Source organism: Leucopleurus acutus, assembly GCF_964270905.1.
Source record: "Leucopleurus acutus genome assembly, chromosome: 3".
Taxonomy (NCBI): domain Eukaryota; kingdom Metazoa; phylum Chordata; class Mammalia; order Artiodactyla; family Delphinidae; genus Leucopleurus; species Leucopleurus acutus.
Window position 1 is genome coordinate 17,683,430 of NC_139145.1, and position 144,179 is coordinate 17,827,608.

General features: G+C 39.7%; 1 protein-coding gene and 1 pseudogene across 2 annotated transcripts; both read right to left on the reverse strand.

The window, feature by feature from the left end:
* Positions 1 to 1,468: 1,468 nt before the first annotated feature.
* On the reverse strand, positions 1,469 to 109,634 carry RNF130 (ring finger protein 130). The gene is made up of 9 exons (XM_082837156.1): positions 108,960 to 109,634; positions 80,042 to 80,236; positions 61,261 to 61,511; positions 30,895 to 30,966; positions 28,947 to 29,029; positions 14,024 to 14,120; positions 12,076 to 12,280; positions 8,774 to 8,867; positions 1,469 to 1,644 (listed from the first exon to the last, which is right to left on the reverse strand). The coding sequence occupies exons 1-9, from the start codon at positions 109,477 to 109,479 to the stop codon at positions 1,629 to 1,631; spliced, it is 1,533 nt and encodes a 510-aa protein (XP_082693282.1). The 5' UTR covers positions 109,480 to 109,634; the 3' UTR covers positions 1,469 to 1,628.
* Positions 36,513 to 37,149, reverse strand: LOC309959868 (rab-like protein 2A; annotated as a pseudogene). Its single transcript has one exon. The product of its transcript is annotated as a rab-like protein 2A (transcript).
* Positions 109,635 to 144,179: the final 34,545 nt, after the last annotated feature.

The following is a 144,179-nucleotide window of genomic DNA, read 5'->3' on the forward strand; positions in this document are numbered from 1 at the left end:
CAAAATGTGGAAACGACCCAAATGTCCATCAATGGATGGATGAAAAAAATGCAGCATATATCCATACAATGGAATACTATTAAGCTACAAAAAAGAACAAAGTACTGATACATGCTACAACTGGATGAATTTTGAAAACAGTATACTAAGTGAAAGAAGCCAAACACAAAAGGCCACATATTGTATGATTCTATTTATACAAAATGTCCTGGACAGGGCTTCCCTGGTGGCGCACTGGTTGAGAGTCCGCCTGCCGATGCAGGGGACATGGGCTCGTGCCCCGGTCCAGGAAGATCCCACATGCCGCGGACCGGCTAGGCCCGTGAGCCATGGCCGCTGAGCCTACGCATCCGGAGCCTGTGCTCCCCAACGGAAAAGGCCACAACAGTGAGAGGCCCGCATACCACAAAGACAAAACAAACAAACAAAATGTCCTGAACAGGCAAATCCATAGACACATAGAGTAGATTAGTGGTTTTTGGGCTGGCAGGGGTGAGAGGTTACTGTTAATGGGTATGAGGCTTCTTTCTGGGATGACAAAAACGTTCTGGAATTAGATAGTTGTGATGGTTGTACGACCTTGTGAACATACTAAAAACCACTGCAGTGGCTTTACCCTTTAAAAGGGTAAATTTCATGGTATGTGAATAATATCTCAATAAAAAAAAGAAAAGAATCTTCAACCCCTACTGATTTGAGTATTGACTGCTGTAGTGGACCTATTACTACTAGTGGGAATATTCTCAACTCTCAGGTATGCTGAGGTGGAAGGTTGGGCACATTTACACATACTGATAATCCCTTCAAGCATAAGATTCATATAACATAAAATATTTCAACATCTTCCTCACAAGTAATGCAAAAAAACTTCATTTATACATGTAAAATTGCTCTCATCCAACTTCAGAATTCACTGTTTTTAAAAGAATACAGTACAAACTACATAAAAAAAAATCTCGGACAGATATAATTTATTACTAATCAGTTATGTATTTTGGAAAATTTTTCGTAAACTCACGCTTTCAGCCCACCAAATATTTATTGAGCACTTACTATGTGCAAAGTACTCTACTAGGTACCAGAGATACAGTGGCAAGTGACACAGTTAAATGTCCCTGTGGCTGTGGAGCTGACGTTCTAGAGGAGTCAGATCAACCACCGACAAAGGAACAAGAAATTATCAGAGAGTGAATGGCGACCTTGAAGAAAACAAAATGGAGCAACTCAGTTCAGGGCCCAAGGGAGCATCACCACACAGGATGTCCCCACACTTGGGTCCTACCTGGGCACAACAGGAGCCAATGTGAAAAGACCAAAAGAAACAGCATCACTGTTCCTCCCCTGGGGAGTACGAGCATGTTCTGTCTCTGAAACACACACAAATGAACTTTGGGTATGTGATCTCCAAATCAGCCTTCCAAACACAAGTGGGTGAATAACACGCAACAACACAGTCTTTTAATTTTATTATTTATTTATTTTAATACAAAGCTTTGGCATTAGCAATTTTATGAAAAAATAAAATGTACTAAAAATAAATGCTTGTGTGGCATGATTGGTAAATGATGCACAAAAATAGGTTCTTTTTTCCCTCAAGGCAATCAGTCAGAAAGCATTCTTTTCCTTCTTCAAAACCATTCTACCCTATGGAATAAAAGGAAAAAAGAGAGGTCAAGAATTAGTTAACGGGTAGTTGTCAATGTTTTAAAATAACAGAGAAAGTAATCCTAACTGAATGGTGGCCTGGGGTTGTCCCCAAGTATTTCCCAGACCAATTGGGTAAAGCCAGTAAGTCACTAGCATTTTCCTGAACTCAGCAGATACAGATCTGAGGTCAAGTGGCTCAGTCACTTAAAAGTGTGTTAGTACTTCCAAAAGGAAGGCAGGGAAAAGTACAGATTAACAGCACTTTGTTTAAAAATGCAGGGACAACTGTGGTACAATTTACAACTTTTCCTGGTTTGAACACATGTTCTAAATGCTGAGTGCCCTGAAATCTGTAGCTGCTGTCTTTACAATATGCTCCTGCTTTATACCTCAAACAAATATGTCATTATTTATTTTGAAGTAAGATTTGAGGAGTACAGACTCCCAGGGATGTAAGGCTTTCTTACAGGAATTCCCCAGATTTTATGTGCGTGCGTGCGTGTGTGTGTGTGTGTGTGTGTGTCCCTAAATCAGGTGCCTGAAGGTACCTGACATCTTTGGAAGTTTCCTGCATTACCCTCAGGCTAATGCTGCCCCCTCTGCAGCCTGGCACTGTGGGACTGCCCTAGTTCCTGAACCCTTACAGAATCTGGTTCATTTCTATGGTTCCCACATCATATCTTCAATTCTGCTCTCTTTTTTCCCGGCAGAATTCCAGACCCATACTTCAAACCTCTTAATCTTTGGTCAACATACAACTCTCCAGCATCTCCTGTTTTATCTCCTCCCCATCATCCTGACTTTCTCCTTCAGCTCTGTATTTTCACCTAACCTACCTTCTTGCTTCCAGTCTCTACCATGAAAGCAACTTCTCAGCCATCAGCAATTTTCTTTTTGCTGAAAAGCCTTAGATATCACCTGCTAGTTACAAAAAAACAGTCCAAATTCTGTAGTCTGCCTACTGTCACCACCACCTACAGCAGACACGTCAAACCACACAACTCCCTGAACCTGCTCTGCTTTTTCCCACCTTGTGCTTTAATTATGCCTGGCCTGATTTCTAAGTCACTCCCTCCAGGAAGCCTTTTTCAACTCCCTCAGGGCAAAAGTAGCAGTTCCCCTGTGTCTGTGTGATACTCCTGTCATCTTGTGCTGGGTCCGCAGGTACTCCCTGGCTCTTCCGTCACTTCAACCAGCACCGCAGTGCAGAGCACTGAGCAGTGCAGCCCCCTTCCCTTTCCCCAGGGCTCCTGCAGGGCAAGGCCTGGTGCCTCAAACACTGGGGAGATGGTGCCTAATGAATGAAAGGCTGGGTATGAAGGCCATTCACAGAAACTGCAAACAGGGCTCTACACTTGTTTATTGTAGGTCATATTTAAGACAACACATTGTTCTTATAACATTTCCTCTGAAAAACTGGATATAGGACTTTCAATGGGCAAATAAAGATTTTTAAGCTTACTTTTTTTTTTCTGCCTAAGAAATTATAAACAACTATGCAGCCAAACATTAAAGGCACTTCTGAAAAGTGAAAGATTGACCACTGTCAAAGACAGAAGTCCAGTCAAGGCTTCTGCTGCTGTAATCTTCTTTTTGTCACCATGTTTTTAGAAAACCAAATTTATCTTTTTCATCCGCATTATTTGGAGCCCTTAAACGGCTCTCTGGAGTAGTCAAAGACAAGCAGTGTAAAGGAAAGAGTTGGAACCAGAAATACTGGGCTTGAATCCCATGCCCTTCTTCCTATGGCATTTCTTGGGGGTCACTCAGCCCCTCTGGGCCTCAGGGTACTCCTCTGTGTATATATCTCAGGCTCAGAGTGGCTAAAAGAACTAAATACTAAGACAAAGAAGAGTATTCATGATCAAACTGGGGGCAAATCTTTCCTGGTATTGCTACAAAAAAGGCTGTCTCAGGAAAATAAACAATCAGAGATGTGTGCTAGTGTGAGCAAAAGTTTTTAGGTTGAAAACTAAAAATTCAAAAATCTTTAGATCAGTGTTTCTCAAACTGCAGGCTGTAACCTATTAATGGATCATAAAATCAATGCAGGAGTTCATGACCAACATTAACAACAACACAACAAAAAAGCACAGAGAAGAATAGATCAGAGAATACTGATGCAGTAAGGAAAATGTCTGTGGAACTTCTGTTTCAGTTATACATGTGGGGGCACGGTCAAAATATAAAATGTATTTCTTACAGTAGGAGATGGTTAAAAAAAGAGTTTTAAAAACATTGCTTTTGGACTTCCCTGGTGGCACAGTGGTTAAGAATCCACCTGCCAATGCAGGGGACATGGGTTCGAGCCCTGGTCTGGGAAGATCCCACATGCAGTGGAGCAACTAAGCCCGAGTGCTACAACTGCTGAGCATGCATGTGCTCTAGAGCCTGCGAGCCACAACTACTGAAGCCCACACACCTAGAGCCTGTGCTCCACAACAAGAGAAGCCACTGCAGTGAGAAGCCCGCACACTGCAACGAAGAGTAGCCCCCACTCACCACAACTAGAGAAAGCTGGCGCGCAGCAACAAAGACCCAACTCAGCCAAAAATAAATAAGTTAAAAACAAACAAACAAACAAAACATTGCTTTTGACCCTGAAGGTTCTAAAAGAGGCAGCCAGCAGAGACCCCTACCCCTCTCCTTGGGCTCTGATCTCTCCTAGGAAGGGACCATTTAGGACAGACAATTCAAGAGGAACTCTGAGAACTAGAAGGAGTCTTAGAACTTCTACCTGACTCAGGATCTGCCTCCAAACAGCTCAGCCTTGTAACTTCTGTCTGAATACGCAGGTCCCAGCAAGCTCATTAGCTTTCAACACAGCCCATGTCAGGGATGGACAATTCTGACTGGCAGGAAGTTCTTTCTTACATGAAATGGAAATCTACCTCCCTGTAGATATCTCCAGAGCTACACAGTAAGTATCACCCTCTGTATGCACTGGCTAGTCACCACAGGACCATTATGAGTATTAAATGGGGCAATGTGGGTAGTAACAGAGCCCAAAACAAGAGTAATTTCTTGGTAGGCATACAATAAACAGTAGCTGTTCTCATCTTTGGCGGTCCTCCAAATACCTGGGGACACCTCTTACATCACCCCAGTCTCCTCTAAGGTAAGCATCCCTAAGATAGAAATGATTACGTTTTCAGACTCTTTCATACTGAAATATGTCAACGTTCCTATTAAAGAGTCCGAGCAAAACAATTCAGAAATATTGAGTAGAGAGTAAAATAGAAACATCAGTTCCTTTGACCTGGCTTAAAAATTTCTACCACTAACCTCAGAGGAGGACAGCTGAAGGGGAACACTGGTGTGGACAACTGAAGCCCAATGACCTGCCGCAGAGCTAGGGCTTCTTGGTCTTCAGTTATGCTACAGGATTTCATATTTGTTCCAGTTATTTCATCAAGTTAACCACATCAGATTCATTTCCTCCTCCTGTGACTGTTCTGAATCTTGAATGCCTGGGCTACAATCCTCTGCAAATCTCAGAACATGATTTCTATGCATCAGAATCCAGGAACTAAGAAAGGGCTGTAGAGAATACCTAGCTGAACCTCCCATTTGACTCAAAATCTCTCCTACATCATCCACATATCTTATAACTTGTTCCTCAAATAAAAACAAATATTATTTTTCAAATAAACATTTACTTTTTTATGTTGAGGGAAAAATGGATTTATATAAATGTAAGCTGGTAAATGTTGGGATTTAACAAGGTTTACTTGAATAATGAAGTAGAGCAGAAAACCTCCTCTGGGAACTGAAGTTCAATAATGTTGCTTACTTAGGTACAACAAGTGTTAGGGAAGCTAATATGTATAAATATATTTAACTTACATTTATTTGCCTCTTTGACTACTATCCTGTTTAAATTTGCAAAGTCTCAAAATTCAGTAGATTTGTTTGTAGTCATGGTTGAGTACTTACATAAATAGTATTTCATCACGATAGAAGGGGGTGACCCCAGGTACATGGACTTTTCATTGATCTCTGAGTTAGGCCCTGAGTGAACACGCAGAGCGTAGTGAGGGAGGCGGAGTGCTTTCACCCCTAGTGGAGCAGCAACCCATGGAGGCCTGGACCTGCCTGGGTTCCGCAGCCCTGCCTTTATATATGGCCAGTACTGCTTCATCTTGCCCACAGGGTTTCACCAGTGACTAGACTGGGTCAAGGTCTTATTGACATCACAATACAATCAGTGTAACACTGTCAGAAAAGTAAACTATAACAGTAGATAGAAAGCATAAGGTGGAATTTACTACTAATTTCCAGACAAATCATTAAAATGTGAAAAGATAGAATCTATTTATACAGAAGACTATCTTACAAATGGATGAGGTTACCCAGAAAATTGAAACAGAGCAATTAAATTGAAAAGGCAATCTCACTTTGATTGTAATTTTTTGGTAAAAGTTAAAAGGTAAGATAGATTTCAAAGACTTCATTAATGAAGAATAATTATAAATTTATCTGCTAAAATAAACTTTTCTCCGGAATTAAACCACACAGGAATTTTTCATCAACATTTTTGGGAAAGAGACATTGAGTAAGAGTGGCTATCTTTTTTTTTTTTTTTGGCTGCACTGCACGGCTTGTGGGATCTTAGTTCCCAGACCAAGGATCGAACCCAAGACCCTGGCAGTGGAAGTGCAGAGTGCTAACCATTGGACCACCAGGGAGTTCCTGGCTATTATTTTTTTTATCCCCTACAATTAAAAGGGTCTTTAAAAAAATTAAGTAATTACAGTCACAAAAAAAATCAACACATAAAAGCACAACAGGAGAGCAAAACATCACCCAAAATTGTACTACATTAAGATAATCACCATTAATATTTTGGTGACCATCCTTTCATGCATCCATATGTGTGTGTATACACACACACACACACACACACACACACACACTCTCTCTCTCTCTCTCTCTCTCTCTGTTTCTCTCTCTCTCTCCCCCTCCCTCTCTCTCTCTCAATTTCTCTCTCTAAATGGAATCATGGAAATTGTCCTTCAGAGTGGTTTTGACTGAAGGCACAGAAATAATAGTCAAATGAACAATTGTAGTATCAACCCTCTACAAAGGCTAATGGGAGAAGGGATGGACTAAGACATGGATCTAAGATCTATGACTTAGATTCTGAGTCATGCAGGCATTTATGAGCGGAACTCTAACTTACAATAGGTAACATGTCTATTGAGCATTCTCTAAAATATCTGATACATGGACTGAGCACCTGGCTGATTCTGAGTGGCAGTAAGGTGACTACTAAATTACTTAATAATTCTCTAAAAGTGCCCAGTGTGCAGCTACTTGCTGTGATTTGTTTTCACTCTTTTGTGAAATTTTAAAGAAGTGGGCTTACATTATCATCTAGTTTGATGGGTTGGTATGGGAGTAAACAAAAGAGGTGACTGCAGGTGAAATAAATATTTCTCTCCAAACTGAGGTTTGCATTACAGGTACTCATGAGCTCTTACGATTCGGTATTCTACTTCATGGAAGAAAATTAAACTCATTTGCCAAAGGATAAAGGCAGATGGCCATCTTATTCATAGAACTCTGAAAGAATTGCAGAGGAATTGTTTTGGCTAACATTTATTGAGCACTTATTATGTACGAGGCACTGTGCTAAGCACTTTATATGCTAATTCTCACAACAACCCTATGATGTACTCCTAACTTCTTGTTTTATGGATGACTAAAATAAGCTTCAGATAAATATAACTGCCTAGGCCTCACAAGAAAAATATGGAGGAGCAGGGAGTCAAGTCCAGGTATGCCTGACTCCAGAATCTGGGCAATTAACATTGCGCTATGTTGAAGTAAAACTGCATCAGGTGGGCCCAACAGAAGCAGCTAGCTGTTGACCTGCTGGATGAGGCTGAGGCTATTTATCTGCAGGTTGAAGAATGCCAACTGACATGACATCCTCCCAATATATAATATGTCAAGGATGCCAAAGGGTACTTCTTACAAGTATCTAGCCAAAAGATCAGGTTAGAGGTAATAAAATCATGTCACTGGAAGTGGAGGTTACTTGCCCATTGTTTCTACAGTTGGACTATGAGTATTTAATTAAATCAATTAAATGAGCTTGGTTGGTTGTTATCAATCAATTAAAATGCCAGGACATAACTGAATATAGAGAGCACAGGAATTCTACCAATTCAGGTTCAAATTTGGGCAGTGTCCCAGGGATGCTTTCATCTTGAATTAGTTTTCATGAATACTCCTTAAAAGAAAGGACTGAATAGTATCCTACAGTAAATGCCAAAAATTTAAAGCAAAATAAATAAAGCCAATAAAACCTTTTCTTTATCTTACCCCCATGGAAAGCTACTCTTGGAAAACCATTGGATCAAAATGGACCTCAACTGTTACCCAGCCCAATTTTCCATCCTCTGAAAAACGTTTTACCGACAACAGCCTTGACAACACCCAGCTTCCTTCCGCCTGCATTCTTAGTCCTGAGCACTCCCTACCCCAACGGCAAACCATCTCACTGGTAAACAGCCTTGCTGACAGATGTTCTTCTTTTAACCAAGGCGAAATTTTGCCTTCCTGTAACCTACCCTTTGGTCCTCATTTTGTCCTATGGAAATATAGTTTATGCTTATTTTCTTTTTCTCCTGACAGTCTTTCTAATATTTGGAAGTCACAGGTCTTTCTGACTGCTTCTTTCTTGCAGGTTAAACATCCATGTTCCTTTGACCATAGGCCAGGGTGCCAGTATTCCACCAAAAGCTAAGTAGATAAGACTCCAGGTAAAGTCTGATAAGCACACAGCGAAGTGGGGCTAATCCTGTCTATGATTAGGACACGGGCATTCTCCAAATACTACGACTGTATTGGTTCCCTTGGCATTTGTTCCATTGTTGATTTATTCTAAGCTTGTGGCTAATGAAAGCCCTGAGATCTTTTCTAAAGTGAGCAGTTGTTGCTGAGCAAGGTGAACTCCCAATCAGTGTTACTGTTCATGAAATAAACTATTTTCCTAAGTATGATCCCATCAGGATCAGTATGAAATTGGTAGAAGGCAATTCTCATGATCTTTATGAAAATTACATATTCTCTTGGGATCATCTGGCACATGCAATCCAAGAAACAATTGGTTACTTACTCATTAGCATTCAAGCTAGCTGTGGCTCTGATGATCATGTAGCAGAGTGTGAGAGCACTGAGGAGGCCAAAACTGGCAATAATAAACCATTCTTCTGTTGACAAAGGAAAGGGAGGAAATCACTCTGGGGAGAAGGCTTATGTCAAATCGATGTCAACATTTCCCTCAAATGCAACGAAGCAGACGTCAACGGAGGTGTAAGCCAAGACTGGCCCAAGGAAGTGAAGCAGGAGGAGGTTTGCCAGAGAGCTACTAAGCGGAGAAGGTTAGTGGAAGTAGTGGTGAAAGCTGCAAGGAAAGCATGGCCCAAACATTTCTTCCAGTTAAAAGTCCTGAGGTTTGTGAGAAGTGTGGCCACCAAAAAGTATGTAGTAAAAAGATGTATATAAAATCGCACATGGACATAGGTTTTAAAAATTGTTAATTTAAATGACAGTAAAGTGGACTAGCCATACTTATAACCTTTCTTTCTTCATTTTGTCACTTCTGCATGGCTGTGTCCCTCATTCTTAAAGAAAGGCTTAGAAATATGGAGCAGTGGTTCCCAAAGATCTCGTGGGTACTCCAAGCAGTCTGTGGGCTGGCCTTCCATGGCATTCACATCTATATTCTTTTTGCTTATGAGTGGGTTTACTTATAGTCTTTATTTAAAAAGGACATCTTATTGGTGTCTCCTGCAAAGAAAAGAACTACCCTTCACAACCCCACTGCTGGGAAGCGGCACTGGCTGTTCTGGCTTTATTAAACAGAAGTAGAAAGGGTAGGTTATTCCAACTCTTGGCTCATCAAAGAGTTGAAAACCTCTGGTACACAGAACTCTAAAGGTTTCTATCTAGTTTCTCTCTAGATCCAGGAAATAGGTTAATATTTTCCCTTAAGTTTTCAAACTCTGTATCATCAAGGTAACATTCCAAAAACTGTACTTACTGAGAACCACAAAAATAACCTGAGAACCAATCTGACTTCCTAAAAAGTCTTAACTATATTTCCTAAAATATAAACAAACTAGGGCTGGTTTAACAAAGTGTTACACAGTAAAGTTCCCTATACATCTGCAATAATGCAGAGAAGAAATTTATACTTGGAATGCCAAATGTTTATATGCGAAAGCTTTGTATAACATGGGCGTTTCTTAATCTGGTTTTCATGAATCCTACATCTATGCAAAACTGTGTGTGCCTAGGAATTTTTCTAGAAAAAGGTTATTATACTTTCACTGAATTTTAAAGGTTGTGATCTTCAAAAGGTTAAGAAGAACTGTTCTTCAGGATTCCAGGATGCTGAGTTGTTCTATGCGCATTTCTCTGCCCACCTTGGTTTACATTATTAAAATGCACAGCAAACTCTTTCATTTTAGATAACAGTGCAGCCACTGCTTCTTGGAATACAAATTCCTCATCAATAGAGTGAATTTACAAGGTTTTTATTTAAGTCAAAATAAACATTGAAGAACCCATGCAAAATCCACCATTTTTACCCACATATATTTTAAGTTAGAAAAAATATATACTGGCATTTAAAAAAAATTAAGAGATGGCTGATAATCAATTTCAAGAAGCTTAACATAGCATTCTTTATTTTTTTCTTCTTAGACTTTTATACATGATAAGCAGACTAACTTTTAGAACTTCAATTATGTCTATGTTTCCAATTTGAATATAGCATCCATACATGCATGGCATTTCAGTTATAAAAATTAGTAACCAAAAAGAAGTAAACACTGTTGTAATAATACCCGATGGGCCCAGAGGTATTTTAGCACCAACCTACTGCAGCTGGGATCTCGGTCACCTCTGTTCTCCTCAGTGTGTAGTTAGCACAGTGCCTTGCAAACAGTGGATGCTGGTTGAACGCACTGTGGTTACTATGGCACTACAGAGCTTTGATGTTAAAGTAGAGGTAGCTTTGGTCTAATTTAACCGCATGAGTTTTATTTATTAACATGTACAAATTCTGCTGAAGGTGATTAATTTGATACATGAAGTAATATTTTTATCATCAAAACATAAGATTTTGAAAGGATATTTCTATATAAAATATAATGGGATCAGTACTTTATGTAGTAGTAGGTGCTCAATAAATGTCGATCAATGAAGGACCTACCAAAAACTCATTAGTAAACAGACAACCTTTGTCTCCTTTATTACTACTAGATCAATTTTTAAAAATCTAGCCCATAAAACCTAAATGTCAAAGCAGGACAACATGAAATGCTGTTAAAACAAACCATTGGTAAATGGTAAGAAATCAGTCAAATTGTATCAAAGAATAGTTTTACTTATTTTATAACTGAATGAAGTCTCCTTGAGTTTAGAAAATGAGAAAATAAAACTTGGGAAATCATTTTCTAACAATAATTTTTGGTTAGTTAAGATCACGTATACTTCAATTGAATAGACCACACAAGTCTTACTATTTAAGGGAAAACTCTTTTTAACAGCTTTATCCATTTTACTGACTCCCAGAGTTGAGAGGAGTCCCATTAGGGTTAGGGCTCGAAGCTATAGGTAAGCAACAGATATACTGAAAAAGGCAGCACCAGGGTGATGACGAGGAAGATGGGGTGAAAGGTTGTTAGATGAAAGTAACACATAAAGAATGGATTGAAAACAGCTGGCTTGTTACGGGGTGAATGTCCACGAGGCCCACTCGCACGCCTGCCAGCCCACTCATACTTTGGCAAGGCCATCAAAACACTCAGAGCATTTTTTTTTTCTTCTCGTCAACAGTTCAACAATCATGACGTTCATAATTAGCCCAGAGCATATTTTAAAAGTAGATTACCTTTTGGGTCTTCTCACACTTCTTGTACAATTATACCAAAGAGGTAAGTGCTAAGACACCAAATTTCATAAAAGTGTAAAATAGAGTGAGCAGCAGCTGGCCATCTCAACTGAATTTTTAGGTTCAAATTCTGGATTAGTTTTTTACTAGGTTGCCTGCAGCCTAGGTACTAGAGACCACTGGTGCTCACAGTGCTCACTGAGATGCTGCTGACGTCCTACCTTATATCCCTGTCTGCAATGCAATCGTTTCAAATCAGGCTTATAAACAGCTATTAAGACAAACCTCTGATCAGCTAGTCATCAAATGGCAACTATTCCTATTAACTACACACAAGTACACAAGCTTCTTACTATAAAGGAAGTTTTGTTATTCCAAATATCTGTTTTAACAAAAGTAACCATTACTTTCTCAGTTACAGACTAAGTCACTATCCCTGGTGATTGCCTCAACTCTCCACCACACATCAAATACCAGCAGCAAATCTGTCCTGTGCCCTGGGCGCAGGTCCCACTTACTTGTTACTGCGATGTTGATCTCTCCTGTTCTAGGAGTGAGATCCCCATCCTGAGGAAGAGGCGAGATCCCCGAAGTTCGAAGTGGCTCGAGGCCAAGGGAGTTGTCACTGGCGAGGTCACCTAGGGCTGATCTTCGGTTAACTGCTTGGGTTCTGGTGAGCCTTTCCATATCAAATGCTACGTTATCAGTACATGGCAAATTTGGCTGCAAAATATTTCCAGATTAAAAGTACTTGTAAGATTAACAAATCGTTTTATACAATTCTAAATGTTTGACATCCTGTTGCAAAGACTTTACCAAGTTTTTTCCAGGTGATTTCCTCTCATTTCTCTCCCCATCTACACCTTCCACTCTAATTCCAAGAATTTTTATTTAAAAGAAACAGATGATTTCTTCCACAAAATGGTACTAAGGAAAGCCAAAATCCATTGCAGAACTGAGAAAATTAAACACTTCATCTTTATAAAGTGACAACCTTTTGTGGACATGGCTCACAGGCAGAAGGATTATTATAAAGCTGACAAACAGTGCAGTGTATCACTGGCTCGTATGTTAATACAGGTAACATAAAATATCCTTTCACCCTATTAACTTCTCTGTAATACCCCCATCTATCTGCTAGTCAGTTTTTAAATATCTTCTATCTTTAAACATAAGTAAAGCATACAACCAAGAGCAGATCAACATTGAAAAGACCTTTGAACTCTAAGAAAACTATGTTTCAAAACCTAAGCATTGGGACTTCCCTGGGGCCACCGTGGTTAAGACTCTGCGCTCCCAATGCAGGGGGCCTGGGTTCGATTCCTGGTACGGGAACTAGATCCCACATGCATGTCGCAACTAAGAGTTCGCATGCCACAACTAAGGAGCCCGCCTGTCACAACTAAGACCCAGTGCAACAACAACAACAAAAAAAACCTAAGCATCTAATGCTGAAGAAAAGGTACAGAGCTGCTGTGGGGTCAAAGCCTACCAACTAAAAAGTGGATATGAAAGGCCAGGGATGCTGCTAGACAGTCTCAAGGACGGCCCTCACCAGAAGGAATTACCTAGGCCAGTGTCAATGGTGAAGAGGTGAAGAAACTACAACATCACTGATGTGATCTCTGGAGATGGAGGAGAAATGGGGCATCACTATCTAACTAGATTACATCTAAACTGTCATCTGATAACATATTTCAAATAGGACTACTTAGATCTGTAAAGCTAAAACAAGGAATTCATCTGTTGGGTCAAAATAAACTTTCCTCTCTATATGGAGATTATTCATTCACTCTTTTATGAGACCAGAAAGTATTTCACTTTCCTCTAAAAAGCAATAATCCTGGACATACACTTCTCTTAAGGAAGGAACTGCAGGAAGTCTCCAAGGTCCTCAGTTAGTCAGTGCTGACTCTCCTGGCCAGGGCTGAAGTGCCCTATGTGGCCGGCACCCAACCAAAACCCCTGCCCAGCTGTCAAAGGTCTGCCCAGGGCTGGCACTGCCCACCTTCACTGACTGCAATTACCATCGCCCAGGAGAGCAAAGCCAAATTTAAGAGGAAGGAACATAAGTGATGACATAGTTTTATACCATGCTGAATGCAGAAAAAATTACTATTGGACCAGAGTTAAAAGTCTACATTCTATTCCTTAAAAAAAAAAAATATTGGAATAGAGGAAAATCACGTCCTTCTCTCTACCTCAGTTCTTCATCACACATCCACCACCCAACAGAAGCAGGCTGTAAAGTGGACTAGCACAGTTCTTTATCTGCTCTTCCAGAAGTTCCCTGAGGTGGGCTGGACTTTAAGTAATGTGGGAAAAAAGGCAGTGTTGGACTAACAGGATTATCTGGCAGAGAAAGCCAGTGTTTTCTTGTGAGACTTTTAACCATCCACTTGTGCTATGTTATGTTATGCTTAGAGATAACACTACACAAATGTATTAACAAAATAGGAAACATACCACAATTCCCAGGGCCTTCAAAATATTAAGTTTGCACATAGGACAGGTACAATGTTCACTAAGCCAGGGATCCACGCAGGATTTGTGGAAAACATGCCTATAAAAAAAATGGAGAATTATATCACAAATTATATACTAAAAAACTCCTAGGCCAAAATGTAAAGAAATGGAATTTTTAGTTAGTCTGTTTGGTACCAAGAGACAAATATTGGGAATGTATTAAAATTGAGCTGGCATTTGTGGAAATTGAGCTGGATTTGTGGAAAACATGCCTATAAAAAAAATGGAGAATTATATCACAAATTATATACTAAAAAACTCCTAGGCCAAAATGTAAAGAAATGGAATTTTTAGTTAGTCTGTTTGGTACCAAGAGACAGATATTGGGGATGTATTAAAATTGAGCTGGCAATCTGAATCCAATCTTGTATGTTGATAGCTGAATGAGCTGGCAAGCTGAATCCAATCTTGTATGTTGATAGCACTGTATAATGAGTACTGATACGTAGTATTTGGCTGTTTGGTGTTTTTACTCCACCAAATTCCAAAAAAGGTTTGAGGAAAAGTAGGAAATTTATTAACAATGAAGATAATGAATTATACGTTATAAATCAGTTGTTTTCAATAATATCTAAAGTAGAAATAGAATTTCAAGAAAATATTAACCAGAAGTTAAAATGAAGAGTTCTCTATATAATTAGTTTCATGGACCTCTGTTTAAATGTCATTTAAAATATTATTTAAAAAGACTTCTAAGCAACCCAGGTTAAATGTTTGTAAAGTTATAAACATTGGGTGGTTGGAAGTATTTTTAGGGATGCTCTGTGCTTAAGGATCAGATAACATTTAGTAGCAATTTCCAGTTGAAATGTTGAAGGGAGAGAGAGGATGGGTGATTTTCTCTCTTATTCCAGAAAGCAGAAAGTCACATCCTTGTGACTGGAAATAAATCATGGACGGTTTTGCATTCTTGAAAAAGATGCCTGTGTCCTTTGGAAAGGAGAAAAGATTGTGAAGGAGCTGTTGACATCATTTCTCAAGCTCAAGTACCTCTCCATGGTAGCTCTGAGAACCTGAAATGAGGCCACACGGAAGCCCCAGAGTCCTGGCCAAGCAGAGGCAGGGGCAGGTGCCAGGACAGATGTTCCAGGCACCTTTGGAAGCACTATAATCAGAGTGTTCGGATAAGCCAGAATAAATTTTGAGAAAGATATCAAATTGAACCATGGTATGCCTTTTAAACTTTGTTAATGTATAATTTATATATAACTTATAAGCAGTTATATACACCTGTTTTAAAATGAAGTTTTGATTTTAAAAAGTAGGAGATCTAGAAAACTCACTTTTTAAATTGGGATTTGGAAGAAACATTCATGCTTACAGCTTCAACCCAAACAACCTAACATCACTTGGTAGCCTTGTACCCATTTCTTTGGGGTAAGAATAAAAATCTTGACAATTAAATATATTCATCTAGTCTGAAATTTACAGATAATGCAATGAACCAGAACCTCATCATCCTTGGAGGCTTTTATTTAAAACTGAAGGTTTTTACTTAAGAGGTGAAAGTCATCAAACCATAGGCAAGACCTAAATTCATTCAGTATACACAATGCACTGTCACGTCTGTTTCCTGTTCCTTGCATCCAAGTATGAGTGTACTCCAAAAGGGAGATGAAGGCTCCTTACCACAGGGCTCCACCGAGGGTGTGTTCTCAGATGTGGGGTTTACTCCCCAGCAGCTGTGAACTGTGCCAGTGCTGGCTGTGGCCTAACAAAGACTAGAACAAGACCTCTAGTCCTTTTTGAAGATACATACCCTTTAGGTCTGACATAAATGACAGATCCTCCCCCTTGCAAGGGTGCATCTGCCTAATATCTGGCATACTTTTTGAAAGGCCTATGGACCACTGAGGGTTTGGTTAGTGTTGGGTGGCTGGGAAGGTTCTCTAAGCCAGTTCTATGTAGTGTGGACAATGGACTTTGGCCAGCTGGCAGGTGACAGAAGAGATAAGGTTTTGTGATCTCTGATGCAGCTGCTTTGGTGTGGGGCAGCTGACTTGAGCCGGCTGTTTGTGGAGACCTTGGTTTAAGCCAGCAGCGGTGGCCTGGCTTTCACCTTCCCACTCTTACCAGCGTTTTTGCTTTCCCCTTTTCTTATTGTCTGGTCTCTTCTATTACTGGTTATTCAGAAAGGAACAAAATGGTATAATCCTATATTTAATATAATCCTATATTTAATCTTTAAAGCTGCATAAGTTGAGTGTTCTCTATTTATCTGTTCCTTTAACCTTAGTTATAAATGGATTTCTCTTATGTTGGGTTCTTAATTGTTTCCTTGTAGGTTTGCTGATCTAAAAGAAAGTATCTGGTCCCCTGCTGTGGGGCACTGTAATGAAGGAAAACAAAGACTAACTGGTTTTCTAGGGACAAGCTGAGAAAGAAAGCCTCCCCTCCTTAGCTAACTCAAAATCACAAAGAAATATTTTCTTTCATAAAAAAATAACTTTTCCTTTTGACTATCTGTTTACCCCTTGGCTTTCCTACCCCCTGTCCCCAGCCCAGCCAGTGATCCATCCCTCCCTCCCTCCCACACTCCCTCCTCCATCTGTGCTGTCTTTCCAGGTTCCCAGCTCCTGCACCTGGCCCAGAGACCATCAGTCCGATTCCCACAGCACATCTCCCTCTTCTGAAAACAAAACCCGACAATGTTTGTCTTCACCTACTGGCCCTTCCGACACATGCCTATCACTCTGCTTCAGGTCACTGACAGAATTGTGGTGAAGAGCTGCCCTGTACTCGTTGCTTCTTTGTCACCCATCCTTTTTACCTCTTGCTTCTATCTTCTCAGGTCTACTGTTTTACCAACTCCACATGGCCTTCCCTTCCTCCTAGGGAAAGTTCTGCTACTACAACACTCTGAGCCTTGACAAACTGCCCTTTCTGACTCCCAGCTGTCTCATCTGAACACTGCGGGTTTGGGTCGCAGTGGGAAAGGTTGCCTGCCATCTATCTTGTGAAGCTGTTTGGAGCAGTAAGTGAAAAACTTAGAAAAGGCACCAAGGACATGCAGATGAAAGGTGTCATTAAATATACATTCAGGCAGAGTAACGTCAACATTTCACATGATATCCTGATACGTGGTCAGAACACTTGGTGTGCCTCAGGTCCCAGCATGGCCAGCACCAGAGTGACCTCTTACAAGCTTGCAGACATACCACAAGCATGCACAGACACCTCAGAGGGCGGCAGCTGGGGCCAGCCAGACCTTGAAAAGAAGCCCCCTTCTCATTTTTATAGAAGACTTGAATAATAAAAATGCACATAAAAGCAGAAAAGGGCCCAACATATTTAGGGCTGAGTGGTGTACGGGAATGGAAAGCAGGTGATGTGCTGAGGAACAGTGAAACGTGAAAAGGATAAGCGTATCAGAGCTTCAACAAAAGTCCTTTATTCCTATTAGAAATACTTTGGGATACAGAATGTGAAGTGTATAGAACATAAAAGGAACCAAACCAATAATACTGAAATACGCTGCTTTCCCACTCTTCCACTTCCTACGTACACCATAAGCTAGAGTGATCAGAACAACGGCTGGGGGTGGGGTGAGGAGTCTACATTGAGGGTGAGTTGTTTTCACAGTTCTGCAGCCTGTTGGTGCCGTGCAAGAACCTGGCAAATATAAAAGGATCCAGGATTATTAAAGGTCAGAGGAAAGAACTCTTTTCCCTGAACTGGGACTGGCAGCAGACAATGTTGAAACAGGCCCTCCCTCTGAGGAGGGGGCATCACGGTAATGCCTCTGCCAGCAGCCAGATGACTGACCCATCTTAGCTCCCGAAGTGGCATCTTAGACATACGGTTATCTAAGCTGCAGAACTCTACTTCTGAAAAGTATTTTTAACCACTAAACATGTTGTGGCTGACCTTTAAATAAAAGAGGCCTAAATAAAGTGCCAGTTTTCCAGTTTCTAAGATGTGTTGGCTAACATCCAAAGGATGATCAACTGTAATCAACTGCCACAAGTATGAGGTCCCAAAGCAATGCCAACTGCCATCTGTCCACAGTAAATTAACATGACAGAAGGTAAAAAGTAAAGGTCATGCAACAAAAAGCCAGCAATCCATGAGAGGTTTGCTATCTACAGAAAGTCTTAGTTCAGTCTCGAGATAGGCTTGTTAAAAGGAAGGACAGACAAAGGCATCTGGGCTTTTCTTCTCCCCTTACTCAGGGGAAGAAGGGACAGTGAGTGCAGATGCTTTCCAGAGTCTGGCTGTAAAGGGGAGAAGCTGTAGAGTGGTACAGCTTTGGAGATGGGTTTGAAAGAGAATTATAAAAACTGGATAGAAAATGCTTGAGCATGATGAAATGCTGGTGGGTAGAGACAGAAACAACAAAAACTGGAGGGAGCAGATAGTCAATACAGCAAGGTCCTCAAGGAAGGGAAGGTGTTGGCACACAGAGGCCTATGTTGAAAGAGCACATTAGAACCAAGGAGGCTGTCCTCTCCATCCTAATGGGAGGGAAGGCTGCAAGGGTGGGTGTGGAGGCAGGTACGCATGAAGGCTTGGGAACAGCAGGCTGGGAGAATTTCGGCTGTCTAACAGCCATTATTTTCTGTGAGATTTATGGTGAAGTTACCTGATGAGAGTAAGGAATAAAGGGATGAGTTAGGGTGTTTAAGGAGAATGAATACACCTTGGATGTGCTGCTTGAGGAGTAGGGAGAAATGACCAGGGAAAGAGAGGGGCTCCGAGCAGTGCTCCCGGCCCAGCTGGAGGGCTGGTTGGAGCCCCACGGGAGGCAGGGAGGTAGCAGAGCTGTCTGGCAACCAGAGCTAAAGGAAGACATAGCAGAGTCACACCTCGGCTCAGTTTTAAAGACCTATAGACAAAAGAGGAAGGGCAGGGTATCTCAGGCAGAGGGAAAAAAGCAAGTAGCGGCACTAGAGTTAATTCAAAGGTACTTGAGAAGAATCCACTGGAAAACAGAGGCTTGGAGAAGATAAAGATGAGTAAAGATGAGTAAAGTAAAGATCAATATTTGTGTTGAGCCATCCTCTAGGTCAGTGGTTCTCAACCGGAGACATCTGTGGTTGTCAGAACTGTGTGCGGGGGGTGCTATTGGCGCCTAGTGAGTGGAGCCAAAGATACGGCTAAATAACCCACAATGCACAGGCAGCACCCCAACTTGCCCAACAAAGAATTATCTGGTCCCAAATGTCCACAGTGCCCAGGTGGAGAGACCCTGCTCTAGGTCAAAAGTTGTCAACTTGGGTCATACAAAATGTTGCTTGATGTGCAAAGTTAGTCTTTACTGCACCTGAGAATCATGCTGTTGTCACCATTTCAGTTAGGTGAAATGTTTTGCTGAGGAGGCTGTGCAACACAGAAAGCTACAACCTGCTTCAAAGCAAAAGGGGAAGTCGGGGCAGTGGGCATGTATAGTCTAGACAAGGATCTAGGAATAAAGGACAACCAAGTGAGCAGTGACCTAATTACAGGTGCATAGAAATGCTGTTAAGTTTGCCAAATTCTCATACTGGAAAGCAGACCACAAACACAAAGGTTGAGACCCCTCCTCTGGTGGAAGATGCAGCCATAGAAATGGCTGAGATCAAGCAAAGCTCTAGACTTCAATAGATGGTATGGAGAGATTGGGAAGATGGCGGAAGAGTAAGACGGGGAGATCACCTTCCTCCCCACAAATACACCAGAAATACATCTACACGTGGAACAACTCCTACAGAACACCTACTGAACACTGGCAGAAGACCTCAGACCTCCCAAAAGGCAAGAAACTCCCCACGTACCTGGGTAGGGCAAAAAAAAAAATAATAAACAGAGACAAAAGAATAGGGACGGGACCTGCACCAGTGGGAGGGAGCTGTGAAGGAGGAAAAGTTTCCATACACTAGGAAGCCCCTTTGCGGGCGGAGACTGCGGGTGGCGGAGGCGGGGAGCTTCGGTGCCGCGGAAGAGAGCACAGCAACAGGGGTGCGGAGGGCAAAGCGGTGAGATTCCCTCACAGAGGATCGGTGCCGACCAGCACTCACCAGCCCGAGAGGCTTGTCTGCTCACCCGCCGGGGCGGGCGGGGCTGGGAGCTGAGGCTGGGCTTTGGTCGGAGCGCAGGGAGAGCGTGAACACAGCCCGCAGGGGGTTAGTGCACCATGGTTAGCCGGGAAGGAGTCCGGGGAAAAGTCTGCACCTGCCGAAGAGGCAAGAGACGTTTTCTTCCCTCTTTGTTTCCTGGTGGGATTAAGAGCGCTGCTTAAAGGAGCTCCAGAGACGGGCACGAGCCACGGCTAACAGCGCGGACCCCAGAGACGGGCATGAGACGCTAAGGCTGCTGCTGCCGCCACCAAGAAGCCTGTGTGCGAGCACAGGTCACTATCCACACCTCCCTTCTGGGGAGCCTGTGCAGCCCGCCACTGCCAGGGTCCCGGGATCCAGGGACAACTTCCCCGGGATAATGCACGGCGTGCCTCAGGCTGGTGCAACGTTCCGGCGGCCTCTGCTGCCGCAGGCTCGCCCCGCATCCGCACCCCTCCCTCCCCCTGGCCTGAGTGAGCCAGAGCCCCCGAAGCAGCTGCTCCTTTAACCCCGTCCTGTCTGAGCAGAGAACAGATGCCCTCCGGCGACCTACACGCAGAGGCAGGGCCAAATCCAAAGCTGAGCCCCGGGAGCTGTGAGAACAAAGAAGAGAAAGGGAAATCTCTCCCAGCAGCCTCAGAAGCAGCGGATTAAAGCTCCACAATCAACTTGATGTACCCTGCATCTGTGGAATACATGAATAGACAACGAATCATCCCAAATTGAGGAGGTGGACTTTGAGAGCAAGATTTACTATTTTTTCCCCTTTTCCTCTTTTTGTGAATGTGTATGTGTATGCTTCTATGTGAGAATTTGTCTGTATAGCTTTGCTGTCACCATTTGTCCTAGGGTTCTATCTGTCCGCTTTTTTCTTAAAAAAATTTTTTTCTTAATAATTATTTTTTATTTTAATAACGTTATTTTATTTTATTGTACTTGATTTTATTTTATCCTCTTTCCTCTTTCTTTCTTTTCTTTCTTTCTTCCTTCCTTCCCTGCTTCCTTCCTTCCCTCCTTCCTTTCTTTCCTCTTTCTTTCTTCCTTTCTCTCTCCCTCCCTCTCTCCCTCTCTCTCTCTCTTTCTACTTTTTCTCCCTTTTATTCTGAGCCGTGTGGATGAAAGGCTCTTGGTGCTGCAGCCAGGAGTCAGTGCTGTGCCTCTGAGGTGGGAGAGCCAACTTCAGGACACTGGTCCACAAGAGACCTCCCAGCTCCACATAATATCAAACGGCAAAAATCTCCCAGAGATCTCCATCTCAACACCAGCACCCAGCTTCACTCAACGACCAGCAAGCTACAGTGCTGGACACCCTATGCCAAGCAACTAGCAAGACAGGAACACAACCAGGAACACAACCCCACCCATTAGCAGAGAGGCTGCCTAAAATCATAATAAGTTCACAGACACCCCAAAACACACCACCAGACGTGGACCTGCCCACCAGAAAGACAAGATCCAGCCTCATCCACCAGAACACAGGCACTAGTCCCCTCCACCAGAAAGCCTATACAACCGTCTGAAACAACTTTAGCCACTGGGGACAGACACCAAAAACAACGGGAACTACGAACCTGCAGCCTGCAAAAAGGAGACCCCAAACACAGTAAGATAAGCAAAATGAGAAGACAGAAAAACACACAGCAGATGAAGGAGCAAGATAAAAACCCACCAGACCTAACAAATGAAGAGGAAATAGGCAGTCTACCTGAAAAAGAATTCAGAATGATGATAGTAAAGATGATCCAAAATTGTGGAAATAGAATAGAGAAAATGCAAGAAACATTTAACAAGGACCTAGAAGAACTAAAGGTGAAACAAGCAACGATGAACAACACAATAAATGAAATTAAAAATACTCTAGATGGGATCAATAGCAGAATAACTGAGGCAGAAGAAAGGATAAGTGACCTGGAAGATAAAATAGTGGAAATAACTACTGCAGAGCAGAATAAAGAAAAAAGAATGAAAAGAACTTAAGGACAGTCTCAGAGACCTCTGGGACAACATTAAATGCACCAACATTCGAATTACAGGGGTTCCAGAAGAAGAAGAGAAAAAGAAAGGGACTGAGAAAATATTTGAAGAGATTATAGTTGAAAACTTCCCTAATATGGGAGAGGAAATAGTTAATCAAGTCCAGGAAGCACAGAGAGTCCCATACAGGATAAATCCAAGGAGAAACACGCCAAGACACATATTAATCAAACTGTCAAAAATTAAATACAAAGAAAACATATTAAAAGCAGCAAGGGAAAACAACAAATAACACACAAGGGAATCCCCATAAGGTTAACAGCTGATCTTTCAGCAGAAACTCTGCAAGCCAGATGGGACTGGCAGGACATATTTAAAGTGATGAAGGAGAAAAACCTACAACCAAGATTACTCTACCCCGCAAGGATCTCATTCAGATTCGATGGAGAAATTAAAATCTTTACAGACAAGCAAAAGCTGAGAGAGTTCAGCACCACCAACCAGCTTTACAACAAATGCAAAAGGACCTTCTCTAGGCAAGAAACACAAGAGAAGGAAAAGACCTACAATAACAAACCCAAAACAATTAAGAAGATGGGAATAGGAAAATACATATTGATAATTACCTTAAATGTAAATGGATTAAATGCTCCCACCAAAAGACACAGACTGGCTGAATGGATACAAAAGCAAGACCCATATATATACTGTCTACAAGAGACCCACTTCAGACTCAGAGACACACACAGACTGAAAGTGAGGGGATGGAAAAAGATATTCCATGCAAATGGAAACCAAAAGAAAGCTGGAGTAGCAATTCTCATATCAGACAAAGTAGACTTTGAAATAAAGACTATCAGAAGAGACAAAGAAGGACACTACATAATGATCAAGGGATCAATCCAAGAAGATGATATAACAATTGTAAATATTTATGCACTCAACATAGGAGCACCTCATTACATAAGGCAAATACTAACAGCCAGAAAAAGGGAAATCGAGAGTAACACATTCATAGTAGGGGACTCTAACACCCCACTTTCACCAATGGACAGTTCATCCAAAATGAAAATAAATAAGGAAACACAAGCTTTAAACGATACATTAAACAAAATGGACTTAATTGATATTTATAGGACATTCCATCCAAAAACAACAGAATACACATTTTTCTCAAGTGCTCGTGGAACATTCTCCAGGATAGATCGTATCTTGGGTCACAAATCAAGCCTTGGTAAATTTAAGAAAATTGAAATTGTATCAAGTATCTTTTCCGACCACAACGCTATGAGACTAGATATCAATTACAGGAAAAGATCTGTAAAAAATACAAACACATGGAGGCTAAACAATACATGACTTAATAACGAAGTGATCACTGAAGAAATCAAAGAGGAAATCAAAAAATACCTAGAAACAAATGACAATGGAGACACGACGACCCAAAACCTATGGGATGCAGCAAAAGCAGTTCTAAGAGGGAAGTTTATAGCAATACAATCCTACCTTAAGAAACAGGAAACATCTCGAATAAACAAGCTAACCTTGCACCTAAAGCAATTAGAGAAAGAAGAACCAAAAAAACCCCAAAGTTAGCAGAAGGAAAGAAATCATAAAGATCAGATCAGAAATAAATGAAAAAGAAATGAAGGAAACGACAGCAAAGATCAATAAAACTAAAAGCTGGTTCTTTGAGAAGATAAACAAAATTGATAAACCATTAGCCAGACTCATCAAAAAAAAAGGGAGTAGACTCAAATCAACAGAATTAGAAATGAAAAGGAGAAGTAACAACTGACACTGCAGAAATACAAAAGATCATGAGAGATTACTACAAGCAACTCTATGCCAATAAAATGGACAACCTGGAAGAAATGGACAAATGCTCAGAAAAGCACAACCTGCCAAGACTGAATCAGGAAGAAATAGAAAATATGAACAGACCAATCACAAGCACTGAAATAGAAACTGTGATTAAAAATCTTCCAACAAACAAAAGCCCAGGACCAGATGGCTTCACAGGCGAATTCTATCAAACATTTAGAGAAGAGCTAACACCTATCCTTCTCAAACTCTTCCAAAATATAGCAGAGGGAGGAACACTCCCAAACTCATTCTATGAGGCCACCATCACCCTGATACCAAAACCAGACAAGGATGTCATAAAGAAAGAAAACTACAGGCCCATATCACTGATGAACATAGATGCAAAATTCCTCAATAAAATACTAGCCAACAGAATCCAGTAGCACATTAAAAGGATCATACACCGTGATCAAGTGGGGTTTATTCTAGGAATGCAAGGATTCTTCAATATACGCAAATTAATCAATGTGATACACCATATTAACAAACTGAAGGAGAAAAACCATATGGTCATCTCAATAGATGCAGAGAAAGCTTTTGACAAAATTCAACACCCATTTATGATAAAAATCCTGCAGAAAGTAGGCATAGAGGGAACTTTCCTCAACATAATAAAGGACATATATGACAAACCCACAGCCAACATCTTCCTCAATGGTGAAAAACTGAAAGCATTTCCACTAAGATCAGGAACAAGACAAGGTTGCCCACTCTCACCACTCTTATTCAACATAGTTTTGGAAGTTTTAGCCACAGCAATCAGAGAAGAAAAGGAAATAAAAGGAATCCAAATCGGAAAAGAAGAAGTAAAGCTGTCACTGTTTGCAGATGACATGATACTTTACATAGAGAATCCTAAAGATGCCACCAGAAAACTACTAGAGCTAATCAATGAATTTGGTAAAGTAGCAGGATACAAAATTAATGCACAGAAACCTCTAGCATTCCTATACACTAATGATGAAAAATCTGAAAGTGAAATCAAGAAAACACTCCCATTTACCGTTGCAACAAAAAGAATAAAATATCTAGGAATAAACCTACCTAAGGAGACAAAAGACCTGTATGCAGAAAACTATAAGACACTGATGAAAGAAATTAAAGATGATACAAATAGATGGAGAGATATACCATGTTCTTGGATTGGAAGAATCAACATTGTGAAAATGACTCTACTACCCAAAGCAATCTACAGATTCAATGCAATTCCTATCAAACTACCACTGGCATTTTTCACAAAACTAGAACAAAAAAATTCACAATTTGTATAGAAACACAAAAGACCCCGAATAGCCAAAGCAATCTTGAGAACGAAAAATGGAGCTGGAGGAATCAGGCTTCCTGACTTCAGACTATACTACAAAGCTACAGTATGGTGCTGGCACAAAAACAGAAATATAGATCAATGGAACAGGATAGAAAGCCCAGAGATAAACCCACGCACATATGGTCACCTTATCTTTGATAAAGGAGGCAGGAATGTACAGTGGAGAAAGGACAGCCTCTTCAATAAGTGGTGCTGGGAAAACTGGACAGGTACATGTAAAAGTATGAGATTAGATCACTCTTTAACACCATACACAAAAATAAGCTCAAAATGGATTAAAGACCTAAATGTAAGGCCAGACACTATCAAACTCTTAGAGGAAAACATAGGCAGAACACTCTATGACATAAATCACAGCAGGATCCTTTTTGACCCACCTCCCAGAGAAATGGAAATAAAAACAAAAATAAACAAATGGGACCTAATGAAACTTCAAAGCTTTTGCACAGCAAAGGAAACCATAAACAAGACCAAAAGACAAACCTCAGAATGGGAGAAAATATTTGCAAATGAAGCAACTGACAAAGGGTTAATCTCCAAAATTTACAAGCAGCTCATGCAGCTCAATAACAAAAAAACAAACAACCCAATCCAAAAATGGGCAGAACACCTAAATAGATGTTTCTCCAAAGAAGATATACAGACTGCCAACAAACACATGAAAGAATGCTCAACATCATTAATCATTAGAGAAATGCAAATCAAAACTTCAATGAGATATCATCTCACACCAGTCAGAATGGCCATCATCAAAAAATCTAGAAACAATAAATGCTGGAGAGGGTGTGGAGAAAAGGGAACACTCTTGCACTGTGGTGGGAATGTGAATTGGTACAGCCACTATGGAGAACAGTATGGAGGTTCCTTAAAAATCTACAAATGGAACTACCATATGACCCAGCAATCCCACTACTGGGCATATACCCTGAGAAAACCATAATTCAAAAAGAGTCATGTACCAAAATGTTCATTGCAGCTCTACTTACAATAGCCCATAGATGGAAACAACCTAAGTGTCCATCATCGGATGAATGGATAAAGAAGATGTGGCACATATATACAATGGAATATTACTCAGCCATAAAAAGAAACGAAATTGAGCTATTTGCAATGAGGTGGATGGACTTAGAGTCTGTCATACAGAGTGAAGTAAGTTCGAAAGAGAAAGACAAATACCGTATGCTAACACATATATATGGAATATAAGAAAAAAAAATGTCATGAAGAACCTAGGGGTAAGACAGGAATAAAGACACAGACCTACTAGAGAATGGACTTGAGGATATGGGGAGGGGGAAGGGTAAGCTGTGACAAAGCGAGAGAGAGGCATGGACATATATACACTACCAAACGTAAAACAGCTAGCTAGTGGGAAGCAGCCGCATAGCACAGGGAGATCAGCTCGGTGCTTTGTGACCACCTAGAGGGGTGGGATAGGGAGGGTGGGAGGGAGGGAGACGCAAGAGGGAAGAGAGATGGGAACATATGTATATGTATAACTGATTCACTTTGTTATAAAGCAGAAACTAGCACAACACTGTAAAGCAATTATACTACAATAAAGATGTAAAAAAAAAATAGATGGTATGGTCTTGCAGCATCAGAGTCACCCAGGTACTTAATAAAAACAAACATGCCTGGGTCTCCCCTCAGGATTTGTTTCTGAAAGCTCCCCACTGCTTCTGATTTTTGGAAGAAAAAAAGAGAAATAAGAATGAAACTCTTGAAAAAGCCAATGCTTGAGGGACAGAGAGAAAATGGAGCAAACTTCCCAGCATAATCTATTTTCAGCTGAGGCTCCCCTGAGGAAAACAGTGTCACCTTATTAATAACCATCAGTGGTTTTGGAAGCTTTCGTTCTTAGGTCTCAGATGGTCCCAAGGGCCCCTGGACTGAGATACGAAGCCAGAGAATTTTGAAAGACTCGGCTTCTTCCTGGCTACTCCAGTGTCAAAAGAAATCTGTGCAGGTAAAAAAAATTTTTAAAAGCAAGTAAGAGCTGATTATGCTTTATAATGTATCATACTAATCTTTCCCCTGATCTGCATAGTTGACCTTTGAACAACCTAGGGGTGGGGTGGGGTTAGAGGTGTTGATGCCCCCATGCAGCTGATAATCCACATATAACTTTACAGTCAGCCCTCCGTATCCGCAGTTCTGCACATTCAACCAATTGCTGATCATGTAGTACTGCGTATTTACTACTGAAATAGGTGGACCGGTGCAGTTCACACCCGAGTTGTACAGGGTCAACTGTATTTGTATGTGTATTTCCTTTAGCCTCATGTTTTTATACTGGAAAAACTGTAATTACACAGTTTAATTTTCTATAGCACAGGTTAAATTTAGTTTTACAGATTTCCCTTTATATGTAAACTAAATGATTTGACTTCCTGAATCTTCGTTTTCTGTTTCAGTATATGGAATTATTCTTAAGTTTTGATTAAAAAAACCCAGATCTTTCTAGGCTCAAAATATATAACTTTGTGAATAAGTAAACTAACACCAGTAGCCTCATGGAGACAACGACTACTAATTATTCTATTCATTCACATGTTCCATATAATTAGAAGGTAGGAGTTATGTGGATGTCTTTTAAAAGAGAAGGGAGAAGGAAAAGTCTTTTGATTTTAGGCTCCTCAGTAGGTGACCTCATATTTTTCCAGTCAATGCTCAGAATTGTGTATCTTAGTGTCTCATACTCCCTAGCTTGGCATAGCACCATGGTAGAAATCCACACACTCTTTTTAGGGCACCAGAGTATAGGTGAACATCCTCCTTTTGGAGGGAGGCATGTGGCCTTACATAAAGAGCAGAAATAATACAGAGGCACACCTTTATATTGGCTCTGCCATTTCTGACTTGTGTGACCCTGGCAGCTCTACTATTGACTTTGCCATCCCTTACTGGACAATGGGGAGAGAGTAGATGTAAACTGCACAGAGCAGAGTACCTGACGTGGGGCAGGCACACAGCACATACCAGTCCTCCCCACTTTACACAGCCAAGGCTCAAAAAAAGATTTAATCCAAGTCCTAGAGTTCTGGTACCCAGCACCAAGTGAACACTGCTGAGGCTTTATCAGAGAGCCTAGTGATGTACTCTGATTTAAGAAGGAGAGGAACAGTGGCTAGTTCTGAAAACCACAGAAGTTACAGAAATAAAAATTCTTGACCTTAATGTTTTTAGGCTACTGATGTGCCTCCACACAACCTGTGGAGGTTGTGCCCCTGTGTTTCTCATAACTAGAAAAGGCTTTGCAATCAGTTCTTGCTGAGGCCCATGGCTCACCACTATGTGCAGTGTGCAGCTGGGCCTCTGACTACCAGAAAAGCCGTGGGTAAGGTGGCTCTCAAAAGCAAGTGGATACCCACTCTGAAAGGGAGATGTACAAATCACATTAGTATCATTCTATTCTTTTTTTTATTTTTTTGTGGTACGTGGGCCTCTCACCGCCGCGGCCTCTCCCGTTGCGGAGCACAGGCTCCGGACACACAGGCCCAGTGGCCATGGTCCACGGGCCCAGCTACTCTGCGGCATGTGGGATCCTCCCAGACCGGGGCACGAACCCGTGTCCCCTCCATCGCAGGCTGACTCTCAACCACTGCGCCACCAGGGAAGCCCAGTATCATTCTATTTTAAACGAAGAAATTTGACATACTTGCAGGGGAGAATCCGGACAACATCATTCTGTTTATAGCTTTCTATGCAGACTGCACAATGATCAAAGTCTGGGTCTGTTTCCTGAAATGAAAAGCACAGCAATGAAAGTTATACGCTAAAGCTATAAGTACCTAAATGGAGGAGATACGATCCAGCTAAGATTTTTCCTGTGGCAACTGTGGTAAACAGGTGATTATAAAGTGAAAGGTTATAAAAAAAAAAATGTAACGTTTCCATTTGCTTAACTGTATTGACCCAAATTGTAACTAAGCCAGTCTATTTTGTTTTTAAACTATGGTGTAACAATTAATACTAATTCTTTTTGTGAAACGTCTTATAAATCAGAATACTAATTTTTTTTAAAGATTCAAATCAGCTATCACCTTGGACCATCTAGTGCTGCATCACTATACCGGTCTGAGTAGGTTTTCCTCATCAGGACGCTCATCTGACCACACAGTTAAGTACAGGCAGAAAAGATGGTTGAGCCCCCAAAAGACTCACCCCAAGGATAGGAGCTGTGCATCTGGCCATAGATTTGGGGTAGAGAACAGTCATGGACTCAACTCTATACTAGGTCTTTATCAAGGGTCAGGAAGAGTCAGCCAGGTTTTTGGTCACCCAGGGTAATTGATCTCCTTCCTCCTCTGGATTGGGGAAGGGTTCCCCTGCCTTGTCATTAAACAGAGCACTACCAGGAAAGGCAACACTATTTGCTGTGTCACTGCTGCTTGGACTGAAACTCAGTAGGGTAACTCTTGACAGGTCTAGGAGGTACAAACTTTAAAAAAGTGTTGGTTTTAATAAGGAAAGATGGTTTTGTATTAGCATGGGGGGACAAAGTAGGATGGGTAGGTTGGGTGAGCTCCAGGGAAGTTCAAATTAATGTGGCAGCTGAAGGCTACCAGGTCAAAAAAGCATTTATATTGGTGACCACTCCTCTGGGGTTAAAGTACAGCTGTTGTGATGCTGCTTATATTTTCTGCAAGTGTTTTTACTTTTTTCTTTCTTTAGTATACCATGAAGTTCACTGAAAATGTTTCTATCTTCTGGAGCTGTGTCAAGGAAAACTAGATGTGGGGTGTCAAGGCAGTGGGAATAAAAATGAGTAAAGTCAAGAAAGTGGTAAATCTTAAGAGGATGGAGAATCACCTGTAATTATCCTTCCAGAGCTCTCTGGTAAAAAATTAGAGTTGCTTTTGGGGCAGAAGACAGGTTTGGTTTTATAACTTCAGAGATGCAATTTCTTCATTCTAGATAACCTTAAATATATTGAACACAGGGTCTCACATTAAGTTGCTGTTTTGTCCATAGAGAGCAGAAACAGGGCTCTACCTAATTTTGAGATCTGACTGGAGAATTAGGGTCAGGAATCTCAGCCATAGATGGCCTCTATCACTACCTCTCTGAGTCATTTCCCCTAAGCCACTAGATCCAACCCTAACAAACTGTGCCCTTCTTTCACACTGCTTAGCCTACTGTACAGAAAGCACCTTGTTAACCAACACTCCCTTGAATGTGGGTCTCTAGTTCTCCAGCTAACTGGTGAAGAACCAAAACACAGAAGAGAGACGCAAAGTCGCATGAAGCACAGGAAGAGAATGCACATTCCTGGCTACTTAGAGTTCTTCCCCCAAATATGCTAGGTTTTAGCAGAAGAAAACCGTTGAACACCACAGCTAAGGAAACTGTAAGTAGTCCGGTGATGCTAATTATGACAGGGGCGTTTAAAATCCAGGAAAATTAGAGAACTGTATGGAGGGTCTCTGAATGACAGGCATACTAAAAATAAGATTTCAAAGAGAAGCTACTTTAGATAGTATGCTTGGAGAAAAAGAATAATCTAACAAAGGAGACACAAATGGTTAGGGTATACTCCCGCCCACCAAATCAAAAGCAAAATACTTTACTGTTTTTATAGTGTTAAAGTGATTTCATTACTGTACCTTATCACCCTTTTTCACTGTTCTGGTTGTTAATTTGCTGATGGCTTTCTTGGCTGCATCTCCAAGACGACGCTATGAAAATTGCAAAGAAAAACAGACATTAAGTGCAAGATCTCTGGATGTTCTTTTTTTTTTTTCTGATATTTCAGCTAACTTTATTTTATTAAAATTTTTAATTGAGGTATAATTGAGATACACATTATATTAGTTTCAGGTGTACAACATGATTTGATAGTTGTATGTTTTGAAATGATCACAATAAGTCTAGTTAACATCTATCACCATACAGAATGTTTTTCTTCTTGTGATGAGAACTTTTAAGATGCACTCTAGATGATGTTCTTTATTTTAAAATAATTAAATGTATAAAGTCCCTATTATCCTACATTACTTTCCATGTCATATCATATGAGAGGATTCTAAAAAAATAATTTAAAAGAGAAAAACTGGCAGTTTTCCCCACAGATTTAGCATTCTGGTAAATAAGTGTATATAGTAAAAAAGCCAGGTGTCATAATCACCATTGCATTTTGTATCTAACAAATGTGAAATATTACAGCATTATCAACATCTAGTTCTTGTACATGTCAGAGCTACTGCCACTGTTCTAATAGCTTTCCTGTTCTGCTCCAAGGATGACCCTTATTAGATATATAAGCTCTGTCTTTGTGAAAAGACACCTCTAAAGCTCCTTAAAATTGCTTATCATATCACTGTGGGAGAAGGGATACAATCATGAGCTCTACTTCTGACTCTGCCACTGCTATGCTCTGTGATCTTAGGAAGGTGCATTTACCTTTCCAAGCTTGAGTTTTTCTCATTTATCTAAGAAGGTTAAGTCAGAAAATCTCTAAGGCTGAATTTATCCAGCATTTTGCAGACATTGCCAACACTGTTAGACACCAAGTACCCAAAGATGAAAAGACAGTGTACCCCTAACCTTGAAAAGCTAACTGAATTGGAAAGCAGACCAGTAAACACATTTTCATCAAGTGCTGTACGACGGAGCATGCCCAGGTGGTGTGGCAGCACAAAGAAGGCAAAATAATGCAGGTGGGGTGGGATAGGGCAGCAGAGGACTGCCAGGGAAGGCTTTGAGAAAATGATGCCTGAGCTAAGACTTGGAAAAGTGAGTAGGAAGGAGTTAGATAAGGAAAGCATTGGGATAGGAAGGGGGATTCTGGACAAAGGAATAGTCTAGTAAAGACAAACAGGTGTGAAGCACAGGTATGTGAAGGAAATTACAGTTCGATATAACTATAACTAGGGTAAGCATATATTACTCAAATTAGAATATTTTGAGAGTCAGAGGGCCCTGTTAATAATTACACTGGGACAATGGGCACAAACCAAGACTGTTCCAGGCACACTGGGACAGACTGTCACCCTGCATATAACCAGATCCTAAACTGTGGTGCGAGGCAGATGGTGAGGCTGAAGGGGTATGGTGGGAGCTAAAACAAAGGAGACCTTGGATTCTACACTGAGGATAAGACAAAAACAACATAAAATTTTAGGAGGAATTTTAAAGTACACAAAAGAAACCGGAATTTAATGACCCTTTAATGTATTTATCATTCACTTTCAATTATCAGTATTTACCTATATTCTTCATCTATTCCCCACCCCCTTTATTATGCTAGAGGATTTCAAAGCACATCACAAGCACTGTAGGCTTTCACCAATAAAGTCACCCCAAGTGAACTATGTCTAACAGATACGGGCTTTTGTTTGGTGCCACTGTCTTATCTAACAAAACTAACAATAATTAATCAACATAATCTAACACTCAGACTATTTCCCCAGCTGCCTCCAGAATGCTTGAATTAAGACACAAAGTCCAAACATTGCATTTGGTTGCTATGTGTCTCAAGTCTCTTTTAATCTGAGTCCCCTCTATCACATACATGCATATATACATATACATGCATACATACATAAATATTTTTAAAATAGCCTTATGGAGATATAACTGACTTAAACTGCATAAAGTGTACAATTTGATGTTTTAACTTGACTATGAAACCATCACAACAATCAACGTAGTCTATCATCCTCCCCAAATTTCCTTGTGCCTCTTCTTAATCCCTTCTTCCTGCCACCTTTTCACTTCATCCTCCATGAACTACTTTCTGCTACTATAGTTTGTATTTTTGAGAGTCTTATATAAATGGAATGACAGTATGTTCTATTTTGTGCACGCTTTCTTTCACCCAGCATAATTATCTTGAGATTAATCCATGTTGTTGCATGCATCAATAGTTCATTTCTTATGCTATGTAGTATCCCATTGTATAGACATAACACAACTTATTTATCCTTTTCCCTGTTGATGGGACATTTGTATTGTTTTCCAGTTTTGGCCGCAATGAATAAAGCTAAAAACAGCAGTCTTTACTTTTCAAACAGCGTACATGTCTTTGTAAGGATTTATACTTTCCTTGTGCTGGGGTAAATAGCTATGAAGTAGGGAAGACTGGCTAATATGGTAGGCGTGTGTGACTTTTTAAGAGACTGCCAAAGTGTTTGCTAAAGTGAGTGTACCATTTTACATTTCCACCAGCAGTGTATGAAAATCCCAGTTCCTCCAAATCCTCACCAACACTTGGTATGCCCAGTCTTTTTCATTTGATTGTAACCATTCTAATAGGTGTACAGTGGTATCTCATTGCGGTTTTAATTTGTATTTCTATAATGACTGATGATGTTAAGCATCTTTTCATGTACTCATTTGCCATCTGCATATCTTCTCTGGGGAAGTGTCTGCTAGAATCTTTGGCCCATTTTTCTAGAGTTGTTATTATTGACTTGAGAGTATTTTACATATTCTAGAAGTCCAGTGTGCTATCCATTGTGCTACAGAGCCACCTAGAGAGTAGTTTACATACTCGAGATATAATTCATTTTGCATATATTTTCTCTCATTCTGGCAGAAGTTTTTAATTTTGATGAAGTCAGTTTATCAATGTTTCATTTGTTGATTGTGCTCTGGTATTGTATCTAAGTAATCTTTGCCTTATCTCAAGGTTACAAGAGTTCTCCCTATTTTCTTTTCTAGAAGTTTATATGTAGGCCTTTATATGTAGGCCTCTGATCCATTTGAGTTACTTTTGCATATGGTTCAAGGTATGGATCAAAGTTTTTTTTTTCATATGACACACAATTGTCCCAGCACCATTTGTTGAAAAGGCTGTCCTTCCTCCACTGAATTGCCTTTGTACGTTTGGCAAAAATCTGTTGCCTGTATACATGTTGATCTATGGCTGAACACTATTTTGTACCATGTATCTATTTGTCTATCATTAAGCAAATACCACACTGTCATGATTTCTGTAGCTTCGTAACAAATCTGAAATCAACTCCAATTTTTTTCTCCTTTTCCAATGTCTTTTTGGTTGTTCTTGATCCTCTGCATTCCCATATTAATTTTAGGTCCATCTTGTCAATTTCTATTAAAAACAAAAGCCTTCTGGGATCTACACTGGGATTGCACTGAATATATAGAACAATTGGGAGAGAAATGACATCTTAACAATATTGAGTGGTTCCCCAAACACTGTATATCTCTCCATTTATTTAGTTTTTATTTTTCTCAACAATATTTTATAGATTTCACTGTATAGATCTTACACATCTTTTGTGAGATCTCTAAGAATTTCCTGTTTATGTTATTTCCTGTTTGATGCTAATGAAAATGGTATTTAAAAAATTCAATTTCCATTCATTTCTTGTATAGAAGTAAAATTCATTAATGTATAATGATCTTGGGACTTCCCTGGTGGCACAGTGGTTAAGACTCTGAGCTCCCAATGCAGGGGGCCTGGGTTTGATCCCTGGTCAGGGAACTAGATCCCACATGCATGCTGCAACTAAGAGTTCACATGCCACAACTAAGGAGCCCACATGCCACAACTAAGGAGCCAGCAAGCTGCAACTAAGGAATCCGTGAGCCACAGCTAAGGAGCCCACCAGCCGCAACTAAGACCTGGTGCAACCAAATAAATAAATAAAAAAAAATATTAAAAAAATAGTTATAAAAATGTATAATGATCTTATATCTTGCAACCTTGTTAAACCCATTTGTTACTTCCAGTAGCTTTTTAATAAATGCCGTCAAATTTTCTTCATAGACAATAACGTCATCTGCAAATGACAGTTTTACTTCTTCATTTCTAATATGGGTACCTTTTATTTTTATTTTTCCTTATTGTGCTGGCTAGAACCTCCAGTATAATGTGGAAACAAAAGTCATAAGAGCACACATCAGTCTCATTTCTAATCTTAGGAAAAACCATTTAGTCTTCCCCTTTAAGTATGATGGTAGCTGTCAGTTTTTCATAGATGCCCCTCTTCAGTTTAAGGAAGTTACATTTTATGCCTACTTTGCTAAGAGATTTCTAAAATGTAATTCAACCCTTACTGTAAAAAAAAAACAGGAAAAAATAAAAACAACGGAAATAATGCACAAGATGATCATAAAAACACATTAGTGAGCCACAAGTACTAGAAAGAAGAGGAAAAGGCAGCAGGATGGTTCTTTTGCAGCCTCTGTCACCAAAGGACAGAGTCACACAATGTCCATACTAGTCTTCAAAAAATGAGAGAAAGCCTCATATGATGAAAGAGGGGTTTTAACAGTACCTCTTTAAGAAGTCAAGTTCTTGTAATCCAAATGGGTTTGGACCCAATGGCCTACTGACCTTTGACGTTTACCAACAAAGTTTGTGTACGGCCAGATCTGACACCTTTCACTTGATTTTTTTTTTTTTTTTTTTTTGCGGTACGCGGGCCTCTCACTGTTGTGGCCTCTCCCGTTGCGGAGCACAGGCTCCGGACGTGCAGGCTCAGCGGCCATGGCTCACGGGCCCAGCCGCTCCATGGCATGTGGGATCTTCCCAGACCGGGGCACGAACCCATGTCCCCTGCATCGGCAGGCGGACTCTCAACCACTGCGCCACCAGGGAAGCCCTTTCACTTGATTTTAATGGCAAATCTGTGCCTGTGGTCTTGGCCTCACTGTTCACCAAGGTACTGACTGTACCTACAAGAGCTCGTGAAATACCATAGGTGCTCAAAAATCTGTGGAGTGAACAGCTGTCTGCTCAAAACCATTTTTTAAAAAGTTTGTTGGGAGACTAAAAAGGATAAAGGATGGTAGGTCATGTGTAAAAAGGATGGAGGCTTCCCAAATTCCACGGGGATGGAAATGGGGGTAATCAAGGATTAGAAATCATTCCCTTGGTGGAGATGCAATGAATGGACCCTGAGGTCAGTTCTGGGAGAAAAAAAAAACTCACCTAAATTTCTAAGAGACACACAAAGCATGTTCCCTGATTCTCTTTACTGTCTGGCCATGGAGGGAAGGTTATAATACTGATCTCTAATTCTGCTTTACGGTCTAATGTGGACCTCTTACATCGGCTGAGGGCACTTGCTGGTGCTATCCCCATCCCTGTCCCTGAGTACAGGGGAGGGGACAACTGTGAGAAGGTCAGGTATCATGGGCAATGAAGTAGGGGAGGCAAATGGGATTGGTGGGTTTTCAGGAGGTTCGTGGGAGATGGCTTGGAAGGGCTTCTCAGTTTTGAGATGGGCTCACAATGCTGCCCCATTGCTTCTTAGTTGGGCATATCCTCCTCCTTCTGCTCCTTCCATCCAAGTCAAAGTCCTCAAGCTCCTGCAAAACCTCATCCATGAAGTGTACAGGGTGTTCTAAGACACAGCCAACTGAACTGCATCATTGGAAAGCTTTTCACTGTTGGTACCATCAGCGGTTGAGATAAAGTATGGGAGCAGGGAGAACTGGGCAAAACTGAAGATTTTGGGGGTCACCTTATGTCTGCAACAATTTTTTTGGCCACCAGATGCACAGGATCTCTGGCCTGAACTCCCAAAGCCCCATTTCCCAAGGTGCTCAGGTTCTTGTAGGTGACTTTCCTCTGACATCAAACAGCACGATGTAGGTGTGGGCCTTGCAGTAGGAGGCATGTGTGCTCTGGAACTGCTCCTGGCTTGCTGTGTCCAAAAAGTCCACAAAGATGAGACCAGTAAGATACTGCCCACCATGGCCATGTGCTTATACAGGGTCAGGGTGTATGTGGACAGCTGCTGTGGCTGAAATCCATCTATGATAAATCTCTCCATAAATTTGGGCTTGCCCATGGTGCTGTCCCACTGGCAGATGATCTTCATGTTGTCATCAGCATTGTATTTCTCTTGGTTCAGCTCACAGGGTTTGGCTCTGTCCTGGGCCATTGGCTCCTGGCTATAGAGGGGCCCAGCCCAGCGGAAGGGACTCTTGTCACTGTCAGCCTGTCATTCCAGGAACCAGGCCCTCCGTCTGGCTCAGGGCCCAAGGAAGGAGAGGTGGTTCCCACATGCTGAGCCTGCCATTGGGGAGGCTTTGTCCTCTTGGATAGTCTTGGGTGAGGGCTGGAGACCAGGGATACTGCAGGTTGGCCAACCCTTGGCCAGCTGACCCCTAGGCCCTGTACACTGCCATCCCTGAACCCTATATCATCCCAGACACCCTGCTAAAAGTTTTTAATCAGGAATATATGCTGGATTTTGGTAAATGTTTTTTTCCTGCATCTGTTGAGATCATATGGTTTTCCTTTTTTTGGTCTGTTAATATAGAAAATTATATTAATTTTTTTTTTTTTTGTGGTAAGCGGGCCTCTCACTGTTGTGGCCTCTCCCATTGCGGAGCACAGACTCCTGACGCGCAGGTTCAGCACCCATGGCTCATGGGCCCAGCCGCTCCGTGGCATGTGGAATCTTCCCGGACCGGGGCACAAACCCGTGTCCCCTGCATTGGCAGGCGGACTCTCAACCACTGCACCACCAGGGAAGCCCTGATTCATTTTTTGAATGTTAAATCAACCTGCATTCTTGGGATAAATGCCACCGGGTCATGATGAACTATCTTTTTTATATATTGTTAGATATGATTTGGTAAAATTTGTTTAGAATTTTAAAATCTATGTTCAAGAGGGATTCTGGTCTGTAGTTTTCTGTTTTGTAATGTTTTTGTCTGGTTTTGGTATCAGGATGATGGTGGCTTCATAGAATGAAATGGGAAGTATTCCTATCTTTTCAGTTTTCTGGAGTTGGCATAGAATTGTTATTATTTCTTCCTTAAGTTTTTGTAGAACTCACCAGAAACCATCTGTACCTGGAGTTTTCTTTTTTCGGATAGTTTTAAATGCAATTTCCTTAATAGATATAGAGCTATTTAATTTATCTATTCACCTTGAGTGAGCTTTGGTCATTAGTATGGAATGACCACACTAATGGAATTCATCCATTTCATAGAAGTTGTCAAATTTATTGGCATAAACTTGTTCACAAGATTTCCTTACTATCTCTATAATCTGTAGCGATGTCATCCCATTTTTGATATTGCTAATTTGTGCCTTCTCTTTTTCTCCTGATCAGTTTGGCCAGAGGCTTATCAATTTTATTGACTTTCTCAAGGAACTAATTCTTTGAGTAATTTTCTCTGTTTTTCTGTTTTCTAGTTCACCAACTGCTGCTCTGATCTTTCTTATTACCTTTCTTCTGTCTACTTTTGGTTTAATTTGCTCTTCTTTCTCCAATTACTTAAGGTGTAAGCTGAGAGTATTAATTCCAGACATTCTTCTCTAATATAGAAATTGCTTTAGTGGCACATTCAAAATTTTGATATATTGTTTTAATTTTCATTCAGTTCAAATGATCTTCTAATTTCCCTTTTGATTTCTTCTTTATCTCATGGGTTATTTAGAAGTTAGTTTCCACATAGTTGGGGGTTTTCCAGAGATTTTTCTGTTACTGATTTCTAATTTAACTCCAGGAGGTCACAGAACATATTTTGTGTGACTTGAATCCTCTTAAAATTTTGAGACTTGTTTTATGGCCCAGAGAGCATTTCCAAAGAATGTATATTCTGCTTTTGTTAGAGGGAGTGTTCTGTAAACATCAATCAGGTAAAGTTAGTTGATTATGCTGTTCAAGTCTTTTACGTACTCAATGATTTTCTGTCTCCTTATTCTTTCAATTGAGAGAGGGGTAATGAAATCTGACTATAATTGCAGGTTTGTCTATTTCTCACTGCAGGTCTATCAGTTTTCACTTCATTTTTTTTTTAGCTTTGTTATTACCTGCATAAGTGTTTAAGTGTATCCCTGGCAACAGGTTTGCTCTGAAATCTCCTGATATTAATTAGCCTCTTCAACTTTATTTTGATTTGTGTTGGTTTTGTGTAGCCTTCTTCACCCTTTTAACCTATTTATATTTTTATATTTAAAGTAGGTTTCTTACAAGCAGCATATGGTTGGGTCTTCCTTTTTTAATCCAATCTGCTAACCTCTGCTTTTAACTGCGTGTTTAGAGGGTATACTTTAATGTGGCTATGATATGATTATGTTTATCACTTTGGTATTTGTTATCTATTTGTCCCATCTGTTCTTTATTCCCTTTTCCTGCTTTTTTCTGTTTTGTTTAGGATTGAGTTTTTTGTTTTGTTTTGTCTTGTCTTTTTACAATTTCATTTGTCTCCGTTGGATTTAGCTATAACTCTTTGTAGTGTTACTTTAGTGGTTACTTTAGGTTTTAAGTATGCATCTTTAACTTATCACAGTCTAATTTCAGGTGATTATACTACCTTACATATAGTGTAAGAGCCTTACGACAGTATTCTTTCATTTCATCCCTCTCAGCTTTTGTGCTGTTGTCACCCATTTTACTTATATAACTCCACTATATATTATCACATTTCTTTATACAAATATCTTACAAATTAAAAAATCTTTTAATTGTGGTAAAAACATGTAACATAAAATTTACTATCTTACCCATCTCTAAGTGTACACTTCGGTAATGTTATGTACATTCACATTTTTATGCATCAAATCTCCCAAACCCTTTCGTCTTGCAAAACTGAAACTCTATATCCATTAAACATTCCCTCCTTCCACCCCCACCCCCTGAGTCTCTGGCAACCACCATTTTACTTTCTGTCTTTGAATTTGATTACTCTAGGTACCTCATGTAACAGGAATCATACAGTATTTGTCTTTTTATGACTGGTTTGTTTCACTTGCCATAGTGTCCTCAAGGTTCCTCCACAATGTAGCATGTGTCAAAATTTTCTTCCTTTTTAAGGCTGAATAATAATAAGGCTTAATAATATTTAAGGCTGAGTGATATTGTATGTATACACTACATTTCCTTTATACATTCATCTATTGATGTACACCCAAGTTGCTTCCACTTTTGGCTATTGTGAATAATGCTGCTATTGAACATGGGTATAAAATAATCTCATTGAGATCCTGCTTTCAATTCTTTTGGTATATACCCAGAAGTGAAATTGCCAGGTCGTATGGTATGTCTATGTTTAATATTTTGAGGAATTGCTATACTGTCTTCCACAGTGGCCTCACCGTTTTGCAATGCCTAAGGGTTCTAGTTTCTCCTCATCCAAGAAATATTTATTTTGTTTTTTTAAAAATATTAGCTCTAATGATTGTGAAGTGATATTTCATTGTGGTTTTGATTTGCATTTCCCTAATGATTAGTATGTTGAACATCTTTTCATGTGGTTATTGGCCATTTGTATATCTCTCTTTTTTTGGGTTGCTTTGGGTCTTAGTTGTGGCACGTGGGATCCTCGATGCGGCATGTGGGATCTTTTGTTGAGGCACGCGGACTTCTCTAGTTGTGGTGCGCGGGCTTAGGTGCCCCGCGGCATGTGGGATCTTAGTTCCCCGACCAGGGATTGAACACACATCCCCTGCATTGGAAGGCAATTCTTAACCACTGGACCACCAGGAAGTCCCTGTATATCTCTTTTTGAGAAATGTCTTTTTAAGTCTTTTGCATATTTAAAAAACCAGGTTTGCCTGTTTTGTTGAATTGTGCGAGTTCTTTATATATTCTGGATATTAACCCTTGCCAGATACACAATTTGCCAATATTTTCTCCTATTCTGTGGGTTGCCTCTTCATTCTAACTTACTGTGTCCTTTGCTACACAGACATTTAAAATTTTGATACAGTCCAATTTATCCATAATTTTTATTACTTGTACGTTTAGTGTCATATCTAAGAAGTCACTGCTAAATCCAATGTTATGAAGCATTTCCCTTATATTGTTGTATAGTTTTAGCTCTTATGCTAAGGTCTCTGACCTATTTCAAGTTAATTTTTGTACATAGTGTAAGGTAATGGTCCAACTTCATTTTTTTGCATGTGGATATCCAGTTTTCCCAGCATCATTTGTTGAAAAGACTGTCTGTTCCTCACTGAATGATCCTGGCACCTTATCAAAAATCATTTGAACATATATGTGAGGGTTTATTTCTGGGCTCTCAATTCTATTCCATTGGTCTGTCTGTATGCCAGAACCACACTGTTTTGATTACTGTAGCTTTGTACTAAGTTCTGAAATCCAGAAGTTTGAGACCTCCAACTTTGTTCTCCTTTTTCAAGGTTGTTTTGACTATTTGGACCCCTTGAGATTCAATATGAATTTTAGGATAGGATTTTCTATCTTTGCAAAAAAGCAATTGGGATTTTGATAGGGATTGCACTGAATCTGGGTACTATTGTCATCTTTACGATATTAAGTCTTCTAATCCATGAACATAGTATGACTTTCCAATTATTTGCATCTTTAATTTCTTTCAGCAACATTTTGTAGTTTTCAGTGTATAAGTCTTTTACCTCCTTGGTTAAGTTTATTCTTAAATATTTTACTCTTTTTGATGCTATTGTAAATGCAATTGTTTCCTTAATTTCCTTTTTGTTCAGTGTTAGTATACAGGATATATTTTGAAGGTAGATCTGAGAGAACTGATAGATTAAGTGTGGAATATGGGAGAAAGAAAGGGGTCAAAGATGATGCTGAGCAGCTTAGAGAATACATACACCACTTAATGACATAAGGAAGATTCAGGAAGAGCAGATTTGGAAGGGGAAATCAAAAGTTCAGTTTTGGGTGTATGAAGTTTGAGGAAGTATCCCGAGAACTAAGAAGTGACTACTGGAGATGGCAAGGAGAGGTCACGGTGGCCTCGACAATAATCGTTCAGTGGAAGGACAGGAAGAAAAGCCTGATGCAATGGCCTTCAACTGGCACAAGGTGGTGGTGTCAGTGTACCTTTTAAAATCTTACCAAATTTCCTCATAAAAATGCACAGAGAAACTTTGAGAGTAAAAGTAAAAGCCCACAAACATCTTTAACAAAACCAGGTGAAAGGGTATCTCACAAACCCCAGACTACAAGTAGGTGGGGTCAAACCACAAACTATAGCATTATTCTACAGACACACAATCAGCAGCTGTGCTGAAGTAGTGGAGGGAAGAGAAAACGGGTTCTGACAGTCCTAAGTGCTTGATCCATCCATTATGAAGCTCCCATCAGTCTTTCATCTGATTTTAGCATACACAGATGAGCACTATAAATCCATCATTTCATTGAGGGTAATGAAATGGTGATTTTCTAATTCTATAATTCATTTGTTAGTTGGAATTCTTCTATAAAGAAGTTTCCCTCATCAACTAGCTGGTTACTATGCAACACAATTTGTACAGAAAAAATAGATGAGTCAGTTTTTAAAAACTGATTTTCAGAATAACAAATTGGTTCTCTAACAACCTGCAGTTTCAATCAACTGCAATATTTATTCCCTGAATGCTCAGTCTCATCTTTGACTGATATAGGGAGCTCCTTTAAGATGGCACCCAGGTCATTTTGATACCACCACAGTAGTCTTCAATAGCTTCCTTGCTAATTGGTACAATATTCATCTTATAAATTTGCTTCCCTAAACCTAAAAAAAGCCTTTTCTCCAAGGATGACTGGGTGTTTTTTTTTTTGAGTGGGAAATGGTATTTGAAAATAACCCTAGAGCAGTCTGAGGGTTGAATGGGGTGGGAGTGGAGATTCATTATTTTATTAAGAATATAAAATAATTTTCTAATTCTGTCATTCCTTCTGCATTTATTTGGCTGCATTGGGTCTTTGTTGCTGCACACAGGCTTTCTCTAGTTGCGGTGAGCAGGGGATACTCTTTGTTGCAGTGCGTGGGCTTCTCATTGCAGTGGCTTCTCTTGTGGCAGAGCACGGGCTCTAGGCACGTGGGCTTCAGTAATTGAAGCATGCGGGCTCAGTAGTTGTGGCTTGCGGGTTCTAGGGCGCGCAGGCTTTGGTAGTTTTGATACGTGGGCTCAGTAGTTGTGGCTCACGGGCTCTAGAGCACAGGCTCAGTAGTTGTGGTGCACAGGCTTAGCTGCTCCGCGGCATGTGGGATCTTCCCGGACCAGGGATAGAACACCCCCTGCACTGGCAGGTGGATCCTTAATCACTGTGCCACCAGGGAAGTCCCCTTCTACATTTATTAGTTGGAATTCTTCTATAAAGAGAGGTATTCATTGTTACTGGGTTGTCATTGCCACGGACAGAGGAGCTCTGTATTCTTCAGTAAAAGGAAAATAAACCAGGAGTCCATACTGACATTTTCAATTCAATAAGATTAAAGGATTATTATAATATTTCTGTATTTTAAATATTTATTCTCTTACTCTGATTCTTGGCTTCTAATATCATCAACATAATTACTTATTTGCTTTATTCTACAATCTACATATAATAGTTTCAAAATAACAATCAATACTACCAACAATAAGGCTATTAAATGCAGCTTAGACTTTTTTCTTTTTGCCAATAGAGTAATTTTTTTAATATAGTCTCACATGACATCATATTTGAATTTTATTGCCCTTTTACCAGAAATATAAAGAAAAAATTATGTGGAAGAAAAAAATGTAATCAGAAACAATAAGTTAACCAAAAGAAATACGCAAGTAAGGAACAGTAAAATTGCATTTAAGAAAATTCAATAGATATCCATTAAGATTTTTCTATCACTGACACAAAATATGAATTTGATTTTTTAACATCATTTAAACCATTTCTTCACCAAAAATAAAAATATAAAACAAAAAGGCCAGTTTAACATTCTAGCTCTCAAAAATGAAATCTTAATTGGTGTTGCACTCCCATTTAGCTCACATACTCTGTACATCACTATTTAGTGATGGCTCCGTTTTCAAAAGAAAAATTAGACAAAATAACTATTTTTCAAAAGAGGTCAGTTGTCAATATTCTTTTTAATGATAAAATATATACTCTTTAAAATAAAATAAGCTTAGAGACAAAGAAATGAATTTCAGTGACTATCAGTATATTCCTAAGAAACAAAAGCTGATGTTTTATTCCAATTCCTATGGTAAACTGAGTTATTATGATAATATATAATATCAAGAAAAGAAAAGCTTTTGATACCTCAGAACTGCAACATAAAAAGAATTTAATTTGGGAAGTTAAATTCAGGATTAAAGGATAATAAACTTCTTCTTGGAACTTTTCATCTTAGTCATCTGATCTTTAATAAAGATCCTCACACAAGAGATGATTCAGTCTTATACTGTGGGTTGCTTTATTTATTTTTTTGCCCACAATACCAAACTTTTTTTAATCCAAGGAAACGTACCATTATTTTAAGACATATTATTATTTTTATATATTTTAGAAAGATAAAGACACTGCTAATTAATATTTGATTATATACTTTCTTATTCTTTATAATTTCTATTTCACACACAGAGAAAAAAATTTAGACTTAATTGATCATATATTTTTATCATGCATCAGTCTTCTGCAAACATAAAAGGAAAATGTGGACCAACCAAACCAGTAAACCTTTTCCTAAAGCTTGTTTGTATTCTTTTTTTTCTTTTTTATCTCTCTTAATTCTTTTTTAAATTTTTTTATACAGCAGGTTCTTATCAGTCATCAATTTTATACACATCAGTGGACACATGTCAATCCCAATCGCCCAATTCATCACACCTCCACCCCCACCCCCCTGCCGCTTTCCCCCCTTGGTGTCCATACGTTTGTTCTCTACATCTGTGTCTCAATTTCTGCCCTGAAAACTGGTTCATCTGTTCCATTTTTTAGGTTCCACATATATGTGTTAATATACGATATTTGTTTTTCTCCTTCTGACTTACTTCACTCTGTATGACAGTCTCTAGATCCATCCACATCTCAACAAATGACCCAATTTTGTTCGCTTTTACATATGTACCACGTCTTTATCCATTCGTCTGTCGATGGACATTTAGGTTGCTTCCATGACCTGGCTATTGTAAAGAGTGCTGCAATGAACATTGGGGTGCATGGATCTTTTTGAATTATGGTTTTCTCTGGGTATATGCCCAGTAGTGGGATTGCTGGATCATATGGTAATTCTATTTTTAGTTTTTTAAGGAACCTCCATACTGTTCTCCATAGTGGCTGTATCAATTTACACTCCCACCAACAGTGCAAGAGGGTTCCCTTTTCTCCCCACCCTGTCCAGCGTTTGTTGTTTGTAGATTTTCTGATGATGCCCATTCTAACTGATGTGAGGTGATACCTCATTGTAGTTTTGATTTGCATTTCTCTAATAATTAGTGATGTTGAGAAGCTTTTCATGTGCTTCTTGGCCATCTGTATGTCTTCTTTGGAGAAATGTCTATTTAGGTCTTCTGCCCATTTTTGGATTGGGTTGTTTGCTTTTTAATATTGAGCTGCATGAGCTGTTTATATATTTTGAAGATTAATCCTTTGTCTGTTGATTCATTTGCAAATATTTTCTCCCATTCTGAGAGTTATCTTTTTGTCTTGTTTATGGTTTCCTTTGCTGTGGAAAAGCTTTGAAGCTTCACTAGGTCCCATTTGTTTATTTTTGTTTTTATTTCCATTACTCTAGGAGATGGATCAAACAAGATCTTCCTGGGCTTCCCTGGTGGTGCAGTGGTTGGGAGTCTGCCTGCCGATGCAGGGAACACGGGTTCGGGCCCTGGTCCGGGAAGATCCCACATGCCGCGGAGTGGCTAGGCCCGTGAGTCATGGCCGCTGAGCCTGCAGGTCCAAAGCCTGTGCTCCGCAACGGGAGAGGCCACAACAGTGAGGCCCGCATACCGCAAAAAAAAGATCTTGCTGTGATTTACGTCAAAGAGTGTTCTTCCTATGTTCTCCTCTAAGAGTTTTTTTTTTTTTTTTTTTGCGGTATGCGGGCTTCTCACTGTTGTGGCCTCTTCCGTTGCGGAGCACAGGCTCCAGACGCGCAGGCTCAGCGGCCATGGCTCACGGGCCCAGCCGCTCCGCGGCATGTGAGATCTTCCTGGACCAGGGCATGAACCCGTGTCCCCTGCATCGGCAGGTGGACTCTCAACAACTGCGCCACCAGGGAAGCCCTCTAAGAGTTTTATAGTGTCTGGTCTTACATGTAGGTCTCGAATCCACTTTGAGTTTATTTTTGTGTATGGTGTTAGGGAGTGTTCTAATTTCATTCTTTTACATGTAGCTGTCCAGTTTTCCCAGCACCACTTACTGAGGACACTGTCTTTTCTCCATTGTATATCATTGCCTCCTTTGTCATAGATTAGTTGACCATAGGTGTGTGGGTTTATCTTTGGGCTTTCTATCTTGTTCCATTGATTTATGTTTCTGTTATTGTGCCAGTACCATATTGTCTTGATTACTGTAGCTTTGTAGTATAGTCTGAAGTCAGGGAGTCTGATTCCTCCAGCTCCGTTTTTTTCCTTCAAGAATGCTTTGGCTATTCGTGGTCTTTTGTGTCTCCAAACAAATTTTAAGATTTTTTGTTCTAGTTCAGTAAAAAATGCCATTGGTAATTTGATAGGGATTGCATTGAAACTGTAGATTGCTTTGAGTAGTATAGTCATTTTCACAATATTGATTCTTCCAATCCAAGAACATGGTATATCTCTCCATCTGCTGGTATCATCTTTAATTTCTTTCATCAGTGTCTTATAGTTTTCTGCATACAGGTCTTTTGTCTCCCTAGGTAGGTTGATTCCTAGGTATTTTATTCTTTTTGCTGCAATGGTAAATGGGAGTGTTTTTTAAATTTCTCTTTCAGATTTTTCATCATTAGTGTATAGGAATGCAAGAGATTTCTGTGCATTAATTTTGTATCCTGCTACTTTACCAAATTCATTGATTAGCTCTAGTAGTTTTCTGGTGGCATCTTTAGGATTCTCTATGTATAGTATCATGTCATCTGCAAACAGCGATAGTTTTGCTTCTTCTTTTCCAATTTGTATTCCTTTTATTTCTTTTTCTTCTCTGATTGCAGTGGCTAGGACTTCCAAAACTATATTGATTAATAGTGGTGAGAGTGGACATCCTCGTCTTGTTCCTGATTTTAGAGGAAATGCTTTCAGCTTTTCACCATTGAGAATGATGTTTGCTGTGGGTTTGTTGTATATGGCCTTTATTATGTTGAGGTAGGTTCCCTCTATGCCCACCTTATGGAGAGTTTTTATCATAAATGGGTGTTGAATTTTGTCAAAAGCTTTTTCTGCATCTATTGAGATGATCATATGGTTTTTCTTCTTCAATTTGTTAATATGGCGTATCACATTGATTGATTTGTGTATATTGAAGAATCCTTGCATCCCTGGGATAAATCCCACTTGACCATGGTGTATGACCCTTTTAATGTGTTGTTGGATTCTGTTCACTAGTATTTTGTTGAGAATTTTTGCATCTATATTCATGAGTGATATTGGTAATTTTCTTTTTTTGTAGTATCTTTGTCTGGTTTTGGTTATCAGGGTGATGGTGGCCTCATAGAATGAGTTTGGGAGTGTTCCTTCCTCTGCAAATTTTTGCAAGAGTTTGAGAAGGATCAGTGTTAGCTCTTCTCTAAATGTTTGATAGAATTCACCTGTGAAGCCATCTGGTCCTTGACTTTTGTTTGTTGGAAGATTTTTACTCAGTTTCAATTCCATTACTTGTGATTGGTCTGTTCATAATTTCTGCTTCTTCCTGGTTCAGTTTTGGAAGGTTATACCTTTCTAAGAATTTAAGAAGAATTTCTTAAATTTAAGAATTTCTAAGAATTTAGAAGAAATTCTAAGAATTTCTTCCAGGTTGTCCATTTTATTGGCATAGAGTTGCTTGTAGTAGTCTCTTAGGATGCTTTGTATTTTTGCGGTGTCTGTTGTAACTTCTCCTTTTTCATTTCTAATTTTATTGATTCCAGTCCTTTCCCTTTCTTGATGAGTCTGGCTAATGGTTTATCAATTTTGTTTATCTTTTCAAAGAACCAGCTTTTAGTTTTATTGATCTTTGCTATTGTTTTCTTTGCTTCTGTTTCGTTTATTTCTGGTCTGACATTGATGATTTCTTTCCTTCTGCTAACTTTGGGTTTTGTTTGTTCTTCTTTCTCTAGTTCCTTTAGGTGTAACATTAGGTTGTTTGAGATTTTTCTTGTTTCTTGAGGTAGGCTTGTATAGCTGTAAGCTTCCCTCTTAGAACTGCTTTTGCTGCATCCCACAGGTTTTGGATCATCGTGGTTTCATTGTCATTTGTCTCCAGGTATTTTCTGACTTCCTCTTTGATTTCTTCAGTGATCTCTTGGTTATTTAGTAACGTGTTGTTTAGCCTCCATGTATTGGTGTTTTTTATGTTTTTTTCCCCTGTAATTCATTTCTAATCTCATAGCGTTGTGGTCAGAAAAGATGCTTGATATGATTTCAATTTTCTTAACCTTACTAAGGCTTGATTTGTGACCCAAGATGTGATCTATCCTGGAGAATGTTCTGTGCACACTTGAGAAGAAAGTGTAATCTGCTGTTTTTGGATGGGATGTCCTATAAATATCAATTAAATCTCTCTGGTCTATTGTGTCATTTAAAGCTTGTGTTTCCTTATTAATTTTCTGTTTGGATGATCTGTCCATTGGTGTAAGTGAGGTGTTAAAGTCCCCCACTATTATTGTGTTACTGTCGATTTCCTGTTCTATAGCTGTTAGCCTTATGTATTGAGGTGCTCCTATGTTGGGTGCATATATATTTATAATTGTTATATCTTCTTCTTGGATTGATCCCTTTATCATATTATGTAGTGTCCTTCCTTGTCTCTTGTAAGATTCTTTATTTTAAAGTCTATTTTATCTGATATGAGTATTGCTACTCCAATTTTCTTTTGATTTCCATTTACATGGAATATCTTTTTCCATCCCCTCACTTTCAGTCTGTATGTGTCCCTAGGTCTGAAGTGGATCTCTTGTAGACAGCATATACATGGGTCTTGTTTTTGTATCCATTCAGCAAGCCTGTGTCTTTTGGTTGGAGCATTTAATCCATTCACGTTTAAGGTAATTATCGATATGTGTGTTCCTATGACCATTTTCTTAATTGTTTTGGGTTTGTTTTTTAGGTCCTTTTCTCCTCTTGTGCTTCTCACTTAGAGAAGTTCCTTTAGCATCTGTTGTAGAGTTGGTTTGGTGGTGCTGAATTCTCTTAGCTTTTGCTTATCTGTAAAGCTTTTGATTTCTCCATCGAATCTGAATGAGATCCTTGCCGGGTAGGGTAATCTTGGTTGTAGGTTCTTCCCTTTCATCACTTTAAGTATATCATGCCACTCCCTTCTGGCTTGTAGAGTTTCTGCTAAGAAATCAGCTGTTAACCTTATGGGAGTTCCCTTGTATGTTATTTGTCATTTTTCCCTTGCTGCTTTCAATAATTTTCCCTTGTATGTTATTTGTCGTTTTTTCCTTGTTGCTTTTAATAATTTTTCTTTGTCTTTAATTTTTGCCCATTTGATTACTATGTGTCTTGGCATGTTTCTCCTTGGGTTTATCCTGTATGGGACTCTCTGTGCTTACTGGACTTGGGTGGGTATTTCCTTACCCATGTTAGGGAAGTTTTCTACTGTAATCCCTTCAAATATTTTTTCAGGTCCTTTCTCTCTCTCTTCTCCTTCTGGGACCTCTATAATGCAAATGTTGTTGCATTTAATGTTGTCCCAGAGGTCTCTTAGGCTGTTTTCATTTCTTTTCATTCTTTCTTCTTTATTCTGTTCTGCAGCAGTGAATTCCACCATTCCGTTTTCCAGGTCACTTATCCATTCTTCTGCCTCAGTTTTTCTGCTATTGATTCCTTGTAGTGTAGTTTTCATTTCAGTTATTGTATTGTTCATCTCTGTTTGTTTGTTCTTTAATTCTTCTAGGTTTTTGTTAAACATTTCGTGCATCATCTTGATCTTTGCCTCCATTGTTTTACCGAGGTCCTGGATCATCTTCACTATCATTATTCTGAATTCTTCCTCTGGAAGTTTGCCTATTTCCGCTTCATTTAGTTGTTTTTCTGGGGTTTTATCTTGTCCCTTCATCTGGTACATAGCCCTCTGCCTTTTCATCTTGTCTATCTTTCTGTGAAAGTTGTTTTTGTTCCACTGGCTGCAGGACTGTAGTTCTTGCTTCTGCTGTCTGCCCTCTGGTGGATGATGCTATCTTAGAGGCTTGAGCAAGTTTCCTGATGGGAGAGACTGGTGGTGGGTAGAGATGGGTGTTGCTCTGGTGGGCAGAACTCAGTAAAACTATAATCTGCTTGTCTGCTGATGGGTGGGGCTGGGTTCCCTCCCTGTTGGTTGTTTGGCTTGAGGCAACCCAACACTAGAGCCTACCCAGCTCTTTGGTGGGGCTAATGGCGGACTCTAGGAGGGCTCACGCCAAGGAGTATTTCCCAGAACTTCTGCTGCCAGTGTCCTTGTCCTCACGGTGAGCCACAGCCACCCCCTGCCTCTGCAGGAGACCCTCCAACACTAGCAGGTAGGTCTGGTTCAGTCTCCTATGGGGTCACTGCTCCTTCCCCTGGGTCCCGATGCACACACTTCTTTGTGTGTGCCCTCCAAGAGTGGAGTCTCTGTTTCCCTCAGTCCTGTCAGAGTCCTGCAGTCAAATCCCGCTAGCCTTCAAAGTCTGATTCTCTAGGAATTCCTCCTCCTGTTGCCGGACCCCCAGGTTGGGAAGCCTGACGTGGGGCTCAGAACCTTCACTCCAGTGGGTGGACTTCTATCGTATAAGGGTTCTCCAGTTTGTGAATCACCCACCCAGCAGTTATGGGATTTGATTTTATTGTGATTGCACCCCTCCTACTGTCTCATTGTGGCTTCTCCTTTGTCTTTGGATGTGGGCTATCTGTTTTGGTGAGTTCCAGTGTCTTCCTGTCGATGATTGTTCAGCAGTTAGTTGTGATTCTGGTGTTCTTGCAAGAGGCAGTGAGAGCACGTCCTTCTACTCTGTCATCTTGGTTCTACCCTGTGGGCTGCTTTTTAAAAATTCCATATACTCGGTATACTTGATGAGTCCTATCCTCATCATTATTGTTTGAAAACATTGTCTTATCAATGGCCCAGAGTTTCACATTTACAAGAGCTTGTTCTCAAGTACCTCCTTGCTGCTGAAAGCTCCAGCTTAGACTTTTTTTTATCCTTTGAATGTATCCCAATAGAAATGTACTGTCAAAGAAAAGTCCCCTAAAACAATTCATTTCTCTATGTGCTTATATCATCATCTTGAAATATATTTAAGTTCCATTTATTTTCAATTTTGATGATTTCTTTTGTTTTTTAAAAATAAGATCTGAAACATTTAGATGGTTCCAAAGTCAATACTATAAAACCAGTACAGGGAAGTCTCATCAATCTCTATCTCCTCCATCCTGTTCCCTTCCCCCCAAATAATAACTCTTTATGTTAATTTTTGCTTTATCCTTACATTGTTTCCTTTTGAAAATAAATGCACATTATGTACATGTGCATATATGTATATATGTGATATGTATCTCTCTCTATATATATCAATGTTTTCATGGTCCCCTCCCCCCGTTTCTTACAATAAATTGGTATGCTAAAACTGTTCTGCACTAAGAGGTCACCCCATAGCGGCATCCAGAGAGCTTTAGAAACCAGTCTCTGTTACAGCTATACACTACTCCATTGCATTTAGAGTATTTCATGTGTAGAGTACTAGTTTATTCAAGCAAACTCCTACTGATGGACATTTGAATGTTTCAAGTCTTTTGTTATTATAAATAATATCACAATGAATTGTATAACAAATATGTCATTTTTTACTTTTGCAAGTTCATTATCAGGCTAATTTCCTACTAGTGAGGTTACTAAGACAAAGGATAAGTGCATATGCATTTTGCAAGATATTACAAATTCCCACTTCCCCACCACAGGAACTGTATGTACCATTTTGCATTCTCATCATCAATGTATGAGTATGCTTGTTTTCCCTATAACCTCATCAAGAAAGTATGTTGTCATACCTTAGAATATTTTTTCCCCTGCACTGATTAATAAGAAATCTTAGTTTGGTTTTAAGTCATATTTAACTTATGAGTGTGTATCTCAGTTTGGTTTTAAGCCATATTTAACTTATGAATGTGGTTGAACATCTTTTAACATTTTAAGAACTATTTGCATTTCTTTCTGGTGAACTATTTCGTTTTTTTGCCCATTTTTTTCTATCAGGTTTTCTGTCCTTTTTTGGGGGGGGAGGTCTTCTTTATGTATCAGTGTTGTTAACCCTTTGTCTATAATGTAAATTGCAAATATCTTTTTTGTCACTCATTTTTTCGATTTTTCCTTTAAAAAATAGTCAAATTTATCAATCATCTTTATTACTCTACTGGAATTCTGAGCCATAATTCAAAGTTTTCCCAATTCTCCATCAAAAAGGAAAATTTAGCCTTCATTTTCTCCTAATATGTGTAGTTTTATTGCTTATAATTAGATCTCTGCTTCATTTGAAATTTATCCTGGTGTACAACTGAGGAATGGATCTAATTTTGTCTTTTTCCAATTGTCCCATACCATTTATTAAAAAGTTCATATTTCTCCACTGATTTGAGATGATGCTTTGTATTAAATTTCAACACTCAGTTGTGTCTATTTTTGGATTTTGCATTTTGTTCTATTGCTCTGTTTATTCATGGATTAACTCTTAACACTCTTTTAAATAAGAGGCTTTATTAGGTATTATAAAACTTGGTGTGGCTAGCCACCTGTTCACTGCTCCTCTTTTTCAGGATTTTTTTCTTCATTACTTATTCTTCTAAATAAATTTTATAATTACCTTATTTAACCCCAGAAAAATATCTGAAAATAGTTTTATTGGGCTTAAGTTAAACTTATGAGTGAATTTAGGAAGAACTGATATATTCATTGTATTGAATGATTATATTCAATAGGAAGAAGGTGTCTTTTCCATTTGTTTAAGTATATACTGTATATATACAGTATATATATTTGTTTAAGCATATGCGTCTTTCAGGAGTATTTTGTACTTCTTCTCATATAGATTTTATACAGTTTTAAAGTTTTTACCTAGATTGATCCATCCATCCATCCATCCATCTATCCATCCAGGCTGAGTGTGTATGCTCATGTGTGTTACTGACTGCCTCAAGGGCTGAGGCTGCCCCACCACCCTGTGTTCCCTAAAGTTCCTTAATGGGTTTCCAAGGTCTTTTTTTCAATTGTTTACAAATTAGAGTCTGTGGTGCTATAGCTATTTTACCAGTTGTTCTCAGATTTATTTGCTGAGGTTTCCCCTCTGAGTCAAGCCCTTTCCTTCTGATTTCTGGTTCTTAGGACCACCCTTTTCTTCTTTTGACTCCTTTTCTTGGAGCTACAGTGCAGGTCTTGTTGCTGCTAGTTGTCTGGCGTGACCACTCCTTTTCCAGAAGTTCTTGGAGGTACCCTGCTCCTTGGCATCATTGAAGATGCTGTCTGTGGGTTTTTCCTTTTGCTATCCTAGTTGTTCTTTGTATTTTTAAAAGGGATTTGGGAAGATTAAACAAAATACCCACTGCTTCTATCCTGCTCAGATCAGAATTCTACTGAAGAATTTTAAACAAGAGTTCCATGATGAGATCTGAATTCTGGAGAATTCAGATCTGACTTCCAGAGAAGAATGTATGTGACACAGAAAAGACTGGAGACAGAGAGACCAGGTAGAGTCTAGTACTTCAGAGAGATAAGTAGGGCTTGAATTAGGCAAGTAGTAGTGGGGCAAGAGGAGAGGACAAAGTAAGAAAGATTTAGGAGGTAAGACTGACAGAACCTAATGACTGACTGATGCGGGGGAATGAGAAGAGAGGGAAGTCAAGAATGGCCATCCCAGCTTTCTAGTTAGTGACTGGCTATGTGGGAGAGGAATCATGGTAGATGAGAGACTGGCAGAGAGAGGAGAGCAGGCACTGATGGGAGGAGTTCAGCTTCAGCAAGTTGATCTGAATGTATGTAGGGCACCTAATTAGAGATCTCCCATAAATATTTAGATATATCATCACTTCCACTTCTGAACTTTCAAAATGTCCTGTAGCAAAAGTAAAAAACATCTTTTCCTTGTGTTTGATAATAATGTCAAATATCTTCATTGTCATATTTTTCTTGGAACTTGGCTTCTGTGTTACTACCTTCTTTTGGACTATCCCTTGAGTTTCAAATACCTGCCTCAACATTTCCCATCACTTTGTGACAGGTATACCTCAGCTATGATTTTGTTTTCTTACTTGAATCTGTCTAAAAGCCATTTTTCCCCCACCTCTTGATTTTGATACTATTTGCGTCATGCTGACTCAAATATCTAAGATGAAGCACAAATTCCTTTTGTGAAGATCATTTTTTTTTTTAAGATCCCTTACCGTCACCTACCATGCCAGGTACTTAATAATAAAGTGAAATAATTATGATATTTATAGTAACTAAGATTTATTCAGTACATACCATGTGCTAGGTACTGTGGTAAGTCCTTCACATGTACTGACTCATGACACCTTCACAATCATTTTATGAGAATTACATTATTCCCATTTTACAGAAGAGGAAATTGAGGCACAGAGAGATTAAGTAATTTGCTCAGATTGAGAGTTGGTAAATATGTCTTATCCAGACTTCCTGAAAAGACTGGAAGGGGGAGGTGTCTTGGGAATCTGCAGTTTTTGAAAGTAAAGGAGGAGGAGGAGGAGGAGAAGAAGAAAAAGAGGAGGGGAAGGAGGGGGAAAAAGTGCCCCCACATGATTCTTTTGCATACTAAAATTTGAGACTCACTATACTAAGTATAAACTACCAACCCTAGCTTCCAAAGCATTTCCCATAACCCTCTACCCACTCATATTCTCCATACTTCTGACTTTAGTTAACAAAGTTACTCAAGTTTCCACCTCACCACACACAGAACATTACAGAATGGGACAAAACCACAGGGATGCATCATTTTATTATACAAAGGAGAAAACCCAAATCCAGAGAGAACTAAGGTGATCTACCTAAAGTTAGTAAAAGTGCTGGGACCAGAAACTTTGGTCTCCTGACCTTCTAGTCCAGTTCTTTTTCCATTATAAATGCATAAAAGACTTCCCATATTATAAAATATGAAGGGATATTGACCATCAGGGGCTAGATTAATTTATTTCACTTGGTTAAAGACATCAAGAATACCAATGTGAACACTATTCTATATTTGGGTGCAGAGTATCCAAAAGTTTTAAATTGGTAGAAAACAATTTAAAACAGCTTATACTGCTTAATTTAACAGGAATGATCTGTTCAAAGCCAGATGGTTCACAATATGTTGATGGCAGGTCACTTTAATGAGACTCATCTCTGGTTTCTGTTCAGTCATCAGAACTCTCCCATAAATACAGAATTAGGTCTATATCAGCAGATAATAGGGCTTTCTTCTTTTAGACACTGGTGAAATTCAGGTGCTGTAAATATAATTTTTCCCTGACTGAGATAACTGTCTTGTAGTCAGCACCTTCTTTCATTCACTCTCTCATCACTACTACCTTTTTCTCTTTTGCCTGAAAAGAAGTATCCCCAACAGTTTTCCAAGGTAACCATTTGTCTGTGCCCCTATCCCTCCCCCAGCTCTCTACATAACCTTGCTTTATTAATATTATTTTCCTTTGCTCTTCAATATTTTCCTCTTTAAGAACTCTTTCCCCCAAGCCTCTCCTAATAGAAAAGAATCTTTTATCACTCCACTGCTAAAAAACCTTTGCTGACTCCTTACTGCTTAGAGAGTAAAGTCTAAATTTTTCAGCATGAGAGTCAAGCCCTTCATCTTCTAGTGTGAATATGCTCATCCAGTATCAGTTCAGTCTCAGGTCTCCTCCCTACTATTTCTGAAGCCATTCAACTCTTCTGTCTCTCTTTTTATCTCCCCACAGCTCTGTGGAAAATGATCCCTTTGCCTGAATTTCCACCCAGTTCCTGTCTGATGAAGTCTTATTCATCCTTTAAAATTCAGCTCAAATGTCACTATCCCCTCTGGATAACACTCTAGTAATATCACTCTGCTCCAAAAGAATAACTCTTATACTACACGGTATTTTGATTACACCTGTCTGCCTTCCCAATAGAATGTAATCTCATTCTTTAATTCATTTAAGCATTTATTGAGATACTGTGACATGCCAGGCCCTGTGCTAAACCCCAAGGATGTAGAACTGAATATCTTAGAAACACTCTGATCTCAAGAAAAAAAATATATATATATATTTTTGCGGTACGTGGGCCTCTCACTGTTGTGGCCTCTCCTGCCACGAAGCACAGGCTCCAGACGCACAGGCCCAGCGGCCATGGCCCACGGGCCCAGCTGCTCCGCGGCACGTGGGATCCTCCCGGACCGGGGCACGAACCCGTGTCCCCTGCATCGGCAGGTGGACTCCCAACCACTGCGCTACCAGGGAAGCCCTCAAGAAAATATTTTGTGCTAGAAAAACAAAGTCTTAAGCTTTGATATAATGTTTAGAAGGCATATAGTCTCTGAATATAGAAAGTGGTATTTATTTATGTAAATTGATCATAATAGCAAGACATAAAAAGAAAGAACACTTGCAATATACTTAAAAAGTGGTAAAATAATACATTCTCAGTTCAAAGATCTAGTTTCCTTTTCTAGTTCTTCTGGAATTGTCAATCCCTAAAAAACATAATAAAATTCAATCTACCATCCAACTATGAAGAAATCTGTCCCTTTTTGACTACCTAATCTTTTCCTAGGGGAAAAACCTTGACAGTATGCACAATAACTTCTCCCCTTCCAATCTGGAAGGAAAAGACTTTTGAACCCACCATTTTTGAAGATTATACATGCAAAGTACTAGCCTTCCTCTGAAGAACATTCAGTGTTCTTCCATGCTCGCACGTGCAAGTGCATTCTTCAGTTAGCTATCTTCTGAGATAAAAATGGGCAGCAAAAGCGTATTTCATTTCAGTAACCTTGAGATATGTATAAAGTCTAAGAATACTGCATATACATTTTGGCAAGAAGCTATAACGAGTTTTAAATACCTTAAAACCATATGCATTTTCAGGGGATTTTCATAAGAAGACCTTCTAAACTCAGTAGTCCTAGGTTATGGAATTTTTTTATACCTGCCTTATTCCTCAACAGTAAAATAAAAGTTTTATTGTTCTGGTTTGTCAAACTTGACCACTTTGGGATTAAGGGTACAATATTAACTATGTAATTGTGAACAAGTTTACATTTCTCAGAAAAACCTTAAGTACCTTTTCAATAAAACACACCAAACATCTATCCTCTTGTGTGGAATAACTATCACTGTCTTATTAGAAGGTGACATTTAAGTTTACTGTCAGCCATCATCTGACCTATTTGTATTCAGATGTATTCTAACAAGTTTTCAAGAAGAGCAACCACAGATACCTGGCAGTACACTAAAAAGCCAAAGCATTTGATTCTTATTTCCAGTATAAAATGGTGTCAATTGTGTACATTACACTGTGCTTAGAAAGTTATTCACAACACATGGCTCTCTTTGGTAGCATATTCTGTAGAAAGAACTGCTTCACGATGACAGTTTTGTGGGAGAAAATGAGTCTCTCCTTAAACTCACTTATTTTTCTTCACTAATAGTTCTGGTTTCTCTTTTAAAATAGCCAAAGGTTTCAACCAGTTGAGTTGCTGCCACCTTGGTATTAAACTTTAATAAGCTAAGCTTTTTAAGCCACATAAAAATTTCATCAAGTGCTTCTCAACCTTAGGAAAAACGGAAGGAGGAACGAAGGTCAGAATACCACTCTGCTACAGCAGCGTCTGGAGAAGAATGCTTAGGAAGTCTGCGTGCAGTCAGCCGCAAAACCAGTTCCCGTTTGTGGCCTGCGCCAGATGGTGACTATGCTGAGTCCTTCATCACACACAGGCCCCATGGTGGGTGCTAATTAAAGCAGTACCGTCAAAGAGCAGGCTCCTGGGACAAACCATTTGCTTTTTTCAAAAGTCCTTGAGATGCACTACATTCAAACCAATATTTTAGGGTTGTCAAGAACACCCTTTTAGAGCTACTCTTGATCATTTTACTTTCACTCTTTCATGATGGCAATATATTTAAAAAACACCTTTAATTTATTTTAAAAAGGAGTATAGCATGCTACTTAGTTATATGAAGTTAATAACAGAAGGAACAGATGAAAGAGTTGAAAGAGGTGACTTGTTGCTGGGAAACAAGAATTAGAAGGAGGAGAAGACTGGGCAAGGAATCAAGCTTTGTGGTTTAGACAAAGGTGCAATACTGGACAGACATAAGCAAAAAAAGGAACCTCAACCTAAACCTCACACTTTACACAAAAATTAATTCAAAATGGATCATGGACTTAAATGTAAAACTTTTTGAAAAAAATTAGAAAATCTTTGGTATCTAGGGGTAGTCAAAGAGTTTTTTTTTAGACTTGCCAGCAAAAGCACAATTTATAAAAGGAAAAACTGATAAATTAAGCTTCATCAAAATTAAAAATTTTGCTCTTCAAAAGACCCTGGGAGAAACTGGGAGAAAATATTTGCAAACCACAGTTCTGACAAAAGGCCTGTATTTTGAATGTATGAAGAACTCTCAAAACTCAACAGTAAAAAACAAACAACCCAGTAGAAAATGGGTAAAAGACACGAATAAACATTTCACTGAAGAGGATATACAGGTGGCATTTAGCACATGAAAGATGTTCAACATCAGTAGTCATTGGAGAAATGCAAATTAAAATCACAAAAGAGATATTACTATACACCTATCAGAATGGCTAAAATGAAAAATACTGACAACACCAAATGCTGTCAAGGATGCAGATGAACTGTATCAGGGATACATTTCTACTGGGAATGTAAAATAGTACAGCTGCTTGGGAAAAGAGTATGGCAGTTTCTTACAAAATTAAATATGTGCTTATCATAATAACTCAAAAAATTGCACTCTTGAACATTTATGCCAAGGAAATGAAAACTCATGTTCACACAAAAACCTGTATATGAATGTTCATAGTCACTTTATTTATAATAGCCAAAACTGGAAACAATTTTGTTAACCAAGTTATAGTACATCCAAGCCATAGAATACTACTCAGCAATAAAAAGGAATAAACTATTGACATATAACAATTTGGAAGGATCTCAAGGGAATTACGTTAGATGAAGAAATCCAAACTCTAGAAGTTAAATACTATGTGATTCCATTTATATAGCATTCTTGAAGTGACAAAATTACAGAGTGGGGAACAGACTAGTGTAGTCAGGGGTTATGCAGGGGTGTAGGAGAAAGGTGGCTGTGGCTATAAAAGAATTTGCACAAGAGATCCCTGTGATAATGGGTCTGTATCTTGACTGTGGAGGTGGTCACCTGAAACTGCACAGAACTATACACACACCAGCACAAGTTTAACTGGAGAAATCTGAATAAGATCAGTGGATTTTATCAATGTTGATATCCTGGTTGTGATATTTACTGTAGTTATGCAAGATTTTACCACTCGGAGAAAATGGGTGAAGGGTATTTGGGATCTCTCTATATTATTTCTCATAAACGTATGTGAAATGACACCTACCTCAAAATAAAAAACTAACAAATGTAAAGGACTGGTATTCCTGACAAAAATGCATATAACCTGGATCTAATCATGAAGGAACATCAGACATCAGACAAGCTCAAATCCAAAACAACTGGCCTGTACTCTTCAATAATGTCAATGTCATAAAACAGATTAAAAGAGACGTGACAACTGAACACAACATACAATTTGACTGGATCAATCCAGGGTTTTCTTTGCTATAAAGGACATTATTAAGATAATTTCACAAAACTTAGAAAAGGTCTATAGATCAGATAATGATATTAATGTTAATTTCATTATTTTGATAATCATACACTGTGGTTATATAAGAGAATGTTCTTGCTTTTAGAAAGTACACAATGAAGTATTTAAGGGTAAAGGGGCATCTTATCTCAAACTTACTCTCAAATGGTTAAAAAGGAAATATGGTAAAATGTTAACAGCTGGAGAATTTGGGCAAGGAAATACTTTATATTACTCTTGCAACTTTCTGTAAGCCTGAAATTATAAATAATAAAAATTATCATGATAAATATTTTAAAGATGTACAGGATGCTGCACAGAGCCTGGCACACAAATGTTCAATATATTATAGTTTTCAGATACTTTATACATATTTTCAGATGCAGAAACAAGTTGAGAAGCTTAAAAAACTGTGCAAGAGGGACAAGGGCAAACTGGTGGTAAGGTTAGGATTTGAACTCCACACCAAAGTCTGTGCTCTTTTCACTAGAATGAGGAAGGATGAAAATTTCACACCCCTCCATGGGGACTTAGATGTACTCTGAGGAGAGGATGGTGTTATATAAAAATTGTCTTCAAACCACTCTCCAAGCAATTTACTTCTTAGTGTCCTAGAAAAGCATAGGACTGGTAATGGGACCTAATACCTCAAACCTGGCTCCAGGGTAGATATTCTATATATAGCACATCAAACAAACTAAGTAATAAACTCACGGAAAACCATCTGCAAGCCCTTTACTACAGGGCAGTATATTATTGTCTTTTCTGTTTTTGTTCATTCATCTGAAATCCACTGCGCTGGTCAGTGGAATTTCTAGGATGACTATCTAGATATATCTCTTCTATTGGTCCTTCCCCACCTCATCACTGCCCCATGGCTAAGCTTAAATAGGACAGATAATTTCTTTTTAATTTATTTTTTCTGAATAGATAATACATAGTTCAAAATTCACATAGGAGAAAAATTTCACATGGAACAAAAATATATATAGTGAAAAGTCTCCCTCCCCCACCCTTCCAACTCCCCTGCCACTGACAGCAGATGTTACCAGCTTAAAAATGCAACTTTGTAATATTTCTTCAAATTACCAGAATTAGCGAGATCACACTATGATATTAAGTTAACCATTTACCTGGAATATTCCAAGTGATCACTGTAAATTTAATAATTTCTCCATTTAGGTATTTCAAATATCCTTAAAATACTTGTATAGATATGTTTTCAACATATTAAAATGACTGAGGGTTACCACTTTTTTTAATGAAAAAATATTCATATTATGTATGATTACAACAGATGTCTATGAATTATGGCCAGTAAGCATCAATCAATATAGAGTACTGGTAGCTCACCTGGTTCCTGTCCCGGGCATTTGTGTACCTGATCTTCTGAATGAAGTAGAATATAAGCCATGCTGAAGAAATAATCATCAAAACAATAAAGGATATTGACACGAAGACTAGAGAGCCACGGCTGAAGTTCTTTGGCGGCATTCGAGTTCCAACTGCTATTGTCATTTGTACAGAGATGTTTTTCTCCAGGTAACTCAAAATATCCTTACCCCTCAATTCTGTAATCATGACAGCAATAATATCTCCAGTGCCTGTAATGTAAAATAAATATATATACTCAAGTGACATTTAAAATTTATAGAACATCAAATATATAAAAATGCTACTTAGCAAAACTACTGTAATTTTTGCTAATGGCAAGGGTTTTCAGATTCAACTTTTCAAATGAAATGAAGTTGCAGTTGGGTATGCTGGCACCAAGTGGGAACAGAAACTTGTTGTGTACTACTTAAGACTTAAACGCACTTAAAGCATAAAATGATGGCAGTGTTAAGAACCATATTAACTTATCTTACTACTATATTTAAAAAACAGATTAAATCAGCCAAATGTAACAAAAGATGGTACACAGCATTGTATTATACACCAATAGAAATGTGATAAAATCATGGCAGGTTTTCACTGTAAAACTTTTTCCATCTTAAAATGTTCTTTTGAGAGTCCCAACTCCTTATAAAAAGGTGGAAAAGCATTTATAGTACAAAAATTGGTATTTTTTACATTAATTTTTCTTACAAATGTTTATGGAGCACCTATTGTGTGTAGAACTAGCACAAGGAATAGAAAGAAGCAGAAGTACAGGATATACAGTTTTATAATTTCACTGACTTAGGACACAAATCTGATAATAGAGTTCCAACAGCAAAATGCCAAATGGTGGTATCTTTGATCAATAACAGTTGAAACTAACTTTGATCCTATGTGTAGGTCAGACTGGAGGAAGGTTCCTTTTTCATTTACCCCAGAAATCTTGTGGAAATCAAACCCTTCCTGAGAAATGCCCAAACTTTAAAACTCTGGACTAGTCTGGCATCAAAATATTTGCTGCTTCTAACAGCTGTCCAGAGGTTCCGCTACAGCCACTATCTAAGTTACTTATAAGGATGTTTGTAAGTTGCTCTCCTAGTCGTCCAGTTCTTTCAATTACATAAGCAGTAATACAGTAAAGGCAAGTGACTCTCTCTCCTATGCACAGCATGAAATTTCTATCCCTTTCCTTCTCCAGAAAGGGAATAATTTACCACTTTCTTTTAAGCAAAAAGAGAAGCCTTTCTATCACCAATCCAGCTGTCAGTGATCATCCTTTCATAAGTGAAGCTGCCTGTGGCAACATGCAACTTTTACAATAGGCCTTCTTCAAAGAGCCCCGAGACTGTGGGGGTCAAAGGAAGGAGAACAGACATTTTATTTTGGGAAAGAGAAAATTATAACCATTTACTTAAATGTGAATAAAGTTTGTGCATATAAATGTAAACCACCAAAACAAAATCAAAACCCCCCAAACTTGCCCTTTCGAAGGCTTCAATGACTACTACTACTAAATATTTAGTTTATATGTTTCATTTATCATATTTAACTAAAAGGACTATCCTTGTACAATGTGCAGTCAAAAGACCATATACAACTGAAAATAAATTTAATAATAAAAAGTTTTAAGAAAAGTTTAACCCAATGGAACATACACCTTTGTATAACCTTATTCAAAATTGTGCCAGTCATTTCATCAGAATTTATCAGCAGTTTATCAGAATACTGATTAAAAATCCAAAAACAGAAAGAAAACTGCAAAATTAAAGCAAGCAACAAAGTTAACTCTAATTATCTTTCTGAAGTAAGAGTTCTGATAAGTCAGAAAAAAATCATAAAACGATGCTAAACCATTTAAAATTTCCATTTAGAAACCTTAAGTGCTTTTAAAATGTTGTTCAACAGGCAATGATCTGCAGTATAAGATACCAGGTATGGCTATAAAGTAACTGAGACGGATCCCACAAACAACACATGACAATCAGTCTCATTGCTTTATAATCACACCAGGTACAAATGGTTTTAGAAATCAGTTCTGAGGCTCCCTCTTGAAGACTCAAGCTGGAAAAGGAGGTGGGAAAGCTGCACAGGTAGCCAAGGGAACCAATCCATGTAATGTCATTCATTCAAACAACACTAAATGAGCACCACCTAATTTCAATTGGAAAGCTGTTTGGGAGAAGAAGCATTTAGTTATTTCAACCATCCCTTCAACAGTATTTATTGAGCATATCCTATCATCAAGGCTCCTTAATGTTCACTTTGCAGAGAGAGTGGAAAATTATCTGCTGTGAAATAGTAGAAAAGATACATATTGGTCTCTGTTCCTGGGACAAAGCTCCTAAAACCCTTGCAACTTCCTAAGTGACAGCACTAGGAGTATCTTTTGTTCTAATATTAGGTCTCTGACCTTGGTTCCTGACACAGAGCTCCTAAAAGCCTTGGAATTCCCTGGGTGATGGGAGTGTCTTTTGTTCTAATGAGGTGAATCTTGGCGGGCTCCTGGATAGCTGCAGGATGCGGGCAGGTCACCAGAGAGACCAAGCCATGAGGAGAAGTTTGGACCTTTCAGCCCCACCCCTCAATCCTCTGGGGAGGGAGAGGGACTACAGATGTGAAGCCTGCATAAAAATGCCAAAGTATGGAGGTTAGAGGGCGTCCACATTGGTGAACACATGGAGGTGGTGAGAGGATGGCATGCCAGAGAGCCCCTTCTCACACACCTTGCCCTATGTACGTTTTCACCTGTATTCTTTATTATATCCTTTATAATGAATCAGTAAATGTAAGTTTTCCCCTGAGTTCTGTGAGCCATTCTAACAAATTTTTGGACCGGAGGAGGGGGTTGTGGGAACCTCAACTTACTGCTAGTGGGTCAGAAGTACTGGTGACAACGTGGGACTTGCAACTGGCTTCTGAAGCGGTGGTGTGGGGGGTGGGATGTCTTGTGGGACTGAGCCCTTAACTTGTGGGATCTGATGCTAACCCCAGGCAGACAGTGTCAGAATCAAATTGAATTACAGAACACCCAGCTAGTGTTGCTGAAAATTGCTTGGTATGGGGAAAACCCCACAAACATTTGGTGACCAGAAGCGTCGGAAGTGAAGTTTTCCGTGTGAGTAGTAAAAGAGACACAAAAGAGTGCTTTTTCCTTTACACCTGCTCTTGATTACATGAAAACTGCATCTGCTCTCAAAGAGCAAAGGACAATTTTAAAGGGACTAGAGAGAGGAGCCAAACACAGGTAGTCTCATGATGCTACTACAATGGAGGAGACTGGGAAGAGTGACAGGAAAGGAGACTAAAACATTGCTGGTCAAACAAAGTGAAAAATAATTACAGCAGATCATCAGAATACCAGCAAAGGCATTAGTCTCAACCATTTTAGGTCGTAAATCCCTTAGAGAATCTGATGGTAGGGCACCCCCTTCTAATTTCAGAAGAGGTTCACAGACTTCCTCATTCCCCACCCATAAAAGGTGATCTGGGCTCAAAGAACTTAATTTAAGGATTGGCTCAGACACTTCACTTTTAAAGACTGTGAAGCCTTGGCCCAGCTTCTGGGGTGGGGTGGGGTGGGGGGAGGATATTAATGCCAGAGAATATGTAAGCTCAGGATAAAATTAGGGTTAGATCAAGTAGTGACTGATAATGAGTTAAGAACTAGTTAGACTGTAACGATGTGAACATTCAAGGAAAGATGACAAATATTTGGAACATTCATCACCACTCTCACATCTGAAGCCCTTGGCAAACAATACTAATAAATCATGAATATGGCCTCAGAATCCCATGCATTTCAACATGCCCAGCAGCCAGGATTAATTTGCCAGAGATGCCAATTAAGTAAAAACCTAGTTGCGATACCTGATTTCACCTATTTTATTGAAAACTTTCTCCATTGTTATTCTTTAATGTGAATCTGTTTCCTCTGCTTGAGTATGGCTACTTTAATAAACAATTCTATTCTTCTTTTGAGAATTTTCAAGCCTACAGTATAATTTCAATACTATATGAACACTCATGCACTTTATATTAGATCTGTCAACTGGTAACACTTCACCTTTTCTGTGTGTATTTATTTTTGCTGAACCAATTGAGAATAAGTTGCAAACGTCATGACATTTCCTTCTTAAATACTTCAGTATTATCTCCTAAGAACAAGGACACAGTTCATTTATCATACTCAAGAAACTGAACTCTGATATGACGTTGTTCTGCAACATACTGTCCACATTCAAAATACTTCTGATTCTAATAATGACTCTGAGAACTGTTTAGGTTAGTTGAGTACCCAGTACCTAATCAGGATGTGGGTACTGTGCATAGTTGTCTCTTCTTGTTAGTCTCTTCTGATCTAAAACAGGTTCCTCAGTCCCTTTTGGTCATTCACAACATTAACTTTTTTGATGAGTCCAGGCAATATGTTTTAAAAATGTTCCTCAACCTGGATCTGTCTGATTGTTTCCTCATGATTAGATCTCCAAAGTAAACATTTTTGGTAGGAATGCTACACAGGTGACATTATGTCCTTCTAGTATGATACATCAGGAAGCATATGTCGGGTTTTACCTTTATTGATGAAGGCGAATTTTATCACTTGGCTAATAATAATCTTTCATTCAATGCTCTGAGCACCCACTAATGCCCACCTGAATCAGTTACTATAATAGTGTTTGTAAAATGGTGATTTTTCTAACACTATGATTTCTTCTACATTTTGTAAAGTGGTTCTGTACTCAATATTTTTCTACTTATCTTTTTTTCCTACTAAATAAACAGAACTTCTGGGTTGGCATTTTTTCTGTAAAAAAGAGTCCCCCTCCCCGCAACACTTAGCACTTCTATTTTTTAATGGGAAAAAAGGGTAAGTGGAAAAATATGGTAATGCTGCTATAATCCTGACTACAAAATCCATTTTCAGGGGCCAAAAAATGAACCTCAGAATTAACCTCCTTTGGGCTCTGAAGTCAGGATGTCTAAGTTCAAATTCCAGCATGATACTTAACCTCTCTGAACTTCAGTTTCTTCTTTCAAAAAATGATATTACCTGCAGGCTTCATGGCCGATGCTCAATAAATGCTACAGCTTACTGAGCTTATTCTACTTGTATTATTATTACTCATGGAAAGTAGAGGAAGGCATTCTTTGGAGGAAACCACAAAGCCCCCACCACAATATTTTGGAACTCCTATTCTAATTTCTCCCACCACCTTGGGAAACACTCAGGTATCTGCTGACCAACACAATCCTCCTGGCTTCCAAGAGGATTTGAGCTTCAGCTCAGGGAGTCCCCGCAGTTGGGAAGTATCAGAAATCACCATCCTCTCCCCTCAACTGTCTTCGTCACCCTGCTCCTGAGAATGACTCTCAGGGCAAGCCCAATTCAGCCGGGCAGCTGATACTTTAACTCTAGAAAGGCAGATACAGGAAAAGAGCAAATGAACTGTTTGAGGCACTAGGCCACAAGTGGAGAAAGTGCTTTTACTATAAGCTCTTTCACTTTTGTACTATAAGCTTACCTGCAAAATCCCATTTAGCAGAGGTTTTATGCCTTAATAGATGAACTTGTTTGTTAAGTTCAAATCAGCTGCCAATGTTTTAAGGAATTTTAAAGCTCTTAAATAATTTTAGGAAATTTCCCATAAAAAATAGCTCAGGGGAATGCTGCATTCCCACATTAAGTGTCTGCAATGATACTTTTATAACTTCTGATAGTGGCATCAGTTATTCCTATAGAATTCAATGACCTCTTTATATGTAAAGTAGAACACCATATATTGTAAGTGAAAGAGATTAAAATTTCTTTAAAGTTCTAGAATGGCTGCTGCTGAAGGAAAAGGTAGGTGTAGGTCAGGGATTTTCTGTACTAACCTACCAGTCACATTGCACAGACTGGCTGAGCCCTGTGTGCTTGTGCCTCAATGAATCTGCTCACTTATGATCTGAGGGCTTCTCTTAACTCTCACTTCCACTGACTTAAGTCTTTCTCAGATGTTAATCTACAATACTTTCACTTATTCAAACGTAGTATATTCACTTGTGTCTTCACTGACCCCTTAAAGAATTCAAGGGAGAAAAAAAGATGTTACATTCTATTATGAAATGAATACAGCAGTAATTCTGATCAATGTGGATGACAGGTTATATCAATTATATATCTCCTACTGAGATTTGTTAGTGGTTTTTCTAAAACACATCTGTCATGTCATTCCTCTGTTCAAAGACTTTCATGTGTCCCTTCCATCAACTAAATAAAATTCAAACTCCTTGACACTCAGGGCATTTTGGGAGGCAAATGGACCTAAAGGTAACTGATAGTCATGTGACGGTAGACACTTCTTAACCAAATGAAACTGTCAAAGTGACTGAAATAGTGGCTTGTGATCTAAGTAGAATGCAAGTGTGAAGTGTGGAGGAGGATAAGTGGGAGAAAACAGAGAGAGAGCCCAAGGAACAGGAAGCTTCAACAAACCCAAATGACAGGAGAGGGAGAGAAAAAGAAGCAACAGTCGGAGAATAGGACACTGGAGTTGAGACTCCAGAATACAAAAATTCCAGGAAATAATGAGGCCTAGGTTCCTGGTGAGGTGGAATGGTCAAAGGATCTGAGGAAAGAATTTTAGGTTTGGGTGTTCACTCTCCATAAGGTCTGAAGTTGGCCAGGATGATTGCAGGACCATGTGTGGGTAAGTCTGTCAGGAGTCAAGGCCTCTGAGAAGTGACAGGCAGGGAAGTGAATGACTGTGATAAAGGAGGGACACAGGGTATGGAGCAAGAGAATGAAAGGTGAAGTTTTGTCATTGTGGAAGTGCACTGGTTTGAGAGCAGCTGTACTGATTCAAGAAAATGCCAGCACCATGGGTATACAGCTGATGCCCACAAGGTTCACAACACTGACTAACTTGAAATTGTGCTGAAGTTTGAACCTAAACCTCCTGCCCCGAGGCTGACATACAGGAGCTCCATGTGTGAGCCACTGAGCGATTCCAGAGTTGCTTGATAATTCCTGATGATTCTCAACTGTAGTTTGTCCTCAAAAAGAACAAGGGTCTACTGAATCCTTGTTCTTTTATTCCTTGAGTAGGAAGTTCTTCAACCTCACACAAGTGGAGCAAAGGCTCAATGCCCAGCACTCAAATGTCAGTTTCTTTTCTTATACTATCTCCTGCCTATATGCGTTCATCAGGTAATCTCTACATCATAAAAAAGAAAAGATCACAGGAGCAAAGACCAGCATGGAAAAGAAAGCCACTTTCTTCCTTCAATGTAGAGAGGCAGAAAGGTAGGAAAGTAATGAGGAAGACAGCACCAGACACTAAGAGAGTCATCAAATCTTTTAGATAGAAGAGCTCTTAGGGGTCATCTTCAACATAATACAGTAACACCCTATAAATCACTGACTCTTTGTAGGTAACTGGTTCTGTCCATGGGTAGTTTTAAGTATTAGAAAGGTCTTTTTTATAACTAAAATCTTGATTCCTAAGTGCCCATTCATGGCTCTTGGAAGCACCACTGAATAAACTGTATTTCATTTACTGATGGTGTAAAATACCATCAACTGTAAGGTGCATCATCACTGTATCCTGTCAATAAACTGTAAGATGCCATCAAATATAAGAAACACCTTCTAGAATCAATGAAAATTCCTCTTCTACACAACAGTCCTTCTGATAGTCAAAGACATCATCTTCCCTGGGGCTCCACCTCAATCTTTTCTCCATACTAATTATTCACAAAGTCCCAAATTATTCTTTTTTAAAAGATTTTTTAAAGAATCTAACATTTACAAGTTAGAAATATCATATAAAAACCTTTCCCCCAAACCATTCAAGAGTAAGTTACCAGCATGATGCCACATTACCCCCAAATATTTAGTGTGTATTCTACAAACAAAAAACCATTTATAAACAGAGTACAACCATCAAAATCAGGAAATTAACACTGATACATTACTAATCTAAGAGTCCATTCAATTTACTCAATTTCCCAATAATGTCCTTTATAGCGGCCCAGATGAGAGCCATGTATTGCATTTAACCGTCATGTCTCATTAGTCTCCATCAGTCTGGAATAGTCTCTCAGACTTTGCTTGATGTTCACGACCTTGACACTTTTGAAGTCTACAGCCCAGTTATTTTGTATAATGTCCCTCATTCTGGATTTATCTGGTGTTTCCTTGTGGCTAGACTCAGGTCATATACCTCTGGCAGTAACATCACAGAAGTGATGCTGTGCTCTTTTCAGTGAATACTCCCAGGTGGCGCAGTTTTGATATATCCCATTACTGGTGACATTCACTTTGATCATTTTGTAAAAGAGATGTCCTCCAGGCATTTCCACTGTGAAGTTACTCTTTTTCCCCTAGTAATTATTAAATATTCTGTAGGGAGGTATTTCGAGACCAGGTAAGTATTCTATCCCTCATCAAACTTTCAATTTATTTTACTTTTTAGATCAGTATGAAGTCATAGTTACTATTTTTTTTTTTTACTTAATGGTCTAAAATACTATCATTATTCATTTTGATGCTCAAATTCCAAACTGTGTTTGATAAAACACGTTTATAGACTTTTTCCATCCTGTTCTTTTTTTGGACATCATTTTTCAATGTCTTTTTCAATTCTTTCAACAAAGAATGAATACTTCCAATATCAAGAGCAGTATGAGACTAATGTCTTCCTTCATCTGAATATTATGTTCACAAGGATACAGGCCAAGCCTTCAATATATTTTTTTAGCAGCCATGGCACATGTTAGCATATGCTGAGCTTACATGATTGAAGGTTCCCAGCTGTCCTCCACTTGAACTGTTACTTAAGCCACGTCACCACAAAACCTTGTTACTAACTTTTTTTAAACCCATTTGCAGGCTGACCTAATGAATACTTTCTTTTTGTTGTTATATGTTCCAAGATCCACCTAGTTTTGTGTCATTTTCAAGTTAAGATACTTATATTTATGTTTCTTATAAGTTTTTTTCAATTTAAAAAAATTTTATTGAAGTATAGTTGATTTAAAATGTTGTGTTAATTTCTGCTGTATAGCAAAGTGATTCAGTTATATGTACACATATTCTTTTTCATATTCTTTTCCATTATGGTTTATCACAGGATATTGAATATAGGTCCCGGTGCTATACAGTAGTAGGACCTTGTTGTTTATCCATCCTGTATATAACAGTTTGCATCTACTAATCCCAAACTCCCAATCCTTCCCTCCTCCATACCCCCTCCCCCTTGGCAACCACAAGTCTGTTCTCTGTCTCTGTTTCATAGATATGTTCATTTGTGGCACATTTTAGATTACACATGTAAGTGATATCATATGGTATTTGTCTTTCTCTTTCTGACTTACTTCCCTTAGTATATTAATCTCTAGATCCATCAGTGTTGCTACAAATGGCATTATTTCATTCTTTTTTATGGCCAAGTAATATTCCATTGTATATATATACCACATCTTCTTTATCCATTCATCTATTGATGGAAATTTAGGTTGTTTCCATGTCTTGGCTATTGTGAATAGTGCTGCTATGAACATAAGGGTGCATGTATCTTTTTGAATTATAGTTTTGTCTTTATATATGCTCAGGAGTGGGGTTTGCTGGATCATATGGCAACTCTATTTTTAGTTTTTTGAGGAACCTCCATATTGTTTTCCATAGTGGCTGCACCAATTTACATTCCCACCAACAGTGTAAGAGGTTCCCTTTTCTCCACACCCTCTCCAGCATTTATTATTTGTAAACTTTTTAATGATGGCCATCTGACCAGTGTGAAGTGGTACCTCATTGTAGTTTTGATTTGCATTTCTCTAATAATTAGTGATGATGAGCATCTTCTCATGTGCCTAGTGGCCATCTGTATGTCTTTTCTGGAGAAATGTCTCTTTAGGTCTTCTGCCCATTTTTCGATTGGGTTGTTTGTTTTTTGATATTGAGCTATATGAGCTGTTTGTATATTTTGGAAATTAAGCCCTTGTCAGTTGAACCACTTGCAAATATTTTCTCCCAGTCTATAGGTTGTCTTTTCATTTTGTTTATGGTTTCCTTTGCTGTATAAAAGCTTATAAGTTTGATTAGGTACAAGTTCTTGATAAAAAATTTTTAATGAGTGGAGAAAGAAAAGTTAAGTACACAGTTAGGCATTCCAGCCAGGGAAGATTTAAGTTGAGAAGAAAGTAATTTACATTAGCTTTCACACCAAGCACCAGCACTCCAAAGGCCTTACAATATGTTACTTATGTTTAAGAACTTCTAAGTCTGAGAGCTCAGTGAACTGAACAATTAAGAAAATGGATGGTGGTTGGTGTCAGCCAGGTTTCTCGCTTTTGGAGTGGGAGTTTACAGGTAAGCAAAGAGAGAAAATTAGAATGATCTATGTAATGTAATGCATTAGAATGTAATGGATTAGAGTTGGAGACCTAAGTATGAACTTATTCTTAGCTTAATATAGATGCAAATGGTTATATGTAGAAATATTTATAGATATGTGTATATACAGGTATTAGTATACACACATATATTTCCTTGCTCTGTCAACTGGGAAGGCCCAGAAGCAACAGAACCTTAGTAGTAACAAGTACACCTAATACCCAGAGCCTGGTTTCTAATATCATTCTCCAATAAATGGAAACTAGGGTTCCTCAGAGAAATGGCTGATTCTAGGACTGGGACAGGAAATATATACAAGATGATCCTGTAGCATCTTACAGAACCAGAAAAGAAGGAAGTCCTCAAAAAAGCAAAACAAACAAAAAACCAACACCCATGGTAATGGCAACATGTCAAAGGACACAGGAGTCAACTGAAAGAACTCTCAATGGCCAAAGCTGAAATAATTTGATCAAAAAAATAAGTAACACTGTATTACAATACAAAGTATAAAATAAATATCCATGAGTCCATACTGATACATATAAATGACTGAATAAATTATAAAGAGAGAAGAGATGAATCATCCAGATGAAATAATTCCAAGTAAATATGTAATACTTTACCCTAAGGAGGGGAAGTCTAACTCCCCACTCCTTAAGTGTGGGCTGTGCACAATGACCTCCTGAAGAGTGTTGCATGGAAGAGAGAAAAGAGAAACTTTATTTATTTAATTATTATAATTTGTTTTGGCTGCATCAGGTCTTAGTTGTAGCACACAGGATCTTTTCGTTGTGGCACGCAGGCTTTTCTCTAGTTGTGGCATGCGGCCTCCAGAGCCCGTGGGCTCTGTAGTTGCAGCACAGAGTCTCTCTAGTTGTGGCGTGTGGGCTCAGTAGTTGCGGCGCGTGGGCTTAGTTGCCCCACGGCATGTGGGATCTTAGCTTCCTGACCAGGGATTGAATCTGCATCCCCTGCACTGGAAGGCGGATTCTTAACCACTGGACCTAAAGAAGTCCTAAAAGAGAAACTTTATAGTGGAGAAGCCTGACAAACAGCCAGGTGGTCAAGGTCAACATCAACAGTGATCACTCGTATTGGTAGTACATGATATGATATGATGAGAATGACACTTTACCTCTGTGGTCTTCCTCCCCAAACCCATATCCTCAGTCTAATCATAAGAAAAACAAACAAATCCCACTGAAGGACATTCTACAAAATACCTGAACAGTAGTCCTCAAAAAACTGTCATAACCAAGAGGAGCCTAAGGAGACATAATGACCAAATGTAATGTGATATCCTGGATGGGATCCTGGAACTAAAAAAGGACATTAGATAAAAACTAAAGAAATCTCAATAAAGTATGGCCTTTAGTTAATAATAATGTACCAATATTGGTTCATTAAGTATAACAAATGTACCATACTAAAGTAAGATGTTAATTATAAGAGAAACTGGGTGCAGGGTCTATGTGAATTATTTGTACTATCTTTGCAATTTTTCTGTAAATGTAAATCTGTTCTAAAAGGTTTATTTTTAGAAAGAGTCATTCTATAAAAGGGAACAACTCATCAGAAAAAAAGGAGGCTAGAAAACAAACAACACTTTTAAAGTGCTGAAATCCAGAATTCTGTATCTGAAGTCCTTGAAAAATGATGGCAAAAAAAGACACTTTCAGGTAAATGAATGATGAGAGAATTCATCACAGCAGATCTGCACTGCAAGAAATGATTAAAAAAATTATCTATATTGAAAGGGAAATGACACCAGATGGAACTTGTAACTGTAGAAAGAAAAAAAGAACACCAGAAATGCTTATATGTGAGTAAATATAAAAGCCTATCACTTTTCCCTTCATCAGTTTTTCTGTTGCCATTACCCTCACCAACAAAGGATCTCTTTTCATTCCTCCTCTAAAGGCTCTGTAGACTTAGAATTTGACAGTAGGTAGAAAAGCCCTCCTAGGGAGAGACTGTCTAGAAACTCTGGGGGATTTTATACTGTTACAAACATGGAGGGGTGCCTCTGGCATTTAGTAGGAATGGGCCTGGGAGGCTAAACATTCTGTAAATACAAAGGACAGTTCTGCAGAGCAAAGAATTATCCTGCCCCGATATGATTCACATCCCACCCCCTGAAAAACCTAAATTGAGGAGCACTGTAAGGCATCAATTAAGGGGTAAGTAGCCTCACCAGACCTCTGACACATGCAGCCAGGCTGCATCATCTTCCTTAGCAGCTGTGCCTGTGGGACTAATTCTGAGCTTGCAACTGTAAATCCAGGTCATCATCATATGAAAAGCAACCAAGTAAAAAATGTCTTTTGTCCTGTAACCTATGGACCTGATTTCTAAGCCAGTATTCTAAACCCCATGCAGATCCTTTACATTATTTTAGCTTCTTCCTCTTCTGTTGCTGGAGAGGAAAGGATAAGCACAGGCAAGATAAAAAGGCAAATCAAGGGGCTTCCCTGGTGGCGCAGTGGTTAAGAATCTGCCTGCCAATGCAGGGGACCACAGGTTCGAGCCCTGGTCCAGGAAGATCCCACATGCCGCGGAGCAACTAAGCCCGTGAGCCACAACTACTGAAGCCCGCAAGCCTAGAGCCTGTGCTCCGCAGCAAGAGAAGCCACTACAATGAGAAGTCCACGCACCACAATGAAGAATAGCCCCCACTCGCCGCAACTAGAGAAAGCCCACGCAGCAACAAAGACCAAACTTAGCCAATAAATAAATAAATTAATTTAAAAAAGGCAAATTAAGTGATGAGTCCAAACAATTTACTCAGGATGCTGAGCCTGCAATGTCCGTGTTAGACAGGAAGGCTAGAAGATAAGTTGTCTTAAGTATCTGGCAGAGGGAGGGGCTCTCCACTTCCAGAGAAATAAAGGACAAATTTAGAGCTTATAAGAAATGTTTTTAAACAGAATCATCAGCAGTCATTTTTTTAAAAAGCTGTTATTTTTATTTATTTATTTTTTTTGCAGTACACGGGCCTCTCACTGTTGTGGCCTCTCCCGTTGTGGAGCACAGGCTCCGGACGTGCAGGCTCAGCGGCCATGGCTCATGGGCCCAGCCGCTCCGCGGCATGTGGGATCTTCCCAGACCGGGGAACGAACCCGTGTCCCCTGCATCGGTAGGAGGACTCTCAACCACTGCGCCATCAGGGAAGCCCAAAAAGCTGTTATTTTTTAAAAGCTACTGCTTATATGTTTCAGTGTCAGATTTTTCTTGATAATTATGAATTTTTGAAAAAGTAGATGGATCATATGGAAGATACAGAAGAGATATATGCAAACTCAGGCCAAAAGATACAATTAAGACTCTGTTTCCTGCTATAGCAGTACATTTAATGCAAGCTCAACCTTTTCTGAGGTAATTAAATCCATATTCAATTAGAACCTAAAAACTTTAAAACAGTTAAAACAATAGTATGACTATTATATTGATATTATAATGTATTATTACATATTAATAATATATATTATTAAAAGCCCATTTTCTTGATGGGCTTTAGAATAAAATAACAGATTGACACTAAGTGGCCCCAAATTATGGATATTTAAAGATATTTTGCAATATGTTTGTGATTTATCTTTGTTTTCATAAAGTGTGAATTTTTACTATTCACAAAGTGATTTATTCTATATTTTACAAAGTGTTTTTTTCTATTCATTGCTAGATAATAGATATAGAGCTATATACTTTTTTTTTAAAAGAGAATATGATGGGAAAAAGGTGAAGAGCTATTTAACTAATTCTATTCAACCAGCCAAAGAAACACTAAGCAGCATTTGATACTGCTAACTGACATAAAGATAGAAAAGCAACATTATTATTTGGGTACATGTTTATCTAAATTACTTCATCTTCCTATTAACAATGAAAAAAATGTCCACAGATTCTTACAGACATACAAATAAAACTATAAAAGAGATCTCCAATTTGACAACGATCTGACACAATTTATGACTGTTAAACAGTAAAGTCTATATCAATTTTTAAAAACCAGGAAAATAAATCTTTAACTTTCAGACAAATGTGTATTATTTTAATGTGCATTATTTTAAACTATCCAAGAGCCCATAACTTCCCCCTTTACACTGCCACATATCTGTTCACTACAAAGAACTTATTCTGCCAACTAGAGGTAACAAATAAAACCACAAATTGAGCGGTCTTTCCTGTCAGTTATGTCATGGACACTACGCCAGAAAAGATGTCCTTCAGTCACCAGATGAAGGGCATTCATTAGAACAAACGTGAACAAGCTCCTGAAACATCATCAACAAAGCAAGAAAATGAAATACCTATACTTAACAATGTGAAATTTAAAAATTAGTTATAAAATATATCCTTAAATGGAAAGAAACCTTAACAAAGCTAAATGTCTTCATGAAATCATTTCAATGTAGCACATACTTATTTTGTTCAAGGTATTCTGCTGCCCACTGCAGAGAATAGAAAGATAAGACACAAACTTCAACTTAAAGAAACCCGCAGTCTTCTCTCTACTGCCAGTCTAGTATGCAAATGATGACAACATAAAAGCAAAAGGACAGTACTGTCAAGAGGTACAAAAAGACACCGTGAAGACTGCAGGGGCCTTGGATAGTAAACTCACTGAGGGTGTGACCAGGGGTCTTTTTTTCAACTCTTACCATTTCGTATTAGTTCATGTCACAATGCATAGCACAAAGGTTTCTTTTCTTAAATGAAGGGTGGATAGAATTGACATGAGAGCAAGGGAGGACTAAAGCATGGATCTTTGGGTCTACCCCTTGAGATGTGGAGTTATAGGTCACTGGGGGAATCTAGTGACTGATGGAAGGGTCCTTGAACCTCATGTAGAAACAGGAAAAGAAGGGGCTCTATGGAGGGAGAGAGAAGCAGTGACACATTAATGAGCCAGGAAAACAAGTGGTTCTCAGAGTATAAAGATTTTCTATGTTGTCATCCTACATAATAGGGATTCATGGCCTTCCAGAGAAATAGATTTAGAGACGAAAAAGGTCTTCCCACACAGTAGGCAACGTGGCCTACATCACAGAGGAGGTCAGTGAAAAATCCGAGACTAAAACCTAGTTTTCTTGTCTTTACCTATTTCTCAAAGCAAGATCTGTGGGCCAGTGGCATTAGCCTCACCTGGAAACTTATTAAAAATACAGAATCTCAGGCTATACCCCAGACCTACTGAATCAGAATCTGTATTTTAACAAAATTTCCAGGGGATCCACACGCACATCAAACTTTGAAGAGTATTCCAGAGCACGTATCTAGATGTGAAATTACTGGATCACAATGTGTGAGTTCTTTAACGTATCAGATGGTGCTAAATTTCTCTCCAAAGTATTGTTATCAAGTCACTGTCTCATATTATTCTTTCTAATTTTCTGTGTATCTAATTACAACATAAAGCCATTTCCTATTGCTCTTACATTCCATTTGCCTTACAAAAGTTCCATTTCCTAAGAATATATCCTCAAACTCTATCCCTAAATTTCCTTATTTTTGTTGTTGTATACTAAAATGTGATAAAAGTTACATGGTCAAATAAATTTAGGAAACCATAGGTTAATCAATTAAAACAAGTCTTTAAGACTTCTCAGAGACCTCATTATGTTTATTAGGATAATAGTGGAATACTTTTCAAGCATTTTCCAAAACTTATTTTATCATTTACCTTTTTTCTCCATGGGTCATCTATGGAACATATCTGGATACACTAACATTTCAAGGAACACAGATGGGAAATCCATGTTAATTTATAGAGAATTCCCTCCTTTTTTAAACAAAAATCATTAAAAAAGTTCAATTCCCTCTCTAATAATCCCCAGATCTTCTCATACTTAAAAGACTCTCATTCTCGCTACTTCTCTGTGGTTCTGTGTATGTAAAATAACATCACAGAGGAAGAAAAACACAATCTGCTCAGCTGAATTTCTCCCTATTCATTTTTCATGTTTTCAGTAAGAAGAAATCGATAAGGTCCAAAATTTCAAAGTTTTTCTTACCTCTAAGGCAGCTGAGGAGAGCAAACTGTCACCTGCTCTGAGACCTAAGCAGAAAAACCAGTCTTTTTTTAAAAAAATTTTTATTTGAGTATAGTTGATTTACAATGTTGTGTTAGTTTCAGGTGTACAGCAAAGTGAATCAGTTATACATATACATATATCCACTCTTTTTTAGATTCTTTTCCCATATAGGCCATTACAGAGTATTAAGTAGAGTTCCCTGTGCCACACAGTAGGTCCTTATTAGTTATCTATTTTATATATAGTAGTGTGTATATGTCAATCCCAATCTTCCAATTTATCCCCCCACCTTACCCCTGGTAACTGAAAGTTTGAAAAACCAGTCTTGAATTCAGTGTTCCCACACACGATGTCCTGCAAAATCAGACTGACCCTTAATTTCCTTTTGGTTTCCCTGAAGAAATGAAAAGTGATCTCTGGATAGTGAAAATCACACGTTCTTTCTATTTTATTCTTTATAACTTTTCTTTAGTTTCAGTTTTTCTACAATGAGCATGTGTTACTTTTGCAATTACAAAAAAAAATTTTTAGTTCTTAATTTGAAGGGAAGAAAACAAGTCAGAGCAATAAAATTTAAATCTGTCTGCATTATCCTATCAAGATACACACAAAAGTATCAATGACCCTCAATTAGGGTGAGATCTTTGCAAGATAACTGTCTGAAATCGATTATGTGAATATTAACTACATGATTAAAATGTTAATTCTTGGGCTTCCTGGGTGGCACAGTGGTTAAGAATCCTCCTGCAGGGGACACGGGTTCGAGCCCTGGTCCGGGAAGATCCCACATGCCGTGGAGCAACTAAGCCCATGTGCTACAACTGAGCCTGTGCTCTAGAGCCTGTGAACCACAGCTACTGAAGCTCGTGCGCCTAGAGCCTGTGCTCCACAACAAGAGAAGCCACCACAATGAGAAGCCCGCAAACCGCAATAAAGAGCAGCCCCCACTCGCTGCAACTAGAGAAAGCCCGCACGCAGCAATGAAGACCCAACGTAGCCAAAAAAAAAAAAGTTAATTCTTTAAATAAGTCATTAATCTTTAAAATTTTTATGAATGCAGAATGAAAGTTTATCTAGGTTTCAATTTTAAGAGAGTGAACTGGTGAACTGAAAGACCATCAAAAAACCTTTGTCTAAGCCTCTCTTCTGCTGGCCCTTGCCTGCTTCAGTCTCCTGGTCTGTAAGTGGGAGAGTACCTGTACCATACATGGTTATGGTGAGGATTGGCTATGAAAATATATAAAAAGGGGGCTCCTCTACATCATATGTCATCAGAGAAACATAAATTAAAACAACCTATTACAACGGCCAAGATACAAAAACTGATAACACTAAATGCTGGTGAGGATGTGGAGCAACAGGAACTCTCATTCACTGCTGGTGGGAATACAAAATGGTACAGCCACTCTGGAAGACAGTTTGACTGTTCGTTACAAAACTAAACATCCTCTTACCATACAACTCAGCAATCATGCTCCTTGGTATTTATCCAGGGGAGCTGGAAACTTATGACCACATAAAAACCTGCACACAAATGTTTATAGTGGCTTTATTCATAATTGCCAAAACCTGGTAGCAACCAAGATGTCCTTCAGTAGGTGACTCGATAAACTGTGGTATATCCAGACAATGGAATATTATTCAGCACTCAAAAGAAATGAGCTATTAAGTCATGAAAAGACACAGAGGAAACCTAAATGCATATTACTAAATGAAAAAACCCAGTCTGAAAAAAGCCCAGGTTTTGCTGGGAACATAAAATTGCTCTAAAAAATAAATTCTATTAAAACCCAGAAAAGCTCATAGCCATATAGTGCCTGCCATATACACAGCAGTGCTCAATAAACTGCAACTATTGTTATTAAAACAGGTACATTAGAAATATCCTAAATGCTTCGACAAGAAATGAAGAAATATTACTACTGTAATTATAATACTTACTAAGTCAGTTTCAACATTTATCCTGATAAGATAAAAAGCATCCTTCTCAAACAGGTAATCCTTAAGAATCCATGACATAACTTGGATGAATGATTCTAAATCTAATATATTATTTTTCAAAGTTATCAAGTAAAATGTAAAATGACTAAGGATTCAGTCACAGCCAGTTACTTAATAAGTGCAAGTTTTACAGGCTTTTATGGTCATTATTTAAGAAAAAAGTTCAACTAAAGGAAAAAAAGACATGCATCTCAACAAAGAAATGGCAATACCAAAAATAAATATAATCATTGAATTATGTTGGAAATGATATGGTTTGAGCAAGAGGTAGAATTCCTACCTATAAAGCAATCATTTCTCAGAAGAAAAACAAAGTCTACAGTTTCCTTTTTTTGTTTACCTGGATGAGTCATGGTGACTGGCTCCTCTTTGGATTTATTATTGTAGATGACTACAGCAACTGCATTGTGGAAAGCAGCCCGTGATATTTTCTCTTTAAAGGTGCAATTTCCCCTCTGCAGCAAGGCAATCCACTGTTTGATGTTAGGAGGGACAAAGAACCGTGTTTGAGGATCACAGCCCAGATGATCAGCAACTAAATAGATGAGAAAAGAAAAAGAAAACAGACATTAATTTTTTCCTCAAGTAAATAAAATCAATCAAGTCTTCATCAAAGTGCTCAACTATTCTCTGGATACCATACAGCTCTACAGCACTTCAAGCAGCTCACTGCCAGCAGAGCTATAAATACATCCACAAAGGACAATGCAATGAATCTGAATCTAAATCTGCACAGGGAGAGAGATGCTTCATTAAAATGTTACCTGTAATGCAAATTAAAACCGTGAAAAATTCTGTTTAACTTTATAGATTGACAAAAATATAAAAGACTGATAATATCCAATGTAGACTGGTGAAGAGAGGAGGGAAAAAACGCAAATACAGAGAACCCCCCAGAAACCCAAGTGACTGAGCTACCCTGACTTTTGCTCATTCATCTGCAGTTACTCATCTCTTGATCCCCATCTCCCACCATCACCACAAGGAGACTGATTTTGCTTGGGGTAAATGAGGAAGCCAAACTAAACTTTGGTTCAGTTACCCAGCAGTCTTGTTGAAATTCAAGCATGCTTGAACCAATTTCTCAGTAAGTGTCAAAGGAAATTAGAAAAGTTCAGGCCTGTATTTGAAAGTTTAAATTAGCTAAAATAACATGAAACTAGAATTAAGATGTTATTCCTCTAATTTATATTTACTGGTAAATATTACCCTACAGTTTCACATTAGCATACATATATTAACTTACTATATCCACTTGTCTAACAAGATACATAGAGACACCAAAACTATCCCTTGGGACAATAAATTACATGGTCATTGTCCTAGATTTGGAGGGACAGTTTTTTCAAGTACATTTAAATTTGTACTTGAAGCTCATCAATTTCTGATCCTGCAAATACGGTAATCATAGCTCAGGCACTCTTTGCAAATCTTAAAAAGCTGTCCCGGTTGCTCTTTCCACTCCTCATCCTCGCATTTATAACAGGTTAAAATGAAAAGGGAAGGGCAGTTCAGAAGGAGGAAAAAAGTCACAAATGTTATTTTGAAGACTGCAGGTATGCAGTGCCAGAGGACAATGGGCCCAAGCCCTTCCTGGAGCCGGTCACCAGTACTTCGAGGGCTGAGAGGGAGGGAGGGAGGGAGAGGAACACAGCACAAAAAGGTAACACTAGAAGCAAATAAATAATGAAAATATTAAATAAATATTAATCAATAATAAAGTGTATAAAAAGAACACCAGTGGGGAAATGTTTGCTTTCTACACCCCAGAAGCACATTGCTTAGCAAAAGAAATTCTCTTATTATGGTGATGGATGGCAATGAGAGCATATTTGCTACCAGGGGTCTCCTAATACACAGTAAGTGGGAGATAAATGATTTCACAATTCGCCATGGTTGATATTGTCGACGACTATGACTCATCCTTTTCCTTAAACAGTTTCTGCACTCTGAAACTTTAGTCCTTTCTCAGTCAAATTAAACAGACAGAAAAAAGCTTATGTCATGATTTTAGTAGTCAACTATTGAAAGACACAGTCAAGGCATCATGAAACTTTGAAATCCTGAAACAGACTTTACTTTCAGTAATATCTGTTTCACAGATAATTATGCTGTTTAAAAATATAAGCGTTTAGCCAATGTGTTATGATAACCTCACTGTCTTGGGAAAATTTTCAAGAATATCTGAAGAGATCTGTATGCTTGTCTTCTGTGAAACATTCACTATTTTTCCTGTGACTTATCCTGTCCTCCCTATGATTTCTTACTCATTCACAGTGCAGTAAAGAGAAAACAACACAGTTATGGAAGCAGCAAGACCTGGGGTCCAAATTCTAGATCAACGATTTCTTAGTCGAGCACTGTCACAGGTTCAATTTTCTGATCTTCTACTTCTACTAATTTATAAAGACTGTATGTGTCAATCCCAATCTTCCAATTTGGGACTGACACATACACACTACTGTATATAAGACAGATAACTAATAAGGACCTACTGTACAGCACAAAAAACTCTACTCAATACTCTGTAATGGCCTATATGGGAAAAGAATCTAAAAAAGAGTGGATACATGTATTTCTAGTACAGATTCACTTTGCTGTACACCTGAAACTAACACAACACTGTCAATCAATTATACCCCAATTAAAAAAAAAAAGATTGAAATACAATTCTTACCTTACCAGAGTTACGTATGTGAAAAAGTCTATAATAATTCTTCTACCCTTGAGTGCTGAAAAAATTAACTTCCCTTCCCTTAGTTTTCTGGGTGCCATCCTATCTTGTCCTAGTGATCCAGCTTGGTGCCATGGGGATGTTCTACACAAATGTGTGTGAAGTCTACCCACAGCCCGGCAGCACACCTCCACTCCATACCCTTTGCTCCTAATAACTACCACTCTGTTTCATTCTTTCTCCCTGATGCTCTGACAGTATCATTGTCAACTTAGAAGAACAGCAGTTCACTAATTGTCACAATGTCTAACACTGAAAAGACACCGAGGGGAGCAACAACAGAGCAAAATCAAATACACTGAAGGAAAACTTTAAAATTCTCTTAAGGAATGCCCACCCACTAAGAACAGATTCTATGAACAACTGCATCATCAAAACAAATGCCAACAACAGACTGTATGAGCAAAAGAATGTTCCTGCTCCCCCAAATTTATCCAAATCATCATTCACAAAAGGTCTTTGAAAACATTTGTATCAGTAAGAATATAATATGCAATAATAAGAAATTCCAGTTCTTGTTCAAGGAAGTAGTTATTCAGAAAAAGAAAATAAGGGGTTTTCATAATCAGTACCATGGTACGTTTATTTTATCTATCTATTCTTTTCTGTAATTAAAAAATAACTTGAACAATGAAAATAATGTCAACAGCTCTAAAACAAATTCCCAAGAGGACTGATGACTGATTGTGATTAAGTAGCACTACTGCAAAATTTAATACCAGTTGTTTATACTTGAAGCAATTTATTAAGTGAAGACATGGTAGTATGGCATAAAAGATCTATGAACCAATAAATTTTTTTCATTACAAGTCATAATGAAAATGTGAAATTATAGGTGATATAAAATATTAAAGTATTTTACAATTTTATTTGTCAATTATACCTCAGTAAATCTGGAAAAAAATTTTACATTACTGAAAAACTTCAGTTTTTTTCTGTATGGCCTTTCCTGTTGAGTCCAGAAATAGTTATGAGACTTTTATTTATTCCTTGACAAGAACCAAACAATTCTGGACAGGAACAATTATGGAATCCTCACCTCAACGAATATTAACTTAAATGCTCAGCATCGTACTAAATACCAAAGAGAAATACAATAGAACCAAACATCCTGGTCTTAAATGTTAAAGAACCACTAAATGTATTGAGGAGGCATGCCTGTCACAGAAATTAAATATCAGCTAGGTAGTTTAAAGTGCCAACACGGAGAGTGCTTAGAAATTTAGGAAAGGAAAAGAGCAACATAATGGTTCAAGGTTTAGTGGAAGTTGGAGGCTAAAACACTTGAAAACTGCTCAAGCAGAAAGGAGGCGGGTGTACAAGTGACTAGCACAAGAACACAGAACAAAGATTAAGAGCCTCTCTCAAACTCTTGTGAAAATCAAATAAGATGATATATTGAAAGGCTGATATTAAATATATGAATATTTAAAGGGCTCTCTGAGTGGATAATAAATAAATAAAATCTCTCTTCCCTACCCCAGAGCAGCCGGAAGTTCTCCACTTTGATTAATTTCACTTAATAATTTCACACCATTTCTTAAAAATGCAAACACTCCATCTGCTAAGTAGTGATGTCCACATTGTTGTGTGGGTGATGTTTCCTTCTGCGCCCTGAGAACTTGCAAGAGCCTTGGGGGGCTAGGGCACTGATGCATGGTTGCTGGATTCCTTAGGCACGCAGCACAGGTACCCCAATGTGACTCTTGCTCTCAGAGGCTGCGTGTCTTGTTTCCTCCACCTTAAATGCCAGTCCCACCACTCCTTTGCTGACCACCTCCTAAGCCTCAGGATTGTGCTAAAATATCTTCTCTGGAACGCCTTCCCAGTCTCCTAAGGCTGAGTTGGGTGTTTTATTCATGTTTCCATGGTACCCTGAGATTCCATTTATTTTAGCATTTATCACACTTTATTAGTAACTGGCTGTTTATTCTAAGTCTCTCCTAAAGCATGAGATCTAGCATCTCTGCCAGTATCTCTGGCATACAGCAGACACTTAACTTACCTGATGACGGGAGCAAGAGAAGAATGACAGAGGGAGATTAAGCAAGACCTGATATAAAGAAAAAGCTGTGCCAAAGACCTCTCTGTTTCATGTGGTAATGTTCTGACAGGGGTAATGTTCTATCAGTTGTTTCCTACAAAAGAAGTAAAAATAAAAATGAGCCTAACTAGTTACCCTAAATTTAGATGTTTCCATTATCAGTACGTTCTGATTATTTGCTTTTCTGTTTTCACATTAATTATAATCTCTTTAATCTTTAGATTTCTTACTTCTACCTTGTCTTTATTTTCCGTTTGTTAAATTTTAATTTTATGATTCAAAGGAAAAAATACAATTCTTTATTTTTGTTCCCAACTTTTTTTTTAATTGAAGTATAATTGATTTACAATTTTGTACTAGTTTCAGGTGTACAGCAAAGTGATTCAGTTTTATATATGTGTGTGTGTATACGTGTATGTGTGTATATGTATACATATATATATCCTTTTTCAGATTGTTTTCCATTATAGGTTATTAAATGATGCTGAATATAGTTCCCTGTGCTATACAGTAGGTCCCTGTTGTTTATTTTATATATAGTAGTGTGTATCTGTTAATCCCAAATTTCTCCCTCCTGCCCTTTCCCCTTTGGTAACCACAAGTTTGTTTTTCATCCAATTTTCTTAATTTTATACATTCAGCTACTGGACTTAAGTATCTAGCTTTCATCCCTTCACACTTCCATGGATAAATTTACTTTCTTACTATTTCTACACTTTCACTGAAATCTAACATCTTATTTCTTTTTATTACTTATCTTTATCAGTTGTTTAGTCTAGTTGAAAATGTTTACTCTTCCTTTTGTTTTAACTTTCTGCTAACTTATTTGCAAGTTTCAATTTTTTCTCTTAACCTTGTATATACTTTTTAAAATCCCCCTACCCCATACTTCTGTTATATTTTTTTTCTGTTAGGATCTGTTATCATAATGGCCTGCAAAAGTGATCTGGACCCTAGCCCTTCTTGATTTCTCAGGAACCTTGTATTAATGATCATTCCCTCTTTTTCTTTTTCCTCTCATTTAAACCTGCTTGTCTCTTCCATCTTAAAAATAAAGGAGAAGAAGGAAAGATATCTCAAAAGACTCCATTTTACTGCCACTGTTCTCAAGAGCTGCCTGTACCTGTGATTCTCATCTCCTCAGTATCCACCCCATTCCTCATCACATTTTAATCTCTGCATCCAGCCACTCCACTAAAAGTGCTCTGATTAAAAGGCACCAATAACCTCGGTGTTGCTAAATCCCAGGACATGCCTAATCCTCTTCCAAACTGACCTCGCAGTAACATCTGTCCCAGCTGAGCACTCTTCTCTCTTGGCTTTCAGGGCTCTCATCTTCCTTGCTTTCTTCTTCCTCCTCTTCCTTCACAGCCCTCCTTCCTAGTCTTCTTGACTGACTCCATTCCCTCCACAGGAACACTCAAACCACCTGGACGTAGGTCTAAGACTCTCCAGAGCTAGAATTCTCTCTACGTTGATGGCAGACTTTTTTTTACTGGAATAACGATGCTTACTAACATTTCATGCCAATCAGCCCTTTTCTGAGAAACTATTTTTCAAATTTTACTTCTATAAATCCATAGTTTCCAATATATACAACTAAATCAGAATGCTAAGAATCAGGAGAGGAATACAGATAATTAAATGCAGGGAAGAGATGGTCTTGCTTTGATGAGCTAACAGACATTCTTGAATGTCTTTACTGGTTCACACAAAAGGAGGCATAGGAGAGCACCTGTAGGCAGGTGTATGGACAGTCACTTTCTAATTTATTTGTTTCCTGGCAGCTTTGCCCCACTTCCAGGCAAGGCCATGGGATCACCATGAGGTTTCAAATGGATTCTATCAGTTGCCAAAAAAACCCACCCCAAACCAAAACCAGAAACAGAAACCTAATTTAATTTGGGCATCACCTCTACACAGTCATGCTTTAAGTGACACCTACTTGAGAGCAAGCTTTAGGGGGGAGGGAGGTAGACAGACGATCTAAGATGAGGCACACAGAAGTTAAATTACATATGAAGGAGAGGCTTTTTCTCTGTTTTCCACAGGATGTGAATAGGAAACATGTGACTCCAGTTGTTGCTGGCAGTCATTTTGTGATAAAGAGGGGAACAATCTTAGGATAAAGTTAAAGCTATGATGACAAAGGGACACTGAAAGGGACAAGATCCTTGGTAACACTGCTGAGTGCTGAATCTCTGAACCCTGAAAGCTGCCCTACCTTGGAGTTTCCAGTTCTGACACAGGATTAATGTCCTCCTTATCTGTAATCAATCTAAGCAGGAATTTGTTACTTGGAGCACTCACACTTCTCATGTGAGTCAAGTGGCAAAGGTCAAGACTGGGGCTTTATCCCTGCTGAGGGGATCTCTTAATCCATCGGGATCCTTGGCAACTCAAACCCACCAAGATCAAATCATAAGAAGAAAGCTTCTTGGAAAAGTCCTTTGACACAGGGAGGCAGCTGTGATGCCAATTCTTTGCCTCCCTCCCTCGAGGGGAGTGGTAGCAATTCAGGAGTGGAGAGCTTCACTTGAAGACTAACATTTTTTTTTTATATCTTTATTGGAGTATAATTGCTTTACAATGGTGTGTTAGTTTCTGCTTTATAACAAAGTGAATCAGTTATACATATACATATGTTCCCATATCTCTTCCCTCTTGTGTCTCCCTCCCTCCCACCCTCCCTATCCCACCCCTCCAGGCGGTCACAAAGCATGGAGCTGATCTCCCTGTGCTATGCGGCTGCTTCCCACTAGCTATCTACCTTACGTTTGGTAGTGTATGAAGACTAACATTTAAAGCAAGGGTTCTTGACAAGGATACATGGGTAGAATCCAGGAGGCCAGGGAAATCGTCTTTACTTTCACTAAACGCTAACTGACATTTAGCATTTTCTTCATCTGTAATTCTGTAACCAATAGCAACTACATTAATTTTTGTTATCTCAAAATACTGGTAATTAAAGTTATTAAACGCACACCAAGAGCTTGTTACTTGATATGTTAATAATCACATCTATTACTATGTCACAAATATTTTAAATACGTTGATACTGTGTTTCAGTATACTTGGTTTCCTTTAATCCTATTTACTTTTGTACTGATCACTATCCTGAGAAGAAGTCCACAGTTTTCTTTCTCACTAGACTGCAAAAGGAGTCTCAACTGCCAGGTTTAGTTTGTTTAAGTTATATGACATATTTGTATCTGTTTCTATTACTTTACTTTGTTCTTATTATCCCTAAGCTTCTTTATACTACCCCCACCCCCACTTCTGAATGAATAAAGAAAAATTTTCTTTATTACCCTCTTTTCTTCCATCTACATACTCAAGTTCTATTTTTTAGAAGTTACCCTTAAAAAATTAACATGCATACCTGATAAGAAGTTTACATTTAATCAATGCCTCTATCTTCTTCCTTAATAACACAAGGCTCTTAAAAGGGCTGCCATAACAAAGTACTATAAACTTGGTGGTTTAAACAACAGAAACTTATTCTCTCACAGTTCTGAAGGCCAGAAGTCTTAAATCAAGGTTGTTGGCAGGGCCATCTTCCCTCTGAAGGTCCTAGTGGAGAATCCTTGCTTGCCTCTTTTGGCTTCTGGAGCTCCAGGTGACCTTGGCTTGTGGCTGCATCACTCCAACCTCTGCTACTGTCTTCACATGGCCTTCTCCTCTGTGTCTGTCTCTTCACTTCTGTCTCTTATAAAGACACTCATCATTGGATTTAGGACACACCTACGCAATCAAGGATGATCTCATCTAAAGATCTTTAATTTAATTACATCTGCAAAGACCTTTTTTCCAAATAACGTTTCCACATTCACAGGTTCCAAGGATTAGGACGTGAATGTACTCCGGGGAGACCACCATTCACCCCCGCTTCAGAATGAGACTCCAACCGCCACCTTTCATCGTATGTGTTAACTGCCCACTATGCAGTTCCACCTTACTGTAATTATCCCCTCAATGTTTCGTACAGTCAATGTTTGTTAAACTTTACCTACAGATGCTTGTCAGTCCTTACATTAGTCAGGGTTCTCCAGAGAAACAGACCAGTAAGATATTTGTGTGTGTATAAAGAGATTTATTTTGTAAGGAACTGGCTCATGCGATTACAGAGGCTGGCAAGTCCCAAGATCTGCAGGGTAAGTCAGCAGGCTGGAGAATTGATGGTGGAGTTCCAGTCTGAAGGCTGGCAGGCACGAGACCCAGGGCGCGATGATGTTTCAGTTTAACTCCGAAGGCAGGAAAAAGCCAATGTCCAGTTTGAAGGCAGTCAGGCAAGGCGAATTCTCTCTTATTTGGAGGATAATCAGCCCTTCTGTTTCATCCAGGCCTTCAAGTGACTGGATGAGGTCCACCCACAACAGGGAGGGCAATCTGCTTTAATCTGCTTTATTCAATCTATCAATTTATGTGTTAATGTCATCGAAAAATACCCTCACAGAAACACCCAGAATGATGTTTGACCAAATACCTGGGAACCCTGTGGCCCCGTGAAGGTGACACATAAAATTAACCATCACAGTACTCCTCACATCTCAATTTTCCCTTCTGTGTTTCCTCCTTCTCACTTATTCTACATCTTTTAGAACTTCTTTCAATGAAGATCTTTAAGGGTAAACTTGCTTTTTCGGGTAAACTTGTCTTTACACATCTGAAAACTTCTTTCACTTTCCCTCATTCTTGAATGATAAATTAGGGTAAAAAGTCTAGATTGTTATTGTTCTGTTAGCACACTAAAGATAATATTCCATTGTCTTCTGCTTCTTATGTTGAGAAGAGGCTGAACAAAACATTTTAATTATGTAGGCTCTCAAATGTTACCTACTTTTTACTTTTGCATCTAATATTTTTAAGAAGTAAAATAAATATGATCTATTAATCACCAATTTTAACCTCTTCGGATATATTCTGAAGAAACAAACTTTTCACTACTTTTTCATATAGAATTTTAAAGGAAAAGGAAACAATATAATATCTTCTGTACACCTAGAGTGCTGGATATATCAATCAACATTGCAAGAAGGGTCATACGTAGCTGAACTGTCAGCAAGTTTAATTGCCAATAGCTATCCATTATCGTTTGTCTTCTATACTTAGTTACTGTAGATCTCAAATGGATTTTGATTATTTTTTACATCCTTAGAACTTATATATATCTGTTGGATGTTCTCCATGACATAATAAAAAGCATCTTAACAGTAATTTTAAATGATGGCTAACTCAAATCACTTAACTTGAAAAGTCATGTTCAGAAATAATTTCTATTACAACTGATGTAACAAATACTTCATGCATAAGAGATGCTATAAATCAAAATAACTAAAAATCACTGCTAGGTTCTTGTACAATCATGGTATCATAGTACACATACACAAGTGCTAATTATTTTATCCACATCACTCCCCATTCCACAAAAGCATCATAACACTGAATACAACTATTTCTGAGGCTCTCTTTTCTGCTGGCTCCTATCCATCATGTATTCCTCCTGCCACAAGGATGGTTCAACATCCACAAATCAATGTGATACACCACATTAACAAAAAGAAGGATAAGTCATATGATCATCGCCATAGATGCAGAAAAAGCATATGATAAAATTCAGCATCCATTTATGATAAAAACTCTCAACAAAGTAAAATGGGTAGAGAGGGAATGTACCTCAACATAATGATAAGCCCACAGCTAACATCATACTCAACAGTGAAAACCTAAAAGCTTTTCCTCTAAGATCAGGAAAAAGACAAGGATACCCACTCTTGCCACTTTTATGCAACACAGTACTCGAAGTCCTAGCCAGTGCAATTAGACAAGAAAAAGAAATAAAAGGCATCCAAATCTGAAAGGAAGAAGTAAGACTGTCTCTATTTGTAGATGACATGATATTGTATATAGAAAACTCCAAAGACTCCATCAAAAAACTGTTAGAACTAATAAACAAATTCCATAAAGTTGCAGGATACAAGATCAATATATGTAAATCAGCTGTGTTTGTATATACTGATAACAGACTATCAGAAAAATAAATTAAGAAAACAATCCCATTTACAATCACATCAAAAAGAATGAAATAGGGTCTTCCCCCGTGGTGCAGTGGTTAAGAGTCCACTGGCCAATGCAGGGGACATGGGTTCGAGCCCTGATCCAGGAAGATCCCACATGCCGCAGAGCAACTAAGCCCATGCACCACAACTACTGAGCCTGTGCTCTAGAGCATGCAAGTCACAAATACTGAAGCCCGCGTACCACAACTACTGAAGCCTGTGCGCCTAGAGCCTGTGCTCTGCAACAAGAGAAGCCACGGCAGTGAGAAGCCCTCGCACTGCAATGCCCCCGCTCGCTGCAACTAAAGAAAGCCTGCGTGCAGCAACAAAGACCCAACGCAGCCAATAAAAAATAAATAAATAAATACATCAAATCTAAAAAGAATGAAATACCTAGGAATAAACTTAACCAAGGAGGTGAAAGACCTGTACAATGAAAACTATAAGACACTGACAAAAGAAACTGAAAAAGACACAAATAAATGGAAAAATAACCTGTGCTCACAGACTGGAAGAATTAATATTGTTAAAATGTCCATTCTACCCAAAGCAATCTACAGATTCAGTGTAACCCCTACAAAAAGTCCAATGACATTTTTCACAGAAGCTGAATAAACAATCCTACAATTTGTATGGAAGCACAAAATACCCCAAATAGCCAAAGCAATCTTGAGAAAGAAGAACAAAGCTAGAGGCATCATGCTTCCAGATTTCAAACTATATTACAGGACTACAGTAATCAAAATAGTATGATATTGGCATAAAAACAGACACATAGATCAATGGAACAGAACAGAGTCTCCAGAAACAAACCCACACATATATGGTCAATCAATTTCCTACAAAGGAGCCAAGAACATGCAATAGGGAAAAGACAGTCTCTTCAATAAACAGTGATGGGAAAACTGGACAGCCACGTGCAAAAGAATGAAACTGGACCACTATCTTACACCATACACAAAAACAACGGTCCTTGTTTCATGCAAATTTCTATTGACACAGTTCCCCACTATTTCTTACATTTCACAGGTGCTAGCTAAGTGTGTGATATTGCTGTTATCCCTTGAATTAATGATGTTAGTTAAAAGAGATGACTCATTCTCATGAAAAAAAAAAAATTATGGGCTAGGAACAATGTCACTCACACTAACAGGAGAAGTATTTGTCCAGAGGCTAACTGACCACTGACTGAAGGAAGGACTTAAAGTGAAACTGCTGAGGAAGGAGGTAAGAGAACATGAAAAAAAAAATCATGAAATCAGTCCCTATGGAGGACAATTAGAAAAAAAATAACACGGTGAGAGACTATTCATATGAGAAAACAAATGAGAACAGGAAGTTTAAAGTTTTCATAATCTGAGATGTTTGTAAACCAATAAATGTAAGTAATGAGAAAAATATTTAAAGTTTATCCTAAATATACAAAATAACCAATGAGGTTTGTTGAAGTGGGTCTCAAGATTGGCCGATAATAATAGAAAAGAATACTTTACCTAAGAACCTACTATTCGGAGGAAAAAAGGAAAAGCAGTTATTTTACATCAAGACAATGTTCATCCTTCAAGAAAATTTAAGTGAAAAGAAGCATTCAGAATATGTCTGAGAGATAGAAATGAGACTTTGACGGGGGCAATATACCAAGGTCAACTGGCCAAATGGAGTAAATACAAAAGTTCTTTACAGATCACAAAACTGGTAGACAAGATAGAGTACTGATAGGGGTTCCAGTCATCTACAAAACTGCAGAAATCTCATTTAGCTAAAAGCAGGATGTCTAACAAGTTCCTGATCTGCTTTACTGTTCATTTTGTCTCCCAAAGGATAATTGCTAGGGATAACCAGAGGAAAATGCTACCCAGAACGTAACATATACCCAGACTGTGAAGTGACTAGTAACTTGGAAGAAAGCAACCTATCATTTTACAGTACGCAAAACCCAGGGCAAAAAAGCTGGGTAATTACAAATCATCTTGATGAGAAAGGAAATGAAGAAGCCAGCAAGAATGCACAAGATAAATTCAACTTTAAGGAAGACTCGTACAAAGTAAAGGCCAATGCAGGATGACAATATAGACTTATAAAAATTCTCCCCAAAACTAAAAAGCCCAGAAAGAGTTGAAAGTTGCCAATAATGACAGGAACAAGCAAAGGGGCTTCTCTCAATCCCTTCCCAAAAGATTTTTTTCTGAGCAAGAAGAATAGGAAAGAAATAGGTCCACCGCTCAGGGCCAACAAAACAATGGATGAAAACATTTCTCAAAAACTTTTTTGCTTGTTTCCCTGTAAAGGAGAACAACCTGAGAACTAAGACGACCAGAGCAAGGCTAAAGCACCCTGGAAATGGGTTGAGTTCATAAGAAAGCAAATATATTCTTAGGATAGGTCTCCCAGTTCAGTAAAACTGCCGTTCATAGCTTGTGCATTCATACTGGTTTCTTCAAGTAATCTCTCATCCCATTAAAATAATTTATAATTACCCAGCTTTCTTTGCCCTGGTGTTTGCAAACTTAAAAATGTTATAGTTGCTTTCTTCCAAATTTCTAGTCACTTTGCTTTACATCATCAAATGCAAAGACTACTTCCCAGTCCTCAGCGTGCCATCCTCCTCAGCAGTGTCAGAGGTAGCAAACCACTTAACTTTTAAGACAATATATATTTCTTTGGTCTCTTCCTTCTCCTTCTCAGTCTTCTTGGCTATCCAGTTGTCCCAGCACCCTCTGTTGAAAAGACTGTTCTTTTCCTCACTCAATTGTGTTGGCACCTTTGTCAAAAATCAATTGATCATAAATTAAGGGTTTATTTCTGGTTCTCAGTTCTATGCCATTGATCTATATGTCTATGCCAGTCCACAGTGACTTGTAAGTTTTGAAATCAGGAAATGTAGCCCTCTAATTTTGTTTTTCTTTTGCAAGATTGTTTTGACAATTCTACGTCCACATACATTTTGCTGGCCAATTTCTGCAAAAAGCCAGCTGGTATTTTCTTAGGGTTATTGAATCTGTAGGTCAGTTTGGGGGAGTGCTGTCACTATAACAGTATTAAGTCTTTAGATCCATGAACATGGGATGTCTTTCCATTTACTTAGGTCTTCTGGAATTTCTTGTGACAGTATTTTGTAGTTTTCAAGGCCAATGACATTTTAAATGATATTAAAAATATATTTTCTAATTGTTTGTTCTGGCATACAGAAGTACAATTGACTGTGTGTGTGTTTGTATTGATCTTGTATCTAGTGACCTTTCTAAATTTACTCAACTTTAAAAAAAATCACTCTGTAATAATAAATGAGAAACAAAGGTTTAATGACATTTAATTACGGATTAACACAGGCTGCCTTTCTCAATCCATGGCAGATGGTTGTGTATCTCATATGGTATCTGAGGTATCCTGAATGAAGAGTGATCCCACAAATGTAAAGCGGATGTCAGTGACTCCCTCACACATGTGTTTTTTCAGTTTATTGCAAAATAGCATATATACTCAGTTACATGGATTTATACATGATACCATTTACTTTTAACTAAATGTCCCTCATTAAATGGACAATGCCTTAAAAACATCCCTACAAAATAAAGCAAAAATAAATTGGAAGAGCTGACATTTCTACTCTTGTACAACCTCTTTTTAGTTACCATAGAAGGTTTTAAAAAACCCAACTAATCAGATTTGTAAAAGAAAGCCCCCAAATTAGAAATAATCATGAAACACTATTAGAAATACACTTATTACAGCTGTTATTAGCTATTAACCTAAGTGTTAGGCTTTAAGGTACTATGTCAAAGAAGACCAATAGTGTGGTTTAACATTTCTAAGTATAATACATATATTGGGGATAAATGTACACGCACAACCAAAAAAGTCTGTGCCCCAGTACTACAGGGAATGGGTTAGAGAGGGCACCAGTAGACACAGGGAAGCCAGTTAGGAGGCCACAGTCTAGGTAAGAGATTAGAGAAGGTTGCAATGGATGTGGAGAGAAATAGATACATTTTAGAGATATTCACGAATTTGGATCAACAGGACTTGGTAATTAATTAGATATGAGGGGGTTGGGGTCTAAAGATGATGTCCTAGTTTCTGGCATAACACACTGGGTAGAAGGTGGTGTTGACTGAAACAGCAAACATTGGAGGAGAAACAGATTTTTGGAGGAAAGATGATGAACTGTTGTGGACATACCAGGCTTGAAAGAAAATTGAGAGGGAGAGAATAATTCCACTCCCTAAGCATACCTCCAATAAAATGTTATATATTTTATGTAACAGAAGACATGTACACCATGTTTATGACAGCATTACTTGTAACAGTCAAAAAACAGGCAACCCACATGTCCTTCAACAGCAGAATAGGTAAAATGTGATATATTCATGCACTGGATCACTGACAAAACTATTGCTATATGCAATGACATGAATTTATTTCACCAGTATGATGTGAGCAAAAGAAACTAATCACAAGATGAAAAAGAATACATACCATGATTCTATGTATATAAGTTAAAAAGCAGGCAGAATCTCTAGTGTTCAAAGTCAGGACAGTATTTACTTTTGGGGAGGGAGCAAGGGAGAAGTAGTGATTGAAAGGGGACTCCCAGGGAGCTCTGTGGAGCTCATAATGCTCTATTTCTTGACAAGGTTCAGAGTGACGTCAATGTGGTCGCTGTAGTAATTCATCAAGCTGTGGACGTATGATGGTGTATTTTTCTGTGTATGTTATAGCAGACAAATACTGTATGACTCCATTTATATGAGGTTTCTAGAGTAGTCAAATTCATAGAGACAGAAAGTAGAAGGGTGGCTGCCAGGGGCTGGGGGGAGAAGGAAAGGCATAGCTTAATGGGTATAGGGTTTCAGTTTTGCAAGATGAAAAGACTTCTGGAGATTGGTTCCACAACAACGTGAATCTAGTCAACACTACTGAACTGTACATCTAAAATGGTTAAGATGGTAAACTTCATGTTACATGTATTTTACCATAATTAAAAATTAAACGAACAAACAAACCAACCCTTCAGTAATTTTCTACTCCTCTTGGGATAAAGTCCAAAATCCTAACACAGCCTAGAAAGTACTGACCCACTTTTTCACCTGTGCTGTATACCACTCTTCCCCTTATTCTCAACTCCTTTCAGTTCCTCAAGCACACCAAGGGTTTCTTTGTACCTTTTGGTCTTCATATATTTTCCTGGCCTGAAATGGTCTTCCTTTCTGTGCCCCTTTTAGTTTAATATCTGCTCCTGCTTTAGCCTCAGCTTAAACATCGTTTCTTCCGAGAAGCCTGCCCTGAGCATCCTAGACTGGGTTAGTTCTCTCATTTATGCTCTCTCAGCATCCTGCTACTTTCCCCAAGAATTATTATTAAATTATTACTTGTGTTATTATCTGTTTAATGTTTGTTTTCACCACTAGACAATACACAGGGGCTGACTCACCTCGCTTCTTCCACTAGACAGCCACCAGACAGCATGAAGGAACTTCTTGTCCTGCCTGCCGTACACGTGTTTAATAATTATTTGCTGAATGAGTATTTGAAGAGCTGTCCCACATGAGTTTAGGATTTCTGATCCAGATGGATTATAGTCTGGTGACAACATGCAAATGAGAAACTGCATCATTGACAATGATCTTTGAGCAATCATAAAAGAGAGACATTAGAAAACTAACCTGTGTAAATAGCACTCCAATATTTATAAACTGATAAAGATGGACTGTGTAGATTATGGGCTAGTTAGGGTACTATTAATCCCTAGAAAAATTTCAGAAATAATTATTCAAGGAATAATTTGTAGACACTTAGAAGAGGAAGCTATAATCATGGGGTGCTTGCACAGGTTCACAATGTGTGGGAGACAGAATAATGCCCTCCTCCCAATCCTCCCAATGTCTCCATCCTAATCCCTGGGACCTGTGAATATGTTAGGTAACAGGACAAGAGGGAATTAAGGTTGGTAATCAGTTGACTTTAAAATACAGAGATTACCTTGGACTATGTGGGTGGGCCCAATGTAATCACAGGGTCTTAAATGTGGAAGAGAGGTAGGAAATCAGAGTCACAGAAAGCTCTGAAGATGCCTCACTGCTGATTTTGAAGATAGAGGAAGGGGCCATGAGCCAATGAATATAGGCAGTCTCTAGAAGCTGGAAAAAACAAGGAAATGGATTCTCCCTCAGACCATCCAGAAGGAATACAGTCTTGCCCAACACCTTGATTTTAGCCCAGTGAAACCCATTTAGGACTTCTCACTTCCAAAACTGTAGGATAATAAATTTGTGTTCTTTTAATCCACCTGGTTTGAGGTAATTGATTACAGTGGCAACAGGAAAATAACATACTATTAAGCCATAAAAATGCACTTCTTCTCCTTCCTAGCAAATCAGAAACAAAGTAAATACAATATATTTGTTTTTTTCCATCAAAGAACTTGATTATGTCTTTTATGATATCATAAGACAAAGAAATATGTACTACATGCAAAGTCAATAAAGTAAATTAGAAAATGGTTAAATGCCCTCCCCACTCCCCCAGAAGTGCTGATTAATGGAATAATGTCAACCATCTTAGAAGGTTTTTAGAAACACACTACAAGGGTCTGTTCATTCACACTCTTCCGATACGTTTATCAATAACTTAGAGCAGCGTTCTTAACTTTGGGTCCGTGGACCACTTGAGGCCTCAACAGGCATCTGAACCTCTTAAACTTTATTGAAAACTCTGTGTACATATACACAAATAAGTATTTTTCATCAGAAAGGTCCACAGCTTTCATTAAAGTCTTAATAGGAATCCATAATCCCAGAAGGTTAAGAACCACTGACCTACATGAAGACACAGGAAGTATGCTCATCACCTTCACGGGTGACACAAAGCTGCTAAAAAGAGTAAAGACTGGATGAAAAATCAGGATTCAAAAAATATCCTGAAAGGCTGAATGAACAGGCTGAACCCCGTAAAGGTAAAATCACTTGGCTTAGGGCAGCCTCTATGAAAAAGACCTAGAAGGTCTAATCAGCAGTAATCTCAGTATGAGTCAGTGATTAGGGCTACCAAAAGAACCTACATGACTCTAGGCAGGTGTTCAGAATGATGGAAAAAAAGCATTCTACTCTTTTCTGCATTGGTGAAACCAAGTTGCAATACTGTTCAATTATGCTTTTCTCTTTGGGCCGCCATAACAAATGACTACAAACCTGGTGGCTTAAAACAACATAAATTTATTGTCTCACAGTTCAGGCCAGAAGTCAAAGTGAAGGCGTTGGCAGGGCTGGCCCCTTCTGGAGGCTCCAAGGGAGAAATAGTCCCATGTCTCTCTCCGAAGCCTCTGGTGGTTGCCAGCAATCCTTGGCACTCCCTGGCGATGGCAGCGTAACTCCTATCTCTGTCTACCTCTATCTTCCCATTGTCTCTCTGTATCCTCTCTTCTCCTTATAAGTACACCAGTCACTGGATTTAGGCTCCACCCTAAACTAGTATGATCTTATCTTGATCCTTAACTACTTACATCTGCAAAGATCCTATTTCCAAATAAGATCACATTCTGAGCTTCCAGGTGGACATGAAGTTTTGTAGGACACTATTCAACTCACTGCATCCTTTAAGTGGAATATTGCTTTCTATGGTTTACAATACCATATTCTTAAGAATGGTCAATAGAAATAGGAATATGAAGTCTAAGGGTTAGAGGACTTGAGTCAGACAAGGAAATTAACTACTGTCTACAAATTTTTGAACTGCCTTTTTTTCCTCCAAAAGAAAAAAAGACTTTCTAACATTCTGTTTTCCAGAGATGAATGTGGTAGATTTCTGTCACTCATTTGTTCAAGCTTGAGCTGTAAAACCATTGGATAGTAATGCTGAGGCCTCAGATGGGTGGTTAGACTTGATGATCACTGATGACTGTTAAGTTCTTAGATTCTAAAATTCCTTCCCCATGTCTCCATCTCCATGGCCCTTTTAACTGGCCATTATACAGTATCAAAGAACCATAAAGCTCTACTAATACAGCAAACACTGTGTGGGAGAGTAGGAGGTAGAGGTGAGTAGGATGCCAGCAAGAAGGTACACATTGTAAAGAAAACTCAGAAGCCCTAGGAACGAAAGAATATCAGAATACAGGTAGGTTCAGCATGGTGAGCAAGGGTGAGATGCATGGCCTGAGGGAAGGAAAGGCTGGAGCCAGACCAAGCAGCAAGTGCCTTGTATACCACAGTAAGGAGTTCAGATTTCCATTCTAAGGACAATAAGAAACCACTGAAGGGTAGTTTAAGCAAGGAGTGACATGACTGGGTGAAGCTTCAAGATCACTGTGGCTACCAGGGAGAAAAGACTGATGGAAGTTAAGAGAAAAAGCAGAAAGACCAAAAAAGGGTAAGAGATGGTAGCTGCCTGTACTAAGATGGCAGGAGTGAAAATGGCAAGCAACAGATAGATATGATACACCCTGAAGGTAAACTGTGGAGGATGGATCAGATGTGGAATGTGAGGAAAAGAAGCCAGGATGAAATTTGTTTAAATAACAAGAGCGGACAGCGATGTCATTTACTGAGATGGAGAAGACTGGGGAACAGTGGTAGCAGACTGGAAGGCAAAAAATAGATATATATCAAAAGCTCCATTTGAAGCCTATCAATCTGGAGGTGTCTCTGAGAAATTTAAGTTAAAGATACCAAGTAGGCAGTTGAATATACGAATCCAGAGCTCAGAGGAGAAGATTAGGCTAAAAGTAAAGATACAGGAAGCTGTCGCAGGAGGCATGTGGAGAGAGGAAAAAATTGTTGTCACAAAGAGTTCTCTTATTTCTTTACAAGAAAATATTTTTGGATTACTGGATATTGTTAAGTGCCCATTTATTTTGCTTAAGTTTTATGATCTCAAACCTCAGTCAGTTGGGTTCTAAGATTTTTCTCCAGCAACATTCAGCTGCTTGGGTGACAGAAAGCATGGAGAAGATGAATGGAGAAGATGAATGGAGAGGAGCTCAGATGTTGGGAAAACAGGGAGCTTCTTCAAAGAAAAAAAAATAGGGGGCAGAATTCATTTGCAGTGCACACAGGGGAAAGAGTGGGAATCATACTGTGTACATGGATTAAAAAAAGACAAATTCACCCAATGGCATACAGCAAAGTGCACCAGCCCCATTCACCCCATCACCCCCAGTCGCCAGAGGCAACCACTTTTAACTAGCTGTTTTTTAGTTCTTCCGGTGGTCACCTTCCACTAGTTCTAAAAAGGCTTACAGCCATTATTTCCTGGTTTCTCAACTTTAGACATTGTGGATTTACGATGTCACAAATTAGGATTCTGCTCACTTATCACTTCTCCATCTTCCCTCTCTTCTGATTTTATTATTTCATTATTTTCCACTGCAGTTAAACCTTTCTAGTTTCTGCAATTACAGACTATCTCTTGAATCCTCACCTGTGAGATGAGATGAAGATACTGGCCCTCACCTGTCCCTAATATCTCCTTTCTCTCTTCTATTTCTCCAGCTTTGTCATCTATTTATAATTGTATACTCTTAAGGTTGATAACATTTCCTTTCTGGTCTGCAATTATACAGGTTTCTCTGCTACACAAAAGTCGAGCATTCCTGTGAAACCTTTTGTAAGCCAAAATGGCAAAAGAGAAGAAGCAATTACTGCAGGACACATCTTGCTAACGGACCCACAAAATAAATCAAGATAGAGCACAGATGCTCACAGACACGGTTCACAGCTACGGCAGCTCAATGTTAAGATGCTGAGTGTCGTTCCGGGGCAGGAGCTTGGCGGGGCCGCTCTCACTGCTCTGGGTGCAGCTGCCTCTACACTGGCTTGTCAGGCTACAAAACAAATGCTGAATGCTATTTTCGCTTCTTGCCTTTTTTCCATTAAAAGCGAAAATCCTCCTCAGATTTCTGAAGAGGAAATCAAAAATAGGTACTAGGGCTTCCCTGGTGGCACAGTGGTTGAGAGTCCGCCTGCCGATGCAGGGGACATGGGTTCGTGACACGGTCCGGGAAGATCCCACATGCCATGGAGCGGATAGGCCCGTGAGCCATGGCCGCTGAACCTGTACGTCCAGAGCCTGTGCTCCGCAACGGGAGAGGCCACAACAGTGAGAGACCCGCATACCACAAAAAAAAAAAAAAAAAAAAAAAAGTACTAATATAGGTCTTTTGTAAAAGCAAAGTGTAAAGCGAACTTTCAAAAAGTGGAGATTACCCATAGTTAAGTCTTCATGCTTTAACTACAGATTGATCTTAAACAGTGAAAGCCAACAAAACCAATAAAAGCATTAATATCATCATGATAAAAATATCATACAAAAGCCAAGTCCTGTCCCTTTCTAGGATTTACTAACTGCTCAAAACGATGACACATTTTAGCTTGATTCCTGTTAAGACAAGAACACTTGGTCTTAGAGTTCCTCTTTTCTTACTGGTGAAAAACATGAGAGTTCCTCTTTTCTTATTGGTGAAAAACATGCCCTCTTCAGTTATTTCTAGTGTCTTCCAGTTTTCTACTCATTCTAACCACTGCTTGGAATTCATTCAGTTCTTCTTGAAGCTAGGGAATAAACTTAAAAAAAATACCAACCTTAGACACATACTTGTTCACTTTAGAGAGTATGACTTTCCCCCCATGGAGAAATTATATTAAAAATAATTTCAAAAAAATGAGAGAGAAAAGAAAATGAGAAATGTCACCCACAATCCAATCAACATAACACAACCATTTTAATTTTTGCATATTACTTTGAGTCCCTGTCCACTGTAAGCATATTTAACACAGTCACAGTTCAATCACTATGCATTTACTTTTGTAGGATACAGCCAGCTTTCACAATGATCCCCTTTAATGGCTATGTAACATTCCACTAAATAGATATATCATAATTTATTAAACCCACTTGGGAAGCGATACAAGATGTGGTTAAAGTATAAGCTCTGCAGTCAGACAGACCTACATCAAGTCCAAACTCTACTGAATCACCACAGGATTCAGCTGGTGGATTACCTCACTCGCTTTAATTCGTCCAACACTAATTACCAGTGCCACCCTCCTATGTTCCAGGCTCAACACTAAGCACTGAGTATGCAAGAGTGGACACTGAGACAGGATCTCTGCCTTCAGAAACAAGCAAGATAGATATATAATTTCCAACCATGTTAAGTGCTATAAAGAAAAAAACCCACTAAGTGCGAGATTGGAGTGCCTTAAATTCCCACCCACAGAATGAGGATATAGTACTACCGAGAGCTGTTACAAGTATTAAATGATAATCCATGTACACTATTTGGCACCATTCTTGGTACACAGTAGGTACCCAATATATATTAACTATATCACTGCCTGGGATAAAGAGAGAACACCAAAGCAGGAAATACCATCCTCTCAGTATACTCCTTCCTCTGTCAATATAAATCCTGTACTTTTTCAGGTTTGAGTTTACTGCTAGAAGTTTGATGTGGGTCTTTTTTAGATCCATTTCTCTCCTTATTATGTTCAAGTTTTCTTTTACCTCCCTGAACAAACTGAGTATATTTGTTATAGCTGTTTTAACATCCTTATCTGCAATTCCATCATTTGCCCCATTTCTGGGACTGTTTCTCCTGCCTGTTTCCTGTCTGGTTATGGGTCATGTTTTTCTATTTCTTAGCTTGTCTGCTAATTTTTGATTGGATGCTAGTCTTGGATTTCATGTTTTGGGGAGCTGGATTTTACTGTATTCCTTTAAATATTATTGGGGTTTGTTCAGGATTAGTTACTTCGAATAAATCTGATCCTTTTAAGGTCTGCTTCTAAGCTTTGGTAGGTGGGTCCAGAACAGGCTTTCTCCAGGGCTAATTTGGCCTCACTCCATGCCTTGTGCATCAGGTCTTTCTACTCTGATTAGTGAGAATATGAACTATTCCCAGCCTTGTGCGAACTCCAACAATTCTTCCACCTGCTAAGTTTTAACAGTTCTCCATAAAACGTGCAGATCAGTACTCAACCAAAGGCTTGAGGGTACCCCTTGCAGCTTTCCAGAGCTTGCTCTCTGTGCAGCTCCCTCCTCTCCTATACTTGACCTCCTCACACATTCAAGCTGCCTTTGCCTCCCTGAGCTCTGAACTCTGTCTCATCAACTCGGGGAGACCACCAGATTCTTTCTGGGTCCCCCCCTCCCTGTGCTGCAGCTTGGAAACTCTCCAGGAGGTAAACTGAGGCAGTCACAGAACTCTGTTGTTTATTTCCTTTCTCTCAGGGATCACTGTCTTGTGCTGTTTTTTGACCTATTTCTAAAACAACTTTGTCAGGTTTCCCAGTCACTTTAGGTGGCAAGATAAACCTGGTGTCTGTTACTCCATTATGGCTGGAAGCAGAACTAATCAAGTTTGACTTCAACTTCCACATTTTCAATGGAACTTCTCTAGACTACAAGTCCAAATAATTTTTCATTTCTCTGATCTTTGTACCATTTACAATCTAGCATAATAACAGAGGCCCTACAGTATATTCTGTCCATCAACACCCCACCATCCCCCATCCCACCATACAGCTTCCAGCAATGCCTGCTATCAGTTTCACTACCAGACCAAGCACCACAGGATTAAATACAATCACATATTACAGTGGCTTGCTAGTGCCAGGCACAGTCCTAGGTGTTTGGCTGAAACAAAGAAGACACTGTCCCTAATTTCCATGAGCTCACAGTTTGGGACAACTGAGTAATCAAATTCTCACCCATAAATCCATAAAATAGTTTTAATGGGAAAAACTAAGGTATAAATGAACCTTTAGAACAGGGATTGTGGGTTATCAAAAGTTTTCTTAAAGGGCCAGAGAATAAGTAGTTTAGGCTTGGAAGCCATACAGGCTCCTGTAACAACTGCTCAACTCTGGCGGTATACCTTGAAAGTAACCACAGACATGTGAGTGAATGGGCATGGCTGTGTTCCAATAAGCTCTGTTTACAATAACAGGTGGCTGGCCCCCTGGCTGGAGTTTGCAGACAGCTTGCACCACCTTCTACAATGGCATGTCCTGTTTGTGCCATCCAGACAAGACTGATCTCAACAAGAAAACCAAGTTCTCTCAGGTAGAATTACATACTATGTCTTTTGCACACGCCACAGAACCTGTATAACACAAGCACAGTGTAGGTGCTTATCAAGGACTTTTTAATTTACTTCATTTGACATTTGAAGGGTTCCCTTTATTTCACTCAAAATTGCTTCCAGCAGTAAAGAAATCTACACTTACTATGATTTACGAAAAAAATGAATGCCTAGTGCATAAAATACTCTAAGATGATAAAACAAACAAATGTTGATGATCCTGACAACTTAATTTCATCTTGTAAATAAGTCAAGGTTGCTATACATAAAAGAACCAGCTGTGAGGACTATCCATGCATCCCAGTGATGTGGACATGGTCCAAAACACTACCAGTCTTCTTTGAGAATTATCTAAAGAAAGAGTTCTCAAGCACGTTAAAAAACTGCATCAAAAATAATTTTCAATTGTCAAAATTAAAATCTATCCAGAAAAGACAAAGATTTGGTATATTGCATGTATTTTTCAAATTGTTCAATCAAAAAGATAATCTCACAAAACAAATTCTAAATGTTTAAATTTGTTTTCATTGTTGTACAGTATGTATGTATATATATGCACACATACACACCCATGTGACTGATGTGGAAAAAACAGTATCCTTAATGGGTTTATTCCGGCAGGTTTGTTTAACAAGATTTGTCTTATTACTTTACAGTCACACTTTGTTCAAGATGGAGGGAATCCTGGAAGCCATCTAATCGAACGTTCCTTCAAATGAAGGATTTCCCTTTTGTAATATTCAAAACAATGCTCTGTAGTTTGTTCATCTCTTAAAACTCATAGTCAGAATTGAACATGAACTAAAGGTGTGCTTGGCCTATAACGAAGTGCGACCAGTGCCACCCAGGATCCAGATGCTCAAATGCATGCAAGATTAGAATGAGCTCGTCAGTGAGCAGGCTTTGTCCTGTGACATGCAGCTCTAAGCCTCATCTCCCCTCAACTCCCTTCCCTGCAGCTAATTTTTGTTTTACCCAAATCAAGACTACATATTCATTCCTATTAACTTTTTTCTTAGTTTCAGCCCACCATTCCATATACTGAGATCCTAAGGATCCTGTAGTCCAATATTTCAGTTAAATATGTCATGTCTTTATCAAAATCACTGGCACAACAATCAAAGAACTTCACAATGTGAAGCATAACAGGAGGAAAAATTGAAGGCAACAAGTATAGACAACACTTTGCCATAAAGAGAAACAGAGAAATGGGATGGCAGCAGGATGGATATTTGGTGGGGAGGTCAAATGTTTAAATATATATATTCAAATATTTATATGCTAATGAATCATCCAAAAGCAAAGGAAAAATACAGTATGTAAAAACATTTTCTAAATTGTTAAATTCTAAATTATTAAATTTCAACACAAATATAATTTATCATATGTTGCTTGGTCATCTAATTTATATCGAAATCTGGTTTTTAGAGCCTCCAGCTCCTGAATTCTCCTTCCTTTCAGGATCTCTACTTCTAGGATCACACTTACTTTTTCTCTGAATATTCTGAAATCTCTAACTATATCCAGTAGCCCCTGCCTTTGCCATTATGAAACTGAACATCACATGGCCCTTTTCATCCAAGATCTTGTTTCCACATTAATCGCCTTTACTCTCAGAATTTTAAAAATCAAATTCAGGCTTAATGGATTCTTCCAACAGAATCACATAAAACTTAAGAATCTAAGATTTTTAAAAAAATGTTATTGTATCCCTACAGTCAGCAAGATGGCCAAAAAAGGTTTATTATTTGGTAAAATTGCTCTCCAAGGCTGTAACATCCAATCCTGAACATGTCTAGGCTAAGTGGCCATTACCAAATTCTTCCCACCAGCACATCTGCATACAAAATGACATCATCAACAACAGGGCCTTCTCCTCTCCCAACCCCCACACTAGGGTCAAACAAAAAGTTAGTGTGCACACACATAAAGCACATTTACAATGTCCACTGCACAGTAAATGCTAGCTAGTTTACATTTGTTTCTAGATCTAAGCTCACCCTTTGAGTAAGCAGTAAGAAAGCAACCATGAACCACGATCTGTACATAAATATAAAGTGTGTTCTTTCAAAAGTCCATTTCTAAAAATGAATTCTTTATCAGTTAAAATATGAAATTTGTTGTCACCAAACAAATGAATCTCCATTTACATCTATTTAATGATAAAGAATATATTTTCAAAGTACAATACTTGTTTATGAAATATTTTATAAAGTTTAAAGTTTCCAAAATGTACTTTTAAAATACTAAAGCATCTAAGGAAAAAATAGCCAATTTGCCCTTTAAAGATATAGGACAAATAAATCTTGCTCAGTAATTCATACATGCCTAACCAATAGAAACAATGCAAAATAACAAGAAAGGTTTTTACTTTCACAAACCAAGTCATAGATTTAAAATGAGTCATCATGTTAAGCTCTAGGAAAACTGTAAAGTTATTTTGTCTTTATGTTCATTTCTGCCAAACATTTGTCCTCAAAATGAATTTTCATTAATTTCCCATCTATTGACCACAGCTGTTTTTTTGGCCAGGAATTCTGTCTCATAACTGTTTTTTGTAATTTGAACATCACTTTGTTCAGTGTCAACACACAGTAAATCTTCAATAAACATGTTAAGAATCAAATTATAAGAGCTTAAGAGTCAGAAGGAATGCATAATTTTTTCTAAAAGTACAAAAATTTGAGACTCACTAAATCAAGAATATCATAATGTGAAATACCCAAATATTACTCAAATTTTCTTTCTTTTTTTATTTGCGGTATAATTGACATAAGCCATTTTCTTAAACAGGAAAAGTTTTAAGAGATTTCTACCACAATTCTTGTTTTTCAAATACATTCCTGGGACTTCCCTGGCAGTCCAGTGGTTGGGACTCTGCAAATCCCTGGTCAGGGAACTAAAGATCCTGCAAGTGCATGGTGCAGCCAAAAAAACCAAACAAAAAAACAACAAAAAAAAACAAAAATAAAATACATCCTAAATTCCTGCTGCAAAAGCACAAAAATGTCTTAGATTTCATGCTAATCCATCGGTTTAGAAACAATTTACAGGTAAACTGACATAAAAACCGCCACTAGACTGTGAGATTCAGGAAGAGGAGAGAGATTTGTTTTGTTCACTGCTGTGGCCCCTCCCTCTGCCCCAGTGCCTTGGATGGTGGCTGGTACCAGTAGGTTTTCAATTAGTACTTGCTGGATTGAAAGAACCTATGTGTGCAGACCCCTTAGTACAAAGCCAGACCCAAACCTGCAGGATCCCACCAACACCATGAGAAAACATGGAGCAATCTCATGCTGTGCAGATACAAATTGAGCCTCTAGAGAACAGAGGACAGGAAGAGAAGACAGACACTCAGGGGAACTGACTGCAGACTCAGTTTCCACACACTGCTCCAATGTATTCACATTGATGCCGTGTTTAAACTCCACCAATTTAGAGATTCATTTAGGTTAACAAATCTCCTCTTGTAAGAATGCAGGAATCATTTAAACTTCTCAATAACCTTATGGTGTAAACATTTCACCATTCCACTTTGCAGATGAAACTGAGGCTAAAAGGCCGAATTACTTTCTTAGAGTCACAAAGTACTTTCCCAGTGTCACACAGTTTATGTACAGCACGACTCAGAACCTTTAATCCTTTAATGCTACCACCTCGTTGACAGGGGAATAGGACTAACCTTTACCCACACATCAGTGCCCAATACCTTTCTATCCAAACACCTAAAACAAGTTTTCTTAAAGATGGAGCTTTTGTTTGGGGTGACAGGCAAGCAACAAGTAGTTTCAGAACATGGATCACTTATGAGGTAAGTATCTAAAATGAGGATCATGTATTTGGGGTGCCTGGGGGAATCAAGCCCCAAAGCAAACCACAGATTTCAAAATACTGCACAGGGCCAGCTCTTGCTCTAGAACAGTTTGCCTCTCTCTCTTCCTCTTCCTCCCCTTCCACGTGACCCTCACAGATCTCAGCACCAGAAAATAGACTACCATTGTCAGTGCCATAGTTTGGCAACATTATGTGTCCCAACCACAGTGACTGGCACAGAACAAGCAGGCAAATATTTACTGAATGAACCAAAGGCCAAAGTTGTTTCTGTGGGCAAGGTGGGACCCTAACTGCCTTTTTTAACAAAGTGGAGATGAGAAGTGTACCCTAACACTTGATTACTGGTGTAAAAATGAACTTTTAAAAGGCAGGTGTAAACTGGGGACAGGCTACACTCAAAGCCTTACCTGATTCTTCTTCCTCAGCTAGATTGCCTCAAAGAAGAAAACAGCTTAGCACGTTAGCATTCAAATACAGATCTCAGAAGGCGCATGATGTTTTAATATTTTAGAGTATAAAACCAAACACCATTACCTTATTTAGGTTGCCTAGTTTAGGTCATGTTAATATGAACAGCAGCTTAAAAAAGAGTCCCCTCTCAGCATTCTCAGGGTGAGAGTGGGTGGAGGTTGAGAAGAATAGTAGGCATTTTTCCAAAAAGTTTGCTGTGGGCCAAAAAACAAAATCATACTCCACAGTGTGGGAAAAGTTTCCTTTAAAACATGGCCAGAAATTTATACAAATATATGCTTTATACCAAATAATTAAACAGAGCCTATTTTAATAGGAAGACGTAAGGTTAAGCCAAACGCTTAGAGACAACTCTCGAAAATTTTACCTATTTCCCCTTTGGTAGACTCCCGTGACCTGAAGACTTGGCTACAGGCTCCAGTTGGTATTGGATTCTTCATAACGTGTGATTTTCAGGCGTCAAATTACAGTAAAGCTGGTGGGGCAGAATAACAGCCAAAAGCAACAGGGAAGATGCCCATTTTTCTCCTCCACCCTCCTCTCACTTGCCACTTAAGAAAAACGGCACGCCTCTACATTAGAAAAGGGCCTCATCCTTTGAGATTCAATGCAGCGCTAAGTCTGTGATTTCGGGAACGAACCTGCGGATTCCAAAATACAGGTTAAGACCTCATCCATCATGAACTAGTTTTGCGCTCTTCCACCACCTCCTTTGTCTGAGCTGTCCCTGCAAACTCGCAGTTCAATGCCTTCCTGTAAACAAGCTAACTAAACCAAAAAGGAACGTTCTAAGTCTTTCTCAAAAGAAGAACCCAACAACGCGTCTGAAGCCTCATCCCAGGAGTGAGCAGGCGGGGGTGCACACGACGGGAACCTCGACCCTGGGGCCGCCCGCCGAGCTGCGCGACAATCCGGGCCGGGGTGGGGGCGCCGCGCCCGCCGCCCCCGCGCCCAGGCTGCGGCTCCCGCGGGGCCAGGGACCGGGGACCATCGCCCGCCGCTTCGCCACGGCTTCTCTCTCCGCTGCCAGGCACTCACCTCCGTGGATGGGCAGGGGCGCCAGCACCTGACCGCGGACCTCGGCCTTGGGCGAGTCGAGCCCGTAGCGCCCGCGGTCGATGCGGAATGTGAGGGGGGCGCCGCGGCCGGGCTCCTGCACCGTCACGTTGATGAGCGCCGTGTAGTACTCCTGGCTCGCGTTGTCTGCCCGCGCCGGCCACAGGCTGCAGGTCAGCAGCGCGAGCGCGGCGAGCCGGGCCGGGCCCGCCCGCGCCGCACCGCTCATCGTCCCTCCGGCTGCCGCCGCCGCTGCTCTCGGACCGGGCTCCCGGGCCGGCGCCGAGAGGCGGCGCGGGCGCGGCCGCCGCGGCTGCGGGAGCGCACGCGCGCGGCCGGTGCAGGGCCGGGCACGAGCACGGCCCTCCTCGGTGCCGCGGCCCTGCTGCTCGCCGCCCTCACGTCCGCGGCTCGCCCGCGGGGACGCGCCCATGGGCCCCTTCGGCGAGGACGACGGGTCAGCCCGCGCGCGATAGTCTCCTCCGGGTCCCTCTAGGGCCATGGGGGCGGGCCCTCTCCATTCCCCGGGGCCGGTCCCGCCGAGTGGGGGCGCCTCGCAAGGACACGACAGAGGTGGGAGATGCGCCCGAAGAAGGGTCTCTGGAGCACAAAGTCCCGGTCGCCGAGCTGCTGCCTCAGGCGCGCGCTCGCCACCGCCCCGCCCACTGTCAGCCGGGTGGCACAGCGCAGGCTTGGGGCTCAGCCCCGCCTCCACGCGCATGCGTGCGAGGGCCTGTCCGCTCCCGCCCGCCTGCACGAGGGCCCTAGGAGGCCCAGGCGCTTTCTTAACCCGCGCCCGGACGTGTTTATACGTCAGGCGTGATGCGCCTAGGATCTAGAGCCCGGGTGCTTTCCAAGGGCCTCTGGAAGAGTTTGAGATGAGGTTACAAAAGAAAAAGAGCTAAAACTTTAAAATTAATTTAAAGATTAAATGTCAATGGGATTACACATTTCAACTGGTCAACTCCAAGTCATATAATTGGCATCACAGGAGGGAGGATGCTTCTGTGCAAATAAGAGTACAAGGGCTCACTAGGCCCGGATCTTTAAGGACATCTGAGTTATTAGGAAGGACCCCTACAGACTAGATGAAACCTCCAGAGTCCCTTGGACAAGGTGGAGACTGTGGTGAGACTTTCCCCCCACCCCAGACCCCCCAGCACACACACTACCCTACACACACACACACACACACACACACACTGTATCAGTTAAGCTGTGCACCCTTCTAAAGCATAAGTGAAAGGGAAGGGTGAGTCTAGATTTGGGTGTAGCTGAATTCAGGAGCTTATATGATTTGGGGCAGCATACTCATCATTGCCATGAAGCAGGGAGGAAGGATGGCATCTTCTGACTAGCCAGGCCTGGATCTCCTGCCTCCTATAGTGGAAAGGGGGTGGAAGTCATCCTTGCTCAACCAACTGTACTGAGAATCCCAGAGAGAGGCAGCATCCCGAAGGAAAGCTGAGGCGCAGTTTCCAGGGAAAGGGTATGGATGTAGTGCAGGCCAACACATCAGATGTCCACTGGTGCCTTCTTATCGACATTCTTAACAGTTTCTCCCTCCAATTCCTTCCCTTCCATCCCCACTACCTTTGTTTGTCTAGTCCATGTCCTGTCCTGAGACTGCGTTTTATTTACTTGCATACAGGAAGTAACCAGGCCACCATCCTGGGCCCTGTACTGAAAGAGGGATCTGCTCTGGCCCTCTCACAGCTGGACCCATCTCACAGGGCAAGGAGTCCTTGGAACCAAGGTACCTCTGCTTAGGCACCTGAGACCTAGGAATTCCCTTTCCAAACAGTCCTGGGCCTCTTCGGGCCTACATGGTAGGGCTCTTTGTGGTGGGGTCTTCTTACTCTGCTCCTATTACTTAACATGCTGTGGCCTGCCCCTGCTTGAAAAGCTCATGCCCCCTACTACCTTGTCCTTACAAGGGTGTTTCAGAGTGTGAGGTGCTCCTGCCCCCTGGCATAAGAAACAATTACAGAGACCCACAGACGCCACCCTGTTAAGTCAGCTGGGGAGAAAGCAGGTCCTTTCAAGCTCTCTTTTGGCCCTTCTGAATTTGTCAAGGAGAAAGTTGGATCTAAAGTGCTTTTAACATGATGCCCCTTCAAACAAAGTGGGATGAGGTCTTCGTACACAGCTTCAGCAGGCACCAGCATCTAGAGCAATGTTAACAACAACCTGTGTTTGGAGTGTAATAGTCTTTAATTTTATGGAGACCTTTCCATTAGGTCAAGAGATTTTTCATTTATAAGTAGTGATACAAAGCTACCTTTAAAAACAATTGTGGTAAAATACACCTAACATAAAATTTATCGTCATAACCATTTTAAGTGCACAGTTCAGTGATATCAAATACACTGACATTATTATTATTATTTGTTTTTTTGCGGTACGCGGGCCTCTCACTGTTGTGGCCTCTCCCGTTACAGAGCACAGGCTCCAGACGCGCAGGCTCAGCGGCCATGGCTCATGGGCCCAGCCGCTCCGCGGCATGTGGGATCTTCCCAGACCGGGGCACGAACCTGTGTCCCCTGCATCGGCAGGCGGACTCTCAACCACTGCGCCACTAGGGAAGCCCTCAAATACACTGACATTATTATGCAACTGTCATCACCATGCACCTCCAGTCTCTTCTCATCTTGTAAAACTGATAGCTCTGTACCCATTAAACAATAACTTTTCCCTCCCCCCAGCCCCTGGGACCACCATTCTATTTTCTGTTTCTACCAATTTTACTATTCCACTCATATAAGTGGAATCATACAGTATATGTCCTTCTGTCACTAGCTTATTTCACTTAGCATAATGTCCTTCAGGCTCAGTCATGTTGTAGCATGTGTCTGAATCTTTCCTTTTTAAGGATGAATAATATTCCATTGTATGTATATACCATACTTTGTTTATCAGTCTGTCAATGGACACTTGGATTGCTTCAACCTTTCAACTATTGTGAGTGGTGTACCAGAATGCCACTGGTTCAAATCCCTGCTTGGCTACATGTCAACTGTGTGACCTCTGCAAGCTCATGTTCCCTCTGAGGTCAATTTCCCTCTGTGAAGTGATACTAATGACCTCTCCCTCTATAGTCCTGAGAGCTACAAATCAGATGATGGGTGCCTGGAAGCTATAGCTGCTGCAGTCACCCCATTTCCCTCTGACTTGCTACTGGAGGCACAGGGACTTGTGAGGGTTTGAGTGGCTGCCTGGGTGAGGACTGCAGTACTGCCCTCCCACAGCCATTACCCAGAACAGACTGTCCCGAACGGATAGACCCTCAGGCTGGTCAGTGTCCTGTACACGCAGGCACCAGGAGCCCCACTGCAAGCAGGGGCACAAGGTAACAGCATTTTATTTAGAAAAATGTAAAATACATTTGTACTGGTAATCCAAAACTCTTAATCTTTCCTAACTAAAAACTTCAAGTATAAGAAAAAGTTGGAGGATGGCACAGTGAAGCCCTGTACCTCATCACTTGGGTTCAGCCAGTGTTAACATTTGGTTGCTTTACCTATCGCTTTTATTTTAAAATTGTTTTCCTGAACCATTTTATGACCCTTTGGGCTGTTCTTCTATATTACCATGACCAAAACAATGAATAGCAATTCTGTAAAATAATCCATATCTTACCCTATTCAAAGGTTCCTAAACGTCTAAAAATCCCCCCTGGCCCCCATGTTTTCTTTGAATGGGATCAAATGAAGTTTCTGCATTGGGTTTGGTTATGTCTTTTTCTAGAAATTCAGACTTTGAGGTCACAGGCCCAGCTCCAGCAGATCATAAGAAGTAGATGGCCGTCCTGCAAATTTGAGCTTGTGTCCTACGCCAGATATACTGCTTAGAGTTCACCAGAAAATATACTGCATTTTCTGCCATTGTCTTGTCAATAATATGAATACTATTGTTTCATACTTTTTTGTGTGGACACTTAAGTTATACCACAGTTACTGTAAATTTCCTCATTTTTAATATACCAAGAACCTCAAAAAATGGAAGTGACCCAGGGTCTTCTCACCTCCAAAAGGGCCACTAGACGAAGGAAGTGGCAGCCTTCCCTCCCTTTCCTGGTGGGGTGGTGTCAGGGAAGTAATGGCGGGACGTGGGGAGTGAGGACCTGCCACACTGGCGGTCCTCTGAGCCCAGGGCTCATAGGCCACCTCCATGAGAGTGGGCCTGGCGTTGGATTGGGTGATGCTATGAAAATCCCTGTAGACAGAGGAGTGATGAGAGACAAAACGGCTCAGATCTGGAACCTGTAAAGGTCCTGAGTCCAGAATTTAATTCTCTTGAGGACTCTCAAACATAGGGATTGTATGCCCATTCTTCAGATGAGGAGACTGAAGCTCAGAGAAGTGAGATTTTTGCCCAGTGAACTTGTCCCAGCTAATGAGGTGGTGTCCCTGGGGTGGAGACCAGTCTTGGCCAGCTCTAGGACCCTCACTCATTTCAGTCCTGCAGGTTGGTGCCAGGCTCAGGATTCAGAAGATGCCTGGATTTCCTGGTACTTGGCCCAGGCCAGGAAGCCAGAGGCTCCTCCAGGAATTCGGGTGGGGCCTGGGGCTGATGCTGAGTGGGCACAGGCTGCTGGGGTGGGAAGCTTTTAGCAGGATTGAAGGCATCACCTCGTCCTTTGTCAAGATTTATTTGGTCAGAGTGACGAATGACTGAGAGAGGAGATGCCAGCTGGGCTGAGCTAGCCTGGGCAGACCAGCCCTCATGTCTGACTGCTGGTCCTCAGGCTGACCTGGGGTGGTGGCCCCTGGGATCCCTAGGGCCCCTTGCCAGGGGTCCTGGCTGTATCTGGAAGGAGCCTCTGTTCACAGGCTGGAGAGATGTGTACAGAAAGAGACTCTTTTGGAAAGCTGTCTGGTGAAATCAAGGTAGCAGGGCCAGTCTCAGAAAGGACAACATCCAGCCGACTCTGGGAGTCTGAGCAGTGGGAACAGAGGGGTGGCTTCATCAGGGCACAGCTGTTGGGCTAAGTCAGCATTGCATCCCTTCAGGAAGAAAGCATCTGACTGGTCTAGTTTGAGTCAGGTGCCTACACCTTGATCCTAGTAACTCAGGGCACCTTGACTGTCAGCCTGCCAAGGGAACATCAGTGGAGGAGAAATAGCCCCCAGAGCTGACATAGCCCGGTGGCACAGGAGACAAGGGCAGCTCTGTCTGCTGCAGGAAAACCACACAGGTTGCTTGATCCTACTTCCTGCCAGGTGAATGCCGCTGGTTTCTTCCAGAAGTAGAAGTGGGGTTTCGAATCTTTCTCTTCAGACCTGTCATCCAGCTGGGAGGCCGTGCTGCTTCCATTTATTTGTGATCCGCTTCAAGACTAATATTAGAGTCCCAGCAGCTTTTCTTTCACCTGGGGATTACTGCAAAGCAAACTGCCAGTCCAGAGCTGACACCAGGCTTCATGCTGCTTTTAAAACAATGTGCAACACAAGAAAAATAAAACTATGTGCACAAAGATGTTTATTGCAGCATTAGCTATATGGGCAAAACGTTGGAAATAAGCTCATTTACTTGTTAAGCAAATTATGGTACAACAAATTTGAGGATGATTATGCAGCTATTAATATATTGAACAAGTTGTAGCAATGTGAAGAATGCTTATGATGTACTGTTGAGCGTAGACACAGAATACAAAATAAATCTCTGGTTATCACTCTGTAAAATAAGTTCACATGTGTGAATAAGGCCAAGAAGGTAATTGTTTTTACTTTACATTTTTTTTCTATTTTCAAAATGTTGTGTTCCTTTTGCAATTATAAAAAAGCTATCTCTGATGACCCATCAAGAGACCACTGAAGAACCTATTAGAACCTATTAGAAGTAGTGGGATTGTGGAGCCAAGGGTAGGGAGATTGTACAGTGTTGGGCTGGCAGAATTGGGGGGGCGGTGGCTCCCAGTGACCCTCAGTCAAATTCTCCTTCACAGACCTAATACACTCCATACATTGAATGATTCTGTCCCCAGCCCTTGGAGCAAAAATAGACATAAATTTGGTCTATTGACTGTGTGCATCTTCGCTGAAGATAAATCTCACATTATTGCAGCACATCAGGTATGAATGCAGGCAATATTCCTATTAGTCCTTACTCAAAAATTGTGCCAGTTTGGTTTAATGTTGTTACTGAAGGCAGGGGGGAGCAGCTTGTTACCCAGGTTGCAGTCACAGTTGGATCTCCTTCCAGCCAATCATTTTTGCCCTAGGAGACGTTACCAAAACGTGGAGAACACATCTCCCAGTGAAGCATATGCCCCCTGGTGGGTGAGAATCTCCTAAGAAAGTTTGGAGTGGGGGTATCCAGACCTGCTCAGATGTATGAAAAGAGATCCTACCTGTGGAGGATGAAGGGCCATTGGGAGAGCCAGGAGACCGCATGCCAACTTGGGGAATGGGTGGCAGGTGCTGTGAGGTATCATTCAGTGGCCATTCCAGCCCCTCCTCTCTTGCCTGACTCCACTGTAGAGGCTATAGGAGGTAAAAAACTCAGTTTTCCTGTACGGCATCCATCCATCCATTCATCTATTCACTCCTTCATTAAGCTCATTTTGACTGAGCAGCAGTTCTAAGAACTTGGAATACATAAGCAAATAAAGATCCCCTCCCTCAGGGCACATTCCAACCAAGATGCATTTCTGGCTAGTGTCTTGGGAGGGAAGGTCTGCTGCTGCCACATCTTACCCTTTCTCCTGCCCACATGGGATCATGAGGATGGAAACCACACACTAAGGGTGGTGGAGAAGGGAGGGTGAAGGAGCCTGGGTCCTTCTGTATTCTTTTGTGCTTCTTTTTTAAACCACTGTGTGGAAGATTTCCCATTATTTGTATCTGAAAGCAGCCCTCACTGATATAGAGAAAGTGGGAGTGCAGAAAAACTCTATGCCTGGCCTCTGGATGTCTTGACATCCTGAACGCAAATGTCACCTGTCCCGCTCATTTTAGAAGATTCTTAAATTAGGCCTCCTGACTGAGGGGACCCAACTCTAAGAATGAAGAAGGAGTGAGGATTTTGGGGTATGAGTGAAGAGGGCAGTTGGGGCAGACCCCACAACAGCCTGGTGGCCCTGTAGGCATGGGGTGGTATGTATTAATTGGGGCCATTTTAGTTGCAGATACCAGAAATCCAGCTCATTATTGAGGAAATTTTATTTGGTCACTTATGAAAAGTCTGGGCATGGTCTAAGCTCAGGCACAAGTGAATCTAAGAGGTCAAATGATATCATCAGAGCTGGGCTTCCTCTGACCCACTCTCAGCCTTGCTCTCTTTTTGGTTGCCTTCATTCATTCTCAGGTGGGCTCTCCCCATATGGGTACAAGATGACCTCCAGCAGGTCCAGGGGGAACATTCTGTTCTTTCAGAATCCCAGAAGGGCATAGCAGGACAGAAAATTCTTTTCTTTCTCAATGGATTTTCCATTCTATATTCTGAGTCTCATTGGTTTGTCTTATTTCATGAGTTCACCACTGAGACAGCCATTGTGACCAAGTGGATAAATGCTCTGACTGGCCAAACCTTACCACATGGGCACTCCTGGAGGCAGACGTGGAGTCCCTTCAGCACAACCCCATGGACTGAGAATGGAGCCTGTGGTACAGTAAAAAATAAGTATTTGATATTTGCCCCTGGTTCCTGTCATGCAGCCCCTAAAACCATGGCATCTACAGAGTGATAGAGTATCTTCTGTATGCTAAGGAGATGAGGTGGCTGGGAGCCCCTAGATAGCTTCAGGCATAGGGGCTCGTTACCAGAAAGACCAAGGCATGATTAGAGGGTTGGAACACTTAGCCCCACCCCCCAATCTCCAGTGAGGAGACTGAGTTAATCACCAATGGCCAACCATTTCATCAATCATGCCTATGTATTAGAAGCTCCATAAAACTACTAAACAACAGTTTGAAGAGTTCTCAGGTTGGTGAACACATTTGAGGTGCTGGAAGGGTGGCATGCCCAGAGAGGGCATGGAAACTCCACACACCCTCCTTCCCCATATCTTGTCCCCATTTCTTCCATTTGGCTTTTCCTGAGTTGTATCCTTTCATTTATTTATTTTATTTATTTATTTTTGGCTGCATTGGGTCTTCGTTGCCGCACGTGGGCTTTCTCCAGTTGCGTTGAGTGGGGGCTACTCTTTGGTGCAGTGCACAGGCTTCTCATTGTGGTGATTTCTCTTGTGGCGGAGCATGGGCTCTAGGCACGTGGGCTTCAGTAGTTGTAGCACGTGGGCTCAGTAGTTATGGCTTGCGGGCTCTAGAGCGCAGGCTCAGTAGTTGTGGCGCACGGGCTTAGTTGCTCTGCAGCTTGTGGGGTCTTCCCGGACCAGGGCTCAAACCCGTGTCCCCTGCATTGGCAGGTGGATTCTTAACCACTGTGCCACCAGGGAAGTCCATGAGTTGTATCCTTTATAATGAACTGGTAATAATTAGTATTTTACTGAATCCTATGAGTCATTCTATCAAATATGGAACATGTGTGTGTGTGGGGGGGAAACACCTGGGGAGCTGGACAGAAGTGAGGATTACCTGGGGATCTGATACTTGCAACTGGCATCTGAAGTGGGGACAGTCTTGAGGGACTGAGCCCTTAACCTGTGGAGTCTGATGTTAACTCCAAGTAGTTAGTGTCAGGATTGAATTAGGTTATAGGACACCCAGTTGTTGTCAGAATTGGCTGGTGTCTGGAGAGTTGAGGAATTGGTTATTGGTGTGGAAAAAAAACACAGTGGTTTCCCAAGGATGCACTCACAAGCATATGGGACATAGATCTAGGTAGGGACAATAACAGATGGACTTGGAGTCCCAACCTGTGACCAAAGGCAGGCTTGCTGTTGTCCTGGGCTCAGAGTCAGAAGGTTCTCCAGCACCAACTTGGGATCAGGTGGCTCCTGGAACATGTCTAAGAGTGGCTCAGGCTGGGAGGGGACCATTTGGACGTTTCAGGGTGCAAGTAACAGAAACACTGACCTAAATTGACTCACTTGAGAAGGAAATCTAGCGGAAAAGGAGGTTCCAGGCAGGCTATTTTGCATGGGCTTTGTCCAAGCCTGTCTTTTCTCACAGCTGCAGATGGATGCCAGCAGTAAGTAGAACAACATATTTCCTTGTTCCTGTTGGGTGGGAAGAGAGAAAGTCTTCTCTCATCTGTAGAATAAAAACCTCATATTCAGCCAATTGTGGTGACCTGCCCAGGTGCCCCTGGACAAATGTGGTCAACAAGGAAATGCCAAGGCTGATTGGGTTAAGCCTGGGCCCTGACTGGAAAAGGGAATAGGATTACATCATTGCTTAGACTGGCCTGTTAGCTCACAAGAAATCCATGGAGGTGCATGTAAAGGGGGTGAGTTCTGGGTAAGTACCCTCAATGCAGAGCAGCTGTTGCCTGATACAGCCCTGACCCATCAGGAAGAGACCTACTCGCCTTCCCTACTCTCTCCCCTTCCTGTCCCTTTTCACCATTGATCTCCCCACCACTCTGTTCTAACAGAGTGTTTCTTTTTTGCCCCCTCCTGCTTTCTGACTCCACTCAACAGCTTGTTTCATGAGCTAATTTTAATTGTATATATATTTTCACCTTAGCATTGGCTATATGGGTTTGGGCAGGAGACTATACCTCATTAAACCTCAAGTTATTTATCTTTAAAATAGGAGAGGTAATATTGATCTCACGTGGTAACTGGAAAGATTAAACATTACATTTAAGGGTTCTGAGGCTAGCCAAGATGAAGACCACTAAATTCTATCTATCTCATTGATTACAACTAAAAACTCTGGACAAAGTAAACAAGTAAACATGTTAGCAATGATAGGCAGATTGGAGAGAAGATCCAAAACTTGAAGAATAACCCATAATGGACACAAGATTCCCAGATTCTTTTCTTCTGTTATCCCCCAGTTTTTTTTAAATAAATTTATTTATTTATTTTTGGCTGTGTTGGATCTTGGCTGCTGCGCAAAAGCTTTCTCTAGTTACGGCGAGTAGGGGCTACTCTTTGTTGGAGTGGATCTTCCCAGACCAGGGCTTGAACCTGTAGTCCCCTGCATTGGCAGGTGGATTCCCAACCACTGCGCAACCAGGGAAGCCCCCATCTCCCAGTTTTGAATTGAGGTCAGTCCCAGTATAAAACTGTGCAGAGAAACCATCTCTCTATCCAGAGGACTAGGAAAGGGGCCTCTGCAAGATGAAGTATGTGTGGGAAAATCCTTGGGCTCATTTTATTTTTCCTTTCCTTTTTCTACCCTCTCCCTGCACTGAGGACAGCCTTAGTTGCAAACCTGCAATACTGTACCAACAGTGTGAATACCTAAAGTTCCAATAGGAAACTCATATGAGCCAGAGAGTGTGGGGCAATTCCCAGAGAGGAGATAGCTGGAGGAGGGATCCCGAATTCTATGGATGAGCAGATATATATCCCAGGCTCACCTCCAACCTGCACAGAGCAGACCCAAAGCAAAGTGGCAAAGTCTTTTAAAAAGCATTTTATTTTGAAATAATTATAGATTCATAGGAAGTTAAAAATCCTGTGCAACCTTCACCCACCTCCCCCAGTGGAGACATCTTATATAACTTACACATGTAATATCAAAACCAGGAAGTTGACATTGGTGTAATACTATTAACTAGATACAGACCTTATTCAGATTTCACCAGCTTTTACATGCACTTGTGTGTGTGTGTGTGTGTGTAGTTTTATGCAGTTTTATCCCATGTATGGATTTATGTAACCACCACCACAATCAAGACACAACATTGCTCCATCCCCACAAATAGACCCCCTCCTGTTGCCCCTTTATAGTTGTACCCACCCCCATCCCTGTCCTCTGCCAACCACTAACCTGGTATCCATTTATGTAGTTTTGTCATTTTGAGAACGTCATATAAATGAAATCATACAGTATGTAACCTTCTAAGACTGGCTTTTTCCACTAACATAATTCCTATGAGATCCAGCCAAGTTGTGATATGTATCAATAGTCTGTTTCTTTTTATCGTTGAGCAATATTCCTTTGTATGGTTGTACCAGAGTTCATTTGACCATGCACCTGATGAAGGACATTTGGGTTGTTTCCAGCTTGGGGCTATTATTAATAAAGCCACTATTGCTATGAACATTTGTATACAGGTTTTGTGTGAACATAAGTTTTCAGTTCTCTGAGATAAGTGCCCAAGAGGGAAATTGCTGGGTCATATGGTAAGTGCATGTTTAGTTTATAAGGAACTGCCAAAATATTTTCCAGAGTAGCTGTGCCACTTTACATTCCTGCCAAACAAAGCCTTTGAAAACTAAGGTGACATTGGATCTACTACCCACAGAAGATAAGACAGAACTTATAGTCTGAACCTAACTAGGACCGATTGATTGCTAAAACCACCACAACGAAAAGATCATTCTCCAGAGGATTTTAACAGTACCCAGAACCTCACAACATGATATTCAAAATGTCCAGGATACAATCTAAAATTACTTGAAGTATCAATGATGAGGAAAATATGACTAATTCTAAAGGGAAAAGATAATCAACAAAGATGCCAACCCCCAGATAACCCAAATGTTGAAGCAGCTATTATAACTATGCTTCAGGAGATAAAAGTAACACTCTTTAAAAAAAGGAAAGATAAATATTCTCAGCATAGAAATAGAAACAACCAAACGGAAATTTTAGAACAAGAACCCCCCCCTCCCCCATATTTGAATTAAAAATTCCCTGGGTGGGATATATAGAATAATGGAGATGACAGAAGAAATCATTGACTTGATGGTAGAGCACTAGAAATTATCCAATTTGAAAAATACAAAGAAACAAAATGTGAAAAAAATGAAGAGCTCACAGATCATGGAACAATATCAAAAGGTTTATGACTGGTGTTATTGGAGTCTCAGAAAGAGAGGAGAAATTGATTAGTACAGAAAAAAAATTGAAGAAATAATGGCTGAAAAATCCCCAAATTTGATGAAAGGCAAACATTTCTAGATTCAAGAAGCTCAGCAAATCTCGAGGCTAAACTCAAAGAAAACCACACTCAAAGGAAAACACATTATAATCAAGTTAATGAAAACTGAAGATAAGAATAAACCTTGAATGTTGTCTTCATGCATTGGAAGAACTAGTATTGTTAAAATGTCCATACTACCCAAAGCCATCTATAGATTCAAGCAATCTCTAACAAAATTTTCACAGCAAAAGTAAAAGCAATCTTTAAATTTGTATGGAATCACAAAAGAGGTTGAATAGCCAAAGCAATCCTGAGAAAGAAGAGCAAAACTGGAGGCATCACATTTCTTGATTTCAAACTATATTACAAAACTGTAGTAATCAAAGCAGTATGATACTGGCATAAAAACAGACACATAGACGAATGGAACAGAATCGAGAACCCAGAAACAAAATCTCTCATATGTGGTCAATTAATATATGACAAAGGGGAATATTCAATGGGGAAAGGATAGTCTCTTCAATAAATGGTGTTGAGCAAACTGGATATTCATAGGCAAAAGAATGAAATTGGACCTCTGTCCTACACCACTCACAAAAATTAACTCAAAATGGATTCAAGACCTAAAAATAAGACCTGAAACTGTAAAACTTCTAGAAGAAAACATAGGGAAAAAGCCTTCTTGACATTGGTCTTGGCAATAATTTTTGAATATGACACCGAAAATGCAAGTAACAAAAGCACAAATAAACAAGTGGGTCTACATCAAAATAAAAAGCTCTGCACAGCAAAAGAAACAATCAACAAATGAACAGACAGCCTACGGAAAGGAAGAAAATATTGACAAATCATATATCTGATAAAGGGTTAATATCTAAAATATATAAGGAACTCATACAACTCAAGAGCAAAAATGGAATATTATTCAAACATAAAAATAAGGAAATCTTGCCTTCTTCAGCAACATGGATGGACTTGAAGGCATTATGCTAAATGAAATGTCAGACAAAGAGGAAAATCATATGATCTCACTTACAGGCTTACCTTGTTTTATTGTGCTTCCCTTTATTGTACTTTGTGGATACTGCATTTTTTTACAAATTAAAGGTTTGTGGCAACCCTGCATCAGGCAAGTCTATCAGTGCCATCTCTGTGTCACATTTGGTAATTCTTGCAATATTTTACTTTTTCATCATTATTATGTTTGTTATAGTGATCTGTGATGTTGCTACTACGACTTGCTGAAGGCTCAGATGATGGTTAGCATTTTTAACAATAAAGCATTTTAGATTAAGGTATGTACATCTTTTTTTATAGACATAATGCTATTTCACACTTAATAGACTACAGTATAGTGTAAACATAACTTTTATATGCACTGGGAAACAAAAAAATGCGTGTAACTTGCTTTATTGTGATATTTGCCTTATTGTGATGGTCTAGAACTGAACCTGTAATGTCTCCGAGGTTTGCCTGTATATATGGAATCTAAAAAAGCTGAACTCATAGAAACAGAGAGTAGATTGGTGGTTGCCTGGGGGTTGGGGGTGGGGTAAATGGGGACATGTTAGTCAAAGGGTACAAACTTCCAGTTATAAGACGAGTAAGTTCTGCGGATCTATGTACAGCCTGGTGACTATAGTTAAGACCGCTAATTAAAAGTTCAAGGAAACACTAAACACACTAAAATATGGTGTGTTCCCTTCCCCACCCATCTCATTGCTGTGTGCCCTGCAGGCCCTATTTGCACTTTCTATTTAGACCAGTGGTTTCAACACTCAATGAAAGTTGACTGAAGAACAAACGAATGAATTCAGCCCCAGGTCTGTTGACCAGCCAGCATTTCTAGCAGGATGTTGGATTTTATTCTTGTTGGAGGACAGAAGGAATGGAAAGTGCCCACTGAACTGAGAAGGCATCTGAAGACCAAAAAACAAGGCAGGTAGCTCCATATAATCCATGGAGCACTTTATTATAGGGTAAATTACTCACAGGATGGGATTGAGGGAAAATGATCCAGAAGTATTTATAGCTGCGTGCCACACCACCAAGGGGCCACTGGCACAAGGTGCTTGGAAATAGGACATACATTCCTAAGTCAAAATGTGTTAATGGGTAACTAGTCTCATTGGCACTGGGTCAGTGAAGCTTTTCATTGTTGTTTGGGGACATAGAGGCCACCTGGTCCCAATGATTATTAAGCAATACCTATTAACTAAAAAGCCCTTGATGACAAAGAGGTGACTTACTTTATAGTACAGTCCTGGGTAGGGTCACAGAAAGGACAGGAGGAACTGTAAGGGCCCAAGATGGCATCAGTTAGGCTAACAGCCATACAGCTCTCAAACAGATCGATCTCCAGGAAAACAGGTCCTTCCTGTGAACCCCTCAAGGTCAGAGCTCAATATACCTTTTTCTTCATACCTTCACTGCCTATTCCCATTTCCCTCACTCCCACCCCAGCTCAGATGCAGATCTGGCACAGGAAGTGTGTATCTGAGAGGGGGTGCAAGCTCCTCAGCTGTGCCTGGTCTGGGATCTTCTGTGATTTGCTTGTATGGAAACTCTTTACATAACTACCTTCTTTGATGAAAGACCCTTGAGTTTTCTTTCTGGAATCCTCACTCTGCTCTTGGCTCACGTGCTTCTGGGTGAGCCCCGCCTCCTTAGGTTCAAGAGGAGCTAGTTGTCCCAGCTTGGCCAAGAAAGTCACCCCCAAGCAAGGTTGATTTGTCCTTTAGGCACAGAAGGCACAGGGTCTGGGGCCCACAGTACTTCCAGGGGCTCACAGCAGTGTTTCAATTTCTCTTAAAATCAGAAGAAAAAACATTATCTTTTAGGGGTCTAAGATTATATTCATCTTCATACCAATGCGATTGTGAAATAGATTATAAAATATGTTTTATGGAGGAAGGGGCCCATGAGGGCAGAAGTCCCAGGGGCCTGAAAATCACGATGCAGACCTGCTGACAGGCCAGCAAAGAGCCCAGTGTGGACATGTGCTTCTGGCTGGTCTGCGAGGGGGTGGTGTTCCAAGATCCTTGCTGGAATTTATGGGGAGGAGGGTTGCCAAACTCATGGAAGGTCAGCTGTGAGCTACAGCTGGGAGAGGGGTTGTGCTGCCCACCCACTTGGGGAGGGTCTTCCCAAGAGGGGAACCAGGACAAGAGGAAAGAACACGCTTTTGATAGTATCGCAGGTGCAGGTGGGCCTCAAGGCATAGCTGAGCTGGACTTTCAAGTTTCTTGAGCCAAGGACCCTGGAATTTTGCTGAGACCAGTTTGTGTTGGATCCCTATTATTCACCACCAAAAGAGTCCTGGCAGATGTAGCCTGTGAGGAAATAAAGGCCTTTTTCCTTAATAAAACAGAATGCAGAGCTGCTTGACTACTTTAAGATTACAGGCCTATTCAAAGTTTTCAATTTCTTGTCAGTTTTAAAATTTTCTATATTTTAGGAAACTGCCACATTTATCACGCTGTCTTTTTTTTTTTTTTTTTTTTTTTTGCGGTACGCGGACCTCTCACTACTGTGGCCTCTCCCGCCGCGGAGCACAGGCTGCGGACGCGCAGGTCCAGCGGCCATGGCTCATGGGCCCAGCCGCTCCGCAGCATGTGGGATCCTCCCGGATCGGGGCACGAACCCGTGTCCCCTGCATCAGCAGGCAGACTCCCAACCACTGCACCACCAGGGAAGCCCTCACGTTGTCATTTTTATTTTTAGCATGAAGTTCTTTATAATGCTCTCTTATACTTTATAGTTCTCTTTACTTCTTACCAACCAACCCCTTGTTATTCCAACCCCCTCTTGTGGTTAATAATTTGTTGTATAAAATTTTTCTGTTCAAATTACTCAGTGACTTCTCTCTCCTGACTGGATTCAGACTGATACATGTATTTTTATTTTTAATTCTAATTTTATTTTATTCTTGAACAGGTAAGTGTGTCAGTCAGGATGGGCTAGGTTGTTCTGTGGTAACAAACAATGCCAAAGTTCCATTGACTTTCCAACCTTGTTTGGGCTCCATGTTCATCCCGAGTTGTTGGCAGCTTCACTTCATGGACTTCTTACTCAAGGACTCTGGCTGGCAGAGATCTCACTGCTTGGACACTACTGATCTCTGGAGTGAGAGGAAGTGCATAGCACCTGTCACTTCTGCACACATTTCATTGACTAAAGCAAGTCACATGACTGTATCTAACTTCCAAGGGATGCAGAAGTGCAGTCTGATCATGGGTCTAGCAGGAGGAAAACCAGAAGGATCAGTGAACAGCACTAAGGACTATCAGAATGGGACATTCATGTGGGATATGTTCACATGTAATACATTCACATGGGATACATCACTGGGATATAGTCAAATGTTTCAGAGATCAAGCAATCCTCCCCACCAAACAGATAAGCACTTTTATTGGTTTCTGTGTAAACTTCCATTTTTCATATTTCTTTATGCAAATACAAATAAATGCTTGTATATCTTATCCCCTCTCTCAACATGGGTAAAATGAATATATTTACCCATTAAATATTAAATATATATATATATTATATATTCTGTTCTGTAATTTGTTGGGGGTTTTTTTAGGCAGTTTTTTTTTAACATCTTTATTGGAGTATAATTGCTTTACAATGGTGTGTTAGTTTCTGTTTTATAAAAAAGTGAATCAGTTATACATAGACATATGTTCCCATATCTCTTCCCTCTTGCGTCTCCCTCCCTCCCACCCTCCCTATCCCACCCCTCTAGGTGGTCACAAAGCACCGAGCTGATCTCCCTGTGCTATGCGGCTGCTTCCCACTAGCTGTCTATTTTACGTTTGGTAGTGTATATATGTCCATGCCACTCTCTCACTTTGTCACAGCTTACCCTTCCCCCTCCCCATATCCTCAAGTCCATTCTCTAGTAGGTCTATGTCTTTATTCGTGTCTTACCCCTAGGTTCTTCATGGAATTTTTTTTCTTAGATTCCATATATGTGTGTTAGCATACGGTATTTGTCTTTCTCTTTCTGACTTACTTCACTGTATATGACAGACTCTAGGTCCATCCACCTCACTACAAATAACTCAATTTCGTTTCTTTTATGGCTGAGTAATATTCCATTGTATATATGTGCCACATCTTCTTTATCCATTCATCCGATGATGGACACTTAGGTTGCTTCCATGTCCTGGCTATTGTAAATAGAGCTGCAATGAACATTTTGGTGCATGACTCTTTTTGAATTATGGTTTTCTCAGGGTATATGCCCAGTAGTGGGATTGCTGGGTCATATGGTAGTTCTATTTGTAGTTTTCTAAGGAACCTCCATACTGTTCTCCATAGTGGCTGTATCAATTTGTATTCCCACCAGCAGTGCAAGAGTGTACCCTTTTCTCCACACCCACTCCAGCATTTATTGTTTCTAGATTTTTTGATGATGGCCATTTTGACCGGTGTGAGATGATATCTCATTGTAGTTTTGATTTGCATTTCTCTGATGATTAATGATGTTGAGCATTCTTTCATGTGTTTGTTGGCAGTCTGTATATCTTCTTTGGAGAAATGTCTATTTAGGTCTTCTGCCCATTTTTGGATTGGGTTGTTTGTTTTTTTGTTATTGAGCTACATGAGCTGCTTGTAAATTTTGGAGATTAATCCTTTGTCATTTGCTTCATTTGCAAATATTTTCTCCCATTCTGAGGGTTGTCTTTTGGTCTTGTTTATGGTTTCCTTTGCTGTGCAAAAGCTTTGAAGTTTCATTAGGTCCCATTTGTTTATTTTTGTTTTTATTTCCATTTCTCTAGGAGGTGGGTCAAAAAGGATCTTGCTGTGATTTATATCATAGAGTGTTCTGCCTATGTTTTCCTCTAAGAGTTTGATAGTTTCTGGCCTTATATTTAGGTCTTTAATCCATTTTGAGCTTATTTTTGTGTATGGTGTTAAGGAGTCTTCTAATCTCATACTTTTACATGTACCTGTCCAGTTTTCCCAGCAGCACTTATTGAAGAGGCTGTCTTTTCTCCACTGTATATTCTTGCCTCCTTTATCAAAGATAAGGTGACCATATGTGCATGGCTTTATCTCTGGGCTTTCTATCCTGTTCCATTGATCTATCTTTCCGTTATTGTGACAGTACCATACTGTCTTGATTACTGTAGTTTGTAGTATAGTCTGAAGTCAGGGAGCCTGATTCCTCCAGCTCCGTTTTCCTTCTCAAGTTTGCTTTGGCTATTCGGGGTCTTTTGTGTTTCTATACAAATTGTGAAATATTTTGTTCTAGTTCTATGAAAAATGCCAGTGATAGTTTGATAGGGATTGCATTGAATCTGTAGATTGCTTTGGGTAGTAGAGTCATTTTCACAATGTTGATTCTTCCAATCCAAGAACATGGTATATCTCTCCATCTATTTTTATCATCTTTAATTTCTTTCATCAGTGTCTTATAATTTTCTGCATACGGGTCTTTTGTCTCCTTAGGTAGGTTTATTCCTAGATATTTTATTCTTTTTCTTGCAATGGTAAATGGGAGTGTTTTCTTAATTTCACTTTCAGATTTTTCATCATTAGTGTATAGGAATGCTAGAGATTTCTGTGCATTAATTTTGTATCCTGCTACTTTACCAAATTCATTGATTAGCTCTAGTAGTTTTCTGGTAGCATCTTCAGGATCCTCTATGTATAGTATCATGTCATCTGCAAACAGTGATAGCTTTACTTCTTCTTTTCCTATTTGGATTCCATTTATTTCCTTTTCTTCTCTGATTGCTGTGGCTAAAACTTCCAAAACTATGTTGAATAAGAGTGGTGAGAGTGGGCAACCTTGTCTTGTTCCTGATCTTAGTGGAAATGCTTTCAGTTTTTCACCATTGAGCTCGATGTTTGCTGTGGGTTTGTCATATATGGCCTTTATTATGTTGAGGAAACTTCCCTCTATGCCTACTTTCTGCAGAGTTTTTATCACAAATGGGTGTTGAATTTTGTCAAAAGCTTTCTCTGCATCTATTGAGATGACCATATGGTTTTTCTCCTTCAGTTTGTTAATATGGTGTATCACATTGATTGATTTGCGTATATTGAAGAATCCTTGCTTTCCTGGAATAAACCCCACTTGATCATGGTGTATGATCCTTTTAATGTGTTGTTGGATTCTGTTGGCTAGTATTTTGTTGAGGATTTTTGCATCTATGTTCATCAGTGATATGGGCCTGTAGTTTTCTTTCTTTGTGACATCCTTGTCTGGTTTTGGTATCAGGGTGATGGTGGCCTCATAGAATGAGTTTGGGAATGTTCCTCCATCTGCTATATTTTGGAAGAGTTTGAGAAGGATAGGTGTTAGCTCTTCTCTAAATGTTTGATAGAATTTGCCTGTCAAGCATCTGGTCCTGGGCTTTTGTTTGTTGGAAGATTTTTAATCACAGTTTCAATTTCAGTGCTTGTGATTGGTCTGTTCATATTTTCTATTTCTTCCTGATTCAGTCTTGGCAGGTTGTGCTTTTCTAAGCATTTGTCCATTTCTTCCAGGTTGTCCATTTTATTGGCATAGAGTTGCTTGTAATAATCTCTCATGACTCTTTGTATTTCTGCAGTGTCAGTTGTTACTTCTCCTTTTCATTTCTAATTCTATTGAGTTGAGTCTTCTCCCTTTTTTTCTTGATGAGTCTGTCTAATGGTTTATCAATTTTGTTTATCTTCCCAAAGAACCAGCTTTTAGTTTTTTTGATCTTTGCTATTGTTTCCTTCATTTCTTTTTCATTTATTTCTGATCTGATCTGTATGATTTCTTTCCTTCTGCTAACTTGGGGTATTTTTGTTCTTGTTTCTCTAATTGCTTTAGGTGCAAGGTTAGCTTGTTTATTCGAGATGTTTCCTGTTTCTTATGGTAAGAATGTATTGCTATAAACTTCCCTCTTAGAACTGCTTTTGCTGCATCCCATATTTTGGGTCGTCGTGTCTCCATTGTCATTTGTTTCTAGGTATTTTTTGATTTCCTCTTTGATTTCTTCAGTGATCACTTCGTTATTAAGTCGTGTATTGTTTAGCCTCCACGTGATTGTATTTTTTACAGATCTTTTCCTGTAACTGAAATCTAGTCTCATAGCGTTGTGGTTGGAAAAGATACTTGATACAATTTCAATTTTCTTAAATTTACCAATTCTTGATTTGTGACCCAGGATACGATCTATCCTGGAGAATATTCCATGAGCACTTGAGAAAAATGTGTATTCTGTTGTTTTTGGATGGAATGTCCTATAAATATCAATTAAGTCCATCTTGTTTAATGTATCAATTAAAGCTTGTGTTTCCTTATTTATTTTCATTTTGGATGAACTGTCCATTGGTGAAAGTGGGGTGTTAGAGTCCCCTACTATGAATGTGTTATTGTTGATTTCCCCTTTTATGGCTGTTAGTATTTGCCTTATGTATTGAGGTGCTCCTATGTTGGGTGCATAAATATTTACAATTGTTATATCATCTTCTTGTAGCGATCCCTTGATCATTATGTAGTGTCCTTCTTTGTCTCTTCTGGTAGTCTTTATTTTAAAGTCTATTTTGTCTGATATGAGAATTGCTACTCCAGCTTTCTTTTGGTTTCCATTTGCATGGAATATCTTTTTCCATCCCCTCACTTTCAGTCTATATGTGTCTCTAGGTCTTATGTGGGTCTCTTGTAGACAGCATGTATATGGGTCTTGTTTTTGTATCCATTCAGCCAGTCTGTGTCTTTTGGTTGGAGCATTTAATCCATTTACATTTAAGGTAATTATCAATATGTATGTTCCTATTCCCATTTTCTTAATTGTTTTGGGTTTGTTATTGTAGGTCTTTTCCTTCTCTTGTGTTTCTTGCCTAGAGATAGTCCTTTTGCATTTGTTGTAAAGCTGGTTTTGTGGTGCTGAACTGTCTCAGCTTTTGGTTGTCTGTAAAGTGTTTAATTTCTCCATCAAATTTGAATGAGACCCTTGCTCGGTAGAGTAATCTTTGTTGTAGATTTCTCTCCTTCATCACTTTAAATATGTCCTGCCAGTCCCGTCTGGCTTGCAGAGTTTCTGCTGAAAGATCAGCTGTTAACCTTATGGGGATTCCCATGTGTGTTATTTGCTGTTTTTCCCTTTCTGCTTTTAATATGTTTTCTTTGTATTTAATTTTTGACAGTTTGATTAATATGTGTCTTGGCGTGTTTTTCCTTGGATTTATCCTGTATGGACTCCCTGTGCTTCCTGGACTTGATTAACTATTTCCTTTCCCATATTAGGGAAGTTTCCAACTATAATCTCTTCAAATATTTTCTCAGTCCCTTTCTTTTTTCTCTTCTTCTTCTGGAACGCGTATAATTCGAATGTTGGTGCATTTAATATTGTCCCAGAGGTCTCTGAGACTGTCCTCAGTTCTTTTCTTTCTTTATTCTGCTCTGCAGTAGTTATTTCCACTATTTTATCTTCCAGGTCACTTATCCTTTCTTCTGCCTCAGTTATTCTGCTATTGATCCCATCTAGAGTATTTTTAATTTCATTTATTGTGTTGTTCATTGTTGCTTGTTTCACCTTTAGTTCTTCTAGGTTCTTGTTAAATGTTTCTTGCATATTCTCTATTCTATTTCCATGATTTTGGATCATCTTTACTATTATCATTCTGAATTCTTCTTCAGGTAGACTGCCTATTTCCTCTTCATCTGTTGGGTCTGGTGGGTTTTTACCTTGCTCCTTCATCTGCTGTGTGTTTTTCTGTCTTCTCAGTTTGCTTATCTTACTGTGTTTGGGGTCTCCTTTTGGCAGGCTGCAGGTTCATAGTTCCCGTTGTTTTTTGTGTATGTCCCCAGTTGGTTCAGTGGGTTGTGTAGGCTTCCTGGTGGAGGGGACTAGTGCCTGTGTTTTTGGTGGATGAGGCTGGATTTTGTTTTCTGGTGGGCAGGTCCACATCTGGTGGTGTGTTTTGGGCTGTCTGTGGCCTTATTATGATTTTAGGCAGCCTCTTTGCTAATGGACGGGGCTGTGTTCTTGTCTTACTAGTTGTTTGGCATAGGGTGTCCAGCACTGTAGCTTGTTGGTTGTTGAGTGAAGCTGGGTGTTGGCATTGAGATGGAGATCTCTGGGAGATTTTTGCCATTTGATATTACATGGTGTTGGGAGATCTTTTGTGGACCAGTGACCTGAAGTTGGCTCTCCCACCTCAGAGACACAGCACTGACTCCTGGCTGGAGCACCAAGAGTCTTTCATCTACACGGCTCAGAATAAAAGGGAGAAAAAGTAGAAAGAAAGAAATAAAGAGGGTAAAATTTTAAAAAGTAAGGTAAAAAAATAAAGTTATTAAAATAAAAAATAATTATTAAGAAAAAAAATTTTTTTAAAGTAAAAATAAAGCAGACTGGCAGAACCCTAGGACAGATGGTGAAAACAAAGCTATACAGACAAAATCTCACACAGAAGCATACACATACACACTCAGAAAAAGAGGAAATGGGGAAAAAATAATATATCTTGTTCTCAAAGTCCACCTCTTCAATTTGGGATGATTCATTGTCTATTCAGGTATTCCACAGATGCAGGGTACATCAAGTTGATTGTAGAGATTTAATCCGTTGCTCCTGAGGTTGCTGGGAGAAATTTCCCTTTCTCTTCTTTGTTCAGACAGCTCCCAGGGTTCAGCTTTGGATTTGGCCCCGCCTCTATTTGTAGGTCGCCTGAGGGCATCTGTTCTTCGCTCAGACAGGACAGGGTTAAAGGAGCAGCTGATTCGGTGGCTCTGGCTCACTCAGGCCAGGGGGAGGGAGGGGTATGGAGTGCGGGACGAGTCTGCAGCGGCAGAGGCCGGCTTGACGTTGCACCAGCCTGAGGCTCGCCATGCGTTTTCCCAGGGAAGTTGTCCCTGGATCACAGGACCCTGGCAGTAGCGGCCTGCACAGGCTCCTGGGAGGGAAGGTGTGGAGAGTGACCTGTGCTCGCACACAGGCTTCTTGGTGACTGCAGCAGCAGCCTTAGCGTCTCATGCCCGTCTCTGGGGTCCACGCTGTTAGCCACGGCTCGCGCCCATCCCTGGAGCTCCTTTAAGTGGCACTCTTAATCCCCTCTCCTCGTGCACCTGGAAACAAAGAGGGAAGAAAAAGTCTCTTGCCTCTTCGGCTGTTCCAGACTTTTTCCTGGACTCCCTCCCAGCTAGCCGTGGTGCACTAACCCCTTCAGGCTGTGATCGCGCCGCCAACCCTAGTCCTCTCCCTGTGATCCGACCGAAACCCGAGCCTCAGCTCCCAGCCCCTGCCTGCCCTGGTGGGTGAGCAGAGAAGCCTCTCGGGCTGGTGAGTGCTGGTTGGCACTGATCCTCTGTGCGGGAATCTCACCGCTTTACCCTCTGCACCCCTGTTGCTGTGCTCTTCTCCACGGCTCTGAAGCTTCCCCTCTCCACCACCCGCAGTCTCCGCCCGTGAAGGGGCTTCCTAGTGTGTGGAAACCTTTCCTCCTTCACAGCTCCCTTCCACTGATGCAGGTCCCGTCCCTATTCTTTTGTCTCTGTTTATTCTTTTTTCTTTTGCCCTACCCAGGTACATGGGGAATTTCTTGCCTTTTTGGAGGTCTGAGGTCTTCTGCCAGCATTCAGTGGGTGTTCTATAGGAGCAGTTCCACGTGTAGATGTATTTCTGATGTATCTGTGGGGAGGAAGGTGATCTCCATGTCTTGCTCTTCCGCCATCTTCCCGTCCAGCTCTGTAATTTGTTTTTTTATAAACTTAACATCATTTCTTTTTTAATACACAGTTTCTGCCATTTTTTACACAGCTACCTAGTATTCTATCACTTAGGTGGCTTGCAGTTATTTTAATCAGCACCATGTATTAACTGTGGGCACCCTCTAGATGAACACTTGGAGTGTTACCAATCTTTCCTGTCATAAACAATGAGTAAAGTAAGGAATTTTGCATGTGTGCTACTGTATTAGTTTGCTAGGGCTGCCATAACAAATACCACAGATATGGTGGCTTAAACAACAGGAATTTATCTTCTCACAATTCTGGAGGCTAGAAATCCAAGATCAAGGTGCCAGCAGGGTTGACTTAATTCTGAGGCCTCTCTCTTTGGCTTGTACATGGCCTTCATATATTTTCATGTGGTCTTCCCTCCATGTGTGTCTGTGTCCTAATCTAATCTTCTTATATGGACACCAGTCATATTGAATTGCAGTCCACCAATATGACCTCATTTTACCTTAATTGTTTCTATAAATGTCCTATCTCCAAATATAGTCACATTCTGAGTTATTTGGGGTTAGGACTTCAACATGTGAATTTGGGGACAGGGACATACAATTCAGTCCATAACAACTGCTATATTCATTGGCAGCAGGATAGCTGGGTCAAAGGATAAATGTAATGTAATTTTGATAGCCATTACCAAATTGACTTTCATGGGATGCTATAATGGACCGAATGTTTGTGTCCCCTTGAATGTCATGGTATTTTGAGATGGGGCTTTGGAGTAGTAGTTAGGGTTAGATAAGGTCTTGAGTGTGGGGCCCTGGTCTGATGTGATTAGCACCCTTTTATTTATTTATTTTTTTTAAAAAAATAAATGTATTTATTTATTTTTGGCTGCATTGGGTCTTCACTGCTGCGTGCGGGCTTTCTCTAGTTGTGTCGAGCAGGGGCTACTCTTCATTGTGGTGCATGGGCTTCTCATTGCGGTGGCTTCTCTTGTTGCGGAACACGGGCTCTAGGAGCGTGGGCTTCAGTAGTTGTGGCACGCAGGCTCAGTAGTTGTGGCTTGTGGGCTCTAGAGCACAAGATCAGTTGTTGTGGCACACAGGCTTAGTTGCTCCGCGGCATGTGAGATCTTCCCGGACCAGGGCTCAGACCCGTGTCCCCTGCTTTGACAGGGGGATTCCTAACCACTGTGCCATAAGGAAAGTCCCACAGTACCCTTTTAAGAAGGGACACCAGAGAGCTTGCTTTCTCTCTCTCTTTCCACATGTGCACAAAGAAGAGGTCATGTGAGCACATAGCGAGATGACAGGTATGTGCCGACAAGCCAAGAACAGAGCTCCCACCAGGAACTAAATCAACTGGCACCTTGACCTTGGACTTCCCAGCTTCCGGAGCTGTGAGAAAATGAATTCTATTACTTAACCCACCCAGTCTATGGTATTTTGTTATGGAAGCCTGAGCAGACCCATTTTCCCACAAACTTGACAATTTGTCAAGAGTGTGTTGTCAATATTACGTGTGAAAAAAAAAAGCTGGTGTGATTTTAATTTGCAGTTCTTCTGTTATTGGTGAGAACATGCACTGTTTCATATATTTAAGGACCTCTCATTTCTTTGTGTGTGTGTGTGTGTGTGTGTGTGTGTGTGTGTGTGTGTATGAATTGTTTGTTCATTCTTTACCTATCTTTCTATTAGGTTGTTTGGTTTTATTCTTTTCTATTTCTAGGAACTCTTTATTTGGCCAAGTAATAAGGGGATGGTATACCTTAGCAGCAAAATGTAAGAAGGCAGTCATCTAAGGGTTGGGTAAGAGTGACTTCTCTTACTTTCTTGCAAGTTTATATATGTATTTGTCAACTGTTGGGAGAGGTATGTTAAAGTCTCCCTCTACAACTTTGGATTTCTCTTTTCAGTTCTTTTAAGTTTTGTTTTATGTATTTGAAACTATATTGTTGGGTCCATACAGATTTAGAATTGTGTTGTCTTACTGCTGAATTGAGTTATTTATCATTATATACTATGGTTTGAATATTTGTATTCCCTCAAAATTCATATGTTGAAATCCTAATACCCAAAGATGATGGTATTAAGAGGTGGGGCCTTTGAGAGGTATGTAGGTCAGGAGGGTGGAGCCCTCTGCCCCTTCCACTATGTGGGGACATAGTGAGAAGGTACCAATTATGAACCAGGAAGAGGGGTATCACCAGAAGGAGACCACACTGGTACCTTGATCTAGGACTTCCCAGCCTCCAGAACTGTAAGCAATAAATTTCTGCTGTTTACAAGCTACCTAGTCAATGATATTTTGTTATAGCTACCTGAATGGACCAAGACATTATATGATGTCTCTTTTTACCTTTACTAATTCTTCTTGCCTCTAATTCTCCTATATCTGACATTCGTATAGCTAGACCAAATTTCTTTTGGTTAATATTTGCCTAGTATATCTTTTCCCATCATTTAAATTCCAACCTTTTGGTGTCCTGATATTTAAGGTTTATTTCTTTTAAGTACTGTGTGGTTGATTTTTAAAAATCTAGTCTGAAAATTGTGATCTTTTACTTGCAATATTTAGCTTGTTCCTATTTAATGTATAATTGTGTTGATATCTACTATCTTATTAATCTTTTCTCTTTGACCAATTTTACTTTTTCTCTTCTCTGTTGAATTCTTTGGACTAATCAAATCTTCTGGATTATTTCATTTTATAGTTAACCACACTTCTTTTGTTAGTCTTTTCATAGTTAACCTAAAGTGTGTGACAAACATTCTTGTTATGCTAACACATATATATGGAATCTAAAAAAAAAACCAAAATGGTTCTGAAGAACCTAAGGGGCAGGACAGGAATAAAGATGCAGACATAGAGAATGGGTTTGAGGACACAGGGAGGGGAAAGGGTAAGCTGGGACGAAGTGAGAGAGTGGCGTGGACATATATACACTACCAAACGTAAAATAGATAGCTAGTGGGAAGCAGCCACATAGCACAGGAAGATCAGCTCAGTGCTTTGTGACCACCTAGAGGGGTGGGATAGAGAGGGTGGGAGGAAGACGCAAGAGGGAGGAGATATGGGGATATATGGATATGTATAGCTGATTCACTTTGTTATAAAGCAGTAACTAACACACCATTGTAAAGCAATTATACTACAATAAAGATGTTAAAAAAAAGAATGTAACAAATTATTACTTTTTACCATTTCTTAATACAAATTATTCCCTTTACCTTTTCCCTATTAATGTTAGATGCTCAAAACGGTTCAATTCCATAGACTCTTCCTGAGTTCCTGAGTTCAATTCCATAGACTCTTCCTGCATTACTTTGGTATGTGTTTATTTCCACATGTATTTTAACTCCCACATGATATTACTTTTATTGTTTTGTATTCATTTATTTTAACCCATAAATTTACCCTTTCTGTGCTTTTCATTTCTTTTTTCAATTCTGTAATTCTCTCTGAGATTACTTTTCTTCTGACTTAAGAACTTTATTGAGATTTTATGTTTTATAATAAGTTTGCTAAGAATGAATTTCTCTTGGTTTTTTAATGCTTGAAAAGCCCTTATATCCCTCCATTTTTGATGGACATTTTCTTTGGCTATAAAATTTTAGTAATTATTTTGTTTCAGTATTTTAAAGATGTTTCATTGTATTCTGGTTTGCGTCATTTCTGATGAGAAGTCTGCCATTGATCTTATTTTTGCTTCTTTGAAGGTAATGTACAGGCATACCATGGAGATATTGTAGGTTTGGTTCCAGACCACCACAGTAAGGTGAATATTGCAATAAAGTGAATATTGCAATAAGGTGAGTCACACAAATCTTTTTTGTTTCCTAGTACATATGAAAGTTATGTTAGGGCTTCCCTGATGGTGCAGTGGTTAAGAATCCGCCTGTCAATGCAGGGGACATGGGTTCGAGCCCTGGTCTGGGAAGATCCCACATGCTGCAGAGCAACAAAGCCCGTGTGCCACAACTACTGAGCCTGTGCTCTAGAGCCCGTGAGCCACAACTACTGAAACTCACATGCCTAGAGCCCGTGCTCCTCAACAAGAGAAGTCACCACAATGAGAAGCCTGCGCACCACAACGAAGAGTAGCCCCCGCTCGCTGCACCTAGAGAAAGCCTGTGCACAGCAACGAAGACCCAACACAGCCAAAGATAAATAAATAAAATAAATAAATTTAAAAAAAGGTTATGTTACTGTTGTCTGTTGTGTGACATAGCATTATGTCTAAAGAAACAATTGCCTTGTGACTGGTGTCTGAAGTCCAAGGAGCGGGTCATGAGAACCTCCAATCTATAGCTGGTGGTCAGAAGCACCTTGGCTTGTGACTGGCATCTGAAAAGTTGGTTGCGGGCAGTCTTGAAGGATTGAACTCTTAACCTGTGGAATCTGATGCTATCTCCTGGTATATAGTGTCAGAACTGAGTTGAATTGAATTCTTGGATACTCCTCTGGTGTACAATAATTACTTGGTTGTATGTGTGGGAAACTGCCCCCCTGCGCTGCATTGGAAGTGGCTTCAGAATATCTGTTTAGGTGCTTTTAAGATTTCCTCTTTTTTTCCTTTGGTTTTCAGCATTCTTACTATAATGTGCTTAAGTGTGGTTTTCTTTGTACTTATCTTTCTGGGGTTTGCAGTGCAACTTGAATCTGTGCTTTGATGTCTTTAATTAATTTTGGAAAATTCTCAACCATTCTCTCCTCAAATATTGCTTCTTCTCCATTTCTCTCTCCTCACTTTATGGGGCCCCAATTTCCATGTTTTCTCTCTCACTCATGTGATCCACATGTCTCTAACACTGTTTTCTGTATTTTCTTTTATTTTTAAAAAATCTCTGTGCTTCAATTTGGATATGTTCTATTTGTAATAACTTGTCTCCGTGATATTTGTCATCAACTACTTCCCACCCTGAATGCTAAGACAATTTTCCCATCAAGAGGTAAAATCTATTCCGTTATTTTCCTTGTATCTAGGTTGGGCTTAGAATCCACTTAAACAACAGAATGCAGTGGAAGTAATATTCTTGGACTTTTCAGGCTAAATCATAAGAAATCATTCACTTTCCATTTATCCTATTAGAATGCCAATTCTGGAGCAATCTGGTGACCATGTAGGAAACCTGATTACCCTGAGGCTGCTGTGCTGTGAGGCATCCTAAGCTAATCATGCATACAGAACAACCATAGATGCTCCAGTTGATAGTCTCCACTGAGCTCAACCTTATGGTTATCCTCCAGTGTGCTAGTCATACCAGTGAGTGTGAGATTACAGAAAATATATATTGGCCTCTGCCCCCAGTTCTTGGAACAGAGCTCCTGGTACCCTTATAATTTCCTAAGTGATTAAAACATTAGGAAACATCTCTTATTCTAATATTTGTTTTTGATCCCATCCCTGACACAGGACTCCTAAAACCCTTGTGAGTTTCTCTCTCTTTTTTAAAAAATAAATTTACTTATTTATTTATTTTTGACTGCGTTGGATCTTCGTTGCTGCACGTGGGCTTTCTCTAGTTGCAGCGAGCGGGGACTACTCTTTGTGACAGTGCGCGGGCTTCAGTAGTTGTGGCTTGCAGGCTCTAGAGTGCAGGCTCAGTAGTTGTAGCACACAGGCTTAGTTGCTCCGTGGCATGTGGGATCTTCTTAGATCAGGGCTCGAACCCATGTCCCTGCATTGGCAGGCAGATTCTTAACCACCGCGCTACCAGGGAAGTCCCAACCCTTGTGAATTTCTAAGTGATAAAAGCATTATGATCATCTTTTGTTCTATTGAGGTAACTGTGAGTGAGCTCCTGGATGGCTCCTGGATGGGGCTTGTCACTAGCAAGACCAAGTTATGATGAGAAGTTTGAAACTTTCAGCCCCAATTCCCCACCCCATTCTCCAGAGAAGGGAGAAGGGCTAGAAACAGCTTTAATAATTGATCATGCCTATGTGAGGAAGCCTTCATAAAATCCCAGTAGTAGGAGGTTTGGAGAGCTTCTAGGTTGGTGAATACATACACACTGGGAAGGTGATGCACCCCAACTCCATGGGGACAGAAACTCCTGCACTTGGGACCCTCTCAGACCTTGCCCTATGTATCTCTTCATCTGGCTGTTTATCTGTACAAAAGTTATACCCTTTAATAAACTGGTAAATGTAAGTAAGTGTTTCCCTGAGTTCTGTGAGCTCTAGCAAATTAATTGAACCCAAGGAGGGGGTTGTTGGAACCTCTGATCTGTAACTGGTTGGTCAGAAGCAAAGGTGACAACCTGGTTTTATGACTGGTATCTGAAGTTGTGGGAACTGTCTTATGGGACTGGGCCCTTACCCTGTGGGACCTGACAGTAGCTATCTCCAGGTAGATAGTGTTAGAATTGAGTTAAATTTTAGAACACACAGCTGATGTCACAGAGAATTGCTTGTTGTGACCAGATGTGTCAGAAGTAAAATGCTCTGTGTGAGTTAATAAAGGAGACTCATAGGGAAGAAAGTCATAGTAAGGAAGAAAGGGGTTTTTCTCTACATAGGATGGGAAAATCTGGGTTTTTCCTTTACGGTGAGAGTCTCTTGGACCAACCTATCTGTTAGTTAAATATCACCAAAAAGCCTCAGTTGATGTTACATGGAGCAGAAGAATCTGCAGCTAAACCCTCCTTGAATACATGACCAACAAAACTGTGAGATAAAATAAAATGATTGTGGAAGCCACTAAGTTTTGGGGTAATTTTTTATGCAGCAATAGCTAACTGGGACATATTTCAGTACTTGGCAATGGGGCACTGTCTTAATGGAAACCTGAAACATGGGGCATTGGCATAGGGACTGGTGGGTGGGTGGGCACTTAGGGGCCTTGAGGAGACTGTTGATGAACACCTGAAGGACAGTGAAGAGAATGCTATTTGGAGGCGGGAGAAAAGGAGACTGGGACCCTTGTTATGTAGTTTGGCAACACTGTCACCTGTAGTATTACGGAAAATAGAAACTGTACTTACTGAACCTGTGAACCTGGTTGGGGAGAATTCTGGGGAGATTTTAGAAAAGGCCAACTGCCCTTTTCCGACTGCCTGTAAGAAAATATGAGAAGAAATGAAGTAAAAAATTTGCAGTTCAACTTTGAAGCAGATCTTAGATAAAATAGTTAAAAGCCAGGACTACATAGGTTTGAAAAATAAAAATTTTCATCCCTAGTCTTTACCAGCAAAAGATTCTCAAAGTTAGGGCAAAGATCTGAAACACTAAGAAAGATTTAACAGTGTGCTCAGTAGGGTTCCTACGAATCCCTGCAAAACAAGTTGGCCTCTGAGAATTTTAAGAATGTATCTCCCAGACTCTTTCAACTAGATAAGCAGGCTTCCAAGAATCCTGAGGGCCTTGTCCCATAGCACCCTTATTCTCAGCCCAAGCTATGAAAAAGGCTTATTCTGGAAAGCAATGAAGATGTGGCTTTTATCCAATGGAGTGGCTTACAATTGGATACACAGTAAGTGTACAACATTTTAAAAGGAATTATAAGACAATAAAGATTCATTGAGGCCTTTTGGACCCCCAACTTTCTGTGAGTAGGAAGCAAGTGAAAACACAGGGTATTTTTTTTTTTTTTTAAAGAATGACTCAGAAGGCAAACCCAATGATTCTCATGGAGACTCATTCCCAGGGAGAAGAACCCAAGTCAGGGAATTGGCAACAAATTCCCAAGTGGAATTCAGAATTGTTATGGAGCAGGAATTGCTGTGCACCTTCCTTTTAAGAGAGTCTGTCTGGTCCAGTTTGGTTCACAATTTCTCTCCTTGGCCTGAGAGGAAAGACTCTCACTTAAAGTTCCACTGAAAGTGGATACAATGGGGCAGATTTCATATCCCAAAAGGAAGTGGGGTGCTGTTACCAAAAGAAGGATCAGGGATGCTAAGAGGTACAAAATTTCCATAATGATATAGAAATCTGTCCATGACATAAAGTTAAATGGAAAATAGCTAGTTTTAAAACAGCTTCTATGTTATGGTGCCATTTAATGTATGTGTGTGTCCCAAACAAAATGTCTGAAAATTGAAAAGAGCTAAATCTTCCATTGTTGGTAAAAATATGGGGAAGAATTTATTCTCATACATGGCTGGTTGAGAGAAATCTGGCAACGTCAATTAAAATTTGAAAGATACACTATTCAACCCAGCAATCTCACTCCTGGAAATTTATCTCACAGGAATAAAATCAGTGGGAAGTAAATACTGTGTATAAGTATGGCTATTACAGCATTGATTTTTTGGGCACAAAAAAATCCAAAAGCAAAATGAATACTCATCAATAAGAGAATGGCTGGAGAGGTGGAGTCAAGATGGCAGCCTGGGAAGATGCAGAGTTCGCATCTCCCACAACTAGGGTGCTTGTCAGATGCTGGTGTGTGACCTCAATCCCCAAGGAGATGGAAGGAACCCCCAAGTGAACTGCTGGGGGTTGGGCTGAAGTTCCTGCAGTGGGAGCTCTGAGTCCAAACCACTGGACTAACAGAGAACCTCAGACCCCAGTGAATATTCATAGGAGTGAGGTCTCCCAGAGGTCCTCATCTTGGCACCAAGACCCAGCTTTACCCAACAGCCTACAGGCTCCAGTGTTGGAAGTCTCAGGCCAAACAACCATTAAGACAGAAACACAATCCCAACCATCAAAAAAAAAAGAAAAAGAAAATGAGACGGCCAAAAAATATGTCACAGATGAAGAAGCAAGGTAAAAATCTACAAAACCAAATAAATGAAGAGGAAATAGGCAATCTACCTGAAAAAGAATTCAGAGTAATGATAGTAAAGATGATCCAGAATCTTGGAAATAGAATGGAGGCATGGATTGAGAAAATACAAGAAATTTTAACAAAGATCTAGAAGAACTAAAGAACAAACAAACAGAGATGAACAACACAATAACTGAAATGAAAAATACATTAGAAGGTATCAAGCAGGATAACTGAGGCAGAAGGATGAATAAGTGAGCTGGAAGACAGAATGGTGGAAATAACTGCTGAGGAGCAGAATAAAGAAAAAAGAATGAAAAGAACTGAAGACAATCTCAGAGACTTCTGGGACAATACTAAATGCACCAGCATTTGAATTATAGGGGTCTCAGAAGAAGAAGAGAAAAAGAAAGGGTCTGAGAAAATATTTGAAGGATTATAGTAGATAACTTCCTTAACATGGGGAAGGAAATAGTCACCAAGTCCAGGAAGTACAGAGAGTCCCATACAGGATAAAGAAGAAGAAGAGAAAAAGAAAGGGTCTGAGAAGAAGAAGAAGAAGAGAAAAAGAAGAAGAAGAGAAAAAGAAGAGAAGAGAAAAAGAAAGGGTCTGAGAAAATATTTGAAGGATTATAGTAGATAACTTCCTTAACATGGGGAAGGAAATAGTCACCAAGTCCAGGAAGTACAGAGAGTCCCATACAGGATAAACCCTAGGAGAAACACACCAAGACACATATTAATCAAATTAACAAAAATTAAATTCAAAGAAAAAAGGTTAAAATCAGCAAGGGAAAAACAAAAAATAACATATAAAGGAATCCCCATAAGGTTATCAGCTGATTTTTCAGCAGAAACTCTGCAGGCCAGAAGGGAGTGGCGAGATATACTTAAAGTGATGAAAGAGAAAAACCTACAACCAAGATTATTCTACCCAGCAAGGATCTCATTCAGATTCAATGGAGAAATCAAAAGCTTTTCAGACAAGCAAAAGCTAAGAGAATTCAGCACCACCAAACCAACTCTACAACAAATGCTAAAGGTACTTCTCTAGGCAGGAAAAACAAGAAAAGAAAAAGACCCACAAAACAAACCCAGAACAATTAAGAAAATGGTAATAGGAACATACATACTGATAATCACTTTGAATGTAAATGGATTAAATGCTCCAACCAAAAAACACAGACTGGCTGAATAGATACAAAAACAAGACCTGTATACATGCTGTCTACAAGAGACCCACTTCAGACCTAATGACACATACAGACTAAAAGTGCAGGGATGGAAAAAGATATTCCATGCAAATAGAAATCAAAAGAAACCTGGAGTAGCAATACTTGTATCAGATAAAATAAACTTTAAAATAAAGAATGTTACAAGAGACAAGGAAGGCCACTACATAATGATCAAAGGATCAATCCAAGAAGATAAAACAATTATAAATATCTATGCACCCAACATAGCAGCACCTCAATACATAAGACAAATGTTAACAGCCATAAAAGAGGAAATCAACAGTAACACAGTATTAGTAGGGGACTTTAACACCCCACTTACACCAATGGACAGATCAACCAAACAGAAAATAAATAAGGAAACACAAGCTTTAAATTACACAATAGACCAGATAGATTTAATTGATATTTATAGAACATTCCACCCAAAAGTGGCACAATACACTTTCTTTTCAAGTGCACACAGAACAGTCTCCAGAATAGATCACATCTTGGGTCAAAAATCAAGGATTGGAAAATTTAAGAAGATTGAAATTGTATCAGGTATCTTTTCTGACCACAATACTATGGGATTGGAAATCAATTACCGGGAAAAAACTGTAAAACAACACAAATACATGGAGGCTAAACAGTGCACTAGTAAATAACCAAGAGATCACTGAAAAAATAAAAAAATACGCAGAAACAAACGCCAACAAAAACATGACAACCCAAAACCTTTGGGATGCAGCAAAAGCATTTCTAAGAGGGAAGTTTATAGCAATTCAATCTCACCTCAAGAAACAAGAAAAATCTCAAATAAACAATCTAACCCTACACCTAAAGCAACTGGAGAAAGAAGAACAATGAAAACCCAAAGTCAGTAGAAGGAAAGAAGTCATAAAGAACACGGCAGAAATAAATGAAATAGTAATGAAGAAAACAACAGCAAAGATCAATGAAACTAAAAGCTGGTTCTTTGAGAAAATAAACAAAATTGATAAACCCTTAGCCAGACTCATCAAGAAAAAAGGGAGAGGACACAAACCAATAAAATTAGAAATGAAAAAGGAGAAATCACAAGTGACACCACAGAAATACAAAGGATCATAAGAGACTACTACAAACAACTATATGCCAATAAAATGCACAACCATGAAGAAATGGACAAATTCTCGGAAAAGTACAATTTAAGACTGAACCAGGAAGAATTAGAAAATATAAACAGACCTCTCACAAGTAATGAAATTGAAACTGTAATTAAAAATCTTCCAACAAACAAAAGTCCAGGACCAGATGGCTTCACAGGTGAATTCTATCAAATATTTAGAGAAGAGCTAAAACTGATCTTTCTCAAACTCTTCCAAAATATTGCAGAGAGAGGAACACTCCCAAATTCATTCTACAAAGCCACCATCACCCTGATACCAAAACCAGAAAAAGATATCACACAAAAAGAAAATTATAGACCAATATCACTGATGAACATGGATGCAAAAATCCTCAACAAAATGCCAGCAATCAGAATCCAACAACATATCAAAAGGATCATACACCATGATCAAGTGGGATTTATCCCAGGGATGCAAGGAATCTTCAATATATGCAAATCACTGAATGTGATACACCATATTAACAAATTAAGAAATAAAAACCAT

Excerpts from the sequence above, each read along its gene's own strand:
- RNF130 (XM_082837156.1), bottom strand. The coding sequence starts at position 109,479 with ATGGCCCTAGAGGGACCCGGAGGAGACTATCGCGCGCGGGCTGACCCG. Across the intron at positions 30,967-61,260 it reads ATGCCCGGGACAGGAACCAG|CGTCGTCTTGGAGATGCAGC; the intron begins GTGAGCTACCAG and ends CAATTTTCATAG. Across the intron at positions 14,121-28,946 it reads GTCCGGATTCTCCCCTGCAA|GCATGTTTTCCACAAATCCT; the intron begins GTATGTCAAATT and ends TTTTTTTTATAG.